The 144,179-nt window shown below is 35.1% G+C and overlaps 2 protein-coding genes across 2 annotated transcripts; both read right to left on the bottom strand.

The window, feature by feature from the left end:
* Positions 1 to 15,172: 15,172 nt before the first annotated feature.
* Positions 15,173 to 113,967, bottom strand: LOC101890086 (uncharacterized). The gene is made up of 6 exons (XM_059122021.1): positions 112,301 to 113,967; positions 71,759 to 71,950; positions 53,137 to 53,210; positions 25,275 to 25,487; positions 16,923 to 17,028; positions 15,173 to 16,856 (listed from the first exon to the last, which is right to left on the bottom strand). The coding sequence occupies exons 1-6, from the start codon at positions 113,088 to 113,090 to the stop codon at positions 15,232 to 15,234; spliced, it is 3,000 nt and encodes a 999-aa protein (XP_058978004.1). The 5' UTR covers positions 113,091 to 113,967; the 3' UTR covers positions 15,173 to 15,231.
* Positions 16,377 to 16,912, bottom strand: LOC131802100 (uncharacterized). The gene is made up of 2 exons (XM_059121474.1): positions 16,533 to 16,912; positions 16,377 to 16,471 (listed from the first exon to the last, which is right to left on the bottom strand). The coding sequence occupies exons 1-2, from the start codon at positions 16,891 to 16,893 to the stop codon at positions 16,464 to 16,466; spliced, it is 369 nt and encodes a 122-aa protein (XP_058977457.1). The 5' UTR covers positions 16,894 to 16,912; the 3' UTR covers positions 16,377 to 16,463.
* Positions 113,968 to 144,179: the final 30,212 nt, after the last annotated feature.

Raw genomic sequence — 144,179 nt, forward strand, 5'->3', positions numbered from 1 at the left:
TCTTCTCTAATATGAAAATAGAATATTTCTTGTTTTATTTTTCCTTTTTGTTTTTGTAATCTATAACATGTGGTCCATTTGTTTATGTTTAATGTACAACAACAATTTATTAGGTAAATATATATAGAGATTTAAACTCACGTGTATTTCAGCAAATGTTTTCTTTTAATTTTTTTAAGTTAAACAAGACTCCGTGGCACCTACGTGGCTGAACTAAAAATAGTTTTTTATGGACATTGGCGTAGGTAGATGTCTTTGGAAGGGGGTAAATTAGGCAAATTAAGTTAATTGGGAATAATTTGGAATATAATATTTGTCGGGACAATATACAGAAAATATTTCACCTGTCATTTTTATACTTATTATAGCTGCGGATTTTTTCAAATTTTATATTTTTTGTCAAAATAAAACAATTCGCAAAGATAATAACTCAAATTTATGACAAAAAAATAAAATCCACAGTTTGGGGACAAGTCTACAGGGTGGGATGAAAAAACTGGAACTAACTTCAGACTGCTGTCATTTCTAAGCCACTCGTCCGACAGCTGTTACAATTATTCCAGTGACAGCTCATTATACTGTTTACAAGCGTACAAAAGCATTTTGGTGACAGTTTTCCAGAAACAAAAAGTTATTCGTCATGGAATTCAAGCGTGGTGGTGTGATTTCTTTATATTTGGCTGGAAAATCACAAGTGGCACAAGAGCACTTCAGCATTAAAATGAGAATAAATCTTTTGTGTCTCGTATCATCGCTCTTTGCCGTGACACTGTGTAACGTAGCTTGACGTCAAAGAAGTGGATGGAAGAAAACAGCAACATCAGCAGAAATGGTTCGAAAAGTAAAGAAGCGACTTGATCGAAACCCGCGTCGCAGTGGCCGAAAAATGACTCGTGAGCTGAACATATCACAATATTCCATTCGGCAAATATTGAAAAATGTGCTCGGGATAAAGCCATTGCAATTCCAAGAAGTGCAAGAACTTACACCGCAACATAAAGAAAATAGACTCAAAAGAGCTAAAGAGTTGCTTCGCTTGTCCCGAAAGTGGCGAACAGCCGAATTTTATTTTCTCCGATGAGAAAACATTCGTTGTCCAGCAGTTTGTAAACAAACAAAATGATCGTGCTTACTTGAAAAAGAGGTCAGCTGAAAACGTGCACCTCCGGTTGGCCACCAGAACTCAAGCGCCGGCCATGGTGATGATGTGGGCCGCCATAACAGCCGATGGTCGCTCTCCGCTCGTATTAATCGACCGTGGCATCAGAATAAATGCTGAATATTATCGCGAAAATATTCTGGAGGGTGTATTAAAGCCTTGGGCACGCAAACGTTTTGGCCACGGACCTTGGATATTCCAACCGGACTCAGCACCATCGCACTTAGTATGCGCCACCCAAGAATTATTACAAAATGAGGTTCCTCGCTTCATTTTCAGCGCACAATAGCCACCAAAATCTCCGGATACCAATCCGTTGGACTATTGTGTCTGGAGTATTTTGGAAAGCAAGGTTGGCCCTAAAAAACACCAAAGTGTCGATCACCTCAAGCAAGCGCTGCGCCGGGGATGGGCCGATATACCGCAAAGCAACATTCGGAAAGCGTGTGACGATTTCATTGGCCGTTTGAAGGCCATAACTCGTGCCAAAGGTGACCAATTCGAAAAAATCTAAACTTATTCTAAAATTCGATGCTATTTCCGACATTTTTCTGATTTCATTTAGTCAGATTTCAAAAAAATTTAAAAATTATGGCGTTTGACATTTTGGCTGTTTTTATACCTTCCACCATAACTATGGAGGGTAGATTAACTTTGTCATTCCGTTTGTAATTCCTCGAAATAGTCATGTCAGACCCAACAAAGTATATATATTCTTAATCAACGTAAAATTCTAAATCGATTTAGCGATGTCCGTTTGTCTGTCTGACCGTCTATCTATCTGAACGTCTGTCTGTCTGTCCGCCTGTCTATCTAATCAGGCTATCTTCCAAAACAAATCTAGATAGAAAGCTAAAATTTTGCACACATGTTTATTTTACCAGTAGGCAGGTTAAGTTCGTAAATGGATCATATAAGTCCACGTCTTCGTATAGTTCCCATATAAGGGTACCCCCGATATTCGGTATTTTGATGATTTTAGGGACATTATTTAACGGAATTGTTTTAAAGTTGATATCTGAAGTTCGTAATGGATACTACAGCCTATGACAGAAGATTTTCTGTGCGGGTTCACGTTTTGGTACCTAACTATATTCAGTATTCAGAATATTGTAATAGCTTATGACAAAAGTTGCCTATGCAGGTCCACGTCGTCGTATAGACCTCTAATATAACGGCTACTTTCGGAGTTTTTAAAATTTTAACAAAATTGTTACAGGTTTTTTTTTGAAAATTGTCAGATTTGTTCCAAATGGTGGAGCGAATTCAAAGTTCGGCCGAACTTACAGCTTTTTTACTTGTTTGCTTTCATTTAATCAAATTTCACAAAAAAAAAAAATAAATAAATAAAAAAAAATATTAAAAATTATGGCGTTTGACTTTGTTGCAGTTTTTTTTTATCTCACCCTGTAGATATTTAAACTCACTTGTATTTAAGCAAATTTTTTATTTTATTTTTTTTTTAATTATACAAGACTCATTGGCTGAACGAAAAATAGTGTGTTTAGATATTGGCGTAGATAGATGTCTTTGGAAGGGGAATAAATTAGACAGAGTGTTTTAGGAATTTTTTTGAACATCATCAATATTATGCCAAAGGAAATTCATCCGCTATTTCAGATACCATTTGAATGTTTATAACTGCGGATTTTATTCAAAATTTTTATATTATTTTTTTATGTCAAAAAAAAGTTTGCAAAGAAAGTAACTCAAATTAATGACAAAAATAAAATCCACAGTTCAGGAAGAAAGCTAGCTACATCAACGTCATTCGATTTCTTTTGTCATCAATATTTCAAAAAAAAAAAAAAATATTGGATTTTTAGAAAGTAGCTCTCGTAACAAGTAGCCCGAAAGTAACTCTCGTCCTTGGAAGGGGTATAAATTAGACAGAGGTTCAACTGAGTGTTTTGCGAATGTTTTTGAACATCAATATCAATCAATATTATGCCAGAGGATATACTTCTACTATTTTAGATATCATTTGAATGCTTATAACTGCGGATTTCATTCAAAATTTATCTAAATTTTTTTTTTGCCAAAAAAAAATCGCAAAGAAACTCAAATTGATGACAAAAATAAAATCCACAGTTTAGGAACAAGTCTAGCTACGCCAATGCCATTCGCTTCGTTTTTTTCAATATTTCAACAAAAATATTGGATTTTTAGAAAGTAGCTCTCGTAACAAAACTTATAATCCTACGGCGAAAAGAAAACAAAAAAAAAATCTCAATTTAAAATAATATCAAGTTTTTGTTTCCAATGATTTATAATCCGTTCGGTTTTGTTTTCTAATTAATTTCAATCAACAAATACATTAGAATATAGTTAAAGCTATGTGTCTGTAGACAGAGTTTCTTTTTTAAAATATATATCTATGTGTATATGTATGTAGTATCAAGTCATCAATATTTGTTCTAACAAATTTCACTAGGTTTTGAATTTTAAACACAGTTTGGGATATTTCCATTCAAATTGTTTTTGTTATTTTCAATTTTTAGAGTTTTTTTTTGGTTTTGTTTTGATAGAGGGGGTGGAAACATTTAGTATAGATATAGAGTTTGATTTTGTTGTTTAGGCTATAACAATGACATTTTATAACATTCGATTTAAAAGGTTTAATTTTTTTTGTTTTCTCTTTTTTTGTTTTATTTAGATTTGTATTATTAATTTTCATAAGATTTACCTCTCAATTTAGATGTTTTTTTAATTTTAATTTCAATATTCAATTTAGTTTCAGTTGTATTTTTTTTGTGATGCGATTTTGTCTGTTGCTGTTGCTTTTTGCCATTATTTTCAATTGTTGTTTTATTTATTTTATTTCTAAATATAAATAACAATAAAAATAAATACAATTTTCTATAACTAATTGTTTTTAATTTACCATTCATTGTTGTTTTTATTCTGTTTGATCTGTTTTTGGATAAACATTGATAAAATTCATTTTAATTTTGTTTGTATTTCTGTATTTGTTTGTTTCCTGTTTTTTTTTTTGTTGTTGTTCAGTTGCAGTTGTTTTTGATATTTGTTTATTAAAGAAAATAATAATTAAAGCTCTGTTCTTTGTTCTCTTTGCTAATATGGAAATCATATGATTTGTTAGGTGTTTTTTTTTATTTTTTTTTTTGTTTTGAAATGACAAAAAAAAATTGGAAATAATAAATAAATTCAATTATTGATTCTCTCGATGGCGTTGGCTAATTGAATACACAATTTAGCAATGAACACATATTTTGTTTTCTTTTTCGAGTGAATGAAACAAAGAAAAGTTGATGCCAGTTTTTTTTTTTGGTAATTGAATAAAGATTGTTTTAGTCGCCATAAATTTTGAAAAGAGAAATTTGATTCAGAAGCATACCATTTTCTTCAAAACAGTTTGGCAAGGATTAAACATTTTAATTGAGACTTGAAGTAGAAAGGGGGAAAATAAATTAACCTATTTAAGAAAAATATTTGAAAAAAAAAATTTGAAAGACACTCCACAAAAAACTTTAATCACGGGTATTTAATAGTTGAGGATACTCCTATACTTTTAAGCACAAAATCTACAGATCTGATCGCAAAAAATCGGCTTTTATTTAAGCTGTACCAAAACGTGTATATACATTGATATACACGGAACTAGAACCTATTATTACCTATAAATGCCAATTTTTAGTCAAATGCTCGAAAAATATCGACATATCTCATTTTCAATACCAACCTTCCTAGACATAATACAAATTGTTCTGCCATATTTTGAAGGTCTGAGTCAAATAATGTGGGTTCTATCGTGATTCAACAGACAGAAAGTTAAATCGACTTAGAATCTTATCCTGAACATGAATATATATACTTTGTGGGGGTCTACGATGAATATTTAGCAAATAGGGATTTACCTTTATATTAGTCCTACGAAAAAGTGGACCGAAATGTCCTATTTTTTTAACAGTGATTCTTGTCGTAACCCAAAGCTTTCTATAAATTTTCAAAACTCTATGTTAAATGCTGCGAAATATTTCACAAAATATTGAGGTCCCTCTGTATATTGTCAAAGTATAGCCTTGGATTTTAAAGTGTTAAAGTTGCCTAAGTACTCAAAACTTTTTTGAGGTTTTATCTTTATAAAATTTTCTACAAGAATGTGTAGCGAATTCGGAAAGTCCTAAATCTGTCAAAAATAAAAGAAAATATTATAAACCAAAATCAATGGTACATATACAGTATATAAATTTATTTTTTTTTCAGATACATACATTGACATTGGATTAAGAATCCTTTAGAATCCAAGGCCTGAAGTATTAAGGGAGATTTTAACTAAGGATGAAAAAGAGCGAGGAATAATTGATCAAAAAAAAAAAAAATGATATATAAAGACAAAAGTAAGCGACGGCTATAGCTGTGCGGCGTCGACTATGTTATACCCTATAACACTACAATATGTTGGAAGCCCCCATAGGAAAAATCCATTTTGAAGTATTTCTTTTTTTGAAATAATGTCCTAGAGCCCTATCCAAATGTTACCTTAAGGCTTTGCACCAGGGGCATTTGTCCAATATTTATATACTTCATCGTGTTGATAGGTATTCAAAACAATTTTAATCGAAAGTTGTGTTCATATCTTACAGCTAAATATGATTCAGTGGTCAGTCAAATACTAGACTTTTTTCCCTGACCCTGACTTTTTTTAATTGGTTTTCAATTGTGACCTGTAAAACGACTGCAAAATCGAGAAAATTTTAAGTTTTTGGTCCAATTGAACCGCTAAATGTGCATCTTCAAAAAGAATAGGCTTTAATACTGATCCTAACTCTACCCCATGCACATTTTCGTAAGAATCGGACGATAATGGGCAAGATATCACTCCAAATTGATGAGAATTGTGAGAATCAGTTCAGCGACTCTGGACTTATAAGCAGAATAACTAAGATCTATTTCTTTTACATACATGTATATTGTACTTAATTTCCTAAATATCCGATATCTTGGCTGTAATGGTCAGAAAGTATTTGTCATGTCTCTCAGTTCAGGTTCTCTCAGCTTGCGGCAACTCAACTCCACTGAGTTCGAAAAAGCTGTGGAAATGTTTATACCCACAGCCTTTAGACTTGCGGGGAGGCAATATACCATTTGATATGGCCAAAACTCCATTACATATGGAGTCGACCTATTGTTCTGAATGACGGGAACGCATGATGACTAATGTATGGAGTATACGATTTTTTTTATTCTGCATCATTGTATTATTTTTACAAAACCTAGAATATCGACGATATCAGCCCACTCCTTCTCGTACTTCTAAAGTGAAAATATGAATACCAACCAACCTACCCGAACTGGTTCTCAACATTTGCAAAAAACGTAAAAAAAAAAAACAAATAGTGGGCTTCAATATTTATATCAGAAATACTCTTGTAAGTTTCGCACAAAGGGCCACAATTTTGAATACGATTTTGAACCAAAAATTTGGCGGTGGAATTTTTTTTTGACGAAGGGGTAAATTCGTCGTTAATCAAACTTTCAAGAGAGAACGACGATTTTTTATAGAATATTTTCACGCTAATCTGGATAAAGCGTAAAAATATTCTTCTAAGTCTTTTCCGTCCTTTATTTTTTTGGACCGGAGGATAAATACTATAGGAGGATATATATGTATATATTTTTTTTTTAAATTTTGCCCTTAAAAATTCCAATCAGAAATTTATACTTCATGATTTTTAAAGATATCTGCCGAATATTGTTATATAGTTATAGCAAAAAAGTGAAAACTTTGTGGGGCTCACAAATGTGCGAATTATAGTGAAGTGGATACAACAATCTATTGGAACAGCATCCAAATTTTAACTAATAGTTACGAAAATTTGAAGAATGTTTTCTTCGAGGCCTCCAACTTTATTTGTAACTTTTGTACAAGACCAACCTATTTTGTTCTTCGAAAATCTCCTTGAGAATGGCTTTACCAAAGGAAACATTTTCATTTTCAATTTGCATTCAGCATCGATGCAATTCCTCTTACAAATGCGGTTTTGTTACCAACAACATTCCTACACCCAATACATTTCTTCATTCATTGTAAGCCTTTTCTTAAACCGCATACTATTTGTTGTTTCTCCATTGTTAACTATATACTTTGTTAAATACTTCCTCTCAACATTTTATTTAATTTCAATTCAATGCCTCTTTATGTGTTTCATTTACAACTCGTTGTCTTTGCTGCCTTGGTGTGGTTTTTCTCTGCACCCTTTTTTTCTACATTTTCTTTTCTTTTGCAGTGGCAAAGGCTTTAAGCGGGAATGAATTATTTGAATAAATTTTTCACATTAATCAACTATAGACCGTGAAGTAATACTTGGTGTTTTATTTCGTATTCTTGTTTTCTGTTTTTTTTTTCGTTTTTAACTTTTTGCAAAGATGGCCTGGAAACTAAATTAGGTCAATTGCCAGAGAAATGGAGACCGAACTGAAAATCACGCGAAAAGAAAAGCAAATAAAATAAAATATAAAACTAAAACTAATTAAAGAAATAAACAGACACTTTGCAAAAAAAGCGAAAATAAGCACACAGAGCATTACAAAGGGCGAGCATAACACCAGGTGGCCAAAGTGCGAAGTGGGGTGACGCTAAAGATGGTGATGGCGTTGATTACGATGAGGAGGCCAGTAATGAATACAAAACAACAAAGCAGAACAGTGCACGAAATGTTCACTGGCCAATTTTGTTGTAAGGGCTTTATGTGTTGTGTGTTTCCTGCACAACAAGGTCGTTTCCGACCCTTTCTAGAATTGAAAATTTATATTTTTATTTGTGGAGATTTTGTAGAAGAAATTTAAGAATAATGTCCATCTAAACTTTGTGCCAATTTTTTAAGAATTTAACGGCATGTTTTGAGAAAACGAGGAGGCGTTTTAAAATTCCTGGAAGCTAATTATCACAGATCTCGAGGCTTTCTCCTCGAAGACCAGGAGGTCTCCTTCTATAGAAAACAAGAAGGTCTTCTTCAGTAGAAGATCAGAAGGTCTTCCTCTGATTAAGACAAGAAGGTCTTCTTTTATAAAAGTTCAGAAGGTCTTCTTCTCCTATAAAAGACCAGGTGGTCTTCTCATATAGAATACCAGGTGGTTTCCTTCTATAGAAGACTAGGAGGTCTTCTTCAATAGAAGACCAGGAGGTCTTCTTCAATTGAAGACCAGGAGGTCTTCTTCTATAGAAGACCTGGAGGTCTTCTTCAATAGAAGACCCGGAGGTCTTCTTCTATAGAAGACCAGGAGGTCTTCTTCAATAGAAGACCAGGAGGTCTTCTTCAATAGAAGACCAGGAGGTCTTCTTCAATAGAAGACCAGGAGGTCTTCTTCAGTAGAAGACCCGGAGGTCTTCTTCAATAGAAGACCCGGAGGTCTTCTTCAATAGAAGACCCGGAGGTCTTCTTTTATAGAAGACCTTGAGGTCTTCTTCAATAGAAGACCCGGACGTCTTCTTTAATAGAAGACCAGGAGGTCTTCTTCAATAGAAGATCAGGAGGCCTTCTTCAATAGAAGACCAGGAGGCCTTCTTCAATAGAAGACCAGGAGGTCTTCTTCAATAGAAGACCAGGAGGTCTTCTTCAATAGAAGACCAAGAGACCTTTTTCTATAAAAGGCCAGGAGGTCTTTTTTTTTAGAAGATTAGGTAGTTTTTTCCTATGGAAGACCAAAAGGTCTATAGAAGACCCGGAGGTCTTCTTATATAAAAGATCTGTAGGTCTTCTTCTGTAGAAGACCTGGAGGTCTTCTTGTATGGAAGACCAGGAAGTCTCTTTCTATAGAAGACCAAAAGGTCTTCTTCTATAGAAGATTAAAAGGTCTCTTTCTACAGAAGACCTGGAGGTCTACTTTTATAGAAGACCAGGAGGTCTACTTCTACAAAAGGAGGTCTTGTTCTACAGACGACCAGGAGGTCTTGTTCTACAGACGACCAGGAGGTGTTCTTCTACAGGAGATCAGGAGGTCTTCTTCTATAAAAGACCAGGAGATCGTCTTCTATAGAAGACCACAAGGTCTTCATTAATAGAAGACCACAAGGTCTTCTGCCACAGAAGGCCTGGAGGTCTTCTTCTACAAAAGACCAGGAGGTCTTCTTCTACAGACGACTAGGACGTCTTCTTCTACCGGATGTCTTCTTTTATAAAAGACCACAAGGTATTCTTCTATAGTGACCAGGAGGTCTTCTTCTATAGAAGACCAATAGGTCTTCTCCTGTATTCTATAGAAGACCATTAGGTCTTCTTCTATGGGAGACTAGGAGGTCCCTTTCTATAGAAGACCAAAAAGTTATTTTTTAAATAACTTTTGGTCTTCTATTGAAGACCACAAGGTCTTTTAAAAAAGGAGGACCACAAAATATTCTGTGGAAGATCACAAGGACTTGTAACATAATAGACCGCAAGGTCTTCTACCGTAGAAGACCAGAGGGTCTTCTACCATAGAAGACCACAAGGTCTTCTACCATAGAAGACTACAAGGTCTTTTACAATAGAAGACTACAAGGTCTTTTACAATAGAAGAGCGTAAGGTCTTCTACCATAGAATACTGAAATTTTCTACCATAGAAGACCGAAAGAAGACAACAAGGTCTTCTACCATAGAAGACCAAAAGGTATTCTACCATAGAATACCACAAGGTCTTCTACCATAGAAGACAACCAGGTCTTCTTTAAGTGAATACCACTAAGTCTTCTGTCTATGAAGACCATGAGGCCTTCTCCAATAAACTTTGAAGTCTTCTTTTACGGTAGAACACAGAAAGAATATTCGAAATTATGCACCAACTTTCAAATGTTTCTTTTTTCTTCCAAAAAGTGTAGTCTACTTTTAGGCTTCCATTAAAATTCATATATTTAATCTCCAACATTTCAGCATAAATTCAATCTCATATGCATATCAATAGCAAATCGATTAAACTATTTGAATACGATAATAAATTTTAATATTCCCAATATTGCATTTTTATTGAGCATATCGATGTTGATGCGGTTCGTGCTTGTTCAATTTTAGCTCGATTAATTAATATCATGCAGGCAGGCAGGCAGGCAGGCTGGCACAAGCACACACAAAAACAACCATTAATAGGCAATTCAATAATAAATCCCAAAAGCCTCTTAACCGATATCAATTTCCGTTTTGATGCCGGCACATGCCATATGAATAAATTTTCATATTTGATGGAAATTTTGTTGAAAACGACAAAAAAGTCTTTGATGCTTTGTGACGACGATCGTTGTTCAATTAAAATTATGAGCAAAACGTATTAGCGTATGTATGTAACAGCGTTTGTTTGTGTTTTATGAAAAAAATAACACGACGCGTTTTTTTTTGTTTTGAAAACTTAGTTCAGTTCAGTTTGTTGAGGGATATTCGTGTCACGAGACAAACAAGGCCAAACTCATGATGCACTCATTTTGATGTAGCACTGACATACACACACACACACATGTATCAAAGGAGACTTGTGTGTATTTGAGTCTGTGTGTGTAGTACATGTGTGTATGTAATATATCCTTAAAGTGTGTGACTGTGGAAAAACATTAGCAAAAATATAGAAACTAAAGTTTTTAAAAACATTGTGTGTACTGTGGCTGCATCACAAACATGAGTTGCTGGCGAACTTGGTGCATAGATATAGTTGTTTGCAAATGAATGGTGTGTGTAAAGGGTTATCATGCCAACTTCGAAATATGAGAAAATTAAAAAAAAAATTAAAAATAAATTTGTTAATATTGGCATAATAAAAATTCAAAATATTCAAATGGACATTTTATACTTGGGAACCAGATTTTAATGAATCTATTTATTATTTACAAAATATCATTTAAACGAAGTGCAATGTGATATTACGAGATTTCCAAACAGGACTAAAATACAAGATCACAATTTTGCCTTAGATTAACAATTAGTGAAATTTAAAAATTGTGTATCCACAAAATGCTTGACTTTGGAAACGTGAAAAAAGTTCTTATAAAATAATGATGCGAATTGAACTGAGGATTCTAGGACACTGTTATTCCGTTGTCAGATGGGTTATTAAAATTTCCTCGATATATCAAATTGCTGCCTTTTTGAAACTGTCTTCCCCAAAAATACATGTTTTGGTTAGTTATATGTGGCTCAATTCTTGATTTAATCATATTATTTGAACCTGATTCATTGAAAATGCATTGAAAATCACCGGACCAAATTATATTTTATGGTTTTGAAGTGCAGTTATGAGAGCATAGGGTGTTTTCTGAACTTTGCTGTATTAATTTTCGGTAGCAAGTCCAGTATTCACAAGTAAATGAAAATGCACCAATAATAATGATCAATGTTTTAAGATAACAGATAAAAGTTAAAAGCAGTACACATATGACCAAAAATTATGTCCAAACATGCTCGAAATCAGACGTATAAGTAAGCAATATTCCTGCAACTATTCCGGTGAAATCCGCAGTGAAAAATGTGGCATTTTAACAATGGGTACGTAATTTTCCCCCAGTATATATATAATCCACATTATTTTACATGGTAATTTTTCCATGCGAACAATGCTTAAACCAATATGCTCGAGATCTCTCAAAATATCTACATTGTACCTGTATTATTAATCGGGCTAGACGAACTCGTGGCAGAGGAGGAGTTGGCTCTCATTACGAATTTGAAACATCAGACTTTAGAAAGTTTCTTAGGAAGATTTCGCTTTAAATCGGAAAGAAGAACTGATATTAACCCATCTTCTAGCTTAGTATAAGTTTAGATTAGGCTAATTTTGGTGTAAAATTTTAATATTAAAACTTGAAATACTAAGTTTCAACCATTTTTCTTGAAAAATGTTTTATAAACCATCCAAATACAAAGACACCTGTGGATTATGAAAAACGAACTTTTTTTTTCAAAAAATCTGAAACCGCATATACCTTAAAGCTTATACTACACAATCAACGCGCCTTTTTTGGTATTGCATTAATTTTTTTTTTTTTTTGAATAGAGTGGAAATTTTTCTCCCATCTACTCGTGGAATTCTGTAATCTTATAAAGGATGATTTTTTTAGAGCTATAGGGATTTTTTTAATAAAATCGTTCGATGTAATAAGATGTTTGAAGGTTATTTCATGCAAATGTTGATCGCGACTGCCCTCAAATTGTCCATCCGCTTAGTCCAATGTTCACGTACTCTTTCTGAAAATTTGGGACTTCTTTCCCTAATAAATACTTCTAATGTGTCTATTGAAGCGTGCTCTTTCGTATAGACATGAGCCCTACCGAAATAATGGTTTTAGACCTAAGGTTTCCTTGGACCAACTACGTCTCAGGACATTTGGAGTTGATCTAGGGGTGTTCGTCCGTCTGTATGTTTGACCGGCCGTTGCGCACGGATGAATTGCTCCAAACTTGGTACCTCGTAATACTATTATCAAACTTAGATAGAGTTCGGAGATTGGTTATATCGGTCCACTCTTTCTGTTACAATATCGGCCCAATCGATCAAATACATTCCCCGCAATGGGTCATCATTTTTAATAGTTATTACTCTTATAAAATGAGAAGTAAGTGTCTGATTCTTTCCAAAATCAACACATTCCAACATTTATGTCAACAGAAGATATAGTGTGAATGCAGAATATGTAGTCCTTTTAGTACCTACCCCACAAACTGTCACAATTTTGAATACCTACAACGGCCATAGCGAAATAAGCAACCGATTCTTTTGAAACTTCACCCAACCCTATATTTACTTCCTAAGTCAAGATTTGATGTGAAAATGAAAGATATCGGCAAACCCCTTCTGGTACCTCTCCCACAAGGGGTTACCATTGTAAATGCCCATTTTTTTAAATTTTGCGGATCCTAATATTTATACCAATTGTAGGTCTTGTATAAACGTGGAATAGATCGGAACACTCCCTCTTCACCACCTTCTCCACAGCGGGTCAAGATTTTGACGATAAAATGCTAAATGAACATCCTATTGTTTTCAAATTTAACAAATAAAATCTGATGTGAAGATGGAATATATTGGTTCACTATATCATGTACCTCACGCACATTTCAATATTTTCCAAAAATTATCATATATTTCATATATAAAGTGAATGAAGTAGTAATATTTATATCACCCTTTTGTTAGATAAGAAATGGACAATATTGGCCCACTCCTTCAAAACCAACCCCACAAAGGGTCAACTGTTTAAAAAAATAATAACACAACTAAAAATATATTTTAATAAATGGAAAAAAGCTGAGGATATACATCTGTCCGATACTTTTTAACTTATTTTAATCGATTTTGCTGAAATTTGACCTGTATTTTTTATAGGTTAGCAAGGTAAAATTATGTCCCAGAACGTGTCAGAGTTCATGCATTTTAAACTTGATTTTTGACATTAAAATGCTCCGAAAATGTTCACATTTCTTCAAGCCTCTAGTATGTGTCCTTCAGTTTTCAAAATACTTCAAGTCCGGTGCGCTCGATCAGCATCCACAAGGAATTTTGGCGCACAACATGTTTTATGAATTAACACGCCCTTCTGAAAACATTTATTTATTTTCTGGTCACAGAGCCTAGGAGCAAATGCATATGACTAGTGGCGCCCAACGTAATTGATAATTTAATTGATAATTTAAAAATTCAAATCAATCAATTTCAAATGCATCGGCCGAAAACATTGACTACTTTCTGCATCAGATGCTTATGCCTATTAAGAACATCAAATAATCAATTTCAAACTACAGAATATCGGAAGATACCTCTCTTTGGCGGTTATTCGCAAACGTGGACAAATATGTAACAATTTTAGCTATATCAGTTGATCCTTTCAAAAGTTGAAATAATTACCATGAGTAGACAGACCGGAATTTTTAAATCGTTTTAGAATTTTGCCTCAGCTAAGCGATAAGGATTAGGAACACAAATAGATTGTGCCAATCTTGTTAATAGTTCAGTACACCAATTCCTAAAAGTATGAGTGATTTCATAAATTTCATATATTTAATATAACTCATACGCAGAGGTTTCCTACAAACGATCGGAGTCCCCGGAACTAGATAAGGAACAGGAAAGGAAAGGAAATTTCAAATATTAAAAAAGTCGAAATAAACTGTCCCAACTTGATTAAATGGTTGAATAAAAAATGACGCTGAGCGAACTCGATTCAAAGAAGACAATCACGGTTGTGATGTGTTCGATCAACTCATATTGCTGAACACATCAAACCGTCTCATGTTTGATTGTGAGTGAAGTGATTCAAACTGAGCGTTCGATTCGATCAGAAGCGAAAACGGTCATTTCATTCAGATCAAACTAAACGACTGCATCAACAAAAATAATGTTAGAAACCGAATATACTTGAATTTTTGCATGCTCGTTGCAGCCCTCTGATGAGGAACTAGTTCCTTTCCTTTGGCGCAACAAGGCCTGCAATTTACGGATAAAATTATATTTTGGTCAACAACAATCTTCCTGACCCTAATTGCCCTTTTCTTGAATGTCTAGGATTTGAGTGCAGTTATAGTTCATGGGGTTCCCTGAGTCTACTCTACATCAACTACAAACCTACCACAACTAACATTCATTCACATTCTCTGTCATTTCTCTCTCAAAAACAATTTAAAATAAAAACATTAATATTTTCATATCGAATTAAATTTTATTTAATGTAGTAGATATTTATATAAAACAAACTTAAAATAAAAATATTTAAATTATTTAATTAAATTAAAATAATTTAAGAAATAAACATTTAATTTTTTTTATTATAAATAAATTCCCGATGACTTATTCAACTAAATAGAAATGTTTATATGTATACTACTACTCTCTTGTGATAACCCTTTCGTTTTTGGCATTTCATGTGGGTGCGAGAGAGTGTGTGTGTTCTGGGTGTGTGAGTGTGTGTTGACTTAGCTCAGAGTATTCTTTTACGTCTAGGGAGGTGTTGGAAACATTGTTTGGGGCGGGAAATTGTTTAGTTTAAGTTTAGCTCGATACATGGGGGGCATAAAGTGGGGACAACTCAACTATGTTCGTGCTGCTGTTACTGACATGTTTGTGATATGAAAATTGGCGAACAATTTAAAGGAAAATATTAGCAAGAGACACCTTGCTTAGCAACCGTATACCAAGTGCTCACTTTGACCAATGACGGCGATTCCGGGGTGGTGGCCGCTGTTGCATGTCCCGGCTCCAAAGTCGCCGTGTGGATAGCTGTTTCATCTGCAGTCGGATTGTTGATATTATTGGTGGTGGTGGCTGTGGCGGTGGTGATGGCTGCTGCATTGGCGGAGCTGGCCATGTGGCCGACATTGTTATTGTTAGGAGTAGCACCCTGCGGAGCAATAACGGTTTCTGTGTTGGCTAATGGCAGTTGTGGTAGTGTTGGTCTAATGGTCGTTGGCTGATTTGTTGCACCCGCTGTTATTGCTGTTGTTGTCGCATGACATCGACATGAACCAGGAACTACGGCTGACACTGACTGTTGACAGTTGGGATTTGTTGGCTGAGTTGAGCAACAGTTTTTTGCTGTTGTTGCCCCCGATGCAGTGGCGGCATTCGCCTCGGTGACAGCTCCTTCGGAGCTTGGAAGAACAACAACAACATCTTTGGTTAAGTCTGTCGTTTGTTGTGGAACTTGATTTGATGATTTTTGATTATCGGACAGATGGTGGGGGGACTGAGGTGATGGCTGTTGCTGTTGCTGCTGGTGGTGGTAGTGGTGTTGGTGATGCCTCAGTTCACTTTCCATGGTCAGTGTGGTATGTTGCGATGTGGGACTGTAGTGTTTGCAGCTGGCTGCATATGCTTGTTGTTGTTTGGCTTCGGTCATATGCGGCTGCTGGGTGGTTAGTGTGTACTGCACTTGATATGCTGTTAGTTGTTGCTGCACATGCTGGGGATGATGGAAGTGTAGCAATGGTGGCATTTGTCGATCACGTCCCACTTGTGGTCCCACTTGAGGACAACGGAAACGTATGGCCTGTTCGTTGGCCGCATTAAGATCCCGTATTAATGGCAGTTTATGTTGTTGTAGTTGCTGTTGTTGTCGTTGTTGCTCTTTCCTGTTGTTGCAGCCGGTGTTGTTGCCAGTACCACTGGCATAATGTTTGCTGTTGCGGGCACGTTTGGCACGACTCTTTGAGCGTTTTTTGCGGGTTCTCGAATGGTCACCACCACCACCACTGCGGCCCCCACCACCACCTCCATTACCCCTACTTCCCCCACCGCCGCTGCCTCCTCCTCCTCCACCATTTCCTCCACGTGATTTGCTACGCTCCCGCTTGGCCTGCTGCGCATTTCTCAGCTTACTCCGCTGCCGGGGTCTCAAATATCTTAATTGCAAATCAGATTGGGGTCTTAGACAATGGCGACAAAATGAATGCTCTGACTCACTTAAATCACTTTCGCTGCTGACCTCATCAGGAACCAGGCTGGTGTTGTTATCTTCTGCATCGTCTTCATCATCGTCTTCCTCGTAATAGCCCTCAATGTAGGCGTTACCGCCGTCATTTAGTTTTTCTTGACTCTGTCCCGTTGTAATGGTTAACATTTCGCTACCCTCGCTTGCCTTTCCCCGCCCTTCCTTATGTTTCTGATATTTTCGTTGTTCTTTCAAAGCTTTCATTTGTTTATGTTTTCTCTCCTCATAACGTGCTCCTCCGCCGCTTCCTCCTCCTCCCTTACGTCGATTATCTACAATTGTTTTGGTCTTCTTGGCTGTTTTGGTTTTAGTTGTGGATGTGGACTTTTTCATTTCATATTCGTTGGGCGGATATGGTCAGAATGCAGAATCAAAGACTGACATTGATCTTGAGATGGCTTCGTCATTGTGGCAAGCTTCCAGAAATTCTTCCAGTGTCACCACACCATCACGATTTATGTCCATTTTCTAAAGGAAAAAAGAAAGAGAGAGAAAAAAGAAAATAAAAAAAAACGAAATTAGTTTTGGAAAACTTTTGAGGTTTTTTTTGGTAACAGTTTAGAATAGAGTGGAACTTCTCCCATGAGAATATGTGAGTCTCAAATGTACAGGGTAAAATAGAAAACCTGAAATAGAAAAGCCGACGGACGAAGAAAAAACAGCAACATCAGCAGAAATGTTTCGAAAATTAAAGAAGCGACTTGATCGAAACCCGCGTCGCAGTGGCCAAAAATTGACTCGTGTACTGAACATATCGCAATATTCCATTCGGCAAATATAGAAAAATGAGCTCGGAGTAAAGCCATAGAAATTCCAAAATGTGCAAGAACTTACACCGCAACAGAAAGAAAATAGACTCGAAAGAGCTGAAAAGTTGCTTCGCTTGGCCTGGTGAACTGCCGAATTTGATTTACGCCGAAGAGAAAACATTCGTTGTCCAGCAGTTTGTAAACAAACAAAATGATCGTGTTTACTTGCCAAAGAGGTCAGCTGAAAATGTGCACCTTCGGTTGGCCACCAGAACTCAAGCGCGGGCCATGGTGATGGTGTGGGCCGCCATAACAGCCGATGGTCGCTCTCCGACCATCGCATCAGAATAAATGCCGAATATTATCGTGAAAATACTCTGGAGAGTGTATTAAAGCCTTGAGCAGGCAAACATTTTGGCCGCAGACCTTGGACATTCCAACAGGACTCAGCCCATCGCATCCAACACGCACCACAAAATTAGGTTCCTCGCTTCATTTCTAGCGCATTCGTGCATCGTGTGACGGTTTCATTGGCCGTTTGAAGGCCATAATTCGTGCCAAAGGTGACCAAAGGGGCGGGGCCGAGTTTATGATACCCACCACCACTTTGCTAATTTAGTAGAGCTCCACATAACAATTAAAAGATTTTATGGGAGAATTTAATCATACACGCTTTGATTATAATTGTAATTTAAAGTTCAAAGAACTAAATATGCCGAAGCATTTGTATCTTTAAAATTCGGACTTGTATTGCCCATTTGGTGCAAATTTAATTTGAAATCGGATAAAGATATATAAGTGAGCTATATCCAAGTCTGAACCGATCTCGACAAATTTTTGGCAAAGATATTTCTGAGCTGTATTTGATATATTTGCCTGAATATCGTTGTTACGGAGTGCATATTACGGCTGTGGGTAACAAATACAAACAAAACAAATATGTGGGATCTATAGTTATATATGAATCGATCATCACCATCGATCGATCTTCTTCTTCTTGGCATACTAGCTTCTAGACTCAATTCGGTCGCATGTGCCAAATTTCATCCCTTTGGGCAAATATTAAACGTTTGTTGTGCAATAATAGGTAAATCGGACAAAGTTATATATGGGAGCTAGATCCAAATCTGAACCGATGTCGATAACATTTAGCAAAGGTATTTCTGAGCTGTATTTGATATATTTCCCCAAATATTGTTGTTACATAGTGCATATTACGGCTGCGGAGGACAAAAATAACAAATCGGATGAGCAATATATATGGGAGCTATAGCTATATCTGAACCGATTTCGATCAAATTAGGCATACTTATTTTCAGGCCTAATTTGGTTGTATGTGCATAATTTCATACTATTCGGGCTGATATTACACGTTTGGTGCACAATTAAATGCAAATCGGACGAAGATATGTATGGGAGCTTTATCTATTTTTTACCGATTATCTCCAATTTCAATAGGGTTCGTCCTTGGGCCAAACAAATATTGTTTGAACAATTTCATCTCAATCGGATAATAAATGCGACCTGAATAATACATGGGCAGACGGACGGACGGACGGACTGACATGCATAAATCAACTCAGAAAGTGATTCTATGGAGATCCTCAAAAGTAACTATTGGTCTATCTCGCTTCCTTCTCCATGTTACAAACAAATGCACAAAGACATAGTACCCCTACCACTATGTGGTGTAGGGTATAAAAAAATTTAAAAATTATGGGTTGTGACTTTATTGCAGTTTTTTTTCTCAACATTTTTTTTTTTTGGTAAAACTTGGCATTGGGTGAACAGATAGTGCTGTTGGTATATGAGTTTAAGGTTTGGAGGTAGATTTGAAAATGCGTTCTATATTTGTACAAAATGTACTAAATTTGGTATTGCGTAATGGGATAGAGCTAAAACTTATAAACTGTTGGTGTCTAGCATTAAGATATGGATCTAAAACCCTAAGAATAGTACCAAATGTTACTAATTTTGGTACTGGTTGAAGGGATAGAGCTAAAATTTCTCAAATTTGATATTGAGATCACTATTGGTTTTCTTGTCTCAATATTGCAGTATCCTGCCATTATTTGGTTTTGAAGGACATAATTGTATTTATCAATTGAATGGACTACAGTTCTGTGCTTTTACAGGTCCGAAATTTTAGGGAAGACAACTGATTTCATCATAATTTAAGTTTTCACATATTATAAAAAAACTTAAACGTAATTTGTAATAAATTGAAACAGAACCGCACATTAAAAATCAGAATTTGAAATCGTGGTATACCCTCCCATATAACGACCTAATCTTACAATTATTGTCTCCAAAATAACCAGCCCCATATGTAGATTGAATATTAAACGTGTATTAACTATTTCGGTCTATCCCATTTTTGGCCTGTTCCAAATTAAATTAATAATCAATATAAGAAAATTTCACAAAAACCTCTCCTTTATGGTTTTATATAATCAACCTCACATTTCCATTTAGATCACGTACAAACAATGTGACTTCAAAATGGAATTTTACGTTTTCTTGTTTAAACTTTACCATTTGCAATTTATTAAAACCCATCAATAAGTAGTTTGAAACAAATGTCTTTGGCAGATTTCCTTTTTGTTTTCGAACAAAACCAAATAAAAAGGCGTTTCTCACTGCTGCTCTGTGACATTTAAACTTCTACAAATAATGACGTTGACAGTTTAGTAAATGATTTTCAAGGTAGAATGACTTTGATATTTATTTTTTTTTAAGAAAAAAGTTTGCAGATGTTACTCCAGAAGTTTTGGGTTGTCGTTGTTGTTTAAAATTGTGCCAGTTTTCAGCGATAGATTATTGCTGATAATGTGTTGGAGAAGGAGAAGGTATTTTTGAACTACACACAATGGTGGAATGAAATGTCAAAGTAAGGAAGCACAATTTGAAAACTGGCTAGGCACCGAAATATACCGGAACTTCAAAGTTATATACGAGAAAACGTGGACCGGTACTGACAATGTTCTACCATAGAAGGTAGAACCCATTACTAACTCTAATACCGATCTCTTAACCATTCGATTAGAAAAAGTGGCTTTAATCGTCATAATACCGTATATCGGAAAGTATCGTTATATTATGGCTATACGAAAACGTGGACCGACATGACCTATTTACGAACTTGACCTGCCTGTTGTTAAGTACACATAATCATAAACTTTTATCTCAAATCCTTCCAAACTTAGAGAGATTTCAACAAATATTCTTACAGATAGACACATTGATCGACAGGAAGAACGACATCGACAAATCCACGTAAATCTTATTTTGTAGGGAATAACGTAATTATTACGAGAGTTACATGGTGAATGACAAAGTAAATATACCCTTATAGTATGCTGGAGGGTATAAAAATTATTTGCCACTTGTTTAAAAGCATCTAATAAGATTACGACCTGGGAGGAAAATGATTCTGAAACATTTTCATAATTTTGGTGATTGGCTCTTTTTGTCTATGGATGTAAATATTTCATAATGGATGCAAATATTTCCATAAGAGTCAGAATGTCTAGATTATCAGTATTGTTAGGGCTCTGGAAGAATTATAAGTCTACAGGTTCTTCGCACTTTCTTTCCGTGAAGTTTACGCTCTCGCTTAGGGATTTTTTCGAATTTTCTGAGCAAAGTCTGAAATTATTTATTTATCCACCTTAAAATTTATGGATTCGTTCCACCAATTAATTTTAGTACTCAAAAGGAAAAATTTGTTCATTAATTCTTGGACAAAATTTCCAAACTTTTCAGATGCATCAGTTTGGTACCAATACATTGACCTCAGTATCAAATTTCAGGATTCAAGCTCTATCCATTCACTCATCGGCAAGCTTAGCACCATTTAGTACTTTCACCATTTAGAAAGCATTCCGAAGTCTATCTCCTTTTCTCAAAACTATATACTAACATTGCCTCCATAACAAATTTCAGAATTTTAGCTCTATCCTTCGACCACCCTAGACACCAACAGTGACCTCGGTACCAAATTTCGGAATTCCAACTCTATACCAGCATCCATTTGCCGCATTTCCAACACGTACAAATGCCGCATTTCCAAAACCACCTCCAAATCTCAACTGCAGACATCAACACTGGTATTCATATCAAAATCTCAGGATTTCAAATCTATTTCTTGACTCAAATTCCATATCTATCCCAACACTCATTTGTAGCATTTGTACACATTTCCCAAACCATTTCCATCTCTCAATTCCAGATACCAACAGAGACCTCAATACCAAATTTGATGATTCCAGCCCTATCATTTCACTTAATACCAAATTTAGTACTGTTCATACAAATATAGGAAGCATTTCCTAAGCACCGCCAAATCTCATACTCACACAAATAACATCAATAATCTAAATATTAAATTTCCGAATTTCATCTCTATCCATTCACCCAATACCAAATGCAGTACTTTTTGTATAATCGTAATAAACCCAATAACAAATTTAGTACCATTTTGTACTTTCCGTCTCAAAACCAACGTCAATATTTCAATTCCAGATACCAACAGAGATCTCAATATGAAATTCAAGGATTCCAGCCCTATCCCTTCATCCAATACCCAATTTAGTACCATTTCGTACAATTGTAGTACACTTTTCAAAAGCCAACTCTATATCTCTATTCCAGATACGAAGACAGACCTCAGTATCAAATTTTTTGATTCCGGCTGTATACATTAACCCAATACCCAATTTAGTATCACTAAGTACTTCCGAACAATTATAGTACAAATTTCCAAAACCATATCTTAACCAAAGACATCAATAATGACATCTTTATAAAATTTCAGGATCTCAGCCCTATTCCTTCAGGCAATACCAAATGTTGTACCATTTAGTACTTTTCGTACAATTATAGTAAATATTTCCAAACCGCCTCAATGTATCAATTTCAGATACCATCAATGACCACAAAATCAAACTTGGGGATTCAGCGCTATCCCTAATCCCAACCCGATACCAAATTCAGTACAATTTAGTTCTTTCGCACAATCATAGAACGTTTTTCCACACCACCGCCAAATCTCAAAAACAGATACCATCAGTAATCTGAATATTGAATTTCTGAATTTTTTTCTCTATCCCTTCCCCTAATACCAAATATAGTACCATGCAGTACATTTCGTACAAACGCCGAAACCAAGTCCTTATCGTAACCTGAGATACCAGAAGTGACATCTGTACCAAATTTCAGGTTCTAGCTATATTCCTACACCCAATAGCAAATTTAGTACTTTTTGTACAATTATAGTATACATTTCCTAAAGCACCGCCAAATCTTAAACACAGATACCATCAGTAATCTGAATATCAAATTTCTGAATTTTGTCTATCGCTTCTCCGAAATTCTCAGTCTAGTATCATTCAGCACTTTTCGTACAATTCGTACACATTTGCGGAACCACCTCCATATGTGCAGGCTATACATGTACAGCGACTCTAATACCAAATTGCAGATTTCAAGCACTGTCCGTTCACACAATTCCATGTTGTACCAAATTAAGTACTATTTAGTACTTTTCGTGCCCTTTTGGTATACAATTCCAAAATCACCTACCAACAACACAAAATTTCAAATTCCCTGTTTCATCCATTCACCCTAAATCAAAATCTTCCACTTAGGACAAACTAAGTACAATTTAGTACTATTTAGTACGAATTTCCAAAACCATCTGCAAATCTCAACTCTACACACTAAGAGTGACCCTAATGCCAAATTTATGTTGTCCAACAGTACCTGTTCACAGAATAGAACCAAATTTAGTACCAAGCAGTACCTTTCGTACGCTTGCTGAACTTATTTTCAAACCCAACTCTATTGTACAGGACATCCGAGTAGTCTATACCAAAATTTTTATTTTCCAGGTCAAACCATTTAACCAAAACCAAATTGTACCGATTTTAGTACCATTTAGTACAATTCTTACACTTAGTAACATCTCCAAAACACCTCCTTACATCAACCCTGTTTCCAATAATTTATGTCCATATTTTAGCTATCTCCGTTCACAAAATACGAAAAGGTATGATATTTTTTAGCTTTTTAGTACACTTCTAATCCGAAATCCCAAATGCCCAGCCTTATCTCACCCCTCCCCCCCATCATTGATCCACATGCAAAATTTTAAGATTCTAGCTTCAACCGTTTCGCCTGGGCATTGATGAATGAGTCAGTCCCTCATTATACCCTCCACCATACTATGGAGGGTATATTAACTTTGTCATTCCGTTTGTAACTCCTCGGAATACTCATGTCAGACCCAACAAATATTCTTGATCAGCGTAAAATTCTAAGACGATTTAGCGATTTCCGTCTGTATGTCTGTTGTAATTACGCTATTTTTCGAACGAACTGAAATAGAAGGCTAAAATTTTGCACACATGTTTATTTTTCCAGTAGACAGGTTAAGTTCGTAAATGGGCCATGTAGGTCTACGTTTTCATATAGCCCCTATATAACGGTATCTCCCGATATTCGGTATTTTGATAATTTTAGAGTCATTATTCACCGGAATTGTTTCAAATTTGATATTGGAAGTTCGAAATAGATACTACAGCCTTAGACAGAAAATTGTCTGTGGAGGTCCACATCTTCGTATAGCTCCCATATAACGGTACCTCCCTATATTCGGTATTTTGATAATTTTAGAGTCATTATTCACCGGAATTGTTTCAAATAACGTATTTAGAGTTCGTTATGGGAACTACAGTCTGTGAAAGAAAATTATCTATGCAGGTCCAGGTCTTCGTATAGGCCCCATATACCAGTACCTCCCTATATTCGGTATTTTAGATACAATACCCACCGAAATTGTTTGAGATGTCGTACTTGAAGTTTGTAATGGATGCCCATGACAGAAAATTGTCTATGCTGGTCCAGGTCTTCGCACAGCTCGGATATAAGGGTACCTATAAGATCTACATTATTCACCGTTAATTTCAAGTTTCTAATATGAATTTGGTAATGGCTTACAACAAACAGTGCCTATGTAGGTCCACGCCGTATAGACAACAATATAACGGCTATATTCCGTATTTTTTAAATTTCAACAGAATTTTTTAAGTATTTTATTTCCAAATTCGTTCCAAATGGTGGAGGATATTCAATGTTCGAACCTACTGCTTCTTAACTTGGGTTTTACTCTTTTATATTTAGATTTTACCTATCTCTGATTCCCTTCCCTAACATTTTCCTGAAAATTCCTCCCTGATCCTCTTTGGCATGTCCCGCTTTTTAAAGGGGGAAAAGAAATTATTATTGCTTTTGAAAAAAAAAAAAAAAAAAACAAACAAATTGCAAAAAATAAACACCAACAACCGTTGAACTATTAATAATGTCAGTTATGCAAACGAAAGGAAGTTAAGGACAAAACGATGGCATTTGTAATGTTTTGTCGGTTGTTGTTGCTGGCAATATTTTCTCCTCTTTGGTCGGTCCGGGTCTGCTTCAATAACTAACTAGCCAATATGTCAGCATAATATTTATTCAATTAACTTCCGCTCAAAATCATTCAGTTGCCAAGCACCACGAAGGACAAGGACCTTCAACTATAAATAATCTAAGAATAGCATAACGAAGGACCACAGCGAGAGAGAGAGAAAAATCACCACAATTTCTGGTAAAGATATCCTCAAGAATTTACCATTTCCTTAACACAATGTGGCGGTAGAAGGATATCCATCAAATTACAGTTATATTCAGATAGACAGACACACACACACACACACCTTGGAAGCTTTTCGATATTGTATGCAAAGGACAGCCAGGCAATCAAACAGCCACTCACTCAATCAGTCCGAAGGTACAACCACACCAATATTTTATGTAATATTAGAATAGCTAATACTCCCCTCCCCTCTCTTTCATTTGTTTTGACACAATGTCAAATGCAAGGCAAAGAGTAGGGAGTGACTCTTTTTTTCTTTCTTTTCTTCTTACCTGAAATATTCTTTCCACTTTGCCTTTGATTTTCTCCTCTTCGGGCAGCTCGTCGGGCAGACGTCCCATTAATTCATAAATGGCAGTCACAATATCAGTCATTTCTTCCCGTGTTATGTAGCCATCGCCATTGATGTCATATAATTGAAAAGTCCAACGTAATTTCTCCTCGACGGAACCACGCGACAGTATCGAAAGTCCTTGAACGAAATCCTGTAAAAGGAAATGAAACATAAACACGAAGGCACAAACAGACACACATACACACACAAACAAATGGTTAGTATAACATTCATCTATAAGTAGGTGGAAAGAATGAAAGAACGCAAAAAACAATTTAAAATAAATGCTTCACTTCTTCGATGTATATTTTTGTGGAGCGTTTTCTCTTTTTATCCTTGTCTCTTTCTCACTGCTTATTTTTGCATGAGCGAAGATGAATAAGGATTTTTTCCTTTGGTTTTTTCTTTGCTTAAGAAAAAGTAAAGTGCAAAGCGGTGGAATGAAATGAAAATTATGACAAATTGAAGGTGAATTTATGAAATTGATGTACATCTTGTCAGCGAATGGTAAATGTATTTTCTTCAGTTGTAATGATGTGGACAGTGGTGTGGAGGGAATGAAAAATTAAATTTATTTTTCATATATCTACTTTAAAGACGCAATATTTAAAAGGAACATTTCTTTAACTCAGATATCTGAGATTTTCAAGATGAAGTAGTTTTGAGAGAGAAACGTTCAATGACCACGAACCTTGCGAACAAATTTTGTTTAAATACACGATTTTTTGGCAAGAATTTAAAAATTTTATAAAGAAAAGTAGATGTTATAACTATTGGCTGTACATCTAATAGATTTTCCTTTAAAATACATATTTCTTATATTTTTAGTTACCTAATTCTTAAAAGTTTCAGACCTGACTATCGAGAGTGGGCCTTCTCAATTATTTTTTAAATATCCTAGATGTATTTTTTTAGTCGGATGTTTTAAAAAATCCTGTTGCTCAAGAAGTTCTTAAAAATGATATTTTTTTATAGCGGAAGGTCTTTGAAAATATTAAACAATTCACTATTTAGATGCAAGTCCTTGAACGCTATTTGTAAAAATTCGAAAAGTCTTTAAAACACATTTAAAAAAATTCTGTACTTAATCCTGTCAAATCAAAATCCTAAAAAAAGTTGGAAAATTTACGATTTTTGTGCCATTTTTAATTTTTTAAGTTTATCGAGGAGAATATTAGTTAAGCCAATGCATATGGGACCCCCATGTAACTTTTCTGTCCATCTCCATACGTAAACCCTAGAAACCAACCAACCGACACTTTTTTTTGTTTTAGTGTCAACCTTGCTTCACAAAATACTCCAGACACAATAGTCCAACGCATTGGTATCCGGAGATTTTGGTGGCCTTTGTGCACTGAAAATGAAGCAAAGAACCAAATATCGTAACCATTCTCGGGTGGCGCGTGCTAAGTGCGATAGTGCTGACTCCTGTTGGAATGTCCAAGGTCTACGGCCAAAATGTTTGCGTTCCCAACGCTTTAATACACCCTCTAGAATATCCAGTCGACTAATACGAGCCGAGAGCGACCATTGGCTGTTATGGCGGCCCACACCATCACCATGGCCGGCGTTTGAGTTCTGGTGGCCAACCAAAGGTGCACATTTTCAGCTGACCTCATTTTGTTTGTTTACAAACTGCTGGACAACGAATGTTTTCTCATCGGAGAAACAAAAAATCGACAGTTCATCACTTTCGGCCGAAGCCACTCTTTAGCTCTTTTGAGTCTATTTTCTTTCTGTTGCGGTGTAAGTTCTTGCACTTTTTGTAGTTTCATTGGCTTTACCCAAGCTCATTTTTCAGTATTTGCCGAAAGGAATATTGCGATATGTTCAACTCACGAGCCATTTTTCTGCCACTGCGACGCGTGGTACGATCAAGTCGCTTCTTTACTTTTCGAACAATTTCTGGTGATGTTTTCTTCCGTCCACTTCCTTCCGTCCTCAGTGGCTTAGAAATGACAGCAGTCTGAAGTTGGTTGCAGTTTTTTTCATCTCATCCTGTATATCAAACTCACTTTCTAACCTTGATTCTTATACCAAATTTCAAGTTTTTTAGCTCGATCGATTTACATAATACCACATTGTACCGTGTTAGAAGTTTAGTACCATTTTAGAACATTTCGTAGTCTTAAACACCTAATTTCCAAAACCTTTTGATACACCTATTCTGCCCTCTATCAGTGACACTTTCCATATTTCAGGCTTCTACCAATCTCCGTTTGTTCCATATAAAGTATTGCATTTTTAGTACATTTTACCAACTTTTCGTACCCTGTTAGTACGCATTTCAAAAAACTCAGCCGTACCATACCACTACGCACCAAGATTCTAGCTTCCTCCGTTTAGTCTGGCTTTTAGTTCTCACTCAGCCAGTCAGTCAGAAATTTTACTGCTCTTATATATATATAGATATGATTATCCAAAATTATGACCCTTAAGGGGAAGTATCAGGAGGTGGTGGACCGATGTATCCCATCTTCACACGAGATTTTGTGTCAATAAAAATATTGCAATTTTCGCATTGTAAGATAGTTATAATTATTAAAATTTTCGACTGGTTGTGAGGAGGATACAAGAAGGAGAGGGCCGGTCGTTGTGCCGGTGGAAATAGTGAGAGGTGCGAACTTTGAAGATAATTGAATACTTTGTTCACATTTAATAAGAGTTATATAAATTTTACCCTTTGAGGGTAAGGTACTTTTATAAAGTGGGCCGTTATTGTCCCTTTTTGCACCTGAGCTGCCACTGAAGCAAATATTGTGGTTTTGAAAATTTTGAATGGATGATTCTTTTAAATTCTTTGAAGTAACATATTTTCTTTGACAATTTTGACCTTTTTGGGAGAAGTACCAGAAGGAGTGGTCCGATATTACCCAATATCTAACTCGATATAAGTTTAATAATAATATTATAATGCAACAAGTTTGTTTCGAATCGGATACTGCTTGCGAGAGTTATCCAGACTGACAGACGGAAAAACACCCCCCGATCGACTCCTGAATCTGATTTGGTCCAAAGAAAACTAGGTTCTAAAACCGGAATATCGATGAAGCACGCTTTGGCCATATTAAATGATATATAACCCCTTCAGCCGTATAGCTGAGGGTATAAAAATTCCGCGATATTTTTTGGTCTTTGTCGTCATAAAAAATCGGTAGACAATCCAATATTTATTATTAATCCGGAAATCCTTAAAAAATTATTTCTAGAAATTCACAAATTAGTTTTAGCCTTATCCTCGTTGTAGTTCGACAAATATGTTAAGATTCGCCACAACTAGACCAAATAGGGGATCTCATTCGCAATTTACTTGAGTCATGGTTTTTACAAAAAATACGAAATTTTTCTGTGTGAAATAGCTGATACAGATACTTCCTTCGCCTTGTAAACTCATACCTAAAATAAGTAAGCGAGGTACCAAAATAACTGGACCAATATAGCCGATAATTGAACTTCATCTAATTTTCGTTCATAGATCAATTTTACCTTTTTATGGGAGTTAGGAATTTAGCCCAAAGCCACACTCAGTAATTGTCCAGAATTTGTTTTCACTCGCTTCCAGAATTTATTTTCATTCCGTCACGTTATCCCCCATGTCCTTGTCGTTTTATCATTTATTATTTATCGTTTTATTATTTTGTTTCTGATTGGATTCTACTTCTATACGGTTTTGGTTTTTGCAAAGGTCATTTGTAAAGTAAATTGAAACACTGTGGCCGTGGCTGTGTGGCCTCTGGTTGTGGCGGGAGATGAAAGTTAAGATAAAGTTTTTTTTCCTGTGCTGCCACTCCGCCACTTCCCATCACATGATTTGTCAGAGAGAAAAAAATATAAATAAATCGAAATTTCATTTCCGCCAGATCTCTCAACCACGAAACGAAATAAACTTTCGCCAACAGAAATTCATAAACTTTGCCATCATTTGTCTTTCGTTTTTTGTTTCCTCTTTGGCATAGTTTTGTGGCTGCCTTTGGCGCCTAGAAACAAGTATTAATAAGCGATCAATCAAAACAAATCTATATATTTTGAAAATATTTTTGTTTTTGACTTGTTCAAGAGAAGGGGAGAGTGTGGGGATGAGGAGAGTGTTTTATGGTTGGCAGTGTTTGAAAAGTTGTATCCTATAAGTTTTGATATTTGTCTTTTTTGTTCTCACTTTAGCTCAGCTGAGCCTTTTCCTATAGCCATAATCATTAGCATGATAAACCTCTTTGGAAAATATTTTTGGATAAATAGCTGGCAATTTATTGCAGCTGTTGGGGTTTTGTTCAAAGTTCAAATTTAGGGATGAGGTAATTAAGGGTGGAAAGGTATTTAAAAACACCTCACGTGGCGTTAGTCTGACTTATAGAGGTGCAAACGTATTTCATTGGATAGTGATTTTAAGACTTTCAGATTTTCGTGAGAAGCTCTTCGAGGAGTAGAACTACGGCTCTTCTGGGAAAAGACCTTTCTGTTCTTCTGGGAGAAGATATATAAGTTCTTCTGGGGGAAGATATTTCTGTTCTTCTGGGAGAAGGCCTTTTCGTTTCTTCTATGAGAAGACCTACTTGTCTCTTCTATGAGAATACCTCTCATATCTTCTATGACAATACCTTCTCGTCTCTTCTATGAGAATACCTTCTCGTCTCTTCTATGAGCATACCTTCTCGTCTCTTCTACGAGAATACCTTCTCGACTCTTCCATGAGAATATCTTTTCGTCCCTTCTAGGAGAATACCTTCTCGTCTCTTCTATGAGAATACCTTTTCGTCTCTTCTACGAGAATACTATCTCGTCTCTTCTATAAAAATACCCTATCGTCTCTTCTATGAGAATACCTTCTCGTCTCTTCTTTTGTGAGAAGACCTACCGCTTTTCTGTGATAAGACCTACAGCTCTTTTGTGAGAAGACATTCAGCTCTTCTTCGGGGAGAAGACCTTCAGCTCTTCTTCGGGGAGAAGACCTGCAGCTCTTCGATGAGAAGACCTATAGCTCTTCGATGAGAAGACTTATAGCTCTTCGATGAGAAGACCTATAGCTCTCCGATGAGAAGACCTATAGCTCTTCGATGAGAAGACCTATAGCTCTTCGATGAGAAGACCTATAGCTCTTCGATGAGAAGACCTATAGCTCTTCGATGAGAAGACCTATAGCTCTTCGATGAGAAGACCTATAGCTCTTCTTCGGGGAGAAGACCTTCAGCTCTTCGATGAGAAGGACCTATAGCTCTTCGATGAGAAGACTTATAGCTCTTCGATGAGAAGACCTATAGCTCTTCGATGAGAAGACCTATAGCTCTTCGATGAGAAGACCTATAGCTCTTCGATGAGAAGACCTATAGCTCTTCGATGAGAAGACCTATAGCTCTTCGATGAGAAGACCTATAGCTCTTCGATGAGAAGACCTATAGCTCTTCTTCGGGGAGAAGACCTTCAGCTCTTCGATGAGAAGACCTATAGCTCTTCGATGAGAAGACTTATAGCTCTTCGATGAGAAGACCTATAGCTCTTCGATGAGAAGACCTATAGCTCTTCGATGAGAAGACCTATAGCTCTTCGATGAGAAGACCTATAGCTCTTCGATGAGAAGACCTATAGCTCTTCGATGAGAAGACCTATAGCTCTTCGATGAGAAGACCTATAGCTCTTCGATGAGAAGACCTATAGCTCTTCGATGAGAAGACCTATAGCTCTTCGATGAGAAGACCTATAGCTCTTCGATGAGAAGACCTATAGCTCTTCGATGAGAAGACCTATAGCTCTTCGATGTGAAGACCTATAGCTCTTCGATGAGAATACCGAGAGCTCTTCTATGAGAAGACCTTCAGCTCTTCTATGAGAAGACCTATTATAGCTCTATATAGCTCTTCTATGAGAAGACCTATAGCTCTTCCATGAGAAGACCTATAGCTCTTCTATGAGAAGACCTATAGCTCTTCTATGAGATGACCTATTATAGCTCTTCTATGAGAAGACCTATAGCTCTTCGATGAGAATATCTTTTCGTCCCTTCTAGGAGAATACCTTCTCGTCTCTTCTATGAGAATACCTTTTCGTCTCTTCTACGAGAATACTATCTCGTCTCTTCTATAAAAATACCCTATCGTCTCTTCTATGAGAATACCTTCTCGTCTCTTCTTTTGTGAGAAGACCTACCGCTTTTCTGTGATAAGACCTACAGCTCTTTGTGAGAAGACATTCAGCTCTTCTTCGGGGAGAAGACCTTCAGCTCTTCTTCGGGGAGAAGACCTGCAGCTCTTCGATGAGAAGACCTATAGCTCTTCGATGAGAAGACTTATAGCTCTTCGATGAGAAGACCTATAGCTCTCCGATGAGAAGACCTATAGCTCTTCGATGAGAAGACCTATAGCTCTTCGATGAGAAGACCTATAGCTCTTCGATGAGAAGACCTATAGCTCTTCGATGAGAAGACCTATAGCTCTTCTTCGGGGAGAAGACCTTCAGCTCTTCGATGAGAAGGACCTATAGCTCTTCGATGAGAAGACTTATAGCTCTTCGATGAGAAGACCTATAGCTCTTCGATGAGAAGACCTATAGCTCTTCGATGAGAAGACCTATAGCTCTTCGATGAGAAGACCTATAGCTCTTCGATGAGAAGACCTATAGCTCTTCGATGAGAAGACCTATAGCTCTTCGATGAGAAGACCTATAGCTCTTCTTCGGGGAGAAGACCTTCAGCTCTTCGATGAGAAGACCTATAGCTCTTCGATGAGAAGACTTATAGCTCTTCGATGAGAAGACCTATAGCTCTTCGATGAGAAGACCTATAGCTCTTCGATGAGAAGACCTATAGCTCTTCGATGAGAAGACCTATAGCTCTTCGATGAGAAGACCTATAGCTCTTCGATGAGAAGACCTATAGCTCTTCGATGAGAAGACCTATAGCTCTTCGATGAGAAGACCTATAGCTCTTCGATGAGAAGACCTATAGCTCTTCGATGAGAAGACCTATAGCTCTTCGATGAGAAGACCTATAGCTCTTCGATGAGAAGACCTATAGCTCTTCGATGTGAAGACCTATAGCTCTTCGATGAGAATACCGAGAGCTCTTCTATGAGAAGACCTTCAGCTCTTCTATGAGAAGACCTATTATAGCTCTATATAGCTCTTCTATGAGAAGACCTATAGCTCTTCCATGAGAAGACCTATAGCTCTTCTATGAGAAGACCTATAGCTCTTCTATGAGATGACCTATTATAGCTCTTCTATGAGAAGACCTATAGCTCTTCGATAGGAAGCCCTATTATAGCTCTTCTATGAGAAGACCTATTATAGCTCTTCTATGAGAAGACCTATTACCAGCTCTTCTGGGAGAAGACCTACAGCTCTTCTGGGAGAAGACCTACAGCTCTTCTGGGAGAAGACCTTCAGCTCTTCTGTGAGAAGAACTTCGGCTCTTCTGTGAGAAGACCTTCAGCTCTTCTGTGAAAGACCTTCGGCTCTTCTGTGAGAAGACCTTCGGCTCTTCTGTGAGAAGACCTTCGGCTCTTCTGGGAGAAGACCTACAGCTCTTCTGGGAGAAGACCTACAGCTCTTCTGGGAGAAGACCTACAGCTCTTCTGTGAGAAGAACTTCGGCTCTTCTGTGAGAAGACCTTCAGCTCTTATATGAGAAGACCTATAGCTCTTATATGAGAAGACCTATAGCTCTTCTATGAGAAGACCTATAGATCTTCTATGAGAAGACCTATAGCTCTTCTATGAGAAGACTTATAGCTCTTCTAGGAGAAGTCGTATAGCTCTTCTATGAGGAGACCTATAGCTCTCCTAATGAGAAGACCATTAGCTTTTCTATGAGAAGATCTATAGCTCTTCTAGGAGAAGACCTATAGCTCTTCGATGAGAAGACCTATAGCTCTTCTTTGAGAAGGCCGAGAGTTCTTCTATGAGAAGACCGAGAGTTCCATGAGAAGACCTATAGCTCTCCTATGAGAAGACCTATAGCTCTTCTGTGAGAAGATCTAGAGCTCTTCTATGAGCGGTAGCTCTTCGATGGATATCTTATCCCATACCGTCAAGTCGTCTTGGGATTTTTTTATATTTCTCCTTTTAAATTAAATTTATTTAACAATTCAATTACAAACAACCCCAACCACTTAACCTTCATTGCCTTCCTTATTATAAAGTCATTAGTAGTTTTGTGCATTATCTGATATTTCCTCTACTCAATCATGTAATCCTTGTCTATGTAAAATGTATCTCCCTCCTTATTTTCAATATCCATGTAAACATTTGACTTTGCAAACAACAAATTTGAAAACTTTTGAAGTTTAAAGAGCAGCAACAGAACAAAAACTAAAATATAATTTGTAGTTCAATCAATTTTTCCCTCTTGAATTGCTCTTATCCTCCTCTCGATTTATTGTGCACTTGTAGTGGAACACAGAAGCACACACACACCCAGACAAAGGCAAAAGTTGTTATTTATTTAGTTATTATTATTTGTTGTTGACTACTCGGTGCCTCCGCCTCCTTCCGTGTTAACTATAATGGTATTTGTAAAATTTTGTGAAGTGTTATTGTTGCTGTTGTTGCTTTTTATTTTTTTGTAATTCAAATACTACCACCACCCATCACTCAACCAAGTGTTCAATTACGGTTCAAGTCGAATATAATAAAGCTCTCAATAGGTTTTTTTTTGTTGCCTCCAAACATGCAATAGACTTTGTCTAGTAGTCTCTTTTTTGTTGTTGCCATGATCCTTAGAGGCTTACGAAATATAGCCTCCATTATTCTCGTCATAGAGTCATGAACAACAAAAGGGATAAGTGGTTGGTTATGGTATAGAAGAGCTTGCTTTAGTAGTTTAGCTCAGTTCAGCAGTGCTTGTGGCATAAATACATCCTTATCCCTGAGATGGAACAACACCAACAACAATAGCAACAACCGAAACAGAAGTAGGAGAAAATAATGGCATGACAAACTGTCTACTTAAGTAAAGTTTAATACACTTAAGTATTTGTGCAGGCACACGAACCAAGGGGAAAAATTATAATTTCATTAAATAAACTTGAAATAACCGAAATTGTTGTAAAGAAATAAAAACCCATAACAACATTTTTTCTCTTTTGAAAAAATATTTTTTTTTTCATGTAGGAAACCCTTAAAGACAACAATGTAAATTGTTGCACCGACTTAGCGTTGCAAGAGTTATGCGAATAATAAAGTAAAGAAAAAAGGGGAAAATATTTACATTGTTGCAAAAAGAATTTTTTGTCTTTTTCGTTATAACAAAGTTGAAAGGAAAACACAAGTTATTTGACGAACATGGAATGCATTATTGCTGCGAAAATTTATTTTGTTCTGCAAACATTTATTCTTGACTACTTTTTGAGGATTTCCAAAGATTTCTCAAAGTCAGTTACAATAAAATGAAGAATTTTAGAGGCAGAGAGACACAGCGAGCACAGGATTGTGGCAGATGATTAATTGCTTTGTAAAATTTTACGATTTAACAAATTGTGGGTTAGATGGAAATTTGAGGCGTAAACAGGCAATGAGAAAGAAAATGTATGTCAAGCAAGATTTATTTTTAAGTCAACTTTTACATTTTAATAAAATTAGAGAGTATATTAACATTCTACAACACTATGTGTTGGTGGTATTGTAAGTTTGATTGGGCCAAAAATTATGTAACACCTCGATATATTGGTCCCCGACATAGGAAACCATATATGGATCTTCCTGTCTCGCCGAGCTGAGTAGATCAACTATGTATGTCCGTCCGTCTGTCCGTCTGTCCATGTTAATTTGCAATCACGCTACAGATCGCAATTATGGCCCGGTCCTCACGAAATTTAAAATGGAGTTGATTTCCAAATAATTTTGGAGATGATTGCAAAATTGACAAAAACAAAAACAGAAAATGATCCTGATTTTTCTGTTGCTCTGCAGGCCACAATTATAAACTAATCGACGCGGAATTCTGTGAGGAGTTAGAGTTTAGGGCTGGCAGAAGCCAATTTGGACGGCCATGGTCTCTTGTTTTTGAAAATCAGAAAAAAATCAAATTTTCCTAATTTTGCAGTCGCTCTACAGGTCACAGTTGAACAGGGAACAGGGAAGTCTAGCATTTTAGATGACCATTGGATTATATTTAGCTGTAAAATGGACCACAACCCGACGGAACGTTTAAATATTTGGCAAATGCCCCTGGTCAAAAAGCAGGGGTTAATTTCAAAAACGAAATCTTCCTAAATGGATTTAGATATAAGGGGGTTTCCAACATATCGTAGTTTTGTAGGGTATCACAAAGTCAGCCCACACGGCTATAGCCTTTGCCAACCTGTTTTTTTTTTTTTAATTTTCCAGACTTATGCCTTTACCGCTCCTATTTTAGGTAAACAATATTAGTAATATATATATTTTTTTTAAATTGTCTGGTAATCGCAAGTATCGAATTAATCTACTAACCCATTTATTACAAGGGCAAGCCATACGAAATAGGCAATCCTGTCACATCCCATTACTTGGTAATGTGGAAAATAAGTTATAAGTATCAGCTTTGAGTTATGATTTTTCAAAATCTTGACTTGTTATGGGGGAGGTTTCGAAGCAGGTTACCAAAATTGACCAATTCGTATCTGACTTAAGACCAATATAAATATTACAACGTGCCAGATTTGGACTATATCGACAACTTCCTATACTTTATATGAGATATGTGCAAATTTTTGGAAAAGGCAGATATATGAGTGAGGTTACAGAAGTATTCCATTTTCATACTTCATCTAATACAGAAAAAAATATTGGTATGGGCAAAATTTGAAGGAAATCGAACCTTTGTATCCAATTTAATGCGAAATCATAAATTCCGCTAACTTACATTTTCATATCAGATTTCTGGTTAAAAGAAATATTTAGATATAGAAAATTGTAAAGAATCGCTGACTTGTTTCGCAAATTATGACGGATATAAGTACTGGAAATAGTGACCCTCTGTGGGTGATGTACCAGAAGGGGTTGGCAGCTGTATATCATTTTTACAACAGATCTTGTGTTAGCAAAAATGTTTGTATATGGGAAATTTCAGGAGATATATGGATTTGGATGCTTATTTCGCTTTCTTTGGGCGTTTTGTTTTAAAATCTTAAACCCTATGTGTGGGAGGTACAAAAGATATGGCGATCTCTACCATCTTTAAAAGAAATCTTGTGTTGACGGAAATATTGAGATTCATAAAGTCTGAATGGAATCTGACGTTATTTTCGCGTTTTATGAGTTTCATGGATACTCAAAATTTTGACCTTTTGTAGGGGAGTTACCAGAAGGAGTTTTTATGATCGTTTTGGTTCTTTAAAATTTTAATCCTTTGTGGGGAGAGGTACCGGAAGGAATAGTCCCATCTCTACCATTTTTATAAAAGATCTTATGTTAATGGAAATATTGCGATGTGCTAAGTCTGAATGAAATCGGACGGTAATTTTGTGTCTTATGAGCTTCATGGATATTCAAAATGTTGACCCTTTGTGTGGACCGATATATTCCATCTTCACACCAGACCTTGGGTTATTAATAATATTGTTATGTGTGTGATTTGAGGACAATCTGAAGAGTTATAATTATTCCAAATTTTGACCGTTTGTGGGGTACTTGATGTCCATTTTCACACCTGACCTAGCGCCGATGCAAATATTAGGATATGCAAAGTTTGAGCAAAATCGATTAATCCTTCTTTTTCTGTGCAATAAAATATTTTCTTTGAAAAATTCGACATTTTGGGAAGGAAGTTCCAGAAGGAGTGGACCGATATTGCCCATCTCGGAACTCTAAGTTTGACAAAAATATTACGATGTACCAAGTTTGGTCCGAATCTGTTACTCCCTTCGAAAGTTAACGTGCGCACCAGTCAGCCAGACGGACGTACGGACATCGCTAGATCGACTCCAAATGTCCTGAAACGGATTTGGTCCAAAGAGGGTCTAAACTCTTACTTCGATGGGTCACGTTTTTCCGTATCAAATGATATACATATACCCTCTGTAGCCATATGGCTAACATTAATTAGCATAGTCCCTAATTGGATTAAACCTCATATGCGGAACTCCCTTATATTCGGTACTTTAAAGGCTTCAGTCCTTATTTCCCTAATTGAATGTTACTTGGCATATTGAATACTTGGCATAGTATTTGTAACGGTTGCTCCCGATTTTCAATTTAAAATTACGTATTCTTATTATCTTGAAATGCCTATTCGCAAAAAAAAAAAAACTTCAATGCAGGTCCACCGATACAAGATATTTTCGAGGTTTCGGATTCAAAGTTTTGAAAGCATTTTCAATTTTATCGTTAACTGTTATTTGATGTTTAGATTATCAAAAAGTACAAATTAGTTCTGCAGAAAAAGTTTCAATTTATGACCGCTATTTGGTAAAGCTCAATTATTTTCGTTATTGTGAACGGGAATAATTATCGGACTAAATTTGGACATATGTTAGCATAACGGCATCTACATATGTTGTGGGTTTTGAATTTTTATTGCGAACTTAAAGAAAACTGCAGTCTATAACGTAAGGAAATGTGGTTGGGTTCTTCAAAACACTAATTCTAGGGAATATATTTCTTAAAAAATAATATAAAATATATAAAAATATATAACCTAGGGAATATATTTTTTTGCGAAATCACTAAAAAGCTTTTTTTCTGTTTCTTTTTAGGAAAAAGAATAAAGGTAAGATTGAACTTTTTATGTTATAATAAAAACAAGTAAGAAAAGGCTATAGTAGTGCGGGGCCGACCATGTGATACCCTACAACACTACAATATGTTAGAAGTCACTTTTGTCCAAATCAATTTTAGAAGATTTCGGTTTTGAAAAAAAAAAATAATGTTCCGTGTCGATAAGTTTTCAATTGTGGTCTATAGAGCGACTACAATATTAGAAAAAATTTTTTTTAGTCAATTTGCACCTATAAATGCCAAGAGGCTTTAATATTGACCCCATGAAAAATTTCGTGAGGATCGGACGATAATTGCGACATGCATATAATACCCTCAAAACGTAGTGTTGGGGAGTGTAAAAATTTAGAAAGTTTGCAATTCAAAATTGTAAGTCAAATTGAAAAAATCGCATGCGATAAAAAATATGACAAAAAGTGAAAAAAAAATCGCCAAAAAAAAATTTTATCGTTTTCTGGGAAGAGACCATTCCGAATTTATTGGAGTTGTGAAAATCGGCCCAGCGGATCTTGATTTATAAGCAGAATAAATAAGATCAATTCTTTTACATATATATTGTACCTATTTTGCTATATATCCCATTTCTTGGCTATTAGCATCACTGTAATGGTCAGAAGTGCTCTTTTAATGTATTTATGATTTGGCTGGGATTGAAAATATTCGCGGTTTAGTGGAAATTTTCCTATTTTCTTACATAAAAGTTAGGGTCTATTTTACCCGCTAATTTTTGTCCGATGGCCGCCCAAATTGGTAGGTTTCTGCCCACTCCAAAACTCTAACTCCATGTAATCGCGTCGATAGGTTCATAATTGTGGCCTATAGAGCAAGTGCAAAATCAGGAAATTTTTCTGTTTTTGGTCCATTTTAACCCCTAAATATATTGCGGGCATCTTTGAAAACAATAGGCCTAGCCCTTCTCAGTCTAACCCTACCCTTTTTCGTGAGGATCGGGCGATAATTGCAATATGTGTATAATATCCCCAACCTGTGTTGTAAGGTGAAAAAATATTACAAAATGTACACCTCAATATTATAAGTCAAATTGAAAAAATCGCATGCGATAAAAAATATGAAAAAATAAAAAAAAATGTCACAAAATACTGCAAAATCTATATTTACATCATTATTGGCATCTTTTTATGCGATTTTTTTTTTAGATTTTATACTTTTATGCCAGGATGACATTCAGAATTGACAAAATTTGTCAAAATCGGTCCAGCCATTCTTGTGATATAAGCATTTTAGCTTACATCCCCTTCCTCTGTTTATACACATTGTATATATTTCGCTATACATATATCCGATATATTTACTATCGGCATCTACGTAACGGTTAGAATTGCCCTGTTTGTCTATTTGTGATTCGCGGTTTCATGGAAAATTTGACTTTTATATAACACAAATGTTATAGTCTATTTCACCCACTAAATATTACCCGATGACCATCAAAATTGGAAGGCTTCTGCCCAGCCTTAAGCTCTAGCCGCGTCGATTGGTCCATAATTGCAACCTGTAGAGCAACTGCAAAATCAGGAATTTTTTAAAGTTTTTGGTCCATTTCGACCCCTAAATTTGCGATCATCTCCAAAAGCAATAGGATTCTATTCTGACCTTAACCCCACCTCCATACTAAATTTCGTGAAGATCGGGCCATAATTGCGACCTGTAGAGTGATTACAAATTAACATGGACAGACGGACGGGCGGACATACATAGCTAGATCGACTCAGCTCGACGAGATAGGAAGATCCATATATACTTTCCTATGTGAGAAACTAATATTTCGAGGTGTTACATAATTTACATGTCTTCATCGGAACTTTAAAAAGGGTGTTGAATGCTTTGTAAGAATAAAGAAGAAATGCATAAATTAAGATCTGAGGGAACATTACATCTTAGATAAAGAATTCCATCTTTAAATAAATGTTATTTAAAAGAAAAAAAATTATTTTAAAAAATTCTTTAAAATTTTAAACATCGGAAACAGTTCTATGTACCTATATCTACATGAATATGAAACCGTGATTTTCATTTAGGCGTTTAATGTTTTTTTTTTTGCCAAAAAACGTGTATAGAAATAATATATTACACGCATATAAATATTAAGCTTAACTACCTTCACCGAAAAAAGAAAAAGAATGAAATATATATTACCGAAAAATAAATAACCAAAATGTAATTGCCTGCATTTCCATATCTTCCTCATAATTTATCACCGAAATCCCACGAAAAGCCAAAACTTAATTGAGATTTTGCTTTATTTAGCGTTAAATTCATTGCTCGTTTATGTTTTTCTTTCACTCGGGGGATGAGAGGCAAAACAGAAAAGCACAACCACAACGAAACCGAGGGAAAAGGAGAAGCTCAGAAAAAAAAAACACAAAACCTTGTACAGGATAGTGGACAATTTTCCGTTGCTAATGGGTGTTAATTTTCATAGTGGCTGTGAAAAGAAAACGAACAACAACAACAAGAAAAAACATAACTATGGTGTCTAGCAACATGGCAAAATTTATAGACCAGCCACCCCAGGTCCCACTCCCCTCCATTGAAACATAAACCATGGCAACAAAAATTAAGCAGCACAATTGTAAAGGACATTTTCGAACTGGGGGGGTCATGGGGGATAAGTATAGCCTGCCTTCCCATAAAATAAACAAGTAAAGGACAACAACATTGTAAACAAAAGAATAAAACCTGATTTCTTTTTTTCCTTCCTTCTTTCGTTTGTTTGTTTTCGTTCGGACAGATAAATGCTTTTGAAAATTTTTTTTGCCATCATATTTTGTTGGTGTCGTTGTTGTTCGGTTGGAGCCACCATAAAATTTACATTATTTTTTACAGATCATTATTTGTTGGTGTTTTGTTTTTTCTTGGGTTTATTTCGGCGTCGTCGTTGCCTCTTCTTCGTCTTCTGCTTAATGAGAGAACAAGTATAAAACTACAATTGTCCAAGCGAAAAAAAAATATATTGCCAAAACATTACAACATCAACAAAGGCAATAAAGTCATTAAAATCTTAGCGTAATGAGCTTTTTTTTGGGTGTTGAGACCACAGCTCAAACCCACTTTCTGACCAAACGACCACAGCATAGCCAAGGAAGAGGGAAAGTAAAAGGAATGTTTGTTGTTTTTTTGTTCCTTTGTGATTTCATTTCATTAACATTCACGTTTCTTTTTTCGGTTCGGTGAGTTGGAGGCTGCATCACAGTGAGGTAGCACAGTGTTTCGTCGGTATAAAGAAATATTTGAAAATTTGATACTTTTTTATCTCAAAAAAAAGCATAACTCTCTACTCTAAAACCGTGTTGGTCGTTTTAAATGATATATACCTAGCCATAGAGCTAAGTGTATAAAACCCGCTCTGGATTAAAAAATTGGCTAAAATGGCTAATTTAATATAGTTTTCCAGTTTCGTGTTGAGATAATTCTCTGAGAGCCAATTTCATATTTCGCTCCTTCATATATTTATTTTTTTTACCATTAGAGAAATATATAACCGACTATATGCTCAGTGCATATAAACAAAGTATATGCGAAATGCCGGAAATTCTTGAAACGGAATTAGTGATAAAAAATCAACAACCAGAAAATTTTCGAATAATCTCAAACTCTGAATTTGTGCATGAGATCCTTGAAAGAAGTTTTTAAACATCCATACTTTTTTAAGGAAGTCCTTGAAAAATTCTCTACTATCGCAGTAATTCCTTAAAACCCCCGGGGCGACAACGGCGCGTTAGCCAATATTTTTAGAATTTACACCTAACAAGAAATTTATATAATTTCCATCATAAGCTAATTTTGAACCCAGATTTTATTTATGTGTGAATATTGTTTTATCATATAATACTGTCAAATTAAAGAAATGCATTGGTTTCCATGTCTCTATGGATGAAATCCTTTTCAGGACTAGTATTTTCGGAAAGTATTCCAAGTAGGGATGGGGGAGTGTTTCCCCCCTTGCAATATTTTTGAGATTTTCGTGTTAGGTTTCCTTGGAATTCGTTTTCGACCACACTACTTATAACAATACACAGATTATTTTAGTTGGAAATGTTTACCCCCAAGCCAGCCAACAAATGGTTAATTTTTGTCCTTTGTCCATAAACTTCCTTTAAACGGGATCGTAGCAAGTCAAAATATTCTAGAAAGTTATTTGCCATAAAAAGTCTCAATCTTACCTAAACCCCGACAATTCATATCCTTTAAGAATTCATTGTACTTATAGGGTGATATAAAAAAACTGCAGCAAAGTCAAACGCCATATTTTTTTTTTTTTGAATTTTATTGAATGAAAGTAAAAATATCGGAAACAGCATCAAATTTTAGATTTGTTCGAATTGGCCACCTTGGCACCAATGAAACCATCACACGATGCCCGAATGTTGCTCTGCGGTATTTTGTCCCTTTCGCGGCGAAGCGCTTGCTTGATGTGATCGACAATATGGAATTTTTTAGTGCCAGCCTTGCTTTCCAAAATACTCCAGACACAATATTCCAGCGGATTAATATCCGGAGATTTTGGTGGCCATTGTGCGCTGGAAATGAAGCGAGGAAACTCATTTTGTAACCATTCTTTGGTGGCGCGTGGTGTTTGCGATTGTGATCTTTCCTGTTGGAATGTCCAAATGTGCGACCATAATGTTAGGGTGCCCAAGACTTTAATGCACCCTCCAGAATATTTTCGCGATAATAGTCGGAATTTATTCTGATGCCACGGTCGATTAATACGAGCGGAGAGCGACCATCGGCTGTTATGGCGGCCCACACCATCACCATGACCGGCGGTTGAGTTCTGGTGGCCAACCGAAGGTGCACATTTTCAGCTGACCTCTTTGGCAAGTAAATACAATCATTTTGTTTGTTTACAAACTGCTGGACAACAAATGTTTTCTCTTCGGAGAAAACCAAATTCGGCAGTTCACCGCTTTCGGCCAAGCCGAAGCAACTCTTTAGCTCTTTTGAGTCTATTTTCTTGGTGATGCGGATTAAGTTCTTGTCCTTTTTGAAATTTTAATGGCTTTACCTCGAGCTCATTTTTCAATATTTGCCGAATGGAATATTGCGATATATTCATCTCACGAGCCATTTTTCGACCACTGCGACACGGGTTTCGATCAAGTCGCTTCTTTACTTTTCGAACCATTTCTGACATTTTCCTTGATGTCGGGCTACTCTACCAGTATCACTGGGACGAGCGATGGTACGAGACACAAAAATTTTATTCTTAGTTAAATGCTGGAGTGCTTAACGATAGCCACTTGTGTCGTTCCAACCAAATATAAAGAAATCACACTATCACGCTTTAATTTCATCACGAATAACTTTTTTTCTGGAAAGTTCTCACCAAAATGCTTTTGAACGCTTATAAACAATATAATGAGCCGTCACTGGAATAATTTTAACAGCTGTCGGACGAGTGGCTTAGAGATGACAGAAGTCTGAAGTTGGTTGCCGTTTTTCATCTCACCCTGTAGTTAAAATCTGACATGTTGGAAAATGTATATGAGACTTTTTTTCAGACAATTCCTATAGAAAATCATTAAACTTTTATAGAAAATCCTCAAGTTATTTTTTCAAAGAAGGTCTCCGTGGATTTTTCGTGAAAAGCAGCAACGTTTTTTGTAGAACACTTTAAAGGTTTTTCTATGAGAAAAACTTTCAAAGGTATTTTCATTGTAAAGTAGTAGTATTCTTACCGCAAATTTTATATCCACTAGAGACTTCCATCATAGATAACCTTAACTGTTTCAACATTTAAACTAAAAATCTTAAAGGTTTCCTCACCGAAGAGCTAAATGTATTTACGAATTTACTCATTAAACTTTTGCAAAAAAATGTTCATAGATTTCATAGATTTGTTTGGCCCAAGGACGAACCCTATTGAAGTTGAATTGGGTAAATTGTGCACTAAATGGCCAATATCAGTCGAAATGAACTGAATTTTGGCTCTTCCGACCGAATTCGGTCTAGAAGCAAATACATAAAATTTGGTGGAAATCGGTTCAGACATAGCTATTGCTCCCATATATACGTTTCATCCGATTTGGTGTTTATGTTCCTCACGTTCGTAATATGCATTCGTCAACAATTATATTTGGTACCAGATATCTTATAGAGTTCTGAAATACCACAGCAATGTTATTTGGTATAACAGATAAAAATGTCTCCGTCAAATTTAGTGAACATCGATTTAAAATTGAATATGCCTCCATATATTAGTTTCCTCTGAAACCAAACTCTAACTGCTCTAAAGCCAAATATTGATAGGTACTATGATATACTTCAATTAATTCTTTTGCTACGGGAGCTCTACCAAATATGCATAGTGGTGTAGGGTATCATATATCGACATTAGAATTTTACTTACTGGTTTAAGACCTGAAGAAGGTCTTTATCTCTATAAGGGTTCTAAATATAGAACATTGTATAAGAAGGAAAGAATATTGGCTTCAATCTGAAGAAAGTCAGAGATTTGTAATATAACCTATGGAAGAACGGTAAAATTTTTTTTAGTCAGAATTGAAATTTATTTAGTCGCAAGAATGGCCGGTTATACATTCGGTGTTAAGGGGACATAAAATGGCTCATATCTGTAGAAGGACGCACTTATAGGAAATTATAAACCTTGACACAGGTTATTATAAGAATCAAACAATTTTTTTTCAGTTGGTCCCAAACATTTGAATCATATTTTTTTATATCGTTCTAAGGTACATACCAAATAAATATCATTGGCCCAGTATAACTAATTAATTTCCTTTCCAATATTTCATCACTTTCATGACATTGTGTCGAATAATTCTTGACCCTGATGATGGGAACACAAATATGTCGGTATTTTTCCCAAGCCAAATATCTCTGCATAACAGTGTGTGAATGATGTTGTAATGTGTACTTGTGTGTGTGTGCGCGTTACACATTTGTTAAACTTTTATGAAAGCATGCAACATTAAGGAGGCTTAAATAAATTACCATCCTGATGCGAAAGTTAATGTGTAAAAGTGAGATAAAAAGCCAATCGTTAAAACTTGATGCCATTGCTGCCGCCGCTACTGTGGGTTTACTTTAGCTGTCCTTTCTTGGGCCCCCTCATCATTTGATAAGTTAGTTCCAAGGACAGGACATGTTGAGCGACAACATTGAATGTGTTGGCCAATTTTTGTTTTCTTTCTTTTATCCATCTTTTTTTTTCTCGCTTTTTCTTTGTGTACACTGATGAGGATGTTGTTTGTTACAGTTCTTCGTGTTCGTGTTCATGTTCGTGTTGTTGCAGTTGGTTTTGTTATTATTGCTGTGGCAACAAGAAACAAAGAAAAAAAAACGAAAACAATGAAAACCTCATTAGCCTCTGATGTTGTAACGATCCCTTGACAGCAACAGCAGCATCAGCAGGACATGACGAACAGTTGTGGTGGAGAGCGAGATGACAGTGTAAAAAAATCGCTAAATACTTTTGTGTTGGTGAAACCGAAACAGCGCCACCACCATGAGCTTGTACGTGTGGTGTTAAACCCATATTCCTTATGGATTGAAAAGTGCTGAGGAAACACACACACACACACTCGCGCTACCGAGCACTGTAAGCGAATGGCAAACAATCGCGATTATAGGCAAATTTTTGTATGGCAAACTAATCAGGGAAGTATCCCAAGTGATGGGCAGTAGATTTTGTGTGAGAAATGTTTGGTTTTAGGATTTTGAAGGATAATGGTGGCACAAGGACGCATAAGAACCTTTGGATGGTCTTCTACAGATAACAGAAATTAAACAGGCTTTCCTTGAATAGAAGAGCTGTAACAGATCATCTGTGGAGGGAAGACCTTTGGCAGGTCTTCTGAAAGGAAAAGACCTTTGACAGTCGAACTCCCAGGACTTTCCTTTTAGAGGTCTTCTATAGAGAGAATACCGTTAACAAACTTCTACTGTCTTTTCACAAGTCTTCTATAGAAAAAAGACCTCTTACAGGGTCTTCTATGAACAGAAGACATTTAACAGGACTTCTATGGATAGAAAAACTTTAAGAGTGGTTATGGATAGAAGGCCTGTACAGGTCTTTTATAGATAGAAGACCTATCGACAGGTCTTCTGTAGATAGAAGACCTTCAACAGGTATTCTATGGATAGAACACCTTCAACAGGTCTTCTATGGATAGAAGACCTTCAACAGGACTTCTATGGATAGAAGACCTTCAAGAGGTCTTCTAGGGATAGAAGACCTTCAAGAGGTCTTCTATGGATAGAAGACCTTCAATAGGTCTTTTATGGACAGAAGACCTTCAACAGGTCTTCTAGGGATAAAAAACCTATCAACAGGTCTTCTATAGATAGAAGACCTTCAACAGGTATTCTATGGATAGAACACCTTCAACAGGACTTCTATGGATAGAAGACCTTCAAGAGGTCTTCTATGGATAGGTCTTCTATTGATAGAAGACCTTCAACAGATCTTCTATGAATAGAAGAGATTTAACAGGACTTCTATGGATAGAAAAACTTTAAGAGTGGTTCTATAGATAGAAGGCCTGTACAGGTCTTTTATAGATAGAAGACCTATCAACAGGTCTTCTGTAGATAGAAGACCTTCAACAGGTCTTCTATGGATAGAAGACCTCCAACAGGTCTTCTATGGATAGAAGACCTTTAACAGGTCTTCTATGGATAGAAGACCTTTAACAGGTCTTCTATGGATAGAATACCTTCTACAGGTCTTCTATGGATAGAAGACCTTCTACAGGCCTTCTATGGATAGAAGACCTTCTATAGGTCTTCTATGGATAGAAGACCTTCTACAGGTCTTCTATGGATAGAAGACCTTTAACAGGTCTTCTATGGATAGAAGACCTTTAACAGGTCTTCTTTGGATAGAAGACCTGCAACAGGTCTTCTATGGATAGAAGACCTGCAACAGGTCTTCTATGGATAGAAGACCTGCAACAGGTCTTCTATGGATAGACGACCTCTTACAGGTCTTCTATTAATGGAAGACCCTCAATTTATATTGATAGAAAACCTTTAACAGTTCTTCTAAAGATATGAGAACTTTAACAAGTCTTCTGTATGTAGAAGACTCTTAACAGGTCTTTTATAGATAGGAAACCTTTAACAGATATTCTACAGATAGAAGTCCTTTAACAGCAATCCCTGCGGAGACATTTAAAAAATGTACATATTTCCTATCCTTCCCCTTAAATAGTTGCTCCATAGATTTTTTGTTGGCTTTGTTATTGAGAAACTTTCCACGTTAAAAATTTAAGCTCCGTCCTTGCTTCAACCGAAAAATACTTAATTATGCAAAAGCCTACGGTCAACATGCTTCGTATGATTTTATTCCGATATATTGTTTGCTTTTTTGTTGAAATTTTAATGAACCCGTGTGATTTGCTGGGTAGTGCGAGGTTTGACATTGAATTAAGAGATATAAATTTCATTTAGTAAATCATTTATTAGCCACATATTTTGCAAAGCAGGGAGACATATTATTCCACGAAAGGAAAACATGTTTGGTGAAAATTGAATTTCGAAAATGATAAGAAATTGAAAACAATTGCCAAACTCCCCATAAATTTAAAATCAATATTTTCGAGGCTATAAATTTTCAATTCGGATTATAGTATCGAAAAAATAGAAGAATAAGTGAGCCTGATTGAAAATGGAATGCACAAAATTTAAAGTCTATTAATGTTATGGAAAATAGTACAGTATCTTACATTCCCTAGCAGTACCGTATCCGCCATTCCCTCATTATTCCCGCACCTCTGCCCAAAAATCTAAATGCCAAAGTAGAATAATCCACTTCATTACAAATTGCTCTTAGAAAACAATTTCGCTGTTAACTTTTACGAATAATACAGAAGTACTTACGTGATCTACGCTAATAAAAAATAACACAAATTTTTACGTGTTGAAATAACATTTAATGGCAATTGCCATTACTTTACTTAGGTAGGGTAGAACAACGTTTCTTAATATTTAACTTCTGGAAAGGGCGGGGGCAAAACCATTATGTTTCGACGGAATCCATGAACAAATTTAACATCTCTAAGGGAATACATTATATACGTGTCTGGCGAAATTAAATTTAAGTAAAAACATAAGAATAAATGTAAGGGAAACGCAGGAGAACTGTTAGACATTATTATCATGAAAATCAAGGTCATAAAAAGAAGGAAATTAAATGCTTTTTCCGCATTGAATTTAAAGTCATTAAGTATCACAAAGAAGAATTTAAATATCTATGTTTTAGATTAAACCCATATATGATACCCTACACCACTATGCATATTTAGTAGGGCCACCGTAACAAAATAATTTATTTGAGGTAGATCATACCACATATCATTCTTTGACTTTAGAGCAGTTATAATTTGGTTTCAAAGGGAACTACTCTCTGGCAGGCAAATCTAATTCTGAACCAATGTTCACCAAATTTGACGGAGACATTTTTATCTTTTATACCAAAAAATATGAAGTGCATGATATCATTTCGGGAAGGATTATATTAAAACACATATATCTGAACCGAATTCCACCAAATGAAAACGTACGTCCCAAAATTTACTCCATTTGGGCTGATATTAGCCATTTTTTGCACAATGGGAGACATATCCAAATCTGAGCCGATTTCGATTAAATTTGGCAAAGGTATTTCTGAGCTCTATAAGATATCTGGTACCAAATATCATTGTTGTGGAGTGCATATTACCATGAAAGGGACTTCAACACCAAATCGAATGAAACATACAGGGTGAGATAAAAAAAACTGCAACAAAGTCAAACGCCATAATTGTTACTTTTTCTTTAAATTTTTTTTTGAATGAAAGCAAAAAATGTCGGAAATAGCATCAAATTTTAGAATAAGTGTAGATTTTTTTTCAAATTGGTCACCTTTGGCACGAATTATGGCATTCAAACGGCCAATGAGACTCCAGATACAATAGTCCAACGGATTGGTATTCAGAGATTTTGGTGGACATTGTGGGCTGGAAATGAAGCGAGGAATCTCATTTTGTAACCATTTTTGTTTGGCGCGTACTGAGTGCGATGGTGCTGTCCTGTTGGAATGTCCACGGTCTGCGTTGAAAATCTCTACATACCCAATGCTTTAATACACCCTCCAGAATTTTTTCGCGATAATATTCGTCATTTATTCTGATGCCACGGTCGATTAATACGAGCGGAGAGCGACAATCGGCTGTTTTGCCGGCCCACACCATCACCATGGCCGGCGCTTGAGTTCTGGTGGCCAATCGAAGGTGCACATTTTCAGCAGACCTCTTTGCAAGTAAACACGATAATTTTGTTTGTTTACAAACTGCTGGACAACGAAGGTTTTCTCATCGGAGAAAACAAAATTCGGCAGTTTATCTCTTCCGGCCAAGCGAAGTAACTCTTTAGCTCTTTTGAGTCTATTTTCTTTCTGTTGCGGTGTAAGATCTTGCACTTTTTGGAATTTCAATGGCTTTTTCCCGAGTATTGCGGTACGTTCAGCTCATGAGTCATTTTTCGGCCACTGCGGGTTTCGATCAAGTCGCTTCTTTACTTTTCGAACCATTTCTGCTGATATTGCTGTTTTCTTCCGTCCACTTCCTTTACGGCGGGCTACGCTACCAGTATTACGGTAACGAGCGATGGTACGAGACACAAAAGATTTATTCACATTTAAATGCTGGAGTGCTCCAACGATAGCCACTTGTGGATGGTTGCAGTTTTTGTATCTCACCCTATCCATTCTACAAAAGTTAGATTATGGTATTCATTCGAAAGGAGTTATCAGTTAAAAAAAAAAAAATATTTTAAAGTGTTGAGCATTATCTTCAGCATTTCTGCAGATTCATATTTCAATTCCAAATGTATTAATGTCTTAAATTCCGATGCCTATCCGCCATAATTCATTTAAAAACCTAAGCCGATTTAATCTTTATGGCATTTGTCATAATAAAAATTACTAATTGAATATCTCATGCGATTTTAATCTCTTGAGAGACGGAGCGAACGCCACCCGAGAACCAGCCATACCACCAGATGTTCGCAATAACCTGTCACTGTTCATTACAATCGCTTCGTGTTGGTTTTCACCATGGCCCTTGTGGACTCGTTATTTTGACATTAAATTTAATCTAAAGGTGAAATGTATTCCCCAGAGGTAAGACACGACACTCAGCGCCGGCGAAACAATACGACTTTACAACTTTGTAAACTCTACACAATTGGATTGAAAACAACAAAAGAAGAAGAAAAAAAAACCAACAATATTATAAGATAAATATGGCCTTGCTAAACTTCTTAAGTAAACAGCTGTCGCTGCTGCTGCTGCTGATTACTAGCTGCTTCTGCTTCTGCTGCGGATACTTTTTCATTAGAAATTACAATCCAACTTCAGAGAAAACCATTCACCTTAGAATTGAGCCACACGCATACACCCACACACACACAAGGACCACGAAAAGAATTCATCTTCGACTTGGCGGCTCCGTGGTGGCGTTTGGTCATGTTACGCTTAATTAATTATGATTCTGTACAGTTTTTTAACCTCATTTCAAATCGTCTTTGTTTACCCCCCCCCCAATAAAAAGCATCTGATGGTATAACTTCATGGCCAAGCGAGCTAGCAACACACCCACTAACGTACACCACTATATACACGCTCTCTACACAAAGTTCAATGAAAAGTGCTGCCATTATTGTTGTTGACTCTAGTGTCTGATGGATGTAGAGGCAGGCTACTTGAATTCAATAACGCCTAAGTGGAGACGAAAAAATAAAAAAATATATATTGCTTCGAATTCGCCTGCAACAATTGTTGCCACAGCAATGTTGATAAAGTTGAAGGTGTACAGGAAATAAAGTTTCAAACACATGCCAGCCAGCCCGTCAGGACGTAATTGAAAATAAGTTTCGACGCGTATTTTTGTTTTGTTGTTTGTGTTGCTTAGTTAAACAAAAGAAAATTAAAAAAGCTGGCGGTTTATCGGGGAGATTAATTTCGAAAGAGCTTGAGTCGGGTAGGTGGCGAAATTGTTTATATCTTTAATGTAAATTAAGTTATATTATCGTTGATCAAATTTCAAACATTTCCTGCAAATTTCAAATTTACAATGAAATTGCTAAATAAAAAATATTTAAAATTTACGTTGAAAAAGTTTGAAAACACTACATTTAAACCTAGAATAAAATATTCAAAAATGAAGCGGGGTTAAGGCTGTGTACATATGAAAGGTCTTGATGCAAAAAGAATTTCATACTTAGGAATTTTTCGAAATTTTCGGAAGAAATATCGCCCAATTTTAGGGAAATTACAGATGAAAGGGTCCACAGTACAGAATGTCCACAGCACAAATGAAAGGTCTCGAGGAGTACTTTTCAAATATATGGACCTTATATGCAAAAAAAAAATTTCAGACTTAGGAATTTTTCCGAAGAATAATCGCTCAATTTTAGGGAAATTACAGATGAAAGAGTCCACAGAACAGAAACTAAGAATGAGAGCCGGAAGCTTATTTCGGATCTTATGATGATTATTCAAAATCTTGAACCCTATGTGGGGGAGATACCAGAAGAAATGGTGTGATTTTTACCATCTTTATAACATATCTTGTGTGGATGGAAATATTGAGATGTGCCAAATCTAAATGAATCGGATATTATTTTTTCTCTTTTTATGAGCTTCATGATTATTCCAAACTTTTACCCTTTGTGGCGGACGTACCAAAAGGAATGGCCCGATCTCTATCCTCTTTATAACAGATGATAGAAATATTGAGATGTGCCAAGTCTGAATGGAATCTGATGTTAATTTCGCCATTTACGAACTTCATGGGCATTGATGATACTTGATGGAGTGGACCAATATTGTCCATTTTCGCACCTGGCCTAGCACTGAATTAAATATTGGGATTTGCAAAGTTGGAGCCAAATCGGATTATCCTTTTTCTGTGCAGTAAAATATTTTTTGAAAGTTTCGACTTCTGTGGGTAAGGTACCAGACCCACTTCTGTGGTAAGGTGGACCTATATTGTCCTTCTCCGAACTTGATCTAAGTTTGTTTATGATACTGGGATGTACCAAGTTTGGATCATATCGGATACTCCCTTCGAGAAACGGATTTGGTCCAAAGAGACCTCGGGCCTAAAACCATTATTTCGATGAGCCACGTTGTGGCCGTAGCAAATGATATATATCCTTTGCAGCCATATGGCTGAAGCTGTAAAAATATTCCTAAATAAATCCAAGTCTTAGCTGGTCTATGTATATACTTATATAAAGCCACGCCTTGGCTGGTCCCTGAAGAAATATTCTTCAATAAAACCCGGCCTTGTCTTGCCTTTAACAAATTATTCCCAATGTTTCCTAATTATAACCCATTATCATCCATTCATTATATCATTGTTATAATAACGAAATTTCAACACTAATAAACAGGCAATGGATTTCAATTTAACAAATCAGTTTTCAAAAGCGGAACTACTTGGAACTACTTTCCGCATTGTTGTCTTAACGAATACATATTTGTGATTTACCATTGTTTTGCGATGCACAAAGTTTGAAACAGTGCAATTAGTTCACACTCATTTGATCGCAATTTGAATAAAATAATTGAAGCGATAAATGGTGCTGATGAGGATGATTTCGAACAATGTGAGCGCTCTTGTGCGGGCCACATAAACCCACAATGAATGAATGAACGATTGTTTGAATGGGAAAATAAATGAATAAAATGAAAATTCATTTTCCAAAAGTTTAAACCCGCCTTCAACCTCCTCTCACCTCTCTCCGCACACACCCAACCAAACAAAATAAAGAATTTTAATTGAAATGGGAGATTTAATTGTGATGAGATTTCATTGTTTAAATGAGAATTCAGCAAAATTTATGGCAAATGAATTGTTGTTTGTTCAATTTGTGCAAAACAAATTCCCTCGACTACAAATGGCCACTGCAGTGCGATGAGAAAGAGAGGGAGCATTTGCAGGATTAAAGGTTTAAATGAAATTTTGAAAAAAAAAAAAAAAAAAAAAAAATGGAAAGTGGATTTCAATGTGTGTTTGGAAAAAATAATGTAGTTTTTTAAATCTATTTCTTTTTGTGGTTTTTAATTGGCAAATTTATTTTAATACTCACCTCAAAACTCACAATTCCCGTATGGTCCTGGTCAAGTGTATTGAATACATAATGGGCATATAATGTTGGATTTGCTATTGATTTCAACCAGATCAAATACAGATTCAGCGGGAGGGTTTATGGCACAAAAAAGGATGAAACAGAAAATATAAAATTAAATAATGGCATTTTGAGAAATAGAATTCTGACAAACACACATAGACAGACACATAGAAAATAGGTTATATCAATTGTATTACATAGGTTATTATATTTTTAGTATCGGATACAGTCAAATATTGCTATAATGACATTTTTTGGTTAAAAAATAATATTTTATAAATAAATTGTATAACAGTATTTGACTGTATGTTATTGTGTATATTTATCAGCTGGTTATAAACGAACACACACGCATACATCGAAAAACATCACATATTATTGTTAATATGTTATTAAACATATCATTTATTTATTAACACAAAACTAATATCGCCAAAAGCTAGAAGCTGCTGCGTTTCTGGAGTCCTTTGGGGAACGTTAGGCTAGGAATGTTGAAGCTGTTTGATGATATAGCATGATATTGTGAAGTTAAGCATATGATCCTTTTAGAACACTTATAGTATAACAGTTATTTAATATTTTCGGTAGTTCTTCATTGCTTCAATAACTTAGAAAATAACGTTACATTCTTTGTCATTTGTCTAATAAATAATTTAGTCGTCACAGCCGACCATTTAGTACCCAACACCACCTTCTTATTTTTATAACCTCCACTTTGAAAAGGAGGGTTTATTAACTTTGACATTATATTTTTAATATCCCTAAATATTCGTCGTAGACCCTATGTATATGTATACTTTATATTCATGATCAGGGTAAAATTCTACGTCGATTTAGCAATGTTCGTCTGTCTGTTGAAATCACGATATTTTATGTAGAGCTTCAAAATTTGCCAGAACAATTTGTATTGTGTCTAGGATGGTATTAAAAATGAGATACATGGGTCTTCTTTTTTGGTATAGCCGCCATATAGCGAAACCTCCCGATATTCAATATTTTGATGATTTTCGCAACATTTTGTCACGGATTTACCTATATAATTTGATATTTGTAGTTCACAATGGGTTCTAGTTACTGTGGTGGAAATAGTATACATAGGTCCACGTTTTGCCGGCAGTATATACCCTGAGCCAATGTTCGACTATCTAAATATATTTGATTTCTCTTATGATTATTCAAATTGTTAACCCTCTATGGAGTAGGTTCCAAAGGAATAGGCCAATTTGTCCATTTCGTATCGGACCTAAATTAATATGATATAAATATTGGGACGTGCCAGGTTTTGACTATTTTCTTCCTTCACTTCACATGAGATATTTGATAATTTTTAGAAAATGCTAAAATGTGTGTGGGTTACCATATACAGGGTGAGATGAAAAAAACTGCAACAAAATCAAACGCCATAATTTTTACATTTTTTTTTAAATTTTATTGAATGAAAGCAAAATATGTGCCGGCCATGGTGATGGTGTGGGCCGCCATAACAGCCGATGATCGCTCTACGTTCATATTAATCGTCCGTGGCATCAGAATAAATGCCGAATATTATCGCGAAAATATTCTGGAGGGTGTATTAAAGCCTTGGGCACGCAAATTTTTAGGCCGCATACCTTGGACATTCCAACAGGACTCAGCACCATCGCACTCAGCACCCCACCCAAGAATGGTTACAAAATGAGGTTCCTCGCTTCATTTCAGGCGCACAATGGCCACCAAAATCTCCGGATACCAATCCGTTGGACTATTGTGTCTAAAGTATTTTGGAAAGTAAGGTTGGCACTAAAAATACTAAAATGTCGATCACCTCAAGCAAGCGCTTAGCCGGGAATGGGTCAAAATACCGCAGAGCACCGTGTGACGGTTTCATTTGCCGTTTGAAGGGCATAACTCGAGCCAAAGGTGACCAATTCGAACAAATCTACACCTATTCTAAAATTTGGTGCTATTTCCAAAATTTTTGCTTTCGTTCAATAAATTAAAAAAAAAATACCAAAGTGTCGATCACCTCAAGCAAACACTTCGCCGGTAATAAGCCAAAATACCGCAGAGCAACATTTGGGCAGCGTGTGACGGTTTCATTTGCCGTTTGAAGGGCATAATTCGTGACCAATTCGAACAAATCTAAACTTATTCTAAAATTTGATACTATTTCCGACATATTTTGCTTTCATTTAAAAGAAAAAAAATTTGAAAAAAAATGAAAAAATTATGGCATTTAACTTTGTTGAAGTTTTTTATCTCACCCTGTATACCCTTTCTAGCCATATAACTGAGTATATAAAAACTTCTTTACTTAAGAAAAATTCAGAGCTCTTTCCGAATTTGCTGAAAAAATTTCCATAATTTAAAAACCTAAAAAGAGTTTCAGATTGTTACTCCAAACTTGTTTAAGGCTTTTATATAGCCTTAACCGTGTATAAAGGGATCGCAATAGTTTGAGATATATTTCAGAACATTTACAATAGGGCTTTGAAAATTGAATGAGAGTTTTGAGTTTCTTATGATATTTGCTTTAACTGTTGCCCATGTCGGCCCAGTACCCGAATAAGAGTAAAGCCCGATTTTAAATATTTTTGACATTTCATTTAATTTTGCCTAATTTTGGTAGTTTGAGTTATTATGTTAAAACCCTATTAGCAAAAATGTATTAATATTGATCCGCGTTTTGTGTACAGCCCTTATAAATACCCCCTGATTTTAGTTATTGCGAGCGTTTTCGTCGTATTTTTAAGTAAATGTAATTGGAAATGTGTATTCCGGTTTCTGCGGAGGTAGAAAATCGTTCCTTTCGTCTGAAGGTTTTCAAACCCCGATCTAATCCATTCCCCATTGAAAAGATACAGATTATATTCTAGTAAAAGGTTTTTGGACACACCCAAGCAAAAGATGCAAAATAAGAAGGTTTTCGAACCCCGACCTAACCCATTATCCATTGAAAAAATACAGATAATATTCGAGTAAAAGGATTTTGGACACACCCAAGCTAAAGAATTCTAAACTGAGAGTCGACCTTGTCGCTATCCTATTCTTATGAACGACATAGATACGAGTTCCATACTATTTTCTTCATTTAATTAGTTATTGTCATGTAATATAAAGACCCAAATCTGAATATAGCACATATGTCGGTTTGCCTACATCTATCTCTTTTACGCCTCTAGATTGACAATTTTCGACAATTTCTTAGCTTTTATTCTCACAATCTATTATCCCTTTTCAAGATGAAATTAAATGATTAATAATCCTCTAGAAAATTATAAAAAATGACATAAATTTTTCATGTTTGAAATTAATATTAGTGTTAATTAAAGGCCTATTTTACAGAAAACTATCAGTTTGGTACCCTAATTCATGATGGTCAAAGTCGGGCCTGTATTATATAATTTTAACCACTGTATGAGTTGCACATTCCATGATTCTATAGTAGTGTCAAAACAGCTATAGAAAAATTAACTATATTATAGACAAATTTGAATAGGGTAAGTGTACCAGTAGTCGGCACTTTTAGGATTTTCGCATTTTTAATCGCTCACCATTCTGAGTGGAACTTCTCAATTATTACAAATTTAATTTATTCAGATTTGAAATTTTGTACAGGTTTTGCAATAATAAATAAAGTTTTAATAACTTTTTATTAAATTTCATAAATTTGTAGTTTTATTTAAACAATGCTTTTTTGCCAGTAGTCCGCACCACTTGCCAATTGGCGGCATGGCATGTTCCAACAGTCGGCATACCAATTTTTTTGGAAGAATAATTAATAATAATAATGAATTAATTCAATAAAATATAATATTTTTGTTTAGTTAAACTGATTCGACGTCTTTATTGTACTTTTCTTAAGAATATGGATTGTTGAGGACCTTCACAGACAATAATTTAATTTTTATTAAAATAAATCATCTTTTCTTAGCGATATTGTACACAAAGACAGCTGACAATATATTTGATGTAAACAAAATACATTTAGTTATAATAGTTACATTTATTTGGGCTTAAAAATAAAAAGTGCCGACTACTGGGACGTGCCGAACTTAGGCACACTTACCCTATATCAAAATCTTCTTAAGTCAAATTTTCTTACTTTTGTTGGGAAGGCATTTCCTATCAAACTCAAGGTGTGTGCGTATCACAAACTTTTCAACAGAAATCTTTTCACTTTTATATGGTGGTGGTGTTGGGCATAATTAAATATCATCGTTTCATAGATCACATAACTTATATAAATTAAATTAATTTTATTACATAAAACTTAACCTAGTTTCTGGGCAAAAATGAAAATATAAATACAATATATACACTATATATATTTATATCTTATTCTATTCTATTTCATTTTCTTCGTTCTTTATTTCTTTCTTGCTTATTTTACAGGTAATAAAAATGTCATCATAATCAAATGAATATAAGTACCCTTATTACAATGAATACGAAAGCAGTCACTTCACTTCTTGGGTATGTAACAAACTTGTTTTCATTTTTCACATACAAATATACACATACACACTCACATGTAGGTATAGTTATACAATTTGTATATATATACACATACACATATATATTACCCATAGAATGTCTTAACTAGGTACACTTATGGTAGGTCTTTGTGTACATAATAATGATATATAAACTTACAAGTGTATACACATACATCCATATATATGGGCGACAAACACTTGATGTTATGAGAAAAAAAAAAAAAAAAAAACAAAATCATGACTTGGGTTATACATTTTCTTACACTCGAATAAAAATTATTTTTCTTCTTAAACCTACGACGAATGGACATATGAATGGGACAACTTATGTGTCTCGGTCTGTTGAAATGAGGTCCAGTTTTAAAAACCCAATGAAACTGCGACCCCATTTATTGAAACTTTTATGACCCTAGACAAATTATCTGTAACTAAAGGTTTTTTTTAAGTTTTTTTGGAGGTCCCCAAAATTAAATTATGTTTATTAAGTATATTATTAAATGTTTAAAAACTTTATTTAAATACCATCCACTATATATGGGACCAGGAAAATATTTAAATATTTGTTGAAGACCCCACAAATAATATATTTGTACTCATCAAAAAAGTGTGTGGATTTTTAGCCATAGTTTGAAGCATCATCTGGTCCATAATCAAGAGTTTAAAAAAATGTTGTGAAAGAACAATGGATTTAATTGTCGATTTTAAGGACATTTTTGTAGTGCAATCAGGATTATAATCGTAGATTTTTAAAAATAAATTTGAAGGACCACCAGCCCCCATGGGGGCTTTTGTAGATTTTTCAAAAATATTTTGGGAGGACTATTAGAATTATTTTTTTAGATTTTTTAAAAATATTTTTAAGGATATATATGAACGACCATCAGCTCACTAATCCTGAATTTTTAATTTTTTTTTAGAGGACTATCAGGATTATTATCTTGGATTTTTATGAATATTTTGCAAGGATCTTTGTGCCTATAATCGCGAAAAAAGGGGGGTGGGGTTATTTTTTTAGAGCCGTCAGGGCTATAATGTGGGTTTTGAAGGACCTCTAGGGATAAAGGAGTGGATTTTTAACCATATTTAGAATCACCATCTAGGTAATAGCAAGGGTTAAAATATTTTGAAAGGACTATTGCTTACATTCTCGAGTTCTAAGGGACATATTTAAATAATATTTTGAATTGTGGACTTTTGAATTGGAGGACTTTCAAGTCTATTAATTGTAGATTTGAAGAACATTTTCAAAATACAATTTGAACTAGAATCTTTGTTTTTTTTTTTTTTTGGACTTTTTTTGAGGGCCAAAAGTCCTTCAGTCGTGTATTCATACGACTTATTTAGAGGACCATAAGTATTAAGTTTTTCTTAAATAATTGTAAAGTGTCATCAGGACTATAGTCGTTGATTAGCAAAAATATTTTTGAAGGACCATAATTAAGATAATCGTTGACTTTTAAGAATATTGCGGAGAAGCACCCAGGACTATAATCCTGGATTTTTAGGAATGTTATTGAAGGGCTATCGGTATGTAGTCCTAATTCTTAAGAATATGTTTGTAGTATCATTTTTCAGGATTTTTAGGAATATTTTTGAATGAAAATCGGGACTATAATCGTTGATTTGGGTCATAAGGACTGTATTTATTACGTTTTAGTAACATTTTTAAAGACCTTTTTTTAAAGACCTTCCAACGAAATAAAATCGTGGATTTTTAAGAATATTTTTGAAGGGCAATCGGGACTATAATAGTCGAGACTATAGATATTCAAGAATGTTTTCAAGGGAAAATCGTGAACTTTCAAAAATGTTTTTAAGGACCATCAAGACTCCAACTGTAGTTTTGTGACAATCATTTTGGAATTGCGATCAGGACTACAATCGTGGACTTTTAATAATATTTTGGGAGAATGCCCAGGACTACAGTCCTGGATTTTTAGGAATATTTTAAAGGACTATTAGGACAATCGTGAATTTTTAATAATACATTTGTAGGAAAGGCTAAAATCGTAGAGTTTCAAGAATATATTTTAAGGATCATCAAAACTTCAATTGGGAAATATTAATAACATTTTTGCAGGGCCATTGCAGGGAATTTTAAGGAATATTTTGTATAGGATCATCAGGTCTTTAATCGTTGATTATTTAAGAAAAATTTAAAGGTTTTCGGGACTATAATCGTGGATTATTTAAGAATATTTTTTAAAGATCATCGACGTTATGTTTTTAGAAGTGTATTTTTAAGATAAATTATTAAGCGGCATAGGTTTTAATTTTTAATAATTTTTTTGGGCAAGGCTTTAATTAGAGGTTTTTTCATGGATATATTTAAGAACCCATAAAATCTACTATTTTTGATATAATTGTGGATTTTTAAAGGTATTAAATCAGGACTTTTATATTGGTGAGATTTTGTATATTTTTGTTATGTTCCTAGTATTGTTCCTTCCGTCGGAGGAAGGAGGACGAAATATCGAAAATAAAAAATATATAAGAAATCAACAAAGGCCTCGAACCCAATTTTATTAAACTTACATTTGAAACAATTTTAAATAAAGGTCGAATTAAATATTTAAAATTAGAAAAAAAGTTTTTGTTAAAGGACCGACATGATTTTTTGATTTTATCTTTACATAGATGTCAATTTCCTTGACGTGAATGGTTACATCTCGCCAATAATAAATCAAACACCATTTACACCAAAAAGGATGCTAATAAATGTCGATTTTTACTAAAATTGTGGACTCAAGGTTCCGGAAAAAACAACATGTTTGGCTTTTTATGGCACATTACTGAGGGAGCACAAAATCCCTTTAAGAAAATCTTCAAATAACTCTTAGTAGGAACTATGAAGAAGATAGGGAATTTTCGACTCGGGCGTCTGAAATAAAATGTAAGAATATGTACAACTCCAAGCGAATTCCTTTTGTAAATCGCCAATGAAATCAATCTTATGAGCCCACATTTCTTGAGTGTATTTTGTCTGACTAGGCTCTTATATAGCCATACATATACATTTTTGTTTGCATGTCCTTTCGTTATATATATTTTTGATTGTTTGATACTCTTGAATACACACTCATACACACGTCCACACAGACACTTGCACCCATTCATATCATATGTATGTTTATTAGTAGTTATTTCGACATTCGGGTTTTCTTTCAGCAAATAAATTTCATTTTCCTCCTTTTTTATATCACAAACACACACACATTCTTTATCTCTTCCTCTCGTACTTTCTCCCAGGTTCTTCTCAAGTGTTCTCTAATAATATTACTCTTTACGAATGTGTTCCGTTGTGTTCCTAAGAACATCAGCGGATATATAAATCTTCTTTGGTATAGATCGTGTATGTTGATGATGACGCCGACGACTTTGGTCGATGTCTTCTGTCTTCTAATGTAAGTACGCTGGTATATTTTGAAAAGAACATGACGACAAAGATGATGATGATGCGAAGAGCAACGTCATCGTACGCATTCACAATCAGGACCATAAAAGATTTTCATTCACATTCATCAGGCAACATGACGACAACATACATATGCATGCAGATGTTATATCCGCAGCATAAGAGATTCAGCAAGTGGAGTAGGGTCTGCTATCTCATTCTCCGTAATAAGATAGTACTTAATATAGTTATTTTTTATATGTTGTAGGGGTGTGTGTTTATATTTTAAGCCATAGAGACGTACATGTGCGTATTCCGAACAATTCTCTGGCTTTTGTAAATATGTTTGTACTAACGTTTCTCAAAGTCATTCATTCATTTTTTGTACAAAATGAAATTGTTAAAATTTAATTTTGTAGGTCAGTAATTCGTTTTAGTGTTCTTGATGACTTGGGTTTGTATGCAACATCTTGGGACTCACAAATATTTTTCTTGATATAGCAAACATATGAGGGTTGTTCAGCTATATTTTCTTGACGTCAATCTAAACTTATATTCGAAAATTTACATTACAAGAATTCTGTTAGCTGAAAATAAGAGGTAGAGACCTTTCAAATACCTATATTGAGGAGAGGGTTTTGGTAACCCTTAGGTAAGGGCTATTTCAGAATCCACACCTACATTGTGTGTGGATGTTTTTTACTCCGTATGCATTTCAATTGAGAAATTCCATTTCGATATGAGAATGCATAGCAAATCTAGGTTGACTTCTTTTTCATGAAAATTTTATTTGCTGCCCTTTGTCCTCGATAGCCTCACGAAATTTGTAATCTTGAATCGATCATAGACTTCTAGCGTATACCTTATGTTTCACTTGGTCCCAAACGTAGAAGTCTCAAGTTTTGAAATCACAAGATGTAGGTAAGCAATTTTGATTACATCTTCGAGGGATAATACAGTTGGGAAACTCTCTTCGCAAAATATCAATGGTTTCGTTGCTAGTGTGGCATGTAGCGCCCTGTTGTATAAAATAAACCAGGTACTATAGATCAGTACCATCCACCATCACCAAAAAAACCGATTTCAACAGTTCAAAATTTTCAACCAATTTCTGTATTGCGGCCCGTAAAGCACATTTACGACGTCACAAGAATTTTAAATTTTAAATTTTTTCAAACCAGTCTCCGATCTAGCGATCCGTCTGTCTGGATGGTGCGCACGATAACTCTGGAAGGAAGTACCCGATTAGGTCCAAACTTGGTTCATCGTAATATTTTTGTCAAACTTAGATCGAGTTCGGAGATGGGCAATATCGGTTCACTTCTTCTGGTACCTACCCCACAAAAGATCGAAATCATCCAATAATATATTTTCGGCACAGAAAGAGAAGCAATAATCCGATTTTGCTCCAACTTTCCAAATCCTAATATTTGCGTCAGTTCTAGGTCTGGTGCGAAAATGGACAATATATGTCTATTCCATCAAGTAACTCTCCCACAAAGGACCAACATTTTGAATAATTACAACTCTTCTAAAATGTGATGTAAGAGCCTGATTGTCTTCAAATTTAACAGATCCCAATATTTCTATTAAGCCAAGGTCTGGTGTTAAGATGGAATATATCGGCCCACTCCTTCTGGTACCTCCCCCACAAAAGGTCGAAATTTTCAAAAAATATATTTTTTGAACAGAAAGAGAAACGATAATTATTACATTTGCGTCAGTGCTAGGTCAGGTGCCAAAATGGACAACATCGGTCAACTCCATCAAGTACCTCCCCCAAAAAGGGTCAAATTTTTGAATAATTACAACTCTTATAAAATGTGTGCCCGATTATCTTCAAATTTCACAAATCCCAATAATTTTATCAACCCAAGGTCTGGTGCTAAGATGGAATATATCGGTTCACTCCTTCTGATACCTAACCCACAAAAGGTAGAAATTTTCAAAAAAAAAAAAAAAAAAAAAAAAAAAAAATTCGGAAAGAAAGAGAAGCAATAATCCGATTTTGCTACAACTTTGCGAATTCTGATATTTGCCTCTGTTCTCGGTTAGGTAAAAAAAAAAAAATGGTAATATCGGTCCACTACATCAAGTACTTCCCCCACAAAGGGTCAAAATTTTGAATAATTATAAGTCTTATAAAGTGTGAAGTAAGAATCCGATTGTCTTAGAATTTCACACATCCCGATATCCTTTTTAACCCAAGGTCTAGTGTGAAAATGGGATATATCGGTCCACTCCTTCTGTTACGTCCCCCGCGAAATGCCAAAATTTTGTATATCCTATTCAGAGTTGGCACATCTGAATATTTCCATCAAAACAAGATCTGTTATAAAGATGGTACACCATTCCTTCTGTTACCTCCCCCACAAAGGGTAAAAGTTTTGAGTAACCAAAACGATTATAAAATCCGAAATAAGCATCCGGTTCTCTTCATATCCGTCGATTTATGCATGTCCGTCCGTCCGTCTGTCCATGTATTTTTGTAAACAAAGTACAGTTCGCATTTATTGCCCTATCCAGATGAAATTTTGCAAAAATCATTTGTTTGGCCCAGGGACGAACCCTATTGAAATTGGAGATAATCGGTCAAAATTTAGATATAGCTCCCATATATATCTTCGTCCGATTTGACTCTTATTGTGCACCAAACGTGTAATATCAGTCCGAATAGTATGGAATTTTGCACGTACGATCAAATTGAACCTTAAAATAAGTATGCCAAATTCGATCGAAATCGGTTCAGATATAGCTATAGCTCCCATATATATTGTTCATCCGATTTGTTATTTTTGTCCTCCGCAGCCGTAATATGCACTCTGTAACAACAATATTTGGGGAAATATATCAAATACAGCTCAGAAATACATTTGCTAAATTTCAATAGCTCCCATATATTACTTCGTCCGATTTACCTTTGATTATGCACCAAATGTCTAATTTTTTCCCCAATTGGATGAAATTTGGCACATACGACCGAATTGAGTCTAGAAGGTAGTATTTCAAATTTGGTGAAGATCGGTTCAGATATAGCTATAGCTTCCATTTATATTGTTCATCCGATTTGTTATATTTGTTACCCACAGCCTTAATATGCACTCCGTAACAACGATATTCAGGTAAATATATCAAATACAGCTCAGAAATATCTTTGCCAAATTTTATCAAGATCGGTTCCGATTTGGATATAGCTCCCATATATATTTTTATCCGATTTAAAATTAATTGAGCACCTAATGGGCAACACAAGTCGGAATTTAAAAGATACAAATGCTTCGGCATATTTAGTCCTTTGAACTTTAAATTATAATTATAATCATAGCGTGTATGATTGAATTCTTGGTTATTTCGTTGAGGCACGTTTTAATCAAATCAAATCATCTATACCCTCTCTAGCCATATGGCTGAGGATATAAAAAGACTTTCATATTAAAATCGGTAAAATTTTAAATATATAGGCTCCTTTGATTTTTCTGCTAATGTTGCAGAAGATAGGTAGTATGACATCTATGAAATTGGTGAATTTTAATTACCTTTTTTTGCTTCTCCAATAATAATGGCCTTTAATTCATTCTTCCGTAGGAATGCTCTTAATGGACCAATAAACAGGCACTGTGGATATGAATGTATCATACGAAGTGCTTTGGTCATTTCCAGTTATCTCACTGAAATTCGATAAAATATGTGGCCATTTATTCCTGGTGCGTTATTATATTTTCCATTTTTTTACATGACAATGTAAACAACGTTGTCCATCCTCTTGATGTTTTCGCCAAAAAAAGATTCTAATTCTTGTAACCTACATAAGAAAATGCGGAACCCTTGTCATTGTCGTCATCATTCGCATCATGATCATAAATCATGGCCCACATTACTGGGTAAACTATCCACTCGATGTTCATTCCTTCCATCACCATAAACCTTTGTTTCACAAGAAATGAATCCTCTTATGTTTGTTCTTTAGCATGATAAAAAAAGGAATAAGGAATATGAAGAAACAACATGTCACCGGAGGATGACAAACACACACACACACTCATACACATTTGCACTCTCCATATGACATTTGAACATCCACTAAGAGGCAGAATAATAAGAAGAAGGAAAAAAAGCTACACAAATAAATTTCGACTTTTTATGTCTCCATTTTCCTGCCGTTCCATTCCTTCATCTGCTGTGTGTGGAGTGGGGGGGGGTCTTGTATACCAACGTATTAACCTTTGTCTACTGTCATGGCTAATACCCAAAAAGCGGAATAAAAAATCAAACAGCAGCAGCACAAGACGACGGAGAGGCTTAACAACATTTACACGGTACGTTGCACGTTTGCCATACATGACATGTCATATTTTCACTGGGTGCCCTCACCATGCCCTAGGAATATTATATGAGCAGCAAGAAGCTGTGACTGTAGCTGGAGCTGAGGATGACAATGACTATCATGGTAACCGAAAAATGTGATTAGATTACATTTTCATAGATGACAGCGAGAGAGAGAGCAACGGTAGTAATGCCTGCCACTATCCTCCAGATAGAAATCGCTTAACTTGACTGTCACATAAAGCCCAGAAAATATGAAGCAATTCCATATGAGAAAGTGAGCAAATTTATTTGGCAACATCATTACATTTAAGTAAACTAATAATTTTAGTTTATAAACTACTATAACGTTTATTCTATTCTATACGTAGTAGTATGTGTTATTTTGAAGATGTGCTACTGTGTAAATGTGAGATTTTATTTTTTTAGAATTTCTCAATGACATTTGTGTATTTTATTTCGTAGGAAAGGTATTTTTTGTTAGAGCATTTTTAGATGTGTTCGTAAGGACTTTGAATTTGAGAGGACTTAATACGTTGGAATATTTATAGCTTTTACAGAAAATCTAGAGATTTTCTATGAGAAAATCCTACATATTTTCCATGAGAAACTCTTTCAGATTTTCTTTTAGGAAATTCAAAAGATTTTCTATGAGAATATCCTACAGATTTTCTATGAGAAAATCCTCGAGATTTTCTATGAAAAAATCCTCGAGAATTTCAATAAGAAAGTCCTCGATAATTTCTATGAGAAAATCCTCGAGATTTTCTATGAGAAAATCCTCGAGAAATTTAATAAGAAAGTCCTCGGAATTTTCTATGAGAAAATCTAGAGATTTTCTATGAGAAAATCCTGAATCTATGATAGAATCCTCGAGATTTTCTATGATAGAATCCTCGAGATTTTCTATGAGAAAATCCTAGAGATTTTCTATGAGAAAATCCTACAGATTTTCTAAGCGAAAATCTTAGATGTTTTCTGATCTAGAGATTTTCCATGTGAAAATCTAGAGATTTTCTTTGTGAAAATCTAGAGATTTTCCATGTGAAAATCTAGAGATTTTCTATGTGAAAATCTAGAGATTTTCTATGTGAAAAATCCTCGAGAATTTCAATAAGAAAGTCCTCGATAATTTCTATGAGAAAATCTTCGAGAATTTTAATAAGAAAGTCCTCGGAAATTTCTATGAGAAAATCCTGAATCTATGATAGAATCCTCGAGATTTTCTATGGTAGAATCCTCAAGATTTTCTATGAGAAAATCCTAGAGACTTTATATTTTCCGATCATCACTCACCCAATTATGTATATGACGGGCGCACAGAAAGAGGAACAACAGTTTGATGAGTTTCAAACCAAAAGTTGCCTGTTCTCTTGTATACTACAAATTTTGCAATTCTTATTATCAAAAATAAAGGCATTAAAAAAAATTTACACATACCATAAGAAGATTAAACAAATCGAAAAATATACCTTAATAACATTCATGCAGCTCATTAGCAATCTGTAACAAAATCTTCTAATCTCTGTTATTTTTTTCCATAATATATTGTCACAAATACATTTGATCGCAATTCAGGTTTGAAAAATGTCCCTAAATACGTGCATGCTATTTAACACAAATATCCAACCATAATTTAAGATTTACAGACATACACACCAATTTACGTTCGAAGCAATTTGTTAGCCAAATTCTTATTACATATGCATCAGAGGGCAGAGACATTCTCCATTTATTCACAACAGAGAGCTTTTAGATGGAATTAAAATCAAATCTGTTATTCCCTCCCAACTCTCTCTCTCCTCACACTTGGCATTGTCGTCTTTCATTGCTCTCTTCTGCTAAGTCGTAGCGAACTGAAACATTAACGAAATTAACAGCATCATATGTTACATTTTAATGAATTTACGACTCGTCTTTGTGTAGTCATGCAATCATTATGGACCATTATGTATTTTTGTTGTTGTCGTCGTCGTTGTTGTTGCTGTTGTTGCATGGCGTAATAAAACATTTAAAATGATTCATTTATTCATTCCATGGAATAAGTCACATACTTTTTTTTGCCAAAAAAAGACAACATAGCATAGGGGGGAAACTAATGTAGATATTCAGGGTAATACAAATGTACTTTCTGACATTGTGACATTTAATTTCGCTATCTACGAAATGAAAATCTAAAGAGCATTAGTAAAGTGGGAAGATCAGGTGAGCGGGAAAATCAGGGTAATTTGGCCGATTGTGTTCAAGTGTGAGAGATATGTTAAATGTTAATTCAAATATATGAAATTATTTTAAACTGTAGAATTCTAGAAAATCCGTCGACTTTCTAATAGAAAAAAAATGAAATTTTCTTTTAATAATATTTTCGCAAAAAAATTGCAAAAAATCTATAGATATTCCCATGGAAAATCTGCAATATTTTTATTGAATATCTATATATCTCTGATGTCTAACCTGCAGATTTTTTTCATAGAAAATCTGTAGATTCCCTCATGGAAAATCTGTAGTTCTCATTCTCATTGAAAATACTTACATAGCTAGAAAATCTGTAGATTTTTTCTTCTGTAGATCAAAAAACTGTAGATTTTCTCTTCTGTAGATATTCTTATAGAAAATCCCATATAAAATGTCATATATTTAAGAAAAAACATATATCACATGTATAGCCGAAGAAATTTGATCAACTTTTCGCATATCTTTATATCAGACTCAGTTCTGGTGTTAACATTTAGAATATTCATAACTCTGAAAAAATGTGATACTAGACTCATATTTTATTTTCATATTTAGTCCATTCTTGAATGTTTCCACCAATATTATTTCTAATGGAAATGCGGAATATGTCGGTCCATTCCCTTGGTACATTCACATTAAGATCCAAAAATTAAAATTAAACAAGTAAGCAAAGGCAGTAGTCGGACGGGGTTAACAATGTTATACCCTACAAAACTACAATTTGCGGTAAAGTTTCTGCACTGCGTAATAAAAACAAATTTCGAACGTAATTGCTTCTCTTTTCAAATAGTCATCATACTTCAGAAAAATATTTTCAAAAAAACATACGATCTCTAAAAAAGCATTGGTATTCTACAAAGCAGATTTTGCTATTACATCAAATAACTAGTTAGCTCTTTCGGAAAGAACAGAAATTTCATATCCGAAATAAGTTTTTCCAGGCATATTGAACATTTTATTTTTATATAATTTTTAGGATTTTATGTTTGGGTAACTCCTGAATATTTTACGGACATCTTGCAAAACATTAGGTTTCCTAACACTATCCTCATGAAAAATTTCGTGAAGGTCGGACAATAATTGCGACCTGAATATAAAAAATATGACAAAATTTTACAAAAAAAAAAAAAAAAAAAAATAAATAAATAAATAAAAAATCCGCAGTTTTGTTAATATATTTTTATGCGATTTTTTTTGGATTTTATCCTTTTCTGCCAAAAGCTCATTCTAAATTGGTGAGAATTGTCAAAATCCATCCAGCTGCTTTTGAATTATAGCTGTCAAACAAACATTCGCTTCTTTCATATTTGAGTTTTTATATATTTCACTATATATGCGATATCTTTGATATCAGCATCAATGTAACAGTCAAAAGTGACCTTTTTGTGTATATGTGATTTCGTCGGGATTAGAAGTATTCGCGGCTTAATGGACATTTTCGTATTTTTCGTATATGGTCCATAAATCTCAGTCGATGACAATTCAAATTTGTAGGTCTGCCCAGCTCTGAACTGTAGTCCCATGCTGATTTTCGCTTCAATTGGCCAACCCCTTCAACCACTAAATATTTGGAGAATTACAGGCCTACCAATTTACCCAACCTTAGACACTAAATGAGACCTCAATATCAAATTTAAGGATTTCAGCTCTATTCCTTCACCCAATACTAAATTAAGTACTTGAAGTATAAATATAAAGTGCATTTTCAAAACCAGTCCATATCTGGATTCCAGATAACAACAGTGAACTCAATATAAAATTCAAATTCCAGCCCTAATATACCTCCATACAATACAAAATTTAGTTCAACGAAATACTTGTCGTACCAATTCAGTACGCGTTTCCAAAACCACCTCAATACCAAATTTGAAAATTCCAACCCACTTAGTACTATTCGTACAATTATAGTACGCATTTCCAAAACCACCAAAAATTACCAAAAGAGACCTCAATATAAAAATTTGGTATTCCAGCTGAATGACTTCATCCAATATCGATTTTACTATCACTTTGTAGTTTTCATGTAGATCTCAATACCTCATACCCACATAGACCACAACATCAAATTTGAGGATTGTACTCTTATCCCTTCACCCAAAAGCAAGTTTAGTAAAATTTATTATTAGTTTTTACTACAAATATATCACACATTTCCACAAAAAAAGCTCTTTCATATTCTAAGCACAGATATCACAATATCAAAAATTCGGTATTCCAGCCTCATCCCTTCACCCAATACAAAATTTAGTACCGCGTAGTACTTTCCGTACAATTTCAGAACACATATCCAAACCCACCACGGTATCTCATTTCCAGGTACCAGCCAGAGACTTCAATACCAAATATGAGGATTCCAGCCCACTCCATTTACCAAATACCAAATTTAGTACCACTTAGTACTTTTCCCACAATAATAGCACGCATTTCCAAAGCCACGCCCAGATATTCATTACCATAGGTGAGATAGGAAGACCCCAACACATAGTTCGGAAGGTTATAAACACGAAATGCAAAAATTCCAAAATTTTCCACCAAAAATGACTGGGTCTGGACAAACTCATGCGATGCGGATAGATCGGTAAATCAAAGGTTCTTATAATTACATTTCTATTAATTTTTATTGAGAGTATAGTTTCATTGCAATGTATTCCGGAGGGTAATTTTTTTTTTAATTTCATTCCTGAAAATCGGAAATTTTATAAGAATATCTTCGGCGACTTCTTAGCAAAAATATGATGGATATACACATTTTTTTTGCACGGTCTTATCGAAGACAAATAAAAAAGCAGTAAGTTTGAATACCCTCCACCATTTGGAACGAATTAGAAAATGTTCATAAAAATAAAATCCATTAAAAATTCTGTTAAAATCTTTATAATACCTAATATCGGAAGGTGCCGATATATGAGGCGGATATACGATATTGTGGACCAAATCTATGTCTGGGGGTAAAGTACTAAAAAGGAACTCCTTGTGTGGATTTTCAGATAATTTCATTGGAAAATTTGGATAAAATCATCAAAATCCCGAAAATCATGGGGTACCGTTGTATGGGGGGATATTTTGGACCTATATAGAGAATTCTCTGTCGGGGGGTAAAGTGCTCACAAAGAACCCCTTGTGTACAATTTCAGACAATTCCGTTGAAAAATGTGGCTAACATCGGAATATCGGGGTTACCGTTAAATGGGGCCTATACGATATCGTGGACCTATATAAATAATTCTCTTCCAAGGGATAAAGTACCCAGAAGACAAATCCTTTGAAAAATGTGGCTAAAATCATCAAAATACCGAATATCGCGGGGTACCGTTATATGGGGGCTATACGATATCGTGGACCGATAAAGCCCATCTTCGAACTTGACCTGCAGACAAAAGAGAGATTTGTGCAAAATTTTAGCTAAAACGTCTTAGAATTGTACTCTGGTCAAGAATATATATACTTTGTTGGGTTAAAAATGATTATTTTGATGAGTTACAAACGGAATGACGAACTTAATATACCCTCCATACTATGAATGGTGGAGGGTATAAAAATGTGTTCTTTTGTACTTAGTTATAAATAAAACAATCATTATATTTAGCCATTGGCTGACGGCATACCGACCCATACGTTTGAACTTCAATGAACTCATTAAAATGTTAATACAAAAAAGTGTCTCAAAATGATATGGATGATTATAATAATTTTTATAAATATGAAAAAAATGTTATACAAAAATATTAACGTAACTTACATTTATGTTAGCTTACAAACTATTCTTAATAAATTTCATACTTTTAAAAGCATAGATAGATAGATTTAATCTCACTTCTTTTAAATATCAATAGCATTATCTAACTAATTAAACGACATACAATTTTCAGAATTACACATACATTGATAATAATATTGAAATCTTAATTTATTTTAATGTCATATTGTGCGTTTTACAGACACATCTCAGAGACAACCAAATTACATACACACACACAGAGACATTGAATTTATGTGGGCAATGAAATATGTTTTTTTCTTTTGCTTTAATTCCACACCACACACACAAAAAACATGGAAATAGAAAAACGCATGGATAGATAGGCAGGCATTAGTAACTAAAGTCATAGCAAAAATGTTAACAAAACAAATTATACTGTACCGCACGAACCTCCCTGGGGAAAGAATTGCGCATAGATCAGTTTGAAGGTGTCCTCTTTGACGACACCCGTGGGACATTCAGCCTTAAAACCGCGATAAATTCGCTTGATTTCATCCTCTGTAAAGCGGGTGGCACGGCTCAAGGCGCCCAGTGAATCGGGCCGATAACGTGCCGGCGTTTCAAATTCTTCTAGTTCAGAATCTGAAAGGAAAATAAGAAGAATAGAAAACATATGGTTTAAATAATTTGATTATTGTGATGGTTAAGGGGGAGTTGATTTTGGGTGTGTGTTTTGAAATATGATTTGGATTGGATTTGAATAGAAATGTTAATTTTGAGGGTAACTTAAAACTATTTCTAAGCATAAGTTGTTTAGATACGTTTTGCATATTGTGTTTGACTGTTTATTTTCCGTTTTTGTGTTCCCTGCATTTATTTTATTTCCCCTTTCTTTATTTATTTTTTCTGCCAAATACATATTTACATTTTTATTGATTTAATCCTTTAGGGGATTTACTTATTTTGACAATTTCTGATGTATTGACTTTATTTTCCAAGAACTTATGTCTACCTTTCAAAGGTAAGAACTATCTTTGGAGAGTGAATTATTACATTGCATGCTGAGTTTACAGCCAAAAATCACAAATATAGGCAGTTTAACATTTTTGAACCAAAAACTGTTACATCTTTATTGATACAAATTTTTTTTTACAGAGTACGAAATATAGGATTGTGACGTAACCAAACTTCGGTACTAAAAATTAAATATAGAACTTATTACAGCAGTTTTCGAGGATTTGAGAAATATAATTTCAAACTAATCCAAACAAAGTTATTAAAGGTATGATAATTAAAAGCTTACAAGTGGTTTTCTTTAAATTGGATTGTTGTGGTTCTTACTTCAGTTTTCCCGGCAAAAATTTAAATTTTATCGACAACGATTTCTTATTTCTCTAAGAAATTCGATAATTGTCGTATTAAAAATTAATACTTTTCCCAAAATTATTAACCAATTTTTTTCATTTTCTATAAAAATACGTACTATTTATCCTATTCCTAAGGGCTAAAGGGAGTGAACGCTGACAATCTTGTTCTTCGTCATGTTGATGATTATGGCCTCATTTTTCAACAGAAATGTTAAAACTTTGGTATATCGCCTTCCAATGTTCAAACAAAAATCTATATAGGTCTATGTTTTCCTATAGCCCCATAAAACGGTACCTTCAGAGATTCTGAATTTTTATAAAGTTAGACATTTTGCAACGGAACTGTTATTTAAGCTTTCAATAGTCACTTACCCTCAGCCATATGGCTTCAGGGAGTAAATATCATTTATACGGCAAAGACGTGCCTCATCGTATACGATAATAGACTGTAGGTCTCTTTGATCTAAATCCATTTCAATTTCAATTGAATTTTGAAAATCCATGAAGCGCATAAAACGCGAAACTAGCATCCGATTTCATTCAGACTTGGTACCGGTTTCTTTTCATATTTCACATATCCCACTACTTATGCAAATACAAGTTCTGCTGTGAAGATATATCTGTCTACTCCTTTTGGTACCTCCCCACAAAGGCTCAATATTATGAATATCCATGAAGCTCAAAAAAACGCGAAAATAACATCCGATTCAATTCAGACGTGGTACATTTTAATATTTCCATCAACACAAGCTCTATTATAAAGATGGTGGAGATCGGACCGCTCCCTCTGGTACCTCCCCCACAAAGGGTTACAATATTGAATAACCAAAACGATCATAAAATTGGAAATAATCTTCCACTTCTTACATACATTACATTACATACATCTCAACATATTTATTTGCCCAAGGTCTGGTGTGAATGGTACCTCCCCATATAGGGTTAAAAATTTTTTAAAAGCAAAACGCTCAAAGAAATCGAAATGAGCATCCAACTCTCTTCGAATATCACACATCCAAATATTTTTCCTAACGCAAGATCTACCATCCATGCAACTCCACTAGAGTTGTGCCAATCTAGTTCGATTGAACGAACTAATTTATTATTTAGTTCCGTGGACTCCATTCGTTTGCATGAAAACTATGCGTATGAGTGATGCGAAATATATCACATCACTCATACTTTAGGAACTGGTGTACTGAACTATGAAGTAGACTGGCACAACTCGAGTGGAGGGTATAACAAGTAAAAAAACATTAAGTTCAGCCGGGCCGAACTTGTAATACCCTCCATCTTAGGGTAAAGAAAACATTAGAATCCATTGTGACCCACAAATATATTAAGAGGTACCACTATATGGGGCCATACAAAAACGTGACCCTATATATACAATGTTTTGGCAACGGCGCTACAACCCATTAGGATACACACATACCAGTTTCTAGACAAATCCACGAAGAAATTTGACAAAAATCCTCAAAATACCGAATATCTGGAGGTACCGTTATTTGGGAGCTATACCATAACGTGGACCTATACAGCCTGCACCCATTACGACCAACAAATACTAATTTTTAGACAAACCCGTGAAAAAAAGTGGCAAAAACCATCAAAATACCAAAAATCGGGAGGTACCGTTATATGGGGGCTATACCAAAGCGTGGACCCATTCATACAATATTTCGCCACCGCAGCCAGAACCCATTATGTCCAATAAATACCAATTTCAAGACAAATCCGTGAAAAAATATGACAAAAACCACTATACCAAAACGAGGACGGATATATCTCATCTTCAATATCGACCATCCTAGACACAATACAAATTGTTCTGCTAAATTTTGATGCTCTACGTCAAATAATGTGGGGTGTATCGTGATTTCAACAGACAGACGGACAGACAAACGGACATCGTTAAATCGACTTAGAATTTTATGCTGATTATGAATATATATACTTTATGGGGTCTACGACGAATATTTAGGGATGCTACAAACGGAATAACAAAGTTAATATAGCCCCTTTTCTAAGGTGTAGGATAGAAAAATCATGTAAAGATGTCATCTCAGTTTAGAGCACATATCTAGTTTACCCCGTCGAACTTCCTTCTGCTTTGACCAATATCAGTCCAAGTGACCTGAAATTTCGCAAATCCGACCGAATTTAGTCTAGGAGCAAGCACATCAAATTAGGTGAAAATCGGTTTAGATATAGCTATAGCTGCCATATATATGTTTCATGCGATTTGGTGTTTAAGTCCCTCACATTCATAATATGCATTCAACAACAATGATATTTGGTACCAGATATCTTATAGAGCTCAGAAATACCTTTGTAATTCTTTCTTGAGATATATATAGCTCCCATACATATCCTTTATCCCATTTCAGGTTTATTGTGCAAATAATGTCTAATATCAGCCCAAATGGAGTGAATTTCGGGACGTACGTTTCCATTTTGTGGAACTCGGCTCCGATATATACTTTTTTAATATAATTCTTCTTGAAGTGATGTCATGCACTCTATAGAAATGTTATTTGGTATAAAAGATTAAAATGCCTCCGTCAAATTTGATGATAATCGATTCAGAATTGGACATGCCTCCCATATATATTAGTTCCCTCTGAAACCAAACTATAACTGTTCTAAAGCCAAATGTTGACAGGTGTATGATCTACTTCAAATAAATTATTTTGTTACGGCAGCTCTACTAAATATGCATAGTGGTGTAGGGTATCATATAGTCAGCCCCGCCCGACTTTTGACTTTTCCTTACTTCGAAAATATTGATAAATAATAATTAAATAATTTGTATATTTCGTCCCTATTAATAATAAGATTTCATCGACGAACCTTTTCATAGACCCGATGCTGTGGCACTCATCAAACTCCATTTTGCATTTCAACTTTATGTTATTTTCTGTTTCTTTTGAAAATAAGTTTTCTTCTCTTTGCCTAACTTTTTCACACTTTATAGCCTCGCATATTTAGCATTTGCATATGTTCTGCTTTTGCTGCCACCACACAAAAGGCAAAAGTTTTAAGTACTTGAGTTCCAGGAAGACAATACGACACACATAAATAGACGGTTTGAAAGAGAAATGAGGAAAATGGTGATAACGCACGTGTGTGCCTGAAAAGAACTTCGCAAACAAAACGAAAAGCCCCCCATGTGGGGAATTGAAACTTTATTGAGCTGTTTCGTTCGATCGTCTTAAAGTAATCCGCATTTGCAATCAATAAACATATTTAGTCAGAGGGGATTCAAACATTAAAACATTAAATGTGAAGTGGAGTATTTAAAATTGGTCAGGCATTAAATGTTGGAGAACATTTTCGGAAAAGTGTTTATTGTTGGGATTAGTTAAGTATTGAGAAATATTAATGATGTACATTATTATTTAAGAGAATTCCATCGCAAATATTCTTTCTCTCCTTTAATTTGAATTTTCGGAGAAAATTGTCTCAATATACAGGGTGAAATAAAAAAACTGCAACAAAGTCAAACGCCATAATTTTTACATTTTTTTTAAATTTTATTGAACGAAAGCAAAAAATGTCGGAAATAGCATCAAATTTTAGAATGAGTTTAGATTTTGTCTAATTGGTCACCTTTGGCACGAATTATGGCCTTCAAACGACCAATACACGCTGCCCGAATGTTGCTCTGCGGTATTTTGGCCCATTCCTGGCGAGGCGCTTGCTTGAGGTGATCGACACTTTGGTATTTTGGTGTCAACCTTGCTTTCCAAAATACCCCAGACACAATAGTCCAACGGATTGGTATCGGAAGATTTTGGTGGCCATGGAAATGAAGCGAGGAACCTAATTTTGTAACCATTCTTGAGTGGCGCGTGCTGAGTGCAATGGTGCTGAGTCCTGTTGGAATGTCCAAGGTCTGCGGCCAAAATGTTTGCGTGCCCAAGGCTTTAATACACCTTCCAGAATATTTTCGCGATAATATTTTATTCTGATGCCACGGTCGAATAATACGAGCGAAGAGCGACCATCGGCTGCTATGGCGGCCCATACCATCACCATGGTCGGCGCTTGAGTTCTGGTGACCAACCGAAGGTGCACATTTTCAGCTGACCTCTCTGGCATGTAAACACGAACATTTTGTTTGTTTACAAACTGCTGGACACCGAATGTTTTCTAATCGGAAAAAAACAAATTCGGCAGTTCACCACTTTCAGCCAAGCGAAGCAATTTTCTTTTGAGTCTATTTTCTTTCTGTTGCGGTGTAAGTTATTGGACCTTTTGGAATTTCAATGGCTTTACCCCGAGCTCATTTTTCAATATTTGCCGAATGGAATATTGCGATATATTCAGCTCACGAGCCATTTTTCGGCCACTACGATGCGTTTTTTCAATCAAGTCGCTTCTTTACTTTTCGAACCATTTCTGCTGATGTTTCTGTTTTCTTCCGTCCACTTTCTTGACGTCGGGCTACGCTACCAGTATCATGGTAACGAGCGATGGTACAAGACACAAAAGATTTATTCACATTTAAATGCTAGAGTGCTCTAACGATAGCCACTTGTGGTTTTCTAGCCAAATATAAGGAAATCACACTATCGCGCTTGAATTCCATCACGAATAACTTTTTTTCTTGAAAATTCTCACCAAAATGCTTTTGTACGCTTGTAAACAATATAATGACCTGTCACTGGAATAATTTTAACAGCTGTCGGACGAGTGGCTAGGATATGACAGCAATCTGAAGTTGGTTTCAAGTTTTTCATCTCACCCTGAATATTTCTTTGGTAAATTTCCCAAGTTTTTCTCATTTTCTCCAAAAAGTTGTACACAATGTTCTTTATTATACAGCTTCACCCAGCTTCTGCGTATAAACAGCTGCTAATAATTTGGCTATTTAAAATCATTTCTCAGCGAAACTTTAGGCATGGAAAATTGGATCAAGGTAATAGAAAAATAAATATATATTTGACAGAATAGTAGAAAAACGACTACGCCAACGACGTAGAATAAAACAAAAATTACCATTCAAATAAACTTTTTCAATAAAACTTTTGAATCGAAGTTTTCACATTGGAAACGTCAACAGCAGGCAGATAGCTCGAAGTGGAACTTTTCTTTTTTTATTTTTGGGATAAGTAGCAAGTGGCTGAATGCTAAACATAATACTTAATAGAAATCGTAGAAGAAGCGATGAAATTAATATACATTCATATGAATGTATGTATATATTATCTCCTCAATGAACTTAGAGAAAATTCCTCTGAATTGCCGTTTAATGAACAGTTTCGTAGAGATGACTAGCAAAGTTTTTTGCGAAACTTAGCTGAAATTGTAAATTATCTTCAAATGTTTTTATCTGCAAATTTCTATTATTTAGATGAAAATGATGATAAATAGAAAATATTAAAGCCAGAAGGAATCTTATAAATCATTTAGTTTGAACATTTTGAATTTTCTATTGACTTTCATAATTCATAAGCAATTTTTTACAATTCTTTTTATATAATATATAATTTTATATAATTTTTTAACATGTTTTTGTATAACCTATTAGTACACTTAGAATTTTCCACAATGCAGGCGGGTTTTTAAACATTAAAATTACAAGAAAAATTTGCAATTTTGAATTGGAGAAAAGTGATTATTTTTAAGTTTTTTTTTTTTTTTAATAACAAAAATTGGAGATATTATTTCACGGTACATTCTGAATAAACTAATTTCTTTTGTTCAGAGACTCACAATGAAATTTGATCAAGAATAATTCTTACTTTGACAGTTTCCCCAAAATATAAATTAGCAGTAAAAAAACCAAACAGATAATTTTCACTTGAAGTGCATTAGTTTCAAACGTAATTTTCTTAAAAACTATTGTACCTAGATACATGTTTTAGTCTAAGATTTATAGTGACGTTTTCTGTGGAATATTTCTTCTTTGGATACATTTTACCAAAAACGATTCCAAAATGCACGGATTCCAAGGAGTCTTAAAAAAAAATAGTAAAATAATAACGCGGAAGAGGGAGAATTTGTCCTTTCTAATTAGCTTACTTTGCGATATGAACTTCCAAACCCCCGAAATCGTATCTTTTTTAAGCTCTACTTTAATAATCTGTTGTAATTTTCCCTTAATTACTTGTTTGTGTTGCACAATGTAATTAAAGATAACAGCCCCGCTGCATCTTAATTTTTTTTCTTAAAAATGCTTGAAAAAATTTTTTTAGAAAAATTAAGAATACAACACTTTAACATTGTTCTCAGAAAGCCCTAGTGGTCCTTGATTTACCCTTGGAAAATGTTCACAAATAAAGAGTCCTTGAAAAAAAAAAATAAATAAAAAGTCTTTAAAATATATTTAAAATCGTGCACACAAGCCCATGAATAATATACTTAAAAATCTACGATTAGCCTTTGATTATTTTTCTTAAAATTCTACAACTTGTCATTCCTTGACAAAAGATTCAACAAATAATAGACGACTATTTTTATACCATACAACACAATGTGTTGGGGGTATTATAAGTTTGATTGGGCTAAAAATTATGTAACACCTCGAAATATTGGTCCCCAACATGGGAAACTATGTTTGGATCTTCCTATCTCGCCGAGCTAAATCGATCCAGTTATGTATGCCCGTCCGTCCGTCTGTCCATGTTAATTTGTAATCACGCTACAGGTCGCCTTATGGCCCGATCCTCACGAAATTGAAAATAGAGGTCAGAGATGATAGAGGTTTTGGAGATGATCGCAATATTTAGGGGTTTAAATGGACCAAAAAATAGAAAAAAATTGTGATTTTGTTGTTGCTCTACAGGTCATAATTGTAGACAAATTGACTCTGAATTGTGCTTGGAGTTAGAGTTTAGGGCTGGGTAGAACAATATTTAGCGGGTAAAATAAACCATAACTTTTATGTAAAAAATACGAACATTTCCCCAAAACCGTGAATATTTTTAATCAACGGCGAAATAACAGATACACGAAAAGGTTAAGTTTGGCCGTTACAATGATGCTGATAGCGAACAACAATTCGGAATGGTTTCTTGTCAGACATGAATAAAATCTAAGAAAATCGTATAAAAATTCGACAACATAAAAGTGAATATTTTTTGTTAAATTTTTTCAATTTTTGTCATATTTTTTATCGCATGCTATTTTTTAGCTTGACTTAAAATTTTGAATTGTAAATTTACCAAAGTTTTTCTGCACCCCGCAACTCTATATTTTGAGGGTATTACATACAGGACACAATTATCGCCCGATACTAACGGAATTTCGCATGGCGGTAGGGGTAGGGTCAGAATTAAAGCCTATTGGATTTGGAGATGTACATTTAGGAATTCAAATGGACCAAAAAAAAAAAAAAATATTAAAATTTTCCTGATTTTCCAGTCGCTCTACAGGTCATGATTGAAAATTAATCGACAAGGAATTTTACATAAGAAGAGAATTAAGGACAGAGAAAAAGACTACCATTTTGGATGACCATTGGATTATATTTAGCCGTAAAATGGACTACAACATTCGTGAGAATCTTTTTTGAATACCTAACAACACGACGGAATGGGTTAATATTGGGCAATGAAATCTTCCAAAATGGATTTGGATTTATTGTAGTGTTGTAGGGTATCACATGGGGTGGTCCAGCACGACTATAGCCTTTGCTTATTTGCTTATAACTCTTTTAATATAATCAATACAGTGTGAGAGGAAACAACTGCAATCAACTTCAGTTTGTTGTCATTTCTAAGCCAAGCAACCAAGCGTACAAAAGCATTTTGGTGAGACTTTTACAGAAAAAAAAACAGTTATTCGTGATGGAATTCAAGCGTGATAGTGTGATTTTTTTATATTTGGCTGGAAATCACAAGTGGCTATCGTTGGAGCACTCCAGCATTTAAATGTGAATAAATCTCTTGTGTCTCGTACCATCGCTCGTTATCGTGATACTGGTAGCGCAGCTCGTCATCAAGGAAGTAGACGGAAGAAAACACCAACATCAGCAGAAATGATTCGAAAAGTAAAGAAGCGACTTGATCGAAACCCGCGTCACAGTGGCCGAAAATGGCTCGTGATATTGAAAATTGTGCTCGGGTAAAGCCATTGAAATTCCAAAAATCGCAAGAACTAACACCGCAACAGAAAGAAAATAGACTCAAAAGAGATAAAGAGTTGCTTCGCTTGTCCGAATTTGGTTTGTGAACTTCCGAATTTGGTTTTATCCAATGAGAAATCATTCGTTGTTCAGCAGTTTGTAAACAAACAAAATGATCGTGTTTACGTGCCAAAGAGGTCAGCTGAAAATGTGCACATTCGGTTGGCCACCAGAACTCAAGCGCCGGCCATGGTGAAGGTGTGGGCCGCCATAACAGCCGGTGGTCGCTCTCCGCTTGTAATTAACGACCGTGGCATCAGAATAAATACCGAATATTATCGCGAAAATATTCTGAAGGGTGTATTAACGTTTTGGGCGCGCAAACATTTTGGCCGCAGACTTTTAACATTCCAACAGGACTCAGCACCATGGCCCATCAGCTCGCGCCACCCAAGAATGGTTACAAGATGAGGTTCCTCGCTCCAGCGCACAATGACCACCAAAATCTCCGGGTACCAATCCGTTGGACTATTGTGTCTGGAGTATTTTGGAAAGCAAGGTTGGCAATAAAAATACCAAAGTGTCGATCACCTCTGGCAATCGCTTCGCCGGGAATGGGCCAAAATACCGCAGAGCAACATTCGGGTAGCGTGTGACGTTTTCATTGTCCGTTTGAAGGGCATAATTCGTGTTTAAGGGGACCAACTCGAACAAATCTAAACTTATTCCCAAATTTATTTCCGACAATTTTTGCGTTCATTCAATAAAATTTAAAAAAAAAAATAAATAAAATTATGGCATTTGAATTTTTTGCAGTTTTTTTAATTCACCCTGTATTTATGAAAAATAATTTTTTATCCACGGTAATTACCTTCTTAATCAAAGACCCGTATTGGCTGTTAATGTCCTTGAAGACATTTTCAAAATCCAAAAATACGGTGAGAAAGCCCACTAAATAAACATTCCAAAATGTTTTAACATTACTCAAATCTACCAGTGTCCGAAACACTTTAATGTTTCGCCCCTATTGCCAACTAACAGAACAACACAACTCTTAGCAAAGACATACATAATACATAAGTCAAAATATCATTGTCAGAAACATCGTCATCATCAGCATCAGCGTCGGTATGACCAACAACTCAACTTGGCCGGGCCCTCCATTCACTTTCCCCACATAACTATTACATTTAGCCGCCAGCATCATCTCATCAACACAATTGTGGTTAAACTTGTAACAAGGCCGTTAAGTGCCTGTTACCACATGGATACAAGCAGAACCAGAACCAGACTCATACAACTAGTGGCAATGGCACTAGTAGCCACCGACACTACCTTTAGCGTCAGTGCCAACATCATCATCGTCGTCATCGCCATAACTTGTTCGTCCGGTCGGTTGGTCGTACGTTCTTTCGTGCCCTTTTACTGAGTGACACCACTCACTCTTTTCCCATGAATAGAGTTATAAACTTTGTTCATTTCATCTTCTTGGTTTATAGTTTAGTTGTTGTTGTAGGTGCCTCATCCAACATCTAGGCAAAAACAACAATAGCACAAAATACATTCCTTGCTCCGTCGGACTGGGGCAAATGTTTTTAACTGAAGGAGAACTTGAAATGTTGTATGTCCTTAAGGTCTATGCAAACAATTCTTAAACAGACGCAATAAACGTTTCTGAAACGGTGTGCGAGCGAGCCACCATGTGAGTGTTTAATTTTTTTTTGCTCTTCTCTCTTGAGCAAATGTTCTACTTTTCTATATTTGTTTTCGTTTTTAAACTTGGAATGGGCGGGGTTGGTTATATTTTTGAGATTTTTTATATTTTGGTTTTAATGTTTAACGGTTTTACTGCTCGATTTTGGTTGTGAAATTTAAAATGTAAATAAATCGCGGACAATTTAAAGTTTTAACTAGTGGAAAGTTGGCCAGTTTTGAAGGGAATAAATTTCGAGATCTTTTTACAAAAAAAAAGGGAATCAAAATGGCTTCCTGCTCCCTAAGAAATTGAAATATCACATAAAGTATGTTGGTATATAAGTGTACTATAAGTGTCGGGAGGTATCCTTATATAAGGTTCTTTTTCGTGACTAATAGCAGTTACTTACGCGGCCTTTGTCAGCCATTTTAAATCTATAATTGATGTTCCATAACTGCCTGGATCAAGTAGTTTGGATCGAATAATCCGTATAGAATCTTGTGTGAAAAAATAATTTCTGTTCTGAATTTCGATCTTTACCATTGGCAAGGTTGGATAAAATCAACGTTTAGGCATTGCCGATTTTTGGTCATATCTTGAGGTTAAGCTCACCGTTTTTTTTCGATTGCGAGAACATCAAAAAGTATGAGTTAATGTTAAACGTTTTGTATTCCGTTTCGAAATCTCTCAAACATGGCCATATCATTGAGGTCTTTTGTAAAAGCTTCATACCCACAGAAAAATTAAAATTTAGTTCCATTAGTTCGATAAGTGGGCTTAAAAAATTAACATATTTAAAATCGGGATCTTACCTTACTAACTTCGCTACGACTATCATATGAATACAACAGAAACACGAGATAAACATTTATGCTGATAGAGGATGGATGGTTTCAACTTTGACCAATTGTACCGTTTAAAAAAGTTGCTAGAAAATGTCCCTAATCTATTTCCTCCCTTCACAATGGAAAAACATTAATTACCACATCATTTTTTTACATACCTAAATTTTGGGGTTAGATTTAAAAAATTAAAAATATTTGTTGATTTTGATCGATCGAACCATTCTTCAAATAAGGAAACTTTCTCGGATGTGCAATTAAAAAATTAAAAAATTAATCATTCCAATAAATAAGACACGGAAACTGGGAGAAAACTGGCTCAGAATTAGTTTCTTCGTTTAATTCTGTAGAACCTAAGATAACGTCGAATTAATATACCCTCAGCCAGATGCAAAGATAAGGCGAAAATGTGCCTCATCAAAATAATGGTTTTAAACTCTAGGTCTCTTTGGACCAAATTCGTTTCAGGACGTTTGGGGTCGAGCTATCGATGTCCGTTCGTTTGTCTTTCCGTTTGTCTGGCTGGCTGATGCGCACGATAACTCTCGAAGGGAGTATCTGATTTGGTCCAATTGTAATATTATTGTCAAACTTAGATCGAGTTCGGAGATGGATAATATCGGTCCACCCCTTCTAGTACCTCCCACACAAAACGTCGAAATTTTCAAGAAAAATATTTTCTGCACAGAATAAGAAGCAATAATCCAATTTTGCTGCAACTGTGCAAATCCATCACTGTGCATCACTACTAGGTCAGATGCGAAAATTGATAATATAGGTCGACTCAATTAACTACATCCCCACAAAAGTTCAATTTTTATACAAAAAATTAGTTGCCGTATGTAACGCGACAGAATCGTTCAATTGTGTGCAAAGAGCAACTACCTCCCCCACAAAGGGTCAAAATTTGGAATAATTGTAACTCCTGTAACAGGTGAAATAAGTGTCTAATATTTTTCAAATTTCATACATCTCAATATTTCTGCTCACACAAGATATGCTGTGAAGTCCAGTCCTTCTGTTACCTCCCACACAACGAGTCAAACTTTGATAAAACAATGAAGCTCGTAAAGCGCGAAATAAGCATTCGTTGCTTTTCAAACTCGGTACATCTCAATATTTCTTTCAACCCAAAATCTAATGTGAGGATGATGGCAATCGGTCACTTCCTTCTGGTACCTCCCCCACAAAGGGTCCAAATTTTAAATAACTACTGCTTCTCTTCATATTTCACATATCCAACTATTTTAACTAACACAAGATTTGCTATGAAGATGGGATATATAGGTCCACTCCTTCTGATACCTCACCCACAATGGGTTAAAATTTTTAATATCCATGAAGCTCATTAAACGCAAATTAATACCCGATTCTATTCAGACTTGGTACATCCTCTTTCACAAGGGTTAAAGTTTTGAATAACCAAAACGATTATGAAATCCGAAAGAAATACTAAATTCAAGATCTGCTGTGAAGATGGATTATACCGGTCCACTTCCTCAGGTTCAACGTCTTTAATTAGTAAAACGATTATTAAATTCGAAATAAGCATGCGGTTCTCTTCGTATTTCACCCATCTCATTATGTTTGCTAACACAAGATGTGATGTGCAGATGGAATATATCTGTTCACTCCTTCTGGTACCTCTCTCACAAAGGGTCAAAATTTTGAATATTCATGAAGTTCATAAAACGCGAAATTAACATCCGATTCCATTCAGACTTTACTCAGTTCAATATTTCTATCAACAAAAGATCTGTTGTAAAGATGATAGATAACTGTGAACCCTTGGTGGTACCTCACACATATTTTAACATATTATAAAAATTATCACATATCTTATATAATTTAAAGGAAGTAACCAATATTGTCCACACCTGTCACATCGCAATATTTATGACATATTTAGTTAGGACCGATACGAAATGGTCAGTATTGGCCCATTTCTTCGGAAATAATCGAACATTGACTGAGGGTATACATATGTCCTCACAACCGGCTGATATTATTATTATTATTATTATTATTATTATTATTATTATTATTATTATTATTATCATCATTATTTTTATTATTATTATTATTATTATTATTATTATTATTATTATTATTATTATTATTATTATTATTATTATTATTACTGTTATTATCATTATTATCAAAAAGTTTGTCTTCCGAATTTTGATTTACTAACCGAATATTATCACCTCCACTTAAAACTTCCCACCCCAGATAGGCTGCTGCACAGTGTTGTTAATATTATTATAGCCATTTTTATTCTTATTATTATTTCTACATATATAGCTTTTGTATGTAAGCACTTTGCAGCATTAAGTCCGTCTGTATAAATATAAATTCCATCTCATGAATATTGCATCCAAAATTCATTTGTTTTTCTTTTGTTCGTATTTTGGAAGTATCCTAGTTTGCATACTTATGTTTACAAATTTCCAACAGATTTCGTTTTACGCTGGCCATATTTTCCACATGCATTCTTTTTTTTAAGAATTACTGAACAATGCACTTTTTTCGGAATAAATTTATTTCTGCTTGGTAGCACACGAAAACTATTTACACCTTGAGGTGTCTTTTGTGGCAGTAGTTTATTGTTATTGTTGTCGTTTCGTAGATGTAGATGCAGTAGCACAGTAGCAACGTCAATAGTGATACAGTGGGGGACAAGGGGAAATATATTGTAGATTTCGTAATGTATGATTATGAAATTTCAAAAATATGGAAATGAATATTTAATTTAATTTAATAATTATGCACTATTTTGATACTGGAGAATTTTGGATTTTAAAGGATTTGTTATTTACCTTAAGAATGTGTAACGCACTTATAAGAGTGTTATCAATATTACTGCCATATGGGCGTATGCTTATTGTCAGAAAATACTCATACGCACGTGTGTTTTATGCATTGCTGAATTTAGAATTACAAAACAAGTAAAAAAGCTGTAAGTTCGCCCGGGCCGAACTTTGAAACAAATTCGCCAATTTTCAAAAAAAAAAAAAAAAAAAAAAAAAAATCCGTTAAAAATTACGTTAAAATCCTAAAAATACCTAATGCAGCCGTCATATTAGAGTCTAAACGATGACGTGGACATGCATAGGCAACTATTTTCATAAGCCATTACAATATTCAAATGCGAAACTTGAAAAAAATCGGTGAATAATGTAGCTAAAGTCATCAATATAGGGAGGTGCTATTATATGGGTACTATACCAAAATGTGGACCTGCGCTGACACTTTTCTGTCATAGGCTCTAGTATCCATTTCGAACTTTAAATATCAAATTTGAAACAATTCCGGTGAATGATGTCGCTAAAATCATCAAAATATCGAATATCGGGAGGTACCTTTATATGGGGACTATACGTAGGCGTGGGCCCGCACAGACAATTTTTTGTCATAGGTTGTAGTATTTATTATGAACTTTAGATACCAAATTTAAAAAAATTCCGATAAACAATGTCGCTAAAATCAACAAAATACTAAATCTAGGGAGTTACCGAATACCGAATTTCGGGAGGTACCGCTATATGGGGGCTATACGAAGACGTGGACCTGCACAGACAATCTCATATCATATGCTGTACTACCTATTACGAACTTCAAATACCAAATTTGAAACAATTCCGGCAGATAATGTGGCTAAAATCATCAAAATACCGAATATCGAGAGGTACCTTTATATGGGGGCTATACCAAAACGTGGACCTACATGGCTTATTGTCAATACCGCAAGTCCTGCAGGCATAATATATATTTGAGTAAAATTGTATCAATCTACTTCAATTCGTTCGGAAGCTAGAGTGACTTCCACAGACGGATTTGTATGCTGATCAAAAATATATATACTTTGTGGGGTCTAAAGTGTACATTTCGAGGTGTTACATACGGAATGACAAACTTAATATACCCTCCATACTATGGTGGAGGGTATAATAAATAAACATGTCACTATAGAAACGTGTTTGTAGTCCGCACCACTGTGACTTATGTGCATAACTATTGTTTGCCGTCTACTTTTTTCTTTTTTCAGAAAAAAGCAAACGAGACACACAGTAACAGAAAAATCTAAAATTCACTTTACATAAATACATCAGGCGTTGAAAAGATGAGCTCATGTGCATAAAATGTGTTCACATCTGACGTTTCCTCTCGTTTTTCAGGACGAGCAAAAAAACTTAAACAAAAAACAAATGCACCAGAGAATAGTTATGGAAAAAAGTAAACAATAAAAGGAAAAACTTCCATACTCACGTACATAATCATTTTGTGATAGAAGAGTAAGAGGGGGGAAACAGAATGATAATATCAAAAAAAAAAATTTAGATTACATGCAAAAATGTTTTCCTTTTTTTATTATTTTTTTTCTACAAATGATAAAGTACATTTCTAGTGGTACGACACCAGAACCAAGCAACGAATATGACCACAGATATAAGTGCAGGACTAAATGTTTTCTGAATACTCTATTGTACGTTTAGTTTAGTTTTGTTTGTGCCTTTTTTGTATTCTGTATATATACTTTTTTTGTCCAAAAGTTTTATATAAACAATGGCAGATTGTTGGAAATTTTCGTAATTTATGTGTGCAATTATAATTTATGCTTAAGCATTCAAGCTCGACAAGAAATACATGTCCACCGTTGGCAAATAAAATTATAAACAATTTAATGTGAATAAGGATTTGCGTATGAGTATCTTTGATGTGTCATATGGAGAGAGCCTTTGTAGTTCTGATTTTATATTGGGTCGTTATTTTTTTTTTATTTTCGCATAAGATATATGATTTCATACTTTCCAGCTGATAGATAGTTAGCTTTAGTTTACGTTTATACGAAAAAATCCTTTTAGTATTGATAATATCTTTGTATAATCAGATTGTATGGCACTAGCTAGAAAAAATAGTAAGGAATCATTTTTTAAGTATATTATTTGGGAGAAATGCTCACATTAATTCAGAATCAGATTTTATTAATTTAAGTCCAATTTTCTCCATCTCAAATATTGGTATGATTCAATAGTAAATACAAGAACTTATGCTGTCAAAAATTTTTAATGAAACTTTTTATCGAACATTATTGTCTATATAGGGTTTATTGTATTGTAAGATAGGTAAAGTTGTTCTTATAAGAAAAATGGTAAAATAAATCATTGTAGCGGTTACACAGGGTCAGCTATTTTATGTATTCTCAGATATGATATCTTTATAATATTTTATATCTATCGGACTATAACCTTTAATATATGAAATTAAATAGAGTAATGTTTTCGCTGAAAAATGGGTGCGTGTGTGCTTATTCAGCTTATGTACCACCTACAGCGTTTGTTTCTTAAATGGATTAATCTCCAGCCAGTCGATCAGCAACAAAGTCGTGTCTTTGGTGATTTGGTCCTTGAAATCCGTGAAATTGATGTGGATTTCCATCGAAAAATCGTTTTAATTGATGGGACTCAAGATATATATATTCCAAGAGATATAGTTAAAAAGCCTCATCATGCTTTGGTATAACTAGATTGTAGGAGTCAGTAATATTTCCCCTCTTTCGACATTAGTGTGTTACTTTTTATATCCTTAGCCATATGGGTAGAGAGGGTATATATCATTTGATGCGGTCAAAACGTGCCCCATCGGAATAAAGGCTTTAGACTCTAGGTCTCTTTGGACAGAATCCGTTTCATGACATTTGGAGTCGATCTGGCGATGTCCCTCCGTCGTCTGTCTGTCTGACTGGCTGGTGCACACGATAACTCTCGAAGGGTGTATCCGATTTCATATAAACTTGGTACATCGTAGTATTATTGTCAAACTTAGATCGAGTTTGGAGATGGGCAATATCGGTCTTATTCTTCTTCTGGTGACTCCCCCACAAATGTAAAAATGTGCAAGGAAAATAATTTAGTGCACATAAAGAGAGAGGATAAGCCAAGGTCTGATGTGAAAATGGAATATATTGGTCCACTCCTTCTGGTACCTCCCCACAAAAGGTCGAAGTTTTCAATTTTTTTTTTTTTTGCACAGAAAGAGAAACGATAATCCGATTTGCTTTGCAAATCCTAATATTTGCGTCAGTTTGAGGTCAGGTGCAAAAATGGTCCACTCCATGAAGAACCTCCCCCTTACAACTCTTATAAAATGCGATGTAAGAGTCCGATTGTCTTCAAATTTCACACATTCCAATATTTTTATTAACCCAAGGTCTGGTGTTAAGATGGAATATATCGGTCTACTCCTTCTGGAACCTCCCCCACAAAAGGTCAAAATTTTGAATATTTATTAATTAAAAAATGCAAAATACAATTCGATTCCATTTAGACTTGGCACATCTGAATATTTCCATTAACACAAGATATGTTGATAATGATGGTAGAGATCGGTATACTCCATCTGGTACCTCCCCTACAAAGGGTAAACATTTTGAATAACCAAAACGATCATAAAATCCGAAATAAGCATCCTGTTCTCTTCAAATTATACACATCACAATATTTTTAATAACCCAAGGTATGCTGTGAATATGGAATATATCGGTCTACTCCTTCTGGTACCTCCGCCACAAAGGGTCAACATTTTGGGTAGCCATCAAGCGCAAGTAGCATTCGATTCCATTCAGACTTGGTAAATATCAAAATTTCTATCAACACAAGATCTGTTATAAAGATGGTAGAGATCGGACTATATTTTCTGGTACCTCTCCCACATAGGGTTAATGATTTTCAAATCGATCGTTTCTCTTCAAATTTCACACATACCCCTTCTGGTACCTCGCCAACAAAGGGTCACAAGTTTCAATAATTTTATCTGTCATAACTTGCGAAACAAGTCAGCGAATCTTTACAACTTGCTATATCTGAATATTTATCTCAACCAGAAACCTTAAATGAATATGGATTTTATGATTTCTCGTTAAATTGGAAATAAAGGTTCGGTTTCCTTATAATTTGGTCCATACCAATATTTTAATCCGTGTTAGATGGCTATAACTGGTACCTCACACACATTTCAACATTTTCTAAAAATTATCACATATCTCATATAAAGTGATGGAAAAAACCAATAGAGTCCAAACGTGGAATGTCGCAATATTTATATCATATTATTTAGAACCGATACGAAATGGACAACATTTTACCATTCCCTCGGAACCTATCCCGCTTAGGGTCAACAATTTGAATAATCATAACACAAGTAAAAAACCAGTAAAGAAAGTTCTAAAGTCGGGCGGGCCGCCTTTATGATACCCTACACCACTTTGCTAATTTTATAGAGCTCCACATAACAACTAAAAGATTTTATGGGAGAATTTAATCATACACGCTATGATTATAATTGTAATTTAAAGTTCAAAGGACTAAATATGCCGAAGCATTTGTATCTTTTAAAATTCGGACTTGTATTGCCCACTTGGTGCAAAATTAATTTGAAATCGGATAAAGATATATATAGGATTTATATCCAAATCTCAACCGATCTCGATAAAATTTGGCAAAGGTATTTCTGAGCTGTGTTTGATATATTTCCCGGAATATCGTTGTTACGGAGTGCATATTACGCCTGTGGGTAACAAATACAACAAATCGGATGAACAATATATATGGGAGCTATAGCTATATGTGAACCGATTTCGATCAAATTTGGCATACTAGCTTCTAGACTCAATTCGGTCGCATGTGCCAAATTCCATCGCATTTGGGCAAATATTAAACGTTTGGTGTGCAATAAAAAATAAATCGGACGAAGTTATATATGGGAGCTATAGCTATATCTGAACCGATTTCGATCAAATTTGGCATACTTATTTTCAGGCCTAATTTGGTTGTATGTGCAAAATTCCATACTATTGGGTCTGATATTACACGTTTGGTGCACAATAAAAGGCAAATCGGACGAAGATATATATGGGAGCTATATCTAAATTTTTACCGATTATCGTCCTTGGGCCAAACAAATGATTTGTGTAAAATTTCATCTCAATCGGATAATAAATGCGACCTGCATTTTGTTTACAAGAATACGTGGACAGACGGACGGAGAATACGTGGACGGACGGAGAATACGGACAGAGAATACGTGGACAGACGGACTGACATGCATAAATCAACTCAGAAAGTGATTCTATGGAGATCCTCAAAAGTAACTATGGGTCTATCTCGCTTCCTTCTTCATGTTACAAACAAATGCACAAAGACATAATACCCTTACCACTATGTGGTGTAGGGTATAAATATTTAAATAATCGAACATCAATTGTCGGTTAACCGACTGATACTTTTTAACTTGTTTTCTACGAAATTTTGTATGGTCTCGTAAGTCCGGTCAAAGATTAAGATAACCTTTTTGCAGAGTAAAATAGATCTAAAAAATACATGGAAATGTAAGTTTAAGCAACAAAGTTTTCAGAAAAAAATGTTTCAGATGTATTAGGATTATGTTCGGACGAAGAAATGTAGTAATGACAGTATTCGACTTTTTATTAGCAATTAAGAGACTATTTTTAATCCGAAATTATCGAAATTTACAAAAAGTATTTCTATTTTAAAATGAAATGCTTTTCTCGGTGTAGGATTTCATGCTGTCAGTCCCACTTTTGCGCACTTGTTTAATTTGGAACTTTTGTCGGGTAGATACTAGAGTGGTGGACCGATATTGCCTATCTCCGCACTTATCTTAGTATGTATCATGTTTTGAAAAAATCGGATACTCTTTCGACAGTTAGTTGACAAAAATTGATTTAAAGCAAATTTTAGATGGATTTCGCTTACATTTGCCCGTTTGAGCTCTGGAAATACAAGTTTTGAAATACGTACTGTAACATTTCCTTTAATCAGACTACGAAAGTGACAATAGAACCTTCTCTTATACTCAATTAATTTTTCTTTCAATTTTTTTTTAATCATACAACCCCCAATTTCCCACTGTCAATACTTAGAGTCTCACTTTCAGCCTAATTGGGTTCCTTTTTCTTAAGTTCGTGTCATTACGTAATAAATTCTATTTAAAACAATATTACCGGCAATCACTAACACTAATTTTGCTAACACCTCATGTCACCTCATGTAAACCTTTTTATGCAAAAGATTTAATTAAGACTTTTGCTGATATTTCAGGGGTTTTTGTTTCATGATTTCAAATATTGATATACACCATTAAGTCGAGTCGGCGCCAATTTGAATTTGCCTTTTTTTGCTTCACTTTACTTTGCGTTATTTTTGCATATATCAATTTGCCATGCAAAAGCTTACAAATGCGCTACATTTGGTATACTAAATGGTTACAAAAAAAAAAAAAAAACAACAACATCACGAAATTTAATTAAAATTCAACATGCCATGCTAAGTAACGCCAGTGCACCATCAGTGCATTTTGTGGGCTTGACTTGGGAATCAGGCAGCCGGCAATGATTGCCTTTTTAGCTGGTTGTTTTTTGTGAAGTCAATTTTTTTAGTAGTTTGTTGTCGTTAAAAGCCCACGTTGTTTTTTTTTTTTGTTGGTTGCGATAATGCTACTCAATTCATTTAGCCTTCCCTTTTTTTACATAAAATTCAGATTATTTTTTATATAACTTTCCCTGTTGGGGTAACTGAAACTCAATGACTTTACAAATTCAATATGGGTTATTCTTTGCTACACTCCTTGTTATAAATGTATGCAACTTTTCAGTTTTTTTTTCAAACAATCTGTTTTCTAGAATGTTGAGATATAATCATGGATTATGTACAAATGTGGGAGGAATGCAGTAGAACTATTACTAACTTCAATTACAGTAAAATAATAAAATATAGGATGGGGCGCATTTGTTGGTGTTTCCAGGGTCTACCGAAATTATTGAATTCCAGAGGAAATAAATTAAAAATAGGATCTTGACGATCGGGATAGGTCATGTACAATTTCATAGAAGTATATAAGCAGGTACCCACAGAACAGGATATGTATACAAATTTATAGAAAAATGTCTATAATTTTGGAGGTTATTACATTTTTGCAATATCTAGGTCTAAAAATTGTCACATAGCTTTATTATAGACCAAAATTGGAATAAGAAATGTTCGGCTAACTTTAGGAGCAAAATATATGTCGATTTATGTTTAAAAGGTCCCGTTCTTTCTAATATTGCTTTTTCGATAGGAAGAGAAATTATGGCGTAACAAGCAGCCTTGACTGTACGATTCTGCAATAATTGAAGACCATTTTTTAACCTCTGTGTAGTATACAGGGTGAGATGAAAAAACCGCAAGCAACTTCAGTCTACTGTCTTTTTTAAGCCACTCGTCCGACAGCTGTTAAAATTATTTCAGTGATAGCTCATTTTATTGTTTACAAGCGTACAAAAGTATTTTGTTAAGAATTTTCCAGAAAAAAGTCATTCGTGATGGAATTCAAGCGTGATAGTGTGATTTCTTTATATTTTGCTGGAAAACCACAAGTGGCTATCGTTAGAGCCCTCCAGCATTTAATTATAAATAAACCTTTCGGCTAATATTGAAAAATGAGTTCGGGATATTTAAATTCCAAGAAGTGCAAGAATTTACACCGCATGAGAAAGAAATTAGCTAAAGAGTTACTTCGCTTGGCCGAAAGCGGTGAACTGCCGAATTTGGTTTTCTCCGTCTGCGTTGAGAAAACATTCGTTGTCCAGCAGTTTGTAAACAAACAAAATGATCGTGTTTTCTTGCCAAAGAGGTCAACTAAAATTATGCACCTTCGGTTGGCCACCAGAACTCAAGCGCCGGCAATGGTGATGGTGTGGGCCGCCATGATAGCCGATGGTCGCTATCCTCTCGTATTAATCGGCCGTGGAATCAGAATAAATGTCAAATATTATCGCGAAAATATTCTGGAGGGTCTTTTCAAGCCTTGTTCGCAGACCTTGGACATTCCAACAGGACGCAGCACCATCACACTCTGCACGCGCCACCCAAGAACGTTTACAAAATTAGGTTCCTTGCTTCATTTCCAGCGCACAATAGCCACCAAAATCACCGGATACCAATCCGTTGGACTATAGTGTCTGGAGTATTTTGGAAAGAAAGGTTGGCACAAAAAATACCAAAGTGTCGATCACCTCAAGCAAGCGCGTCGTCGAGAATGGGCCAAAATACCGCATAGCAATATTCGGGCAGCGTGTGACGGTTTCATTTCGTTTGAAGGCCATAAATCGTGCCAAAATTCGAACAAATCTAAACTTATACTAAAATTTGATGCTATTTCCGACATTTTTTGCTTTCATCCAAAAAAATTAGAAAAAAAAAAATTAAAAATTCTGGGGTTTGACTTTGTTGCTGTTTTTTATCTCACCCTGTATTTTAAGCGTTTGGACTTCCACTCTTATTTTTCAAACAGAAGTGCTGTCCCACAAAAAAACACACTTCTTCCAATGTGCCAATTCCAATTTGTGGGTGCCCACAGATGACGAATATATCTTTGGTTTTTCTGAGTCACTTCGAAATTTGATTTTATAACGGTAAATGTGGAGAAAATACGAGTTTCTTGGATTGTCAACTTTAAACGTGCATAACTTCTGCTTTTAACAACGATTTTCTATTTTTTTTATACCCTCCACCACACCATAGAGGGTATTATAACTCTGTCATTCCGTTAGTAACTCCTCGAAATACTCATGTCAGACCCAACAAAGTATATATATATTCTTGATCAGCGTAAAATTCTAAGTAGATTTAGCCATGTCTGTCTGTCTGTCTGCTATAATCACGCATGTAGGTCCACGTTTTCATATAGCCCCCATATAACGGTACTCACCGATATTCGGTATTTTGATGATTTTAGCGACATTATTCACCGGAATTGTTTCAAATTTGTGTATTTGAGATTCGTAATGAATACTACAGCCTATGACAGAAAATTGTCTGTGCAGGTCCACGTCTTCGTATAGCCCCCATATAGCGATACCTCCCAATATTCGGTATTTTCATGATTTTAGCATCATTTTTCTCCAGAATTGTTTCAAATTACGTATTTAGAGTTCGTTATGGGAACTACAGTCTGTGAAAGAAAATTGTCTATGCAGGTCCAGGTCTTCGTATAGGACCCATATATCAGTACCTCCCTATATTCGGTATTTTGACGATTTTAGGTACAATACCCACGGAAATTGTTTGAGATGTCTTATTAGAAGTTCGTAATGGATGCTACAGCCTGTGACAGAAAATTGTCTATGCAGGTTCAGGTCTTCGCACAGCTCCGATATAACAGTACCTGCCTATACACGATATTTTGATGATTTTAGCCACATTATTCACCGTTTATTTTAAGTTTCGAATTTGAATATGGCAATGGCTAATGGCAAAACAATGCCTATATAGGTCCACGTCGTATAGGACCCCAATATAACGGCTATATTCGGTATTTTTAAAATTTTAACAGAATTTTTTTAGGATTTTATTTTTTGAAAATTTCCAAATTCGTTCCAAATGGTGGCGGCCTGGCCGAACTTACTGCTTTTTAACTTGTTCTTCCTTTAAAATAGTGGAGTGTAACGATCGATTGTTTATTTTTGCTGTCACACAGTGCAATTTTCGATAATTATTTCGATTGTGTTTCCCTCCCCTAGCCTATATCACAACGTGTGTGACTTAAAAATCCAATATCCCTTATACATCATTTTTAAGTAAACATATATTCACCTACTTTGGATTAGTTCACTTCATTAAAAAGAATTATGCCTTGGCACGAAATCTATTTGAATTCGCTAGACAAATGTCAGTGGAAACACAACCCCCACACTACTCATCCATCCATGCTAGTCGGTGTATTTCCTTAACATATTCCCATTGAATTGTAATAAAGTGTTCCCTTCCCATCGCATCTTTACTGCTCTACTTGTGTACATTTTCCATTAAATGTCTATCAAGCTACCTTGCTGCTACAAATCTTTGACATGAAATCTGTATTAATGCCCCCACCCCAATAAAGTAAATACTTGACTTTTGCATATTTCCCATTTTATAGGTCGTCGCAGTCATATCGTTTCATACCTCCCCCCTCGCAAAACCCTAACCTTGACAAAATTCCTAAAACAAAATCCATTACATTCATTACACTAAATCCTAAATGCCGTGTGTACACTTCAATGAATTGCTTTTGCCATTGCTGGCTTACGTCTGTATGTCTGTCTGTCTGTCGGTCTGTTTGTTTGTCTGTCGGTCGGTTGCAATTTCCCTAAGCTTTTAGCTAAGCTCATTCATATACAGAAATACTTATCGTATTTTTCAAGTATCAGAATAATAAGTCAAGCATTAATTCCCCTCAGACATCATCAATGGAGGTAGAAGGAAGAGGGAGGAAGTAGACGATAAAGGCGAAGAAGTAAAAAAACACACACACAGTGTTTTTATCGAAAATCCCTCACAAAACCGAAAATAAAAATTCAAATTGTCTTCGCATCGAAATGCAGATGAATGTAAACAGTCAAAAAATTTGTTGGGTATCTGCCAACAGGATATCAACATTTACTCCATGCCATGTAGCTATGTGTGTGTGGTGGTTGTATGTTCATAATCTAGAATGGTCGGATGCATCGTACCAAAAATTGTCTAATGCCTTTGATATTTTCATATCTGTTATTGCAGATTTGTGTTTGGTGTTTTGATAAAACGGATGTAGACAAAGTTGTTTTTGTTGTTTGTTTTCTGTTATCAGTTTTTTCAACAAAATATCCGGTTGTCTTTCCAATAAATATGATTATTTTTATATTTTTGCATACAGAAATCATTGTGAGTTTTTTTTTTTTTTGGCACGAGCCATTTCAAAACTCCCCATTGGTTGCGGTGAAAAGTCAGCCTCACCAACTTATAATATCCATTTCCTACAAAGATGCAGCCCAAAATGTACCTCGTTTAGAGTCGATATAATGATATACTCTGCCCATCTGGCTGGCGTGCACGATGACTCTCGAAGAGATAATCCAATTTGGTACAAATATGCTTTAAAAAATATATAATGCTAATGTCTGGTACAAAGTGATCCTGTGAATATATAGTGGATATGGGGGTCCCCTATAAACATCCATAAACATTGTATGATCGAGATGAAATTTTGTACAAATTATTTGTTTGGCTCAAGGACGATTCCCATTGAAATTGGAGATAATCGGTCGAAGTTTTAAATAGATCCCATTTATATTTTCGTCCGATTTTCGTGTCTAATATTGGCCCAAATAGGATGGAATATATGGCACATTTTTCCATATTAAGCTTAGAAACATGTAACTTTACTCTAGTTTGGTAAAAACTTTTGATTTTGTTTTCCAGTGGTAGGTATTTTAACCCTGATTCTGGGAAACCATTTGAAACGGACCCCAGTTTTTTGTCCCGAAAGTGCGGATTCAAGGTCCACTTATCCGATATAGACGATATGTATCCTTGGAAAACATAATTTTAATGAAGTGGTTAGAATTGGGTTATGTGGGTGGAAGACCTATATCTCTGGACCCGAAAAAGGTATTAAAAATGTTAGCATTTTGGAAAGGTAAGAGTGTCAGCTATAATTTGGCATCAATTTTGTTGACCCCATAATGGACCCATTTATGATCTTTTTTGGGTTTTATAAAAAATCCGGGTCCAAAAAAGATAACCTATATCCGGTTCTAGCCTGGGTCTTGCATCCGGATTATAGGGTCCCGGGTCCGTCCCAAAAAAAAAAGAAAATGGTTTCCCAAAAAAAAAAAAAATAGATTCTCGGAATCAGGGTTAAAATACCTACCTCTTAAAAAATGTCGAAAAATTCAAAGAGTTTTCACTAAACAAGAGTTGTAAGTATGTTAAATCTGGCGAAAATCGGTTTAGATATTGGTATAGATCCTATATATATTGTTCACCAGATTTGTTATTTTTGTCCTTCACAGCCGTAATATGCACTCCGAAACAACGATATTCGGGGAAATATATCAAATGCCGCTCACACCCATAAAATACTCTCCACAACAAAAATATTTGATCCCAGCTATTAAATGCAGCATATAAATACTTCTAAAAAAATCTCATAAATAGCAATGGGATTAACGGATGTACTTCCAGAATAAACGATATATTTGGATGAAATAGATTTTATCATGTAGAAACTTAAGCCTAAAATTTCAGAAAGTGTAAAAGAGGAGAAAACATCATCCTGCATTAGATTTATTTGTCATGTAAACGCAAATTGCACGTGTTTTCCATTTTTAGATCTGCCATCATAATTTACTGGTTTTTCCAATAATTACTTTTGCGCACTGCAATTTTTATTAAATTCTCTTTTTTTATGTTCTATCGAATGTATTCCAAATCTGTGAAACTACCTGACGTTCGCGAAACCATTCCAAATTTATTCACATTACATGTACAATTTGCCACCGAAATTGTATATTCCATGTGAATAAATAATAGTAATCAACATTCACAATGTTACACATGATTGTGTCAGAAATGTTACAAATATGTCACACTTCGACAATAGCAGCCTCAACATTTTACCACTGCCGCTCTCCAACAGTTCACCCCTATAGCGCACATTTCGCTGCCATCAAATTTCGCTCCCGTAACAATGATTTATGCACAATTAAGCTGTCATTGTTAGGTTTATCCTGATTAAACACAGTATATGAGTGTGTGTGCGTTTGCAAATACACATGGGAACATAAATACTCGCCCTTTTCCTGTTATAATGTGTAATGCTGCTGTTTCGAATTAAAACCAAATCTTCTTTTTTTGTTAATGCAATTTTTAAATTGGATATAAATTTTGTAATTTATCGTGGATTTTGTGGAGGCATTTAATATTACCAGAAATGATAATAGGATTTTTGATGGGGAACTGCTTGTAATGGTTGATCTTCTTACAAATATTAATCTTGTATTTTTAGCATTGAAGTAGGTAAAAGATGGAGGGAAACAATGCCTATATTTGAAAATTATTGTAAATTTTTATAAAAACAATAATGGGATTAGGCCTAACTATTTTACAACAACAAAATACATTAGGAGCCGATTTAAGATATCCACTGATTTTGTAACCTCCCATCTACAAAAGTTCAACATTCGGAAAGAACATTTTATTAAGACACATGTTATCCTTCCAAAAAATCTGCGATTTTTGGTAAGGATATCAAAAATCAGATATTTTTTGGGAGATTCACAAATCGTAAATTTTGTAAAAAATCTATTCACGGACATCCTTGTTGGACACCTCGGTGTCTATGAACACTGCTTCAAAGGAAAACCTTGAGAGTTGTTTTTGAAGGACCTCTTGGCCAAATATCTTGAATTTCTTAGAGAAAATTTAAGGGCCTAATTTCCAGAAAATTATAGATTTTAAGAATCATTTTTTCAAGGACCTCCTTGATCACAAATCTTCTGGCCACAAATCATGAAAACAATATTTTCACGGACATCCTTGAAGAAACCGTCGGATTTTTTAAGAATTATTTTCAAATTCTTTACAAGGGCCACTCGAAGTGCATTTTTTGAAGAAAAAAAATGTGAGAACGTTATATAAAGGACTTTCTGCCTGCAATTCGGGATTCTTTTTATGAAATGTATTTCAAGGAAATCCCTACTAAATCATCGGGGTTTTATGAATATTTCTTTCAAAACAAAACTTCACTTGGTTAGAAAACTTTTCCAAAGACCTCCTGGCAGAATATCTTGGATTGTTTAATGACTAGATAGAGACCTCTGTCCCACCAACTTTAGATTTTTAGGAACATATTGTCAAGCACCTCCTTCGATTTTTTCTTTCAACATCTTCTGAGCAAAATTTTATTTTTTTTAACAGAATCGTAATTTTTTTTTAACAAAAAAATATATTTCTTAAAGAACATATTTTCAAGACCTTCTTTACAGAAATTGTAGATTTCAGCTAGCCACAAATCGTAAATTTTATAAAAAAATAATAAAAAAACGTGGATTTTTGAAAAAAAAAAATTAAGAGCTAATTTTCAAAAATGTTACAAACCTCAAACCAGGATTGTTTTAATAGAATTGTTTTTTTTTTTTTTTTTTCAAACCTATAAGGATTTCCTTCCAAACAATTGCACATTTTTTAGGAATATTTTTCAACAACAATATTTTTCAACGATATTCTGGCCACAAATCCTAAATTTTGTACAAAATGTTTACCAAAATCCTGTTTTTATTTTTAAAAATATTAGAAGTTTCTGAAAAATTCAAGGAACTCTACCTGAATTACACTATCTTATAATTTCAAGAAAATCCAGAAAAAAACAGGGATTTTAAAGAAAATTTTTCAGGTATGTCAAGCTCAAAATTTGTGGTTTTAAAACATTACAAAAATCATTGATAATTGAAACTTTTTAAACCATCCCTACCAAAATCGTCGATTGAGAGGAACATTAGCTCGAAGACCTCTTTGCCAAAAATTGTGTATTTCTTAGAATATTTTTTTCATGGGATCATCGCTAAATATGTTGGATTTTTAGGCATTTTTTTCTGTAATGCCCCAATTCTTATGATTTCCTGTCCTGTTTTTTGTAAAAAAGTTAGGAATATGATAGAAAATATGAGATTTTCTTAAAATGTAACAAATCTTAAATTTCTCAATCCTTTTTTTAGATTTCAAATATTTAGAATATATTCTTATACCTCCCTCCCAACAATTTTACATTTTTAGGAACATATTATCAAAAATCTTCTTTCAGATTTCAGGACATTTTTTAAAGATCTTCTGGCCACAGATCCTAAATTCTGTATTAAATAGTTACCATTTTTTTTTTAAGAATTTTGTTTGGAGTTTAAAAAAAATCAGGGACCACCGGAACACTACCTGTGGAGTTCTTAAATAACATATTTCAAGAAAATCCAGGCAAACCTTGGATTTTAAAGACACTATTTTCAAAGACGTCCAGCTCAAAAATTGTGGGGTTAAAAAACATTTTCTCTTAAAAAATCATGAATATTTGAAAGTTTTTAAGCCACCTCTTTACCCAAAATCGTATGTTTTTAGAACATTTTTCCAAGGGCTCATCGCCAAATATTTTGGATTTCACGCACTTTTTCCTGAATTCCTCCATTTCTTAAGATTTCCTGTACAAAAGTCGTGTATGTTTGGTGAAAAATGTGGAACAGAAATATCTGGCATTTTCTTAAAATTTTAAATTTTGTCAATCGTTTTTTTTTTAGATTTCCAAACAAATCTTCTTCTTTGTGTTATTCTAGAGCTTCTAGAGCAAAATATCGTGAATTTATATCATCTTACATGTTCAATATTCCTATATATTGAAACCATATATCTGATCTTCAAAGTAATAATCGTGGATTTTTAACAAGACTCTTAAGGACCTCCTTACCAAAAACGTGGACTTGGAGTAGTATTTATTCAAGGACCTCTTTTCCAAAAAAAAAAAATGAATAAAAATAAAAAAAAAAAAACAAAGTTTTCTCAGAATACAATGTTCCCCTCATTAAAAATCATCTATTGTCAAGGATTTTCTCTTAAAAAATCATGGAGTATTTTTAAGGACTTCCAGGAAAGGAATCGGAGATTTCTTTTGAAATTAAATTCGTGGATAAGAACTTCCTATGAAGAAATAGTGTTTTACGTTACTCAAGAACTTTCTTACTAGAAATCCAATTTTTTAAGTATATTTTTAAATAATTTAACTCGATTAATTTAAAAGTTTTACATCTTTAATTTCTTTGAAATATTTTATATTGGCTACTATATAATCAATGGCTAAAAAAATAAATCTGTTAGCCTACCTATACGTTCTAAATTTTTATTTAAAATTTCAATTCGAATCCAAATGTATATCTCCTTTTTTCAAAAATATCCTATGAACCTCTAAGGGCTAACTATAGTCCTCTGATCATTGAATGTTTTTCGGATATTTTCGGTGATAACATATTTGAAATTTCCTTTTGTAAAACCAACTACATTTGCTAATAAGATAATGAGCTCACATTACACACACACACTGTTCATTCTAATTAATTTTAAGGATTGCAAACTAATTACAATTTCCCCCAAATACATGAACATATAAATTATATAGCTTCATTACGACCATAGCATCCTTCAGAAAAATGAAAATCTACATTATAAATGTGAACACTTACAATTTATGTTAAATGAAATTACAAAATTATATGACAGTTTCCTTTAACACAAATGGGAAAGCCACTGCTACACACCTCCTCCACCAGCACCTCCATATATGCTGCAGTTGTGTTGACAATTCCTGTACTCTCTGTGTATATGTGTTCCTCTCAATATATTCTGCCACAGAAACAATGGATATCTGTTTTGTTATTGTCAAATGCATTTCAGTACAGCTGCACAAACATAAAATTTTCCGTTTGCATGTGTGTGTGTGATAGAGGAAAACCTTCAAGCCATCACATGACAGGATATTCGTAAAGATAAAATGAATGAAACACATAGAGATGGATCTTTTCATACGTTGCAGTGACTACGTATTTTCGTGAGAAAGTTCCAAATAAATTTGTATTCAAAAATTTAATATAACGATTTTTAAATTTCTTACAAATAACTTGAATAAATCATTATTAAAATAAAAAAATATTGATTAAAGAAAAGTCCAGAAAACTATGAAAGTCGAAGTAAAAACACAAAACCCATATATCGGCATCTTGAATGTTTACATCGAAAAGTAATAAAAATGGAAAGGGTCAATTTCTCACCTTTTGGAAATTTTCGGATCAATATTCCTTAAAATCTATTTTATTTTAGGGTTTGTTCGTATATTACAGATAACAATACAAGGATTATTTTGATAAGACCCTTAAGGAAGTTAAAAAATTCTGTAAATCCAAGCCTTTGTACATCAAGAGAACACAAAGTACCAATACATTGAGACTGAAGGAAAAAATCGATCCACATGTCCTGACCCATTTTTTAAAGAAATCCAAAGCATTGTACAAAGCTCTATACTAAATATTGCGAAACATATCTCAAAATATTGGGGTCCATTTGTACATGGACAAGAATTCATAAAGGCCTTATAAAAGCTTGATCTAAGAACACGAAACTCTTAGGGTTTTGACCTAAGAACTAAAAAACAAGTTCAGAGGTATCAGTCGTTTTTGCCGACAGATGTATACCCTCAGCCTATATTCGATTATTTGAAAATATGTTGACTTCTGATATGATTATTCAAATTGTTGACTTTAATAAATAAAACAATAAAACAATATTGTCCATTTCGTATCGGACCTAAATAAATATGGTGTCCTAATAGATTTGGACGCTTTATATGAAATACGTCATAATTTTTAGAAAATGTCAAAATATGCGTGAGGTACCAGATATAGTCGACCGAAGTATTCCATTTTCATACTTCATCTAATAGAAATAAAAATATTTGTACAGACAAAATCAAAGAAAATCAAACATTTATATCCAATTTTATGCGAAATCATAAATTCCATATTCATCTCAGGTTTCTGGTTGAGAGAAATATTTAAATATAGCAAGATGTAAAAAATCGCTGACTTATGACAGATAAAAGTATTGAAAATTGCAACCAGAAGGTACCAGAAGGAGTTCGCAGATATATGTCGTCTTCACAATAGATCTTGTTTTAGAAAAAAAATTTATGTGTGAAATTTGAAGAGAGTTCGGTGCTTATTTTGCTTTCTTTGAGCGTTTTGTTATTCAAAATCTTGGACCCCATGGGGGAGGTACCAGAAGACATGGTACGATCTCTACCATATTTATGACACATCCTGTATTGATGGAAATATTGAGATATACCAAGTCAGAATGGAATCGGATGTTAATTTCGCGTCTTATGACCTTTATGGATATTCAAAATGATGTCCTTTTGTGGGGAAGATACCAAAAGGAATGGACCAATATATTCCATCTTCACAACAGAACTTGTGTTTGTGGAGGTAAGGGGAAGTGTGAAATATGAAGATAATCGGATGCTTATTTCGGATTTTATAATGGTTTTGGCTATTAAAAATTGTGACGACGTACCTTAAGGAATTACGGGATCTCTGCCATATTTATAATAGATTTTGTGTCGATACAAATATTGATTTGTCCAGTCTGAATGGAATCGGATGTTAACATAACGTTTTATGAGCTTCACGGATATCCAACATGTTGACCCTTTGTGAAGGAGGTACTAGAAAGAGTGGACCGTTATATTCCATCTTCACACAAGACCTTTGGTCAATAAAAATATTGTGATATGTGTAATTTTAGGACAGGTGGACACTTACATCATATTTTACAAGAGTTATAATTATTCAAAATGTTGACCCCTTATGGGGGAGGCACTTGATGGAGTGGAGCGATATTGTCCATTTTCCCATTCCAGTTGCCAAGTTGGAGCAAAATCAGATTATCCTTTTTTCTATGCACTAAAATATATATATTTTTTTAAATTTCGAACTTTTGTGGGGGAGGTACCGGAAGGAGCGGACCGATTTTGCCCATCTCCGAATTCGATATAAATTTTACAATATTACGATGTACCAAATTTGGGTCAAATCGGATGCTCCGTTGAGAGTTATGTGCGCATAAGCCAGACAGACAGGAGGGCGGACACCTCTAGATCGACTCCAAATGTCCTGAAACGGATTTGGTCCAAGGAGAACAAGTTCTAAAACCATTATGAGGATGAGGCACGTTGTGGTCGTATCAAAAGATATATCCCCTTTGTAGCCATATGGCTGAGGTTAAAAAATGAGTTCTAAAAAATATTTCGATTATTCTCCCATAACACGAGTGACCATAATGGGGTCAAATCTTTTGAAGAACTAAACCTGGCTCGGTTTGCCAGCTTCTTAGGCGTTGGTCGATGCTTAAATTTTTATCAAAAAAAAAAAAAAAAGCATCTGGAAAAGCCTGAAGAAAAAACGTTTAAATGAAATCCCCTATATGAGGGCTATACAAAGACTAGGACATGCATTCGCAATTTTTTTTGTCACAGACTGTAGTCTCCATTAGGACCATCAAATAAGCGAAATGTCGCGAATATCATTAAAATACCGATAAAGGAAGGTACTGTTAAATGTGGGGTATACGAAAACGTGGATCTGCATAGACAATTTTCTGTCATAGGTTGAAGTATCTATTGCGAACTGCAAATGCGAAATGTGAAACAATTCTGGTGAATAATCTTGCTAAAATCATCAATATACCGAATATCGGGTTGTACATGCATACAGGGCGATGACGTGGACCTGAATAAGTAATTTTTTTGTCATAGATTGTAGTACCCATTACGAACTTCAAATACGAAATTTGTCTATAGTGTCCTATTCCAGTCTATAATGTCTCTAATGCCATAAAACTACCGAATATTGGAAGCTACCGTTATAAAGGCAGAGGACGTACACAGTATACATTTTTTTGTCATAGGTTATAGTACCCATTACAAACTTCAAGTATGAAATTTGAAACACTTCCAGTATATAAAGTGTCTAATACCATAAAAATAGCGAATATTGCTAGTTATACAAGGGCTATACGAAAGCGTGGACCTGTATAAGTAATTTTTTGCCATAGGTTGTAGTACCCATCGGGATCTTCCAATTCTGGTCTATAATGTCGCTAAAATCATCAAAATACTGAATATTTAGAGGTACCGTCATATGGTCACTATACCAAAGCGTGGACCGACATGAACAATTTACGAACTTAATCTGTCTATTGGCAAATTACGCATGTCAATTAAGTTTTAGCCTTCTATGACAATTTGTTTAAAAGATTCCAATAGACAAATGGAAATTGCTAAATCGTCTTACAATTTTGCGCTGATCAAGAATAACTGTACTTTGTTGGGTCTGACAAGTGCATTTCGAATAGTTGCAGAATGTAGCACTGTCCTCCCTAATATGGTGAGGGTTAGAAAAACAAGAAACATGTATATTAATCCTTTTACGGGTCTTCTCAAATTTTAAATAAATGATACTATATCGATAATCTGACTAAGTATTTAAAATATATATTTATATCATATCCCCATATGGGGTCTACACTATAATTTGAAATTCAATTTATTCCCCACACTATTGATACTAAATTAAATAAATTTTAAATACCCATAATAATAAAATACCCACTGCTGTTATTTCCATCATTACTATCGTCTCTTTGGTTGGGGGGAAAAAAGACCACCCACAAACTCACTCACATGGCCACCCACCCACAGACATAAACACCACTTTATGCTAATCACAAACACAACTATATTGAGTATGGTCATGTCGGTTGTTGTTGGTGGTGACTGTGCAACTGAGTCTACATTTACTTTGCTCTGTCCTTTGAGGTGTTTCCTTTGGGCCATTTAACTTATATAAACTTTGGAACACAGTAAAATGTTCTGGGTATAAAACCTTGACCTCTTCTCTTCAGTTAGTGCGTGCGTGCGTATGAATACATAAACATATGTGGAGCAACAAACATTACCTAGAATATCTGAATTACTATTCTACCAAAGAACAAGCTCACATCACAGCATGTACGCATGCATCCACATATATACATTTACACATGCAATTTGGAAAAACTTATCTGCACACAGATTGCAATGTGCAAGTGTTGTGAATTTCTATACTAACAATCTACCCATTGGTATATCTGTATGTATGTATGTACATGTGTACATGCACATGGCTATTATGTCACCCAAAAATGCAACCAAATCACCACTACCACCACGTCGTGCATACAAAGTGCGTACGTGTCTATGCATTCGTTAATTTCATTCGTTTGTTGGAGGATGTACTTTTCGTTGTTCATAGGATCCTGCTGCCGCTGCCGTTGCTGATGGTGGTGTTTCCTGTTGTTTTGTTATTTATCTCTTGTTTGAATATTTCTTCAATTTTTATAGTTCAACGAACAACAACGACAACAAAAAAAGGGGGAGAAGAGCACACATTACTTGCACCATAGGCTTTGGAGTTTATATTGGATTTGTATTAGGGTGTTTCTGTATTGTTAGGAATAACTTTGAAAGCAATTCTTCTCAGGAGAATTTGCAAATGTTGCTTAAAGAGACCCCACTAATTTCTATTGAAGATCTATTTCGGGTTTACCGCGGATCTTGTGGCTGCGTAAGACATTTTCTGGTCTCTATAAAGAGAATGCCTTTTTCATGTCATCTATAAAGAGACACGCTTCGCTAAGGATATAAAATATCTTTCCCGAGTTTTATAAGTAGTAAAATAGAGACCTGCGAAGGTACGTAGATGATATTTCAAAAAATGCATTTCGAAACAATTTTAGGGGTGGCTGAAATAGCAAAAAAAAAATATTTTTAATCTAAGAAAAAGCAATAATTTCTAAAGGATCCTGGGCCCCACTCTTTCGCAGAGTAGCTGCAATTTGATATTTTGAGTTTTTATACCCTCAGCCATTTATTTACAGAGGGTATATATCATTTGATATTGTCAAAACGTGCCTAGCCAAAATAACTGTTTTAGACCCTAGGTCTCTTTGGACCCAATCCGTTTCAGGACATTTGGAGTCGATCTAGCGATGTCCGTCCGTCTGTTTGTCTGGCTGGCTGGTGCGCACGATAACTCTCGAAAGGAGTATCCGATTTGATCCAAAGTTGGTAAATCGTAATATTATTGTCAAACTTAGATCGAGTTCGGAGATGGGCACTATCGGTCCACTCCTTCTGGTACCTCCCAAACAAAATGTCAAAATTTTCAAAGAAAATAATTTATTACACGGAAACAGAAAGGATAATCCAATTTTGCTCCAACTTTGCGAATCCTAATATTTTCATCAGTGCTAGGTCAAGTGCGAAAATGGACAATATCGGTCCACTCCATCAGGTACCTCCCCCACAAGGGTCAAAATTTTGAATGATTACAAATTTTATAAAATGTGATGTAAAAGTCCGATTGTCTTCAAATTTCAAACATCCCAATAATTTTATTAACCCAAGGTCGAGTTCGGAGGTGGGTACTATCTGTCCACTCCTTCTGGTACCTTCCGCGCAAAATGTCAAAATTTTCAAAAAAAAAAATATTTTTTTTTTTGCACAGAAATCCTAATAGTCGCGTCAGTGCCAGGTCAGGTGCGAAAACGGACAATATCGGTCCACTCCTTCTGGTACCTCCCCCACAAAGGGTCAACATTTTAAATAATTACAACTCTCATAAAATGTGATGTAAGAGTCCGATTGTCGTCAAAATTCAAACATGCTAATATTTATATTAACCCAAAGTCTGGTGTTAAGATGGAATATATCGGTCCACTCCTTCTGGTACCAACCCAACAAATGGTCGCAATTTTCAAAAAAAAAGCATATTTTTTTTGCACAAAAGGAGATTTCGCTCCAACTTTGCAAATTCCAATATTTGTGTCAGTTCTAGTTCAAATTCAGTTCAAATGAACAATATCGGTCCACTCCATCATGTACCTCTCCCACAGAGGGTCAACATAAGATGGACAATATCGGTCCACTCTTTCTGGTAAAAAATATTTTCTGCACAGAAAGAGAAGCAATAATCATTTATTGCTCCAACTTTGAAATCCTAATATTTACCTCAATTCTCGGTCAGATGCAAAAATGGATAATATCGGTCCACTCCATCAAGTACTTCCCCCACAAAGGGTTTAATTTTTTGAAAAATTATAACTCTTATAAAATGTGATGTAAAAATTCGAATGACTTAATATTTCATACATCCCAATATTTTTATAATAAGCTTAAGATCTGGTGTTAAGATGGAATATATCGGTCCACTCCTTCTGGTACCTCCCCCACAAAAGATCGAAATTTTGAATATCCATTAAGCTTATAAAACGCGAAATTAACATCCGATTCCATTAAGACGTGGCAGGTAGAGATCGGATCATTCCTTCTGTTACCTCTCCTACAAAGGGTCAAAATTTTGAATATCCATGAAGCTCATAAAACGCGAAATAAGCATCAGGTTCTCTTTACACAAGCACAAGATCTGTTGTGAAAATGGGATGTATCGGTCCACTTCTACTGGTACTTCTTCCACAAAGGTTCAAAATTTTGAATATCCATGAAGGTCATAAAAAGCGAAATTAATATCCGATTCCATTCCAGACTTGATACATCTCAATATTTCCATCAACACAAGATTTGTTATAAAGATGGTAGAGATCGGACCATTTATATTTGCTACGTGCCCCACATAGAGTTCAAGATTTTGAAAAACATAACGCTCAAAGAAAGCCAATTAGGCTCCAACTCTCTCTCTCTCTCTAAATTTCACACATACAAACATTTTTGCTAACACAACATCTGTTGTGAAGATGATATATATCTGCGAGCCCCTTGTGGTAGCTCACCTACAAAGTGTCACAATTTCCAAGGCTTATATCTGTAATAACTTGCAGAACTAGTCGGTGATTCTTTACTTGCTGTATCCAAATTACGAAGAAAAAGTCTAAATTAAAGTTGACAACACTTTTGCTATCGGTAGGACTAAACAACTTCTTCCTTTTGGTCGGTAACTTGATGAAGAGTATCGTTAATTACCGAAATTATCAACATTTTAATTTTACCGATTTCTATCGGTAACCTCGCGCATATTTTTTTCATTTTCTAAAAATTATCACATATCTCATACAAAGTGAAGGAAGTGACAAATATAGTCCCACGTCGCAATATTTATATCATATTTATATATTTTCCGATACGAAATTTATAATATTGGTCCATTCCTTCGAAACCTACTCCATAGAGGGCCAAAAATTTGAATAATCGTAACAGAATTCAAAATATATTCAAATTATCGAACATTGTCTGGGGGGTTTGGTTTGTAAGCTGTCGCTTAAAAATCGGTTTATTTTGCACACATAAATCACCAAATAAAAAAGTTCTACTCATTTTCACTCTTAAAGCAAACTCTAAACATATTTTGAGTGATTCTGCTCTCACTCTAATTTTTTAATCAGGAGCGAAGCAGGAGTGTACTCGCAAAAAAAAAAAAAAAACAAAAGAGTGAAGAGAAGACTCCGTAAAAAACTCCCACTCTTTGAGCAATCCTGCTCACGGGTAAGTTTCCCTCCCGAGTGAAAATGAGCAAATCTGAGCTCTGGTTTTAAATATCTGTTTTTTTTTACGAAATATGCGACATATAGCTGTTAAATGACAGCTGTTAAAAACACAAGTTTTAGTACAGGGTTACCCAACGCCATAACTTTTGACAGAGATGTCACATCGCTTAATGACATACCGCGTTTGAAGCGTCAGTCCAAGCAGATTTTTACCATGAACCAATACACGTCACGCGAGCGCTCTGAAATAGTAGAAATTTACATTCAATAGAAGAAGTCAATTGTGAAAACTCAACGTGCTTTTAAAACATTAAAAAATGTGAGAAGTGCGCCTTCTAAGAACACCATTAAGCGTTTATACGAAAAATTTTCGACTGGTAAGGCTTTTTCTAATCCGAAGAGGCCATATAAAAGTCGACCAAGGCGATCGACCGAGAATATCGCTGTCGTACGAGCCAGTGCTGAGAGGTCCCCAAGAACATCCCAAAAACGCCGTTCTCAGCAGTTGGGCATTGCTCGGTCCACTTTACAACGGATTATTCGCATTGATTTGCATTTGTTCCCGTACAAAATTCAATTGACGCAAAGAATGTTGCCTGCGGACAAGCCCAAAGGGCCCAAAGGTCCGTCGAATATGGGCAACCCTGTACATAAAAAAAGTTCTTCTCATTTTCACTCTATATCTATTTTGAGTGATTCTGCTCTCACTCTAATTTTTTAAACAGGAGTGACTTAGGAGTGTTCCCGCTCAAAACAAATGAGTGAAGAGTAGACTCCGTAAGAAACTCCCACTCTTTGAGCAATCCTGCTCACGAGTAAGTTTCGCTCCCTAGTGAAAATGAGCAAATCTGAGCTTTGGTTTTAAGTATCTGTTTTTACGAAATATGCGACATATAGCTGTTAAATGATAACTGTTAAAAAACACAAGTTGTAGTACTTGGTGTGGGACCTTGTAGTTTTAATTTCCAAAAACTGCGCCCGCCTCTGTGCCACACATACAAACAGATACTAAGATATCGAATTTCATATTCTAGCCCCATACGTTTCTGTAGGGTATTGATGAGGTGATCAGTCACTCTTGCATATTTATAAAATACCTCTCCAATGTCTTCTATTCAAAGGTCTGTTCTATATAGGCAAAATACCTTTCACGGATATTCTAAAGGCCTTCTGTGTTCTGCTGTAGAACTATGTTTTGATTGTATATACTCTACTCGACCCACCCTAACGTTTTATTTGTTAAAAGTTTCCATTGTATTATTTGTTTAGGCATAGTTTGTCCACTCTCTCTCTCTCTCTCTCCCCCTCTCTCTCCCTCTCTCTCTCTTCACGACCTCCTCCCTTCTTTGTGTGTAGTGGCAATACAAAATATTCTATTTATGCATGCCCATATTCATGGAGGTTTCTCTTTCGGGACGACATCATCGCCATTGTTTATCTGATCGTTTAGTAACTCCCATAAAATTTGAATTGACCCAAAAGTATATTGGTGCACTTGTATTTTTGTGTGTCCCCTATTTTGGCATACAGTACCGCTTTGGAGCACACATGTTTTGGGTTCAATTAATCTTGAAATATTTGCATTTTATGTTTTTTCCGGGGGTATTGTAAAATGTGTCCAGTTTAGAAATGGGGTATTTTCGAAACAAATATTTGCGTATGCATTTTAAAAATGGACAAATGCATAACATTTCGGTACAAGGTATGTTCCCCTTTTTCTCTGCTGAAATGCATAATGAGTTGGAATGATGAGAATCCCAAGGGCAATTAAATTGAATTTTAGTATTCGGAATTTTTAGGAGTTTATTCTAGGGTACTCTGTTGAAATGTATAATGAGTTGGCATGATGCGTATCCCAAAGGCACTTAAACTAAATTTTATTATTCGGAATTTTTAAGGAGTATAGTCTAGGTTATATTGGATTATGACTGATATGTTAAAATGCATAATTTAGTATTAATTTTTTGGTCCTTCGACCTTGTAAGCCAAGAAGCATTATAGCAACAAAAAAAGGAAATTTGCTTACCCGTCTGTGTGGTACTTCGATTGAAGAAACTCTTCAAATAGCTCATCAGTCTTCGGTGCAGCGGTCGATGACGATGCCGCGATGAACGTCTCGATTTACCCTGTTCCACGTCGTCTTCACTCTTCAGATCGCCACACTTGGAGGCATCGACAATGATTTCTATGCTACGCTGTTTGCCACGATTGGAAGCTTGAAAGGAATGTTGTTGCTGCAGTTGTTGGTGTGAGGATTGTGTCAGGGCTGTTGTCACAGGAACAATTAAAGCATCACTAGGATTCTGGCCAGTGCCAGCTATGGAGGCAATATTTATTGTACTACTATCGGCGACACCAATGCCACCACCCCCACCACCACCAGATATGCTGCCTATTGATGAGGTGGGTCCGGGTTGTTGTTGGATCACAGAGCGGCTGGTACTGGCCGCACATGTATCCGGATGATGTGGATGATGATGTTGATGTAGTGACGTCTGAGAGGAGGTGGCAACCATCAAACCGCCTGCACTGCCACTGCCAATACCACCACCACTTGTTCCATTGTTGTTGTTGCTGCTGGCATGTTGTTGTGTCAAGTGTGTACCATTCGAGGCATTTGTTGTACTGCCGCGATAGATTAATTCACTATCGTGTGATATGGTGCGTATGGTGTGCAATCCCGTGTGATGCGATGTACTGGTCACTAAACCCCCGCCGCCACCACTACCACCACCATTGGCTTGGCCGCCATTTGATGAGCCATTTAAGCCAGTATAGTAGGCGCTGGCTGGACGTTGTACTTGTGGGCCTGCCATAGCAACTATGTGTCTGTGTGTGTGTAAGAGTGTCGGATTTTTCTTCTCTCTTTTCGCTTTTTTTGAGGCAAATGGTTTTCAAAGCAATTTGTGAAATATCCTTTTTTTCGAGTTTTACTCGTTTTGCTTTCGTGTTTGCTGTTGTTGCTGTTGTTAGGACTTTTAAGGGGATTTGTTTCTAATGGAGCACAAATTGAAATTTTTTGTGCTCTCGCCAAGGGGGTGAGAGGGATGTGTTTTCGGTACTACCTACAACTATTGGCTGTGGGAGGGCGAGGAATTTTGGGAGGCTTAAAAGTTTTTTTGCTTAGTTACGCTTGTGTTGCCGTTTTTTTTTGGCTGTGTTTCTGTTCCGCTTTGTTCTTTTTTTTTTTGTTTTTTTTTTTTTATCCAAAGGAAATTGCCTTTTTGACTTCACTATTTAAAAATCATTTTGTTTTTTGTTTGTTTGTGTTGGTTCCGTTTAGCATTTTCTTTCAAATTTTACAATTTTCAGGTACAACATATTTTGGTTTGGCACTATTTTTAGATGATTTGTAAATAACTTGGGTAAACATTTTCTTTTCGTTTTTTGGAGAAAAAAAGGAAAACTCAACAACAAAATCCTTTTCCCCAAATTTTGAAGCTTTTCACATTGGTTCTCTATTGCAGCTGGGTTATAAAAAACTCATTTGTTGCTATCACTGTCGCTTTTGACGGTTGCTGTTGTTGGTTGTTAGAATTTGTTAGTAAGTCATGTTGTTAGCCATAGTTTTTTTTTTGCTTTTGTTTGTATTATTGTGGGGTTATTGAGACATTTACTATTGGACACATACAACAACAACGCTCACTCAGAGTTAAACATTGAGCATTAATTGGATGATTGCATTAGCGTTTTTATCTGCAATAAAATACAAAAAAAAGTATAAATATAGAGACATGTATTTTACATAGAAGCATTTAATGAATTCATATGGAGAGCGAATTTTATATTTGTTAATGCTATGTTAATTTATATATGGGCACTAATTTATATTCAATTTAATTCTATAATGTTGAAGCTCTGCATTCATAGGATTTGAATAATATAATTCAAATATTTTATTTGTAATTTGTAATGCAGTAAGTTCGGCCGGGCCGAACTTTGAATACCCTCCACCATTTGGAACGAATTAGAAAATTTTCAAAAAAATTTAAATCCATTGAGAATTCTGTTGAAATCTTTAAAATACCTAATATCGGTAGGTGCCGATATATGGGGGGATATACGATATTGTGGACCTATATAGACAAATCTATGTCGGGGGGTAAATTCCTCACAAGGAACTCCTTGTTTGGATTTTCAGATAATTCCATTGGGAAATGTGGCTAAAATCATCAAAATACCGAACATCGGAGGGTACCGTTATATGGGGTATATACGATATCGTGGACCTATATAGACAACTCTCTTTCAGGGAGTAAAGTACTCACAAAGAACTCCTAGTGTGGATTATCAGACAATTCCGAAATACCGAATATCGGGGGTACCGTTATATGGGGGCTATTCGATATCGTGGACCTATATAGATAATTCTCTTTCAAGGGATAAAGTACTCACAAGGAACTTCTTGTGTGGATTTTAAGACCATGCCTTTAGAAAATGTGGCTATAATCATCAAAATACCGAATATCGGGGGGTACCTTTATATGGAGGCTATACGATATCATCGACCTATATAGACAATTCTTCTCCGAGGTATAAAGTACCCACAAGGAATTCCTTGTGTGGATTTTTAGACAATTCCGTTGAAAAATGTGGGTAAAATCATCCAAATACCGAATATTGGGGGGTACCGTTATATGGGGGATAACGATATCGTGGACCGATATAGCCCATCTTCGAATTTGACCTGCCTGCAAACAAAAGAGAGATCTGTGCAAAATTTTAGCTTCATATTTTAATTCGTTTGGACTGTGGCGTGATTACAACAGACAGACGGGGATTAATCGTCTTAGAATTTTACGCTGATCAAGAATATATATTGGGTTGGTTGGTTGGGTCTAAATTGATTATTTCGATGAGTTACAAACGGAACGACGAACTTTATATACCCTCCATACTATGTATGGTGGAGGTAATAAAAATATGTACCATCCAAATTCAATGATTTTTACAAATTTGTATTTTTGAAAATCTCTTAGATGCCAATGGCAAAAATACATTTTCGTTAAAGGCTATAAAATTTGAATTAGTTTTAGTAACACATTGGCACAAAATTCCTAGTTTTCAATCATTTCTGAGAGAGTCGAGTAGATTATGAAGGAAGGGCAAAAAATTAAAAGGCGTTTTAATAGTTTATATAGGAAATTCACCTAAATAAAGGGAGCAAATTCCCCCCTCTTCTAAATTTTTGGATTAACATTTCTTGCAGTCCGTACATTCTAGGCATACAGAATCTGCGTCAATATTACTGAATATAATACTGGGTCTATTTTCGTCAACAATGTTAACCCTCATTAGAATCTACGATATAATTTTTTTATACCGAGCCTTGTGGCTCGTGAGGGTATATATAATTTCATACGTCCAAAACGTGTGTCATCGAAATGACGGTCTTTGACCGTAGGTGTCTTTAATCCGTTTCTGGACATTTGAAATCGACCTAGCGATGTCCGTCCTTTTATTTGGGTGGTGCGCAAGGTAACTCCCGACAAGAGTAGCCAATTTGATCCAAAATTGGTACATCGTAATATTATTGTCAAATTATATCTGTTCTGAGATGAGCAATATCGGTCCACTCCTTCTGGTACCTCCCCCACAAAATGTCAACATTTTCAAAGAAAATAATTTGCTGCTCAGAAAGAGAAAGGATAATCCGATTTTGCTCCAACTTTGCAAATCCTAATACAGGGTGAAATAAAAAAACTGCAACCAACTTCAGACTGCTGTCATTTCTAAGCCACTCGCCCGACAGCTGTTAAAATTATTCCTGTGACAGCTCATTGTATTGTTTACAAGCGTACAAAAGCATTTTGGTGAGAATTTTCCAGAAAAGAAGTTATTCGTGGTGGAGTTGAAGCGTGATGCTGTGATTTCTTTATATTTGGCTGGAAAACCAGAAGTGGCTATATTAGAGCACTCCAGTATATAAATGTAAATAAATCTTTGGTGTCTCGCACCATCGCTCGTTACCGCGATACTGCCGACGTCAAGGAAGTGGACGGAAGAAAACCGCAACATCAGAAGAAATTGTTCGAAAAGTAAAGAAACTACTTGTCGAACCCGCGTCGCAGTGGCTCATGAGCTGAAGATATCGCAATATTCCATTCGGCAAATATTGAAAAATAAGCTCGGAGTAAAGCCATTGAAATTCCAAAAAGTGCAAGAACTTACACCGCAACAGAAAGAAAATAGAGTCAAAAGAGCTAATAAGTTGCTTCGCTTGGCCGTGGTGAACTGCCGAAATTGGTGGCTTTCTCCGATGAGAAAACATTCGTTGTCCAGCATTTTATAAACAAAAAACAAACAAAAAAAATGAAATATTTACTTGCCAAAAAGGTCAGCTGGAAATGTGTACCTTCGGTTGGCCACCAGAACTTAAGCGCCGGCCATAACAGCCGATGGTCCCTCTCCGCTCGTATTAATCGACCGTGGCATCAGAATAAATGCCGAATATTATCGCGAAAATATTCTGGAGGGTGTATTAAAGTCTTGGGCACGCAAACATTTTGGCCGCAGACCTTGGACATTTCAATAGGACTCAGGACCATCGCACTCCGCACGCGCCACCCAAAAATGTTTACAAAATGAGGTTCCTCACTTCATTTCCAGCCCACAATGGCCATCAAAATCTCAGGATACCAATCCCTTGGACTATTTTGTCTGGAGTAATTTGAAAAGCAAGGTTGGCACTAAAAATACCAAAGTTCCGATCACTTCAAGAGCAACATTCGGGCAGCGTGTGACGGTTTCATTGGCCGTTTGAAGGCCATAATTCGAACAAATCTAGATTTATTCTAAAATTTGATGCTACATCCGACATCAGTTGCTTCCTTTCAATAAAACAAAAAAAAGAAAATGTAAAAATTATGCCGTTTGACTTTGTTGTAGTTTTTATCTCACCCTATATAGAGCTATAGCTCACATTACTAATTTTTGTCCAATTTTATGTTTTTATTTCTCAAAATTTCGAAAATATATATTTAGGATGAGAGGTCTCCGGCATCAGAAATCTACCTCTATCAATTGTGAAAATAGATCCAGTTAAGATATATGTAGCTTCTATTAGTTCCATCCAATTTAAGCCCTAACATTCCGATCTTAACTGATACGATTTGTTATAGACACCTCTGCTAAATTTTCATAGTGGTAGTCTCGGTTTTTCGGACAGATGTATACCCCCAGCCTTGAGTTATGATTATTGAAACTGTTGACTCCTTTGTGGGGAGGTTCCAAAGCAGTTTGCCAATATTTACCTAATCCTATCTGATCTAAGTCTGATATAAATATTACAACGTGCCAGATTTGGGCTATATCGACTATTTTCTATACTTTATATGAGATGTGCAAATTTTTGGAGAATGTATAAATATGCCTGAGGTGCCAGATATAGCCCACCGAAGTATTCCATTTTCATACTTCATCTAATACAGACAAAAATATTGACAAAATTTGAAGGAATATTTTATGCGAAATCATAAATTCCGATATATAAATATTCATATCAGATTTCTGGTTAAGAGAAATATTTAGATATAGCCAGTTGTAAAGAAGCGCCGACCCATGAAATTGTGACCATTTGTATATGAGGTACCAGAAGGGGCTCGCAGATATATATCATCTTCACAACATACCTTGCGTTACGAAAAATGTTTGTATGTGTGAAATTTGAAGAGAGTTGGATGCTTATTTCGCTTTCTTTGAGCCTTTTTGGTTTTTCCAAATCTTGGACCCTATGTTTGGGAGAAGAAATGGTCCGATCTCTACCATGTTTATAACAGATCTTGTATTGGTGGAATTATTGAGATTTGCCATGTCTGAATAAAGTCGGTAAAAATTCGCGTTTTATGAGCTTCACGGATTTTAAAAATTTTGACTCTTTGTAGGGGAGGAGAGAACCGATATATTGCATTTTCACACCAGATCTTGGGTTAATAAAAATATTGTAATGTGTGTAATTTGAAGACAATCGGTCAAATTTTATAAGAGTTATAATTATTCAAAATTTGACCCATTGTAGGGAGGTTCTTGATGGAGTGGACCGATGTTGTCCATTTTCGCACCTGACTTAGCACTGATGTAAATATTAAGATTTGCAAAGTTGGAGAAGTATAAATATATATTTTTTAAATGTTCAACCTTTTGTGGGGGAGCTATCAAAGTAGTAAACTAATATTGTCCACCTCCGAACTCTATCTAAGTTTGGTAATAATATTACGAAGTACCTAGTTTGCACCAAATCGGATACTTCCTTTGAGAGTTATTATTTGCACCAACCAGACAGACGGACGGGCGGACAGGCATCGCTAGATGGACTCCAAATGTCCAAAACGCATATGATCCAAAGAGTCCTAGGCCTAAAATCGTTTTTTCGACGAGGCATGTTTTGGACGTACGAAATAATATATACCCTCTCTAGCCATATATATATATATATAAAATATTCTCTAGAAAACCACACTTTAATAATTAATTGCCACTGTTCAAATTTATAAGATCCTGGTTTTATCCTGAGAGACAGATGGCTTATGTTAGCCCTTGTTTATTAGTCTTATTGACTTGTGTATGGATTGGGAAACACCCATGACTGATATGCACATTCCAAAAATTGCCTTATGTTTGCTACAATACTTATTTTTATGATACAACTTTAGAGTGCGACTTCCCCGTCTCATTATACACACAAGAATCTATTTTTATTTTCCGCAGAACGAAAATATGTCTAAGAGACATTCTCAAATAATCAGCATATTTTGTTGCATATTAATCTTATTTAGTTTCCATTCACTTATGACTAATTACAACAGCCACCTAGTGTTTTGTTTTTTTTTGCGTATCACTCGTGTTGTGTTCCGCTTTCTTTTTTTTGCCAAAGGCATATTTTTATCGTTTGTTGTTGATCTGGCATTTTTTTCGGGCTGTTAAAAATAGCTAAGCTACGCGGTCATCACTCAAGAAAATTGCTAACAGCACACATAGCATAAATGCGACATGGTGCGTAAGTGCCTCGACGTCGGTATCCCTTGTCGTTGTGAGGTAGTGTTACTAAAATTATACGCTTTGTCGGCTGTCATTTTTTCGTGTTGCCTTGCTGTTGATTTTGGTATTTTTAGTCTACTTTGCAATAAAACAATAAAAAAAATTGCCTACCCAACTCAGTAGTAGTAGAAGTAGATGAACACAAATTATTTATGACTTAAATAAAATTTAATGAAAGGTGTTTTTACTTTTTTTTTGTTGTTAATAAGGATATACCTATTTTCGTTTCTTTACAGGTCAGCAGCGATTGTTGGATAAAGGTGAGTGAAGCCATGATTTATTTTTAATACTTAAGAAATTATATGAAATGATATTATGGAGAGCGATTAATATTGAGGTGTGTTGGCTTTCAATTTTTTGCTGGGTTGCCATTGTTAATTTGTTACTTAAAAATAGATGGGCGTCATTGAGTACCGCCACATTTGTGATTTATTAAAACAACTTAAATTTATTAGAAAAAATATGATATGGTCACACATTGAAAGAAAAAGCCCATTGATTGGTTAGGAGCTTCAAGTAAAGCCTATGTTTGTAGAGCAGAAACCAAAATTTAATATATGTTTCGAGACAAAATTGTCGATCCACCTGGTTCACCCAGCAAAAAAATTCATTACAAATCGGATACTCGGATACGAACCGAGTACTATCAAATCCTCTTGGAATTGTCCACAACCTAGACTGGCTATTAGGCAGAAAAATGTCAGCAAATTTGAAAGAAGTGTTCAGTTTTTCGAAACTAGTTCTTAAACAAAAGTTGATGATATTTTTCATGGTATTAGATATACAAAATTCTTTTTCAGAAATTAAGTCAGTTTTCACGACAGATGTATGCCCTCACCTTTGCGTTATGATTATACAAACTGTTGAAGCTTAATGGGGGAGGTTCCGAAGAAGTGAGTCAATACGGACCATTTCATATCTCCTATAAGTCTGATGTTACTACTACTGACTACTTCCCTTCGATTTTATAAATTATGTGAGAATTTTTGAAAAATGTTGAAATATACAGGCGGTACTCTATATAGAATACCGAACTTTTCCACTTCATCTTATACTGATAAAAATATTTATATGTGCAAATTTTACAGAACTTTTATGGTGGAAGATGTCAGAAGTAGTTGGAAGGTCTATTCCATATTCGCATTAGAACTCTGGTTATTCGCATTAGAACTTTGTAGGGGAGCTACCAGAAGGTGCGCCGATATCTATCATCTCCCAACCAGATCTTGCGTCAGTTAAAATGTTTAGATGTGAAAATTATGAAGAGAATCGAATGCTTATTTCGTATTTTATAATCGTTTTGGTTTTTCATAATTTTAATCCTTTTGTGGGCGAGGTACTAAGGAGTATATCGATATATACCATCTTCAAATAGATATTGTGTTAAAAAAAGTATTGAGATGTGTGAGAATCGGCGCATATTTCGGGTTAAAATTTTGAATAATTATATTTCTTGTAACTAAATAATCAAAATTTTGACCTGTTGTATCAGGTACAGATAAGAGTGGGCCGATATGGAATATATCGATACCAGATTCCGGATCTTACGTTGATAGTAATATTAGTATGTGCCGAATTTGAATGGAATCGGATGCTCATTTCGCGTTTTATAACAAATTATTAAACCCTCAGCCACATGCCTACAGATGGTATATATAATTTGATACGGCTAAAACGTGCCTCATCGAAATACCGGTTTAAGACCATAGGTCTCTTTGGGAATCGAAAATCAAAACATTTGGAATAGATCTAGCGATGTCCGTCCGACCGTCTCCCTCTCTCTGTCCGTCTGTCTGGCTGGTGCGCACGATAACCATCGAAGGGAGTATCCGATTTGATCCAAACTTCGTACATCGTAATATTGTTCTCAAACTTAGACCGAGTTCAGAGATGGTCAATACCAGTCGAATCCTCCTTTCAAAAAAAAAAAAAAATTTTTTGCACAGAAAGAGAAAGGTTAATCCGATTTTGCCCCAACTTTGAAAATCCTAATATTTGCGTCCGTGCTAGGTCTGGTGCGAAAATGGACAATATCGGTCCACTCCTTCTGGTACCTCCCCCACAAAGGGTCAAAATTTTAAAGAATTACAACTCTCATAAAATGTGATGTAAGAGTCCGATTGTCTTCAAATTTCACACATCCTATTATTTTCATGAACCCAAGATATGGTAGTAAGACGGAATATATCGCTTCATTCCTTCTGGTACCTCCCCCACAAACGCCCAAACTTTTGAATATCCATGAAGTTCATAAAAAGGGAAATCAACATCCGATTACATTCCAGACATTGTACACCTCAATATTTCTATCAACACAAGATCTGTTATAAAGATGGTAAATATCGGATCATTCCTTCTGGTACCTCCTCCACAAAGGGTCAAAGTTTTGAATAACAAAAACAGTCATAAAATCCAAAATAAGCATCCGGTTTTCTTCAATTTACACACATCACACTATTTGTATTAACCCAAGGTCTGGTATGAAGATGGAATATATCAGTCCACTCCTTCTGGTACCTCTCCCACAAAGAGTTTAAATATTCATGAAGCGCATAAAACACGAAATTAACATTTGATTCCATTCAAACTCGGCACATCTCAATATTTCCATCAACACAAGTTCTGTTATAAATTATTATTATAATCCATCCATCTTGTCAAATTTCCCATGTACAAACATTTTTGCTAAAACAAGATCTGTTGTGAAGATGATATACACCTTATATCTGTTACAACTTGCGAAACAAGTCGTCGATTCCTTACAACTTGCAATATCTAAATATTTTTTTACTTCACCCAAATTTCATGAAAAGTTTAGGAAGTTATGGATATTGTCCAAATTTGGCATGTTTTAATATTTATATCAGTCTAAGGTCAGATAGGAATTGGTCAATATTGGCCAACTTCTTCGGAACAACCACCTCCCCCACCTCCAAGAAAAGGGTTAACAGTTTGAATAATCATAACTCAAGGCTGGGGGTACACATCTGTCGGCAAAATCGACTGATACTATTTTACTGGTTTTTCTGGTAAATTATTATGATTTATTCGTATATTTGGACCCCGAAAGTTCGTTCTCACTATTCACAAAATTAGTGGCATTTAATATTTACTTTGGACAGCAGGTTCCACATGTTGCGTCTAAACGCCTGACTGTAATCTACACAGCTAAAATGTACAATTGGGTACACCTGCTCATTCAGGTAAATATTTTTTATGCGAACGAGACGAAAAACACTTTTTTAAATTTAATGACTCAAAATTATGACAAAAATTATTATTTCACTTGCAAATATTTTTTGATACATTTCCTATCTACAAAATATAACCACAATTTTATTCATTTAAAAATCCATCTTCGGTGTGGCCTCAGTTGAATTTTTTAATTTGTCTGGCTGTAAATTTAAATGGTCCGTGACACACACACAGAGAGACTCATTTTCTCTTCGCTGTTCGAAAGTGAAAGCGTTTTTTTATCTTGTCCCCTCAAACTGTTCATCAGCCGAGCTGAGAAGAAAAATTGCGTACCTAAAGTCAATTGCGTGGCTGCAAAACTGCATATCGAACAGCCATGCGGCTGGCTGCGACACCATATTATTCATCCTATTTGTAGTAAGCGGGCAATTTGTTTGTAGGTCTGCTGCTGTTGTTCCTACCTCTGCACTGCACAAAATTGGCCTGGTCGGTCATTTCGTTTGCAACAAAGTGCCTCCCGGCAATGGCGTTAAATTAACAATTTCTGTGAATTGCATTTAAAGTCTGGGCCAGGGAAATGCAATTTTATTTTTTTTTCATTTTTGTTTTTGCGTAGCAAAGTAGAAGGAAAACTATATATTTGCAATTCTTTTTATCTCATGGCCATATAACCAGCAAAACCACAAGCACTTTATGCTACAATCTTTAATAATTCCATTTGTGGTATTTTTTTGTTTTCCAGTTAAAGGAAAATACAGAAACATAAAACCAAAGAAAGCAGGGGGTGGATAAAGGGAGAAATCCAACCACAATAAGGAATACGGTATCCTGCTTTGGTTTGCAGGATCTCTCCTCATTGTGAATTCTAGTCATATGTCATATGTTACCTTTTTGTAATAAAATGCATGTTTAAATTGACCAGGAACAATGACAAAAAAAGAAAGAAACAATAGAAGAAAATAGAAAAAAAGGTTACACACAACAGCAGCTGCCAATATGAGAATTTGTGTGTGTGTGTGTGATTGTCGGTGTTGGTATTAGTATTGTTGCTGTTGCTATAAATCCGTTGCTCCACCACATTGCAATCATTTGTGTTTTATAGAGTGTGACAATTGCTAGAGAACAGCCACTAGCCACAGAAGTACTTTCCTTGCAACACGAGCACAGCTGTTGAACGGCATGTCATTCGTAGCCTTTAGTCATTACCACACACACACACACAAGCTGCTATTAACCATTTCTTTTACACCGTAAACACAGAAATGAAGAAGGCATGGGAAAAGGGTGGGGTAGAGAGAGGCAAAAACCGTTGCAACAGTTGCACACTATCGCCTGCGCAGTGAAAGGAAGCAAAGCATAAGAAACTATTGAAAATATTCCATTTACTGGCAAGTGTAGTTGACTGCATTGGGCCAGCATGGGCCACCATTATCTGTCTATATATGATGAGTTCTTCGTTGTGTACGATACAATAATACAATATGGGTACAGGGGAAAAAATATAATAGACAATAGGTCGCCCTGTTATAATAGGAAAACTCCAGTGTGGGGGTCAAATAATTTTTTTAAGGATCATTGCATTTTAGTTTTCTAGTGCCATCGGCGATATTACAGACAGCAATACGAGGAAGTCACTAAGGGTTCTTTTGGCCTTTTTATACCCTCACCCTTATGGCTAAAGAGGGTATATATCATTTGATACGGCCAAAACGTACTTCATCGAAATAACGGTTTTAGACCCTAGTCTCTTTAGACCAAATCTGTTTCAGGACATTTGGAGTTGATCTAGCGATGAACGTCCATCTGTCTGGCTGGTGCGTACGATAACTTTCGACATCGTAATATTATTATCAAACTTTGAACGAGTTCGGAGATGGGCAATATAGACCACCTCCTTCTAGTACCTCCCCCAAAAGATGTCGAAATTTTCAAAAAAATATTTTATTGCACAGACATAGAAAAGAAAATCCGATTTTGCTCCAAATTTGCAAATCCTAATATTTGCATCAATGCCCGTCCATCAAGTACCTCCCTACAAAGAGTCGAAATTTTTAATAATTATGACGTTTATAATATGTGATGTAATAGTCCGATTGTCTTTAAATTACACACATTATAATATTTTTATTAACCCAAGGTCTTTTGTGAAGTTAGAATATATCTGTCCAATCCTTCTTAAATCCCACAAAGAGATCAAAATTTTGAAAATCCATGAAGCTTATAAAACACGAACTTAACATCCGATTCCATTCAGACTTGGTACATCCCAATATTTCTGTCAACACAAGATCTGTTAAAAAGATGGTAGTGATCGGACGATTCCTTCTGGTACCTCTCCCACAAAAGATCAAAGTTTTAAATAACCAAAACGATCATAAAGTCCAAAATAACCGGATGTTTCTCTTTATATTACATTTTATTACCACTAACTCGAGGTCTGGTGTGAAGATAGTATATATCGATCCACTCCTTCTGATATCTCCCCCACAAAGGGTCAAAATTTTGAGCATGCATGAAGCTATTAAAACGCGAAATTAACATCCGGTTTCATTCTGACTTGGCAAATCTCAATATTTCTATCAACAAAAGATATGTTGTATAGATGGTAGAGATCGGACCATTCCTCTGGTACCGCCCCCACAAAGGGTCAAAATTTTGAATAACCAAAACGAGCATAAAATCCCAAATAATCTTGCGGATGTCTTCAAATTTCACAAATGTCATTATTTCTGTTAACAAAAATTATTCTGTGTCTATGAGGCTCATAAAACGCCAAATTAACATCCGGTACATCTCAAAATTTCCATCCACACGAGGTCTGTTAAAAAGATTGTAAAGATCGGACGATTGCTTCTGGTACCTCCGCCACAAAGGATCAAAGTCTTAAATAGCCAACGATCATAAAGTCCAAGATAAGCAACCGGTTTTCTTCATATATCACACGTCCCATTGTTTACACTAACTCAAGGTCTGGTGTGAAGATGGGTACCTTCTGGTACCTCCCCCACAAAGCGCTAAAATTTTTGAGTATGCATGAAGCTGATAAAACCCGAAATTAACATTCGATTTCATTCAGACTTGGCACATCTCAATATTTCTGTCGCCATTTCACAGGATCTGTTGTGAAGATGATACATATCTGCCAAACACTTCTGGTTCCTCTCGAAAAAATATTAAAAAAAAAAAATACTTTTATCTGTCTTTGCAACCTGCTTTATCTAAATATTTATCTTAACCATAAATCTGATATGAATATGTAATTTATTGCAATTTATGATTTCGCATTAAATTGGATATAAATTTTCGATTTATTTAAAATTTTGCACATATCAATATTTTTTCCCGTATTAGATAAAGAATAGTATACTTCGGTCCGCTATATATGTTACCTCACGCATATTTCCACATTTTTCAAAAATTTGCAGATATCTCATATAGGCATATGAGAAGCAGAATATGAAGTAGTCGATATAGTCCAAATCTTTCACGTTGTAATATTTATATCAGTCTAGGTCAGATACCAAATAGTCAACATTGGCCAAATGCTTCGGAAGGGTCAACAGCTTGAATAATCATATGTAAGGCTGGGGGTATACATCTGCCGGCAAAACCGACTGATACTATTTTACATGTTTTTATACATTTTTATGTCCTAAGGGGTTAATACTGTTTTCTTTACAAAATAGTTCATTAAACAAAAAAAAAATCATTCTATATTCTTTTTAACCTAAGTTTTCTTGGAATTTGAATTCAATAAATTATAAAAAAAATAACATGAAACTGTTCGAAATCCTATCGAAAATCCCTTTTGACCCTGAAAACCGAGTAGTTGTAGGATACAACAACCCATGACAATGTTAAGTACTTTAAAAAGAAAATGTTTCACATTTTTATCCTCTCTACAAGGATCCATACTGATAATTGTTTTATTTCTTGTTACCATATTTTTTTTTGTTAACGAGAAGGAAACAGTTATTCTCACATATTCATACATACAAACATACATGCGTACACACCAGTATACTCATCTAAACATATATCCTCTCTTTTTGATATGAATAGTGTATTGTTTTCTTTTGTTTGGCTCGTGAAAAAGAAAAAAAAAACAGATTATGTATGCCAGCAGTAGTTTCTTTTTTCGTATTTGTTTTTGTTGTTGTTATTATTTCTTTTTTTCTGAGAGTGTTATTCATAGTACTTGTGCTCTAGAAAACGTGTTCACTGTCTAAAGTTTAAAAACGGAAAAGAAAGCAACAAAAAAAATACAAAATAGTAAAATACTAAAACAATGCCAGCCATTACCACAACAATAAAAACAAGCTACTTGAAAATGTCTATTGTAGTGGTGCATATGGGTATTACGAGAAAAGTGTACATATTCTATATATACATACACATACATAAATACTTATGACAAAGTAAGAAACAAGTATTAAAATTGTTATTTAAAAAATATAGTATGTATATATAAAATTCCATGTTCAAATAATTTTAAACAGTTTGTGGGAGGTTAACTTTTCTTCTTGTTACAAAAAAATTGTATGACCTATTTAATAAAATTAAAAACTCTTTCTTGAGTTCATGTTTATGAACTTTCAAACAATATTCGGAATCTTCATAAATACTATGAGAGTGTTGGGGATGAAATTTTACATGAGAGCCTATGGGTGACCTATTTGGATGTAATATTTGTATTCCCTCCAGCATACTATGAAGAGCATATTAACTTTGGCATTCCGTTTTTAAGTCGTCGACATCGTCAGACCCTAGAAGTATATACATTATTGATCAGCATAAAATTCTAAGTCCATGTTCATTGTCCGTCCGCCCATCCGTCAGTTATAATAATCTGTTATAATAATTTTTCAAATAGAATAAGTTTGGCGGCTAAAACAGTGAGTAGGTAGGTTGATTAGAAGGTTTTAAGGATTATGCTCGTAAATGGGACATTTCGGTCCATGTTTTTGTATAGCCCCCGATTTTACGAACATTCAACATTCGTGCTACATTTTAATAAATTTCATAGTCACGTCAGATCTCTAGCTTAGAAAAATATTTAAATCAATTTTAAATAGAATTGCTGACTTTTTTCTGCTGGAGATGAGAGAAATAATTATTCCAAGTATTAATCATGTGTTAATAGAAATATTGGGATGTGCCGAGTTTGAAAATTTGCTCATTTCGCGTATTATGAGCTTCATGGCTAAATGTTGACCTGTGGGAGAGGTACCAGAAGGAGTAGACCAACATATCCCATCTCTACATCTGATCCTGTGTTAATAAAAATATTGGAATGTCTGAAAATTGTAAACAACTGTACTCTTATTCCACATTTTATAAGAGTAATGATTGCTCAATATTTTGACTTTAGTGGGGGAGGTACTTAATGGAGTGGACTGATATTGTTCATTTTGCCTCCCCACCCAGCACTGATATAAATATTAGGATTTTCAAAGTTTGAATAAAATCAGATGAACCCTTCTTGGTTTACGCAGTGAATTAGTTTCTGTGCAAACTGTCGATCTTTTATGGGGGAGATACCAAAAAGAGTGGACCGATATTGCTCATCTCCGAACTCGTTTTAAGTTTGATAATAATATACTTCCTTCGAGAGTTATCGTGCGCATCATCCAGCCAGATAGACCACGGACGGACGGACACCCTTAGATCGGCTGCAAATGTCCTGAAACGGATTTGGTCCAATGAGACCTAGGGTCTAACCCCGTAATTTTGATGAGACTCGTTTTGCCCATATCAAATGATATACCCTCTGCAGCCATATGGCTAAGGGTATTAAATTTGTCAATATGGTTCAGTGTTATTGTATAGCCTCCATCTACCATAACTTGCTTATATTTGATTATTTCTTCAGCGTTTCTTAATGGAATTGTTTGCAGTTTGGTATATTAATTTCCCAAAAAATATCAAGGTATATTGAAGAAAATTGTGTAAAAAGGTCCATTCGTTGGTATAACTTTATTATACAGCCGAAATTACTGTACTTCATCATTTCTAATTTCTCTATGATAGGCAGTTCCTTTGGATATCAGTTTCGTATTAGTTTAGAGAAATTTCACTACAGCCACCATACTTTTTTCTGGGTAACACTTTTACATGTTTATTAGCAAATGTCCCCTACTTCGTCAGAGAAAAGTTATTCTTAAAATTTTAGATTCATTTTAACAGTTGGTGTCAGTCCTTTAAAGTATTCGATTTGTTCAGTTTGACACCATTTTTTAAATCAAATTGTCATGTGTCTTACTATATGTTCAAACTTTAAAAGTTTTATGGGTTATTTTAGTTTTTCTACTTTTACTCCAGAAAGTCTTCAAAAAATTTCCTTTTGAATTTTACCGAGGAGGATGTTGGACCCTAATCCAATTTTTCTCTCAAAAATTATTTCAACGTCTCCATATGTTAATCCATGAAAACAACAGTGACCTCAATATCAAATTTCAGAATTTAAATTTTATCTATTCACCCAGTACCAAATTAATATCAAAACAGGGAGGGTTCCAGCTCTCTGCGTTCATTCAATACCACATTTAGTACTTTTACTATAATTTTAGTATTAATTTCCAAAACAGAATTATATCTTTATCCTAGGCACCAACAGTTATCGCAACACACAAATTTCTATCCTTTCATCCAATTCCATATTTAGAAACATTTAGTACCTTAACCCGAGACCCCAACAGTGACATCTATATCAAATTTCAGGATTTCAAGGGATAGAGCCCTTAAGCCAATACAAAGTTTTAGTATTTTTGGTTCAAACTTAAAACAGAGTGGGATTTGGAACCGTGGCCAAAGGTCCAACACAAATACTATCAGTAACCTAAATATTAAATTTCAGAATTTTACCTCTATCAACATAGCAACAGTGATATTTATATCAAAATTTCAGGATTTTATTTATATTCCTCAACCAACACCAATTTTAGTACTATTTAGCACTTTTCATACACATTTCCAAAATCCTCTCCATATCTCAATTCCAGTACCAAAAGGAACCTAAATATCAACTTTCAGGATTACAGCCCAATACTCACCAAATACCCAATTTAGTACCACATGCTACTTTTCAAACAATTATACTACAAATTTTTAAATTTAGCTTACCTGCAATATCACATTTGGTGATTTCATTTCATGTAATTTCTCCCATTACTAAATTTAGCACCGTTTAGCACAGTTATAGTTAAATTTTTAAAAAATTACCTCCACAGACACCAACACTCTCACCTATATTAAACAGTAGGATTCCAGCCCTATCCCTTCACCCAATACCAAATTTAGTACCATTTAGTACTTTTCGTACAAATATTGAACGAAAGCACCGTCACATCTCAAATACAGTTACCATAAATAATATAAATATTAAATTTTAGAATTGTATCTCTATCCCTTCACTCAATACCAAATATAGTACCATACAGCACCTTCCGTACAAATATAGTACAGATTTCCGAAACTACCTCCATATGTCTAAGCTACAGGGTTGCCCATATTCGACGGACCCATCTGGCAACGCCATAACTTTGACAGAGATGTCACATTGCTTAATGACATACCGCGTTTGAAGCGTCAGTCCAAGCAGATTTTTACCATGAACCAATACACGCCACGCAAGCGCTCTGAAATAGTTGAAATTTACATTCAACAGAAGAAGTCAATTGTGCAAAAAAATGTGAGAAGTGCGCCTTCTAAGAACACCATTAAGCGTTTATACGAAAAATTTTCGACTGGTAAGACTCTTTCTAATCCGAAGAGGCCATATAAAAGTCGACCAAAAACGCCGCTCTCAGCAGTTGGGCATGGCTCGGTCCACTTTACAACGGATTATTTGCATTTGTACTCGTACAAAATTCAATTGACGCAAAGAATGTTGCCTGCGGGCAAGCCTCGTCGATTGGAATGGGCCCAAAGGGCCCAAAAGGTCCTTCGAATATAGGCAACCCTGTACACATGAACTGCGACCTAAATTCCAAATTTCAGATCTGAAGCATTATCTGTTCACTCAATACCAAATTGTACCTGCCTTATTACAAGCCTACGCACCAAGACTAACGCTAGTACAAACTTTCGAGATTCTAGGCGCTTTGTCTGGGTGTAGATTCTTAGTCAGTCAGTCAGTTATTTCGCTACTCTTTTTTTTACTTCTCCTTATATATATAGATTCAAGTTTTGACCTATAAGACCGTATCGAACCCTATAATACAATCTCAAATCAAATATTTAATAAAATGCAAACATCAAATAGTTGGGTCAGTAACATGCCCTAATATTTGAAGTATCGCATACATTTTACAGAAATGTCCATAAGAGACAAGCTGTGCAATATTTTGTACAGTTATTACAATTGATAGTTACACTTTAGTCAGGGCAATGGGGCGTATAAATGATGTACCAAAATTGCAATTCAAAGTCATACGCATAGGTGGTCCAAAGGTGTTTTTATTATTTATTCATTTAGCTTGAACTGAGTTCAAACGTGTGTTTAGGTGAACTTTCACAGCAAAATCTTACACATGCAATTAATCATAGATATCTTTGGATTGCTACACGTGATTTTCAAAATTATTGAAATACTTAAATGCCAAAAAAAAAAAAAAAAAAAAATATGTTCCTGGAAAATAGAACGCAACAAGATAGGTATTTTGCAATTTATAAATAAATTATTGAGATATATTGATTTTAAAGGGACAAGAAAAGTATGCATGCATGCGGTATGTACATGCATATATACATATATTCACAAAAATAAATGTATGAAAATATTTGAAAACTTTTGTATTTTGTCCACATTTAGCCATTCTTCACTCAATCCCCATTTTATGTGACAGGAGATTTCAATTTTGGAAAAAAAAAATCTTTTCCGCTTCACTAGCACTCCTCATAACCTTTAAATTTTATGTAATGCATTTTCGTTTAATCTAATAGCATTTTTGCTTCGTCATCCAAAATATCCTTCAACTTTAACATGATTGATGAAGTGAATGAAATGAAATTTTCCCTCCATCTCCCCTCCCTCCGATTTTTTTTGGCAAAATGCATTAACATATTTCTAAAGGAATTTACTTGGATAGTAATATTTTGATGTATCGCTGGCATTTCTCAATTCCCTGAATACCGTTCCTCGGAATGGGTGGGGAGTTGGGGTAATGTACCAATAGGAGACCACATTTAATGTAAAATCCATGTTTCTCCAAAGATTTCTCAATCGTCTTCTTCTACTTAAAAACGCTTATGCTTCGTACTTCATTTCATTTTTATCCTTAAACGAAGATTTTCTGCTTATCGTTTGCATCGGTGCATTTAGTTGCCTTTGTATTCAGAAAATTCTTAAAACGCAGAGGGATGGGTAGATGAGAGGTGGATTTCGAAAAATGTGTGTGAGGCATTAAATTTTCTTGCAAAGTCAAAGGAATTCCTAAGAGAAATGTTAAAGTGAAAGTAGTACGTTGTTCACTTTCGAACTATTTCTAGGGAATTTATAATTTTGTATTCTATTTGTGGATTGGGAACAAGGAGTTTAAATAAAATAGATAATAAATTATTTTGATAATATTCGGATAAAACACCTTTTTTGAAAAAAAAAAAAACATTTTTATTTCGTTCGCTTAAGTTCAATAAATTAGCATCCACAATTCAAAATATGATATCATTTTATAAAGTGTATTGTTTCAATAATTGTAATAATCTAAAAAAATTGTTTTATAATTTTTATTTAAAAAATCAGAATTGTTGACAGTGACCATATACCCCGGAATTGGTTGCAGAACTATGTTATATTTTTTTGTTAAATACGTGCTTTGTGTATCCTCTTAATATCGTTAAAGCATTCCAGCATTTAAATGTGAATAAATCTTCCATTCGGCAAATATTGAAAAATCAGCTCGGGGTGAAGCCATTGAGATTCCAAAAAGTGCAAGAACTTACACAGCAACAGAAAGAAAATAGACTCAAAAGAGCTGCTTCGCTTGGCCGAAAGTGGTGAACTGCCGAATTTGGTTTTCTCCGATGAAAAAACATTGTGTGTTTACTTGGCAAAGAGGTCAGCTGAAAATGTGCACCTTCGGTTGGCCACCAGAATTCAAGCGCAGGCCATGGTGATGGTGTGGGCCGCCATAACAGCCGATGGTCGCTCTCTGCTCGTATTAATCGGCCGTGGCATCAGAATAAATGCCGAATTTAAAGCGAAAATATTCTAGAGGGTATATTAAAGCCTTGTGTACGCAAACATTTTGGCGCAGACCTTGGACATTCCAACAGGACGCAGCACCATTGCACTCAGCACGCGCCACCAAGAATGCTTACAAAATGAGATTCCTCGCTTCATTTCCTGCTCACAATGGCCACCAAAATCTCTGGATACCAATCCATTGGACTATTGTGTCTGGAGTATTTTTGAAAGCAATGTTGGTACCAAAAAATACCAAAGTGTCGATCATCTCAAGCAAGTAATATTCGGGTAGCATGTGACGGTTTCATTGGCCGTTTGAAGACCATAATTCGTGTCAAAAGTGACCAATTCGAACAAATCTAAACTTATTCTAAAATTTGATGCTATTTCCGACATTTTGGCTTTCATTCAATAAAATGAAAAAAAAAAAAATGTAAAAATTTTTTGCAAGGTTTTTATCTCACCCTGTATATCCTCTGTCTATGTCGGTTTATTCAAACATATTTTAACTTACATTATGGTTATTAAAAATCTTGACCTTTTTTTGGAGGAGATACCGAAGAAGTGGACCAATGTTATCCACGTCTCATCTGATTTGGACTATATCGACTACTTCTTTCACTTTATATGAGCTATTGGTGTTGGCAAAAATTTAAGGAAAATCGAACAATTATTTCCAATATTTGGGAGAGATGTTAACAAAAAGTTTAACCTTTTATTTATGAATTACCCATATTCACATCAGAACTTTAAATGGGATATACCAAACTTGAAAAGAGTCATTAGCGATATAAGTGTTGCCAAGTGTGCACCTTTGTAAGAGAGAGGTACTGGTAGGGAAAGGCCCATATCTATTATTTTCACAACAGGACTTAGTAAAAATATTGGGGTATGTAAAAACTGAAGAGATTCGGATGCTAATTGCACATTTTATGAGAGATATAATTATTCAAAATTTTATCCCGTTGTGGGGTAGGTTTGATGAGAAGCGGTCCGACATATTCGATCTTCATAGCGGGTCTTGTGTTGATAGAAATATTGTGATGTCCTGAGTTTAAAAGGAAACGGATGCTCATTTTACGTTTTACGAGTTTAATGGTTTTTCAAAATTTTGAACCATTGTGGGGGAGGTACTAGAATTGGTGGTCCGATATATTCGCTCCTCACATCATACTTTGAGTTAATAAAAATATTGGAATGTTATTTCTCATTTTATAAGAGTTGCAATTTTTTCCCTTTTTGACCCGTTGTGTGGGAGGTACTTGATGTAGTGGTTCGACATTTTTATTTTCGCCCAAAACTTAGCACTGACGAATAATTTGAGATTTGTAAAGTTTGCACGAAATCGAATGATTTTTTCTCTTTAATTTTTATTAAAAATGTTGATCTTTTGTGGGGTAGGTACCAAAAGAGTGGACCGATATTGCCAATCTCCGAACTCGATCTAAGTTTGACAATATTATTATGGTTTACCAAGTTTAGACCAAATCGGATACTCCCTAGAGAGTTATTGTGCACACCAGCCAGCCAGATGGACGTACGGATACCCTAGACCGACTCCAAATGTCGTAAAACGGATTTGGTCTAAAAAAAACGGACCCCTAAAGTCTAAAACTGTTATTTCGATGATATTCGTTTTACCGTATGAAATGGTATATACCCTCTGTATCCGTATGGCTTATATTGGTTCAAAAATCAACCCTATATAGTTTCTAATTTATGGTTCGTTAGAAAATTGGTATGTTTTATTATTTAAAAAACGTCATTATATTCTATGAAAACATTTAATATTTTTTTCTCTTCTTTCAAACACTTTCTCTGATGAGATCTCTAGAGAACTTGCATAAAAGCAAATCGAAGAAATGTTCATATTTTTATATTTAAAAGAAAATACAATGTTCATATTTCCTTGAACTCTCTATATTGTCCATAAAAATGGAATTGCATTAAAAGACCGTCTGAAGTGGATATTGTGCATGTATTGATATTTGTTCTCCTTAAGTATGTTTTCATTATACCATACGCCATAATATGGAAAATAAAATAAAATAAAAATTGTTGCCTAATTGTGATGAAATTTTGTGCAATTGGTAGAAATCTGTCGAAATTTAGACATAGTTTCCATACCTAATGAGAATTTTAGTGTGTCTCAAATGTCTAAAAATACAAATTCAATCTGGAAGCATATTTCCTGAATTTGGAAAATATGGCTAAGATGCAACTTTATCCGATTTGACTTTTAACTAACATGGTTGGTTTCCCAAATAGGCACAATACATTATATACACCAAAGATATACCTCCGAAAAATATTCCCAATCTCCCTTTAGATTTAGATTAAGATATATCTTCTTTATTCAGGGTAAGATAAGAAAAACTGCAACAAAGTCAAACGACATAATATTTACGTTTTTTTTTTTTTAATTTTATTGAATGAAAGCAAAAAATGTCGGAAATAGCATCAAATTTTAGAATAAGTTTAGATTTGTTCGAATTGGTAACCTTTAGCACAAATTATGGTCTTCAAGCGGCCAGTGAAACCGTCACACGCTGCCCCAATGTTGCTCAGCGGTATTTTGGACCATTCCCGGCGAAGCGCTTGCTAGAGATCTTGGTGGCAATTGTGCACTGGAAATGAAGCGAGGAAACTCATTTTGTAACTATTCTTGGGTGGCGCCTGCTGAGTGCGATGGTGTTAAGTCCTGTTGGAATGCCCAAGGTCTGCGGCCAAAAATTTTTGCGTGCCCAAGGCTTTAATACACCCTCCAGAATATTTTGGCGATAATATTCGGCATTTATTCTGATGCCACGGTCAATTAATACGAGCGTAGAGCGAGCATCGGCTGTTATGGCTGCTCACACCATCACTATGGCCGGCGTTTGAGTTCTGGTGGCCAACTGAAGGTGCAGATTTTCTGAAGGTGCACATTTTTATTCACATTTAAATGATGGAGTGCTCTAACGATAGCCATTTGTGGTTTTCCAGCCAAATATAAAGTAATCACACTTTCACGCCTAAATTCCTTCACGAATAACTTTTTTTCAGGAAAATTATCACTAATATGCTTTTGTACGCTTGTAAACAATATAATGAGCTGTCACTGGAATAATTTTAACAGCTGTTCTTTTTTACCCGATAAGTATTATTCTATGTCCATCCATATTGATAGGCTTCTATTCAGCCCTAAATTTTAGTCCCGTGCAAAGTTCCGAGTCGATTGATCTATAATTGTGATCTCTAGAGCAGCTACAAAATCAAGATTTTTTTTTGTTTTTGGTCCTTTTTAACCTCTAAATATGCAGTTATTATCTTCCCTAGTAATAGCTTTTTGTTTTAACCTGAACCCAATATTCATGAAAAAATTTCGTGAGGATTGCGTCATAATTGGGACACATAGCGTGGTTATATGGGGATCTGTAGCGTGATGACATGGACAGACGGACGGCCGAACACAGATACCTAGATCGACTCAGCTCGACTAGATATGAACCAAAATGTGGAGGTGTTACATAAAAATTTGTTTAAAATTTTAAACTTTTCATATATTTATTTTGAAAAAGGTTATTTTTGCTCGAAACATCGTAGAGAGGAGCGAAATGGGTTAAAGAATACTGCCAACGCTAAAAATTGTACAAATTGCATTTAATTCATTAAATTTTTCAATTCCATTTAAATAAAATTGTAGAAATTTAATTCAGCAAACCAATGACATTTTTAAAAAATAATAAATTTTAAATCCAAAAGAAAAACAGCGGAGAAAGTCAATACCTCCCCACTCTTTGACACAAAACAAAGTTTCAATATTCGCGTACTCTTAAGTCAATACAATTGCAGGAGGTAGTCTCATGATCCAATGGACTACACTCAAACACAATGACATTGCATGGAATACGAGTATGCAGTGGACAGGCAACACACACAATGGTCACACACAGACATACACAAAATATCACTATTCCCCATTCACCATATCCTTTGATGGCTTCCGTTTACCGCCAAGAAACACAAGGATCCTGAAAGGAATAACGTCAATATTTATGATAAAGAGACTTTATGAAAAGTCACAAAACACACCAACAGAGAGTGCCACAAGTTCATGACTGTGGCAACTGCTACTACAACCTGGCACTGTGGTGAGATTCTAACCAAGAGGTCTTTGCCAAAGAAAAAGCGGAAACGGATATGAAGGTACGTACCGGTGGCAACTGAACTACGGCTAGTGTGAGAATGAGATTACAAGATATTGAATGGAGAATGAGTTGGTGTGCAAGTTCGTATCCACTGCAGTTGTGTGGGTGTGTGTATGTGCATGTTTGTGTGCATTGTCAAGACGAAATATTTGTTATCTGGATAACAATAAACGTATTTTCACAAACTTCCCTTAAGCCAAAGTAAACGGGAAATTGGATTTTTCTCAATGTTGGCCTGGCCACCATGAAGCGGCAGCAAACATTGTGAAATGTTGAAATGTGTGTGTGTTCGAGGTGTATTTGCGGTATTGCATTGTATTATTTGTAAGACATGATCTTATAAATTATTTATTCGATACAAAGAAAGGAATCGCAGAAAGTTGATCATTATTGCAAATGTTATTACAAATGACTTTTGTTGTATCTTGTGGAGGTTTATTTGTGCTTAGTAGTTTTGCAGTTAATCTCTTGTTATCGTAGTAATTAAATACTTTCAACAGAAATATAAGAAGAATTTATTGTGAATTTTTAACTTCCACAGATTTTGTAATGTTATCGCTTGTATTTAAGAGTAAATCTAAATGTCACAAATAGTCACAATGGAGAATCGTAGCAATTTATTTAAAAATAACAAATAATGAATATTATGTGATATTTTGTTATACTTACGTAGCATATAATTTTTTTCGTTACTTACCTAAAAAAAGGAAAATAAATATTAATATAATATCGAATATGTATTTAATGCGTTATAAATTTGAGTGTGAAAAACAAAATTAAGTGCACTGGCGCATTCTGAAAATTTACTTTACTATCATTGTAAAATTACCATTTATCTGTGGTTCAGAATAATATTCTGAACCCTTATGTCCAAATCCATTTTGGAAAATTTCGTTTTTAAAATAATGATGTCAAAAATAATGTCCCTGTCCTGAATTCTCTTCTGATGCGAAATTCCGTGTCGATTAGTTTTCAATTGTGGTCTATAGAGGACTACACAATTAGATTTTTTTTATTTTTTAGTCCATTTGAACCCCTAAACGTACATTTTAAGAACAACAGGCTTTAATTTTGACCCTAACCCTACCGCCATACAAAATTTCGTGAGGATCGGACGATAATTGCGACATGTAAAAATTAAAAAAAAAAAAAATAAATACAATTCAAAATTGGAAGTCAAATTGAAAAAATCGCATGCAATAAAAAATATGACAAAAATTGAAAAAAATGAAACAAAAGATATTAACTTTTTTATTGCTATATTTTCCGCGAATTTCCTAGATTTTATGCGTTTCTGGCAAGAGACCATTTCGAATTCATGGGAATTGTGAAAATCGGCCCAGCGGTTCTTCACTTATAAGCAGAATAAATAAGATCAATTCTTTTTCAAATATATTGTACCTATTTTCCTATACATCCGATTTCTTGGCTATTAGCATCACTGTAATATTCAGAAGTGGTCTTTTAATGTATTTGTGATTTGGCTGGGACTGAAAATATTCGCGGTTTAATGGAAATTTTCCTATTTTCTTACATAAAAGTTAGGGTATATTTTACCCGCTAATTATTGTCCGATAGTCGCCCAACTTAGAAGGTTTCTGACCACTCATAAGCTCTAACTCTATGTAAATGTTCGAGTCGATTGGTTCATATTTGTGGCCTATAGAGCAACTTCAAAATAAGGACATTTTTCTCTTTTTGGTCCATTTCAACCCCAAATATCGTGCGATCAATTCCAAAAACAATAGGGTTCTATTCTGATCATAACCCCACCTCCAGTTTCAATTTCGTGAGGATCGGTTCATAATTGCGAATTGTAGCTTGATTACAAATTAACATGGACAGACGGACAGACGGACGGACATATATAGCTAGATCGACTCATCTCGGCGAGATAGAAAACCAATATTTCGAGGTGTTACAAGATTTTCGGCCCAATCAAACTTATAATACCCTCAACACAAAGTGTTGTAGGGTATAAAAAGTGTGATGTACAAGATGAGATAAAAACAACTGCAACAAAGTCAAACGCCATAATTTTTTGATATATATATTTTTTTTTAATTTTATTGAGTGAATGCAAAAATGTCTGAAAAAGCATCAAATTTTAGAATAATTTTAGATTTGTTCGAATTGGTCACCTTTGGCACGAATTACGGCCTTCAAACGGCCAATAAAACCGTCACACGCTGCCCGAATGTTGCTCTGCTGTATTTTGGTGATCGACACTTTGGTATTTTTTAGTGCCAACTTTGCTTTTCAAAATACTCCAGACACAGTAGACCAACGGATTGGTATCCAGAGATTTTGGAAATGTGCGCTGGAAATGAAGCGAGGAACCTCATTTTGTCGTGTGCCAGTTCAAACTGTTTGCAAGAAGCAATCCATAATCAATGCTTACTCCATTTATCGAGAAATAGCCACACATTTACCATCATCATTATAACATTAGAATTGGCTATCGGTGTGACACACAGAGTTTTCGTTTCGGTTGACAGATCAGGCTCGGTGCTGTAAATGGCTTGCATAAAGAGTAATTATTGAGTTTTAAAATAATTGACTCTCCTCATTTACTCATAAGATTCAGTGGGTGGTAATACGTTGAGATATGAGCGTTGGGCTCGCTGTCCCGCAGGAGCTTTGAGCTCACTGTTTCAAACGAAATCTAGAGTAGTAGTGAAGAGGTAGCCGTTGACCGTAGCATAGTCAGACATACATACAATATACGAGAGCTAACTTGCGATCATAAACTCCACGTAAACGACCCAAAAGACCTGTGAGACCATACCATTCACCAGAGTTTCCGATTGTATCCCGAACAGCGAAATTATCTACAACCCGAGCATCGCCACCGTGGTCCCCGACAACCGTTCACCAGGGTTCCCCATTATTCTTGGATTATCTGTAATCCAAACATCTTGATCCCCGACGACCGTTCACCACAATTTTCGATTATATTCGTATCATTTATAACTCGAAGATCATTATCATAATTCACGAACACCCGTGGACGCACATCACAATATTTTTATTATTCTAAGGTCTGGTGTGAAGATGGAGTATTTCGGTCCACTCCTTCTGGTACCTACCCCACAAAGGGTCAACATTTTTAATATACATGAAGCTCATAAAACACAAAATTAGCATCAGACTTGGCACCTCTAAATATTTCCATCAACACAGGATATGTTATTAAGATGGAAGAGATCGGACGATTCCTTCTGGGACATCCCCCATAAAGGGTAAAGCCAAAACGATGATAAAATCGGAAATAAGCATCCGGTTCTCTTCAAATGACACACATCACAATATATTTTATGTTCTGTGAAGTTGAGATATATCGGTCTACTTTTTCTGGTACCTCCCCCACAAAGGTCAATTTTATCATTAAAGCTCATAAAACGCGAAATTAACATACGATATTATTCAGACCTGGTACATCTCAATATTTGCATCAACACAAGATGGTAGAGATCGGACCATTTATTTTGGTACCTCCCGCACACATGGTTCAAGATTGTGAGAAACAAAACGTTCAAAGAAAGAGAAATAAGCATCCAACTCTCTTCAAATTTCACGCATCCAAATATTTTTTCTAACACAAGATCTTTTGTGAAGGTGATATATATCTGCTAATCATCATCCTCACCCACAAAGGGCCACAATATTTATATCTCTCATAACTTGCGAAAAAGTCTGGAATCTTTATAACTTGCTATAACTTAATATTCTCTTACAAGCTATCTGATATGAATATGTAATTTATGATTTCGCTTAAAATTGTCCGATTTCTTCTAAATTTGTCCGTACCAATATTTTTATCTGCATTAGATGTTAGCTTGCGCATATTTCCACATTTTCCAAAAATTTGCACCTATCTCATATAAAGTACAGGATATAGTCGAAATCTGGCACATTGTAATATTTATATCAGTCTTAGGTGAGATACGAATTGGTCAAAATTGACCAACTGCTTCGGAACCTCCCTCCCATAAAAGGTCAACAGTTTCAATAGTCATAACTTAAGGCTGGGGGTATACATCTGTCGGCAAAACCGACTGATGATATTTTACTTGTTTGTTCTTTCCTTTGTGCTTTTTTATCTGACATCCGCTTTTAATAACATTAGCACTAACAACAAAGCAAAACAGATCGAAACGATACCATTATTGTGAATTAATACCAGGATAAGTCCAACGTCTGATAATACGATAAGACAATAATCCCTCTGACATGTCTGCACATTTAGCCAAAGAAATTAATTGGCTGTCGAACAAAACGACTGTGGAGAAACCTTCCAAACGGTCATGCTTGAATACCATTTGTGTAAATAAATGCTAATAAAGCAACACGTGTCTGGTATTAATTTGTCAGACAGTGAACAATGAATTGGATTTCCTTCTATTTTTTTTTTGCATGTCGGAACTTTATTTTTGAGTTTTCAAAACTTCAATCATTAGGATATTTAGTTCAAGATTTTAAAAATAATTTTAACCGAGAAGAAAAGTGAAAGAAAAATCGAAATTAAATTTGGCATCTTTTTCTGAAAAATCTGGTCATTTTTGTAATATTCCAATTGACATTTATATCTCATTAAGGCTCCATTAGTTCTTAAGTAAAACAAGTAAAAAAAGCTTTTTGTTCGGAAGGGGCGAACATTGAATGCGCTCCACCATTTGGAACGAATTTAGGAATTTTCAAAAAAATAAAATCCGTTAAAAATGCGGTTAAAATCTTAAAAAATACCGAATGTAGTCGTTATAGGGTCTATACGACGACGTGGACCTGCATAGGCAACTTTTGTCATAAGCCATTACAATATTCAAATACGAAAGTTGAAAAACAATCGGTGAATAGTGTAGCTAAAATCATCAAAATATGGAGGTACCATTATAAGGGGGCAATACCAAAACGTGGACCTGCACAGATAATTTTCTGTTATAGGTTGTAGTATCTTTTACGAACTTCATATACCAAATTTGGAACAATTCCGGTGAATAATGTCGCATAAATCATCAAAATACCGAATATCGGGAGGCACCAATATATGAGGGCTATACGAAGACTTGAACCTGCACAGACACTTTTCTGTCATAGGCTGTAGTATCAATTACGAACTTCAAATTCCTAATTTGAAACAATTCCGGTGAATAATGTCGCTAAAATCACCAAAATATCGAATACCGATATGGGTGAGATACCAAAACGTGGACTTACATGGCCCATTTTCAATACCAAAAGTCCTGTAGATACATTTGAGTAAAATAGTATCAAACTTTTTCATTTCGTCTAGAAGCTAGAGTGATTTCCACAGACTGACATCGCTAAATGGACATAGTGGCGTATACCGTCCATACTATGGTGGAGGGTATAAAAATGGCAGCAATGTTAAGCAATGCATTATTCAAACAGAATAAAATCAATACAACCCATATGTTGGGGTTACATTTTGGGTTTCCCAAGCCCAGAAAAGGTATATTTTAGGAATCTGAGACACTCTTCAAATTTCAAAAAGATTCTAAAAAACCCTTTAGCGTCCAGTTCTCCTCAATAAAATTGAAATAGCTTTAGTTGCAATAAATTCATTTCCTTCCACTGTCCAATATCAGGGAATTTTCACATTTATTTGCCAAGGCGAAGAAACTGACATTTTCACATAATTTATAGCCATTTTTAACATAAACATCCTATAAAAGCAGATCAGCTCTTTTGCGATTCTCCTCTGCATTTGCATTAATTTTTATTCGTTTGTGTTTTACGTTCGTGGTTAAAATGCCTCGCACCTGTACCACCAGCATCTCCATACGTCGTTCAAAACATACAAACATACCTACCATAAATGTTAAGTGGGTGTTAAATGTATGTTTAATACCCACAATGTACACACACATATTTACACTCTCAGACACATCTCTGTTTGAATGTAGGTATGTTGCCCAAGGAATATGGATATTTGTATATGATTTCTCACAATTTTTTTCCGTATGCCACCCTTTTATGGGGGGAGAAGGTGATGAGAGTGGGGTACGTAGCTACTTAACGTTTATTACGTCTGTCAGCTGCACGTTTATCCGTTTCGGAATGAATGATTGTTGTTCGCACTTCAAGGTTGTCAAGAAGCTGTGTTGGAATAAAATTTTCACTCATTTCATATGCTTAAAATTACGCTCGTCTGTTAGAGAAATTGTAATTTTTGTGTGCTGCCAATGAAACAAAGAAAGACCGACGGGCGGGGGAGCATATGTAAGAACTAAAACAACAATGAGGAACTTGATTTAAACTCATTATATGTAAGGAGCATAATAGAAATTTGTAATATTTTTTAATTAATTATTTTTATAGTTTTTCAGAAATTTATATTTTGACTTTTAAGTAGAAGTCAGAATAGTCGTAATATAGTATTATAATCCAAAAGACGCCTAATTTTTACCCAGAGGAAAGGGAGAATTTAAGTCATTTCATAAGCTTTAGTGGGTCCTTATGGAGACCCTGGCTGCGACTGAGCTTATACCAGATGACAAGAAAACCATATTAAAAAGCCAGGCCAAACGGAAGTTAGGTATTTTATGTCAGTGAAGTTAAGAAGAAATACTTTCGTTCGGTACCAGGCTTGTATGCAGAGAGCCGGCGTACACTAGCTTCAACAATTTGCCCTATATGATAACAATGTGCGACACAAGAAATAATTACGGGAAAAATCTAGCATATTACGAAAGTAGAACTAACAACAAGTAAAAAAGCTGTAAGTTCGGCCGGGCTGAACTTTTAATACCCTCCCCATTTGGAACGAATTTGGAAATTTTCAAAAAATAAAATCCATTAAAAATTCTGTTAAAATCTCAAAAATACCGAATATAACTCTTATATTTGGTTCTATGCGACGTGGACCTACATAAGTATTATTTGCCATAAGCCATTACCATATTCAAATTCGAAACGTGAAATAAACGGTGAATAATGCAGCTAAAATCATCAAAATGCCGTATATAAGGAGGTACTGTTATATCGGAGCTATATGAAGACCTGGACTATTTCGGTGAGTATTACACCTAAAATCGTCAAAATAGCGAATATAGGGAGGTACTGATATATGGGGCCTATACGAAGACCTGGACCTGCATAGACAACTATCTGTTACAGACTGTAGTTCACATTACGAACTCTAAATACGTAGTTTGAAACTAATCGGGGCTATATGAAAACGTGGACCTACATGGCCCATTTACGAACTTAACCTGCCTTAAAAATCTCCAACAATGCATAGTTTTAAAAGAATGACGTCGAAGACTAAAATTTTC

Source organism: Musca domestica, unplaced genomic scaffold, assembly GCF_030504385.1.
Source record: "Musca domestica strain aabys unplaced genomic scaffold, Musca_domestica.polishedcontigs.V.1.1 2, whole genome shotgun sequence".
In the NCBI taxonomy this organism is placed as follows: domain Eukaryota; kingdom Metazoa; phylum Arthropoda; class Insecta; order Diptera; family Muscidae; genus Musca; species Musca domestica.

What these genes read in the sequence shown, in the direction of transcription:
- LOC101890086 (XM_059122021.1), bottom strand. Translation starts at nt 113,090, where the DNA reads ATGGCAGGCCCACAAGTACAACGTCCAGCCAGCGCCTACTATACTGGC. An exon ending in CGGGAATTGTGAGTTTTGAG is followed by an intron (nt 25,488 to 53,136) that starts GTGAGTATTAAA and finishes TTCCTTTTACAG; the next exon opens with GATTTCGTTCAAGGACTTTC. An exon ending in GTCAGTCTTTGATTCTGCAT is followed by an intron (nt 16,857 to 16,922) that starts TCTGACCATATC and finishes AAACCAAAACAG; the next exon opens with CCAAGAAGACCAAAACAATT.
- LOC131802100 (XM_059121474.1), bottom strand. Translation starts at nt 16,893, where the DNA reads ATGAAAAAGTCCACATCCACAACTAAAACCAAAACAGCCAAGAAGACC.